Source organism: Podarcis erhardii (genome assembly GCF_964252035.2).
Source record: "Podarcis erhardii genome assembly, chromosome: 9".
Lineage (NCBI taxonomy): Eukaryota > Metazoa > Chordata > Lepidosauria > Squamata > Lacertidae > Podarcis > Podarcis erhardii.
In genome coordinates this window covers 41,803,688-41,947,866 of record NC_138512.1, presented here as the reverse complement: position 1 = coordinate 41,947,866, position 144,179 = coordinate 41,803,688, and the positions used below count along the sequence as shown (strand labels likewise).

At 40.3% G+C, this 144,179-nt stretch overlaps 1 protein-coding gene and 1 long non-coding RNA gene across 5 annotated transcripts; one reads left to right on the top strand and one right to left on the bottom strand.

Annotated features, from left to right (window-relative positions):
• Window positions 1-28,273: 28,273 nt before the first annotated feature.
• On the bottom strand, window positions 28,274-114,569 carry IQCM (IQ motif containing M). Of its 3 annotated transcripts, none has more exons than XM_081875375.1 (12): window positions 114,510-114,569; window positions 111,130-111,232; window positions 107,645-107,938; window positions 104,826-104,916; window positions 100,950-101,023; window positions 90,713-90,837; window positions 87,409-87,479; window positions 79,400-79,589; window positions 77,768-77,912; window positions 72,652-72,786; window positions 50,184-50,342; window positions 28,274-28,791 (listed from the first exon to the last, which is right to left on the bottom strand). In XM_081875375.1, the coding sequence occupies exons 3-12, from the start codon at window positions 107,931-107,933 to the stop codon at window positions 28,658-28,660; spliced, it is 1,413 nt and encodes a 470-aa protein (XP_081731501.1). In that variant the 5' UTR covers window positions 107,934-107,938; window positions 111,130-111,232; window positions 114,510-114,569; the 3' UTR covers window positions 28,274-28,657. The 3 variants fall into 3 exon arrangements, with proteins under 3 accessions (XP_081731501.1, XP_081731503.1, XP_081731502.1); XM_081875377.1 differs by having other exon boundaries at window positions 100,950-101,020; XM_081875376.1 differs by lacking the exon at window positions 114,510-114,569 and adding an exon at window positions 114,310-114,503.
• Window positions 114,570-114,684: 115 nt separating this feature from the next.
• On the top strand, window positions 114,685-142,625 carry LOC309349505. 2 transcript variants are annotated; one of them, XR_014159982.1, is made up of 3 exons: window positions 114,685-115,011; window positions 121,501-121,729; window positions 142,463-142,625. It is a non-coding gene; the product is annotated as an uncharacterized lncRNA (long non-coding RNA). The 2 variants fall into 2 exon arrangements; XR_014159983.1 differs by lacking the exon at window positions 142,463-142,625 and adding an exon at window positions 125,476-125,549.
• The last annotated feature ends 1,554 nt before the right edge of the window (window positions 142,626-144,179 follow it).

Sequence of the window (144,179 nt, the reverse complement as noted above, 5' to 3'; positions counted from 1 at the left end):
TCTCCCTTTACGACAAACATAGCACCAGTAAGACTGGCTGTTTGAGAGGCTAGGCCAGAGATCCAAACTGAAGGTTGGCCTGATTGTTCTTCTCCCATCATATGAACCTGAATGAAGTCCACTTGAAGCTCAAGTTATTACTATTCACACTGCAAAATAAGGAACATTAAAAGAACAAGCAGAAACACCACTTGTAAAGAACCCACAAGAGTCTTTGGGGGGAAAGGGGTAATATTAAATCTGAACTTAAAACACAAATATTAAATAGTGCATAGAACCTAAGGATCATTTGCTTTTTGTTTTTTTAAACCCTTTGGAAATAAAAACAAAAGGTATTGAAGGAAGTATAAAAGTGTGAGCAAAGCATGCTGTTGCCTTGTGCTTCTTAATATGCACAGGCCTATTAATTGAAGCCCTATATAGCATAGTCAACACCATGTTCCCCCTAGCAGTAGAAATTCTTCCCCACAGTGAACTCAATGAGTTCTACCAGGGACTTGAATATTGTTTTTGTGTTGGAAAAGCACACAGCTGATTCAGGAACCCAGTGGTTTTACTTCAAGGGTGTGCTGTTCTTGCAGAGAAATTACACTTTCCCAAAAACCAAACACAGTATTTTGTTCCGATTCCGCCCCCGCCCCCCACCAAATAAGGGACTTATTTGATAGCTTGTGAACCACCTCTAAATACAAGTGCCAAGGACAACTGCTGCCTACAGTACATGACATCATGTGATATAATTCCTCTTATTCCTCATTTTGTGGTTTTTGTGACTATATATGAACATGAAACACATAATACAAATAAACTGCCTTATCTAGTCTTAGGTAAGTCCTGTCTACCATTGTAAATCCCCCTTCTGCTGTAAAATTGCTCTAAAAACACCTTAACGGAGAAATGTGGTGCATGTATAGACCGCCTAATTTCAACTACCTATGTTTCATACTACCCCAGCAAATCCCATTTCTATCAGCCCGAGGCTTTTTAGTTTCCGTGAGTCAAATATTTTGTTCTAGCTGTGCATTGCTTGCTCTATACTGGACAGGGATGGAGCGGTCTTTTGAAAGGGAGACCTCAGAAAGCTGTTCCCATTTCAAGTTGGTCCAGAGACCCATGCAAAACTGGATCAGGTCTTAAAGGGGAGGGACTTCCTTTCCACCCTGCAGAATGGATGCAAGCATCGACAGCTGCCAAAGAAAAAGCACTCCAGTTTACAACTGATAAAAGATAGTACACTCAGTTCATACAACATGCTCTCAAACCTTATGATGTGTTGCAATTACATGGAACAAAGTACCACTATCCTCTGTTTTATATGCAATGCATTGGCTACGGGGGGGGGATGCTACTTAGTACTTAGAAATATTCTTCTCTGTTTCTGTAGCCAAACTCTACCCATGTAAATACTATTGCATTCAGTGGGGCTTATTCCCTAGAAAGTACACACAGAATTGCAGTGCAAATGTCTCTTTCAGTTTCCCTCTAAATATCTACTACTGTTCTGGTTGATGTTAGAAACTGCAACAAAGGTGAGCTCTGCTAGAGCGGACAAAACAGCCATCAAGTCCAACATCCTGTTCTCACAATGATCAACCAGATGATTCTGGGAAGCCCAGAAGCATGACCTAAGTGCAACAGCACTCTCCCCACTTGTGTTCGCCAGCAACTGGTGTACAGAAGCTAGTAGCCGTGGATAATCTTACTCTTCATGAATTTGTCTAATCTCTTAAAGCTATCCAAGTTGAAGCCATTCACATTCCAACATTTTGTGGTAGAGAATTTCACAGTGTCATTCAGGCAGATGTCTTCCCCAGTCCTGCCTGTGATGCTATGGACTGAATCGGATATATTTTGCATGCAAAGCATTTTTAAAAAGTTGTTGTTGTTGTTGTTGTTGTTATATTACTTTAAAAAGGAGATGAACTCAAAGTGACTTACAAACACATATCCTGTCCTTCATCATAGGGCATGTAAGAAAATTTAAGCTACAATGAAACAGAAAATAAGATCCCATTAAAACAAATATAGTATAACTCTCCTATGTTGTCATGCTGGCCATATGCTCTACTGCTGCACAATAGCCCCTAAAAAAAGTGTTTGAAGGTTGACCTAAACAAACCTATCAGGCACATTTTTACTATAGTGCTCCAATATAGAATATAACACTAAGTGGTTTAACTGAAATATAGACATTTCTGAGAGTGGTTAAGTTTGTTGTCTCTGGCTACAAACCCAGATTATAGAAACCTCAGTGGGCTTGTCACACATCCAGGGAATGAAAATCTTAAACTCCATTTGCTATTAAATCCAGATGTTGGTTAGCTGAAAGTGCATAAACTGATTATTCCTCTTTTCCTTGTGGTGCATAATATATTAAATCCTCAACATTGTTTTTTAATAAATGGGCAAAGCTGCAATACAACAGCAAATGAAATATCATGAAAAGAAAATGCTTTTGAAACATACATGCTCATGCAAAACGGAATGACAAACCTGATCATGGTTGGATATAACAGTAAGAAATTCCTGAAATAACCCAGTGCTACATCTTTAGCTTGTCGAAAGAGATTGCCACATAGCAGAGGAAAGAAAGGTACTTATCTGGTCCAAAGGCATGGTGGGAAAATGAAGCCGCTAGCCTCTGGCTAAGGATGCTGCAGTTATCTGTGAAAAGAGATATTCATGGCAAAATAGGAAGTTTTGCTGGGTCAGGTTTCTTCTCTATATCTTTGGCCCACAACGTAGGATGTGGGCTTTGGGATGAAGAAGCAACACATGGGACAAGCAGATGCAATATGCAATGTGTCTCTTGAAGGTGCATTTATTTTGTGCTGTTTTTAGCTGCTGGGTGAGGGGATTTTTGCCCCAGTCCTCATTAAAATTTCGCCCTCCAAAGCTGCTGCTTGTCTCAGAAAGGAGCGTCCATTGGTGGCAATGGAAGAGGGCTCTCCTAGGACTAATAGCAGCTTTTGAAAGGTCATGGACTTCATCAGGACCCTGGCAGGGAAGCAAAGGCTCATTCCCCTGTTCCCCACATGCTGTTGTCCTGATACAAGTCCCACCTCCAGCACTGACTACTAACAGTGCCACACAAATGCAACTTCAAGTGATCCATTTAGCATTATGTATGGTTTAGCACACACATAATGTTCTCGTGAAGTCTAACTATAACTGAATTTGCTCCCGTCCTTCCCTTGCTATCTTTGTTCTTCCCCTCTTTGTTCTTCCCCTCTTGTCTTTCTCTTCCCTCTGCTCCCTATGTTCATCTACTCTTCTGTCAAAATTTAGACCCAAGGTTCCTTGGGGCAAAGACATTTTTATTCATGAAAACGCATTATATAGTATATAAGTAAGTAAACTGTTTGATATATCTCAGCTGTTAGGGGTGTTATCCACTGTTATCCTCAGAGAAGACCCATCAATATGAATGGTTTACTCTAATTTAGTTGGGTATCACCCTAGATGTACTGGAAGACACAGTATGCTATGCATCTGCTCAGACCCAGTACAAATCTTTGATCTATGTATCCCCAGTCATATTAGCAATTACAATGCAATAAACGTTATGGAACTGCCAGGACTTTCAAGTTCTTGCCAATCCTTACAGCTCTCTGAGATTCATTCAGTAGATTAGTTAAAACATTATAGAGAAGTTGGAGACGATGACAAAAGCTGATGACAACAACATTTGTCTGGCCCTCTTGAAATTATGTGAAAAACTGGAGGTCGTGTACGGTCTTGAAGCAAAGGTTTTATTGCTTCTTAAGGAAACATTTGCATCTCTAATAGCAACCAAATTATGTGTCACTAACTCAACTGACTGAGTCAGATTTGTGCATTGGTTCTGTCCTCATCTGCAGACCCAGAGCAGAGGATAGTTTGCGATCAGTGTTTTACATGAGAAAAAGGTAGGCAGGTGGTGAGCCAGGAGCCAATGCAATTGAATACATGTCTATGTGCATTCAGGAAAGAGCTTTCAGGATGTCACAACTGCTGAAACTCTTTGGCTATGCAGTAGCATTCTGGAACAGCTGGTTGCAACTTCCAGTAAAACCCTTGCCAAAAATAGGGAGGGTGCTGTGTATTCCTTTACAGATCAGCACTAAAGGGGGGGGGACTTCTTTTTCTTTCTATAGCCAGGGTCTGATCCTAGCAGTCTACATTCTTATGCTGAGAACTTTGTTTTGAATTTGACACTGTTGTGATTTTCTGTGGTTATATATGCTTTTGGAATGTTTTCACCTTTGTTAATTAGGTACTGGTTTTGCCTTGGTTTTGTCAGCCGCACTGGATCTCTTTAATGAGAGAAACGTGGGATACAAGTATTTTATTAAACTAACAAAAACAACAAGCTTTTTCATCACTACCAGTTGCCTGGGAACTTGGGCATTCCTCAAAGGATGGTGGCGATTCACAAGGTAATCTGCCCTGCGTGTTTATAGCCATGGCACAAAGCACTTGCCGCAGAGAGTCTGTGATAAGTATAATGTGCTCAAAGGCCTTTAGATTTCAGAATCCTTTTTGGAGTGCTACTGCTAATGAAATAGAAGAAGGTCAGACAGCTTCTTCTGAATGATAATTTGCATTATTAACACAGATTCAAATGCAGTTGAAAGGCACGGAACTTGGGGCAAATAAAAAATAATCCATATGATCTAGCATTTCTTTTAAAGGCCTCTTAACGTAAGCCATTCAGACACATCAGGGTGGTTTCCATCAAGCCATAGATCACTGGTGGTGAATGATGCACAAGCAGAGGTCAGTGCATGGGTTAAGAACTCACCAAATATAATGCTGGACTGCATGGAAGTTATTTATGTGCACATAGTGTTTTATTTAAACTGGCTCTAATGCTCCTTGTTTTACTGTTTTCATGGTCTTTCCACTGAAAGTGGTAAACCAGCTGTGAGTAGAGAGAACACCAATTTTACTGGGAAAAGCGTATTCAGATTCTCAGCTGTCTAAAGTATGCATAAAATCCAAACTGTAAGAACACTGCACTTTTAAAGCCAATTTTCAGAATATTAAATGAATGTTTTTGACAGAGATTTCAGCTTATGGTGGGTATAAGTGTTCATATCAGTGCTCAGCTTTTGGTGACATAGCTTAAGAAAATGGGCTGGAACTCAAATGTATTATTTACTTTGCAAAAATGGGAATTCTGAATTTTAAAAATGTGAGATGTAATATTTACTTACTTACTTACTTACTTATTTATTCATGAGATTTACTGCCCTTTACTAGATGGTCTCAGGGTCTAAGTACATAGATTGTTAAAATGACATAGCGTGATTGCTCTTTTGGGTGGCCAAACATTGGAACAGGTTTTCTCAATGTCTTCATATATAATAAAAATATAAGGCTGTCACCATATTGGCTTGTTTGGACATCAATAGGCTGCTATGCCAAATCTAGGTGATGAATGGCAGATGGGCAGGTGAGTAAGCAAGCAGCATGTCAGAAAACCGCTTAGGTTGGGTTGGGTTGGGGTGAGCTGTGAGGCATTGATGAGAGGCAGATTAGGTGTAAAGAGTAGAATTATGTTTTATATACTATTATCGGATGGAGATTCTTTGAAAGTTTGAAAGTGTATAAATCCTGAAATGAATTAAAAATACCTCCTTTGTCAACTAACTTGAAGTCCCATTGCTCATGAAGCCAAATTCCCTAGTCAGTCAATGAGTCCCTCAGATATAGCACACTTGTTTTGTATCAGAAATCATCCATTTCATACATGAAATGTATGCAAATGCATGTGTGAGATCGAATTAAGGCAAAAGATTTGTTGAAAAAATACAAGGTCTGCTGGATGAGTCCAGTTGCCCATTTTAGCCCAGCACCCTGTTCTCACAGTGGCCAACCAGATGCCTTAAGAAAGGCCCAAAGCAGGACCTGATAGCAACATCACTCTCCCTACTTGTGACTCCCAGTAATAGACAACCAGAGGCATATTGCCTAGTAGCCATTGAGACTCATATCGTCCATGAATTTGTTGAATCGTCTTTTAAAGCAGTCCAAGTTGGTGGCCTTCACTACCTCCTATGGGAGCAAGTGCCATATTTTAACTATGTGAAAAAGTCCAATTATTGCCCAATGAATAAGATGAAACAGCAGATGCTCTAGTTTGTTCAATTCTTTTATGCTTATGCTTAACTAGTTAGTTCAAACACAAAGCACAGGAACATAGGAAGCTGCCTTATACTACTGACCCATCTAGCTCACTGTTGTCCACACCGACTGGCCAAGGATTTTTGGCAGAGTTCTCTTCCAACCCTACTTGGAGCTGCTGGGGATTGAACCATGGACCTTCTACATGCAAAGTAGATGTTCTATCACTAAACCACAGCCTTTTCCCAACTAAACTGCATCTATTCCCCCAGGAGTCTGTAGGACCATCACTGCCCTTTGTAATTTTATTCAGGGTATAGAAACTTCACTCATGAGATTATTTCTCCTATTAAATTAAGCATGTAATTTTATGCTGATCACTTTGACTTTCAGTCATATGGCATCTGGATTAGATTTCTACAGTTTCCCAGATATTAAATCAAAGACAGTGTTAGTAACAAGAGAAGACACCTGAGCTAGATTTGGAAACCAAGGTGCCCCCAGTGGCTTCCTTAACTCCTGCAGAATGAAAGGCATTTGCTGAACTCCTTTTGAAACAATGACATTTTCCTCCCAAACGTTTTGCATGACGGGCATGCATTTTGGGGTGTAAAGACTTGCAGAACAGGAGCTATTTTGCAGCATTGTCAATGGGTGGAAAAGAACTTGCTTTCCTTAAGATGGGTATGTTCAGTGCTTTTTTCCTGGGGGGACACAGTGGTATGCATACCCCTATTTCAATATGAGCAGGAAAATGAGAGTAACCCTAAACATTTTTTTAGAAAAAAGCACTGGGTATGTTACATAGAAGCCTCCAGGGAACTATGATGACCAGAGAACTGTTTCCACCCAACTTCATGTCATGAGTTGGAGCCAAGAGAGATAATAAACTTCTTTGCTAGCTTCCTCACTGGTAACAGAAGGCCTGGATTAAATGAGACAACAGTCACATACAACACAGGACAGCAACACATTTAAATCAGAGTACAGATGCTTCCCGTGAGACAATTCTCTTTTAAGCTGAGAGTCCTAGAGAAAGTGATAATCTAAATGTACAAAATCCAGGACTTCCGGGTTGGCGCCATCGCCGAATGGCGGACTCCCTCCAAGCTCCGGAGGGAGCCTGCTCGGCAGGGGCTGGGTCCTACCGCGCCGGCGATGCGGGGACCCCTAAAAACCATGGGCACTGAAACCCATGGACATGGTGACTCGGCTGGCACCTTTTGAGCCCCCCCGACCCGCGAAGGAGCCTTTTTAAAGGCTACGGAACGGGTGACAGGGGGGGGGGGTGCTTTGAGTCCTCCGCTTCCCCTGCCGAGCGAAGCCGCATGCCATTCGACGGAGAGCGCTGACTTCTTCTATTGGAAATTTGGACTTAAAAGCATAACCCGTGAGTAATCGGAACTTGGATTTAAAAAGGCGAGAAATTTTTAAAGAATTCGGAACGAGCGGGGGAGGCGTAAAAAGGAAGTCAGCCCCCCCCCTGTTGTAGAGGAGCTAAAGTAAAGGACTTAACATCTAAGATTGAGCGCAACCCTATTTTGATAAAGTTATGAAATTTCGCGATGGAAAACTATAAGATTGAGCTGGGGGAGAAAAGTGGAATTTAAACAAAAAGCAACCCCCCCCCCCCGGAACCTGGGAGCGTTTTAGTTAGAGCGCCGGGAGAAGACAAGGAGAGGTTTTGACAGCTGTCAAAGCAGAAGAACAAAAATGAGAACTTTGTTACGAGGACTTTGCCGGTTATATTTGTTACAAATTGGATACAAAATGTTTAAAACAAGGAATAATAAGTTACTTTGACTGGTGGACGTGATCTGGAAGGGAACTGAGTTATTACAATCCACCTAGAGGAGCCGAGGGATATTACAAGTTGTTGGCATCAAATTTGACAGAACTTTTTATCTCCTGGGAAACTGCAGAAATGGAACACTATTTTGGCTACAGAGGTTTACACACTAAAGTAGACAATAGACTTATCTATTGAAGAATGGAAGGGACTTGGCATCATGTTTCGTTCCTGAATAACAGAGCCTCTGCAGTGGAATTTAGAAGCTTTTGGAATTAGAACATTTGTGCAGGAAAACAGGAAAAGAAAGAGGAGAGAGATTAACAAGAACAACAAGAATAATAAGAACTGGACAAAGTTGGAAGTGGGAACATTTGGGACATCCAGATTTGAAAGGTTTAAGAAATAAAATTGGAGTTTTTACTCCCAAGTATATAAAAATCTGGATGGAAAAAATGGGCCTTTTTGAGATAGACTCCTTCCAAGATTGGACATTTAAAATTAAAGAAGACTGGTAAAGGACTATGGTTTAAATAAATGTGGGAGCTCCAGGAAGACATCAGATGTTGATTAATATGGGGAACGCAACCAGGAAAAGGGGGAGGGAAATTTGGAATCCAAAGGGTGTAAAATCATATTTTATTTTATTATATTTTAATCTATTATGTATATTAAAGGGGGGAACGCGTGGAAGGGAATAGGTCGATCTTAGGAGATGGGAAAATATTTTTAAATTGGGTTAATGATAATAAGGTTAAAATTTGGGATAATAAATTGCTGAATTTATTTGTAAGAATTGGAATATAAGAGGGGGAGGGGAGGGGAAGTCCTGGAAAGATGTTACGGAAAATAAGATCTTAAATTTGGATGTGGTTTTTTTTTATATTGTTATAACTGGAAACTTTTAATAAATATTATTTAAAAAAAAATGTACAAAATCCATATTTCAGTCTCGCCTTACTGTCTCACCGGAACCCAAATCCCAGTTCTGCAACATCTCTATTTAAAATTGAAACTCACATGCTGATGAGATAAAACCACCAACTTTGGACACTCTGATGTAAAGCGACAATAGTTTATTATAAGCTGTACAGGAAACCATGCCAGGCTCTCTCTGAAAATAGTGCAGTGAAATATGAACAGGAAATAATGTATTAATATAAATTGCAAACATAAAAATATTTAGTGAAGAGGAGCAAACAATCTGCTTGCTCAAACATGGATTGGCTGCTCTATCAAACGAAGGACTTACAATTATCACACTATGAAATCTATCAGAGCTAGGAGATGTCTTAAAAGAACTGCAAACTGCAATCTGTTCACAAAAGCTTTATGATGCTTCTTCCAAGGTATAACATAATAACAGCTGCACAATTTTTATGCAAGGCTTTTAATAATAAGGTACCATGTGTTTTCTACAAGCAAGATTTACTTAAATAAACTTGTTACCAACCCTGCAGGAGTACTTAGACAACAAGCGGAACATCAACAGAAGGGAAGGTGTTCTCTGATGGACATTCAAAAGATCAGAACCACAGAACTATGAAATTTCAGAAATGTCTGAAATGTTAATTGTCAGCTTCATTTTCTGATTTCTCTGTTACTAGAGTTTATGTAGCATCACCGTCCATTAAAACACACCTTTAAATATGTAGGAATGTGTGAATATGCCTCTGAAAAGCTGAAAACATTTTATTGGAAATTAAAGAGAGGAAGAAAATAAGAAAATGGGGTTTAGAGCTAAGAAAGAAAAACTAACATAGCAGCAGCATGCTCAATTTAATTCCCAGTTTGAACATGGAGACTATTTCACTTATTTTGATTTTCATTTTATTTTTTGCTTTGGGGTGTTTGGTATTTTGCCTTCATAGTAAGATTATCAGATGTCCCCGTTTCCCAGAGACAGTCCCCGAATTTACAAATCAGTCCCCATACAAAATCCATTGAAGCTGAAAAGTGTCCCCAGATTCATTGAAAAAAAATCTGGTAATCTTACTTCATAGACTACCCACGCATTGGTTCCAAAATGTTTTATTCCTTGTTCTAGCATTGACAATATCCATTTGCTCACAGCCAGCTGAGAGACAAAGTGAGCCATCATGTTAGAATCATTAGTCTAGATTACATGACAAGCATGGAGATCAATGTAGTTTTCCTACTTGATGTGGCTAGCAAACAATAATCCACCCAATACTTAAATGTGTTTATTCCATTGAAGCCAATAGGTTTACCAGCCAATCTTATGAATAACTACACAGAAGTAAACCCCATGACATTTAATGGGGCTTAGTCCAAGTATGTATAGGAGAGGAGCCTTAATTGCAATTTACATTAGGGGTTTTTACTGGGACTCTGCCCAATGTTCTCCTGTTTCAGTTTTCATATGAAACTCAAGTGCTTTAGGGAGGCAGAAATGTTCTTTCTAAAACTTTTTTAATTGTGGGGCATGTTCACATTTTTTAAATGAAAATCCTGATACCTGTCATTATTTTTGTCTCTCTGTTCTTGCTTTGGCCCAATTCCCGCCTTCATAGACTTCTTCTAGAGCAAGGACTCATCCACACTTCAGCTTTTCCTGTGCCTCAAAAGTGCAGGTCCAAGCAGTTTTCCACTTGACGCACACTTTCTAGACACAGATCCAAGCAGATTTGACACAAAACAGTGAATTGCTGTTTGCTACGATTGATGGGAGCAGCAGGGGGAAGCACCAAGACAAGAGGAAGTGTGGATAAACCCTTAGTGATATAGGTAATCCCAAATATTCTGAGATCTCATAGCAAATGAGATGATGTTTTTGGTATTCAGTAGTTTGGTACAATTAATGGGGCACTTTTAAGCGAGTTCACACATGCAGACACATCACACAATGGCAGCAACGTCAGGCAGTGACTGACTGTGTACATACCTGTGCATGCACACGAAAGCTCATACCTAGAACTAACTCAGTTGGTCTTTAAGGTGCTACTGGAAGGATTTTTTTTATTTTGTTTTGACCATGGCAGACCAACACGGCTACCTATCTGAAAATGTGATACAGTAGACCAGGAACCTTTAGACCAGAAATTTGTATATTAAAAACATTTAGCCTTGTCTCAGTTTGCAATGAACCTGCATACAAGTTCTCCCAAGAAATACCAACTTTGATTTGCTAACAGAACGATCTCGTTCTCATTTGCTTGTCCTTAAGAGTCTCTGATGCAACTGAATACAAACATTAAGCTTTTGTAAAGAATACAGTGTGTGAATGGCGAAAATGTAGAATAGGTGGTTTTTGCATATACAGTGCTTCCATTGACAAACCAATCTGGAAACTGATCAGATATGAATGGAAGGCTCAGAGCAAATCAGGTTTTCATGTCCTCAATTGAGTCTGGATTGGCTCCAGGAGCTAATCTGATGTCAATGAAAGGACTATACTGTATTCATTTGGAGATACTATTGCTGTAAAAGCTGCTTGTCTGGATTTTAATTAGGGAACTAAAAACAACTTGGGTGGATTATATTTTAATGCATCTATTGAAGCTTTATTAAAAAATTGTGTGGGGTTTTTTTCTAACGATCAAAGGTCAGAGGTTAAGCAGGATACTATTAAGAATATTTTGGGTTTTTATTTTTCTAAAAAAAAAATTCACTTCTTTTCGTTTTGATTTTGGCCTTTGCTTGTCTTTAAGATACCTTTCTTTCAAACATGATTCAGCATTTATAAGGTTTTAAGTCACACTCAAAACCCAGAGATACTTCCCATGGGAAAAGAAACATACCAAGATAAGCTATAAATCAGTACTTTGTACCCATAGCGCAGCAAAGGCGAAAATAAGAAAAATTACTGACTAGATGGAAGAAAAATAGGCCACAAATTTATTGTAACTTTCAACACATTGCGGTTTGGCAGCACAACAGGAGCCTTGGACCACCTATTGGTGGCACCCGGGTGAAAGAGTAGCATATATTGAATGCCCATAGTTAGTAGGCACAGTTAGTGGGCACAATGGCATTTGGAATTATGGCCAGCTTCCCTCTCCTGCATTTGGTGAACACATGAGAAGGGTGATTTGAATGCCTCTTTACTCTCCTGCTGTCTTAGCCGTCTTCATACCTTATAAGCCTGACTAGTGAAACTGGGTGGGAATCATGAGGCCAGGCAGGATGGCTCTACTCACCTGCCTACAACACAGCAAAAGGTATTCCAGTAGACACACTTCCTGATTGCATGAAGGTGTGTATTCATGTTCAAATGAACACATATACAAGCTTACTTCAGTATTTACTACTGAATGTGCTGTGTGGGAGAGGAAGGGACTACGACCCCACAAACTGGAAACCAAAAAGATGTGGTCTCATTTGCACAGTGTTGGCATAACTTCTCTAACTCCTTTTCCCCCTAAGCCATAGAGGTCGGTCTTTTAACCATTGCTTATAATTTCTCAGTTCTTGTTAGTCTTATCTTCAATCTTTTAAAAAATGGAACGCTGCACCAATAAATCTAGCTGCCATTATTTGTATTGCAACAATGCAGCATACTGCAAAGGGATGCCTTTCATTGTACTGTACAATAATGCTACTTGCGAGTAGATGAATTATAAGGAGTACATTAACATCTTTCTTTCAAAGATCCTTGCGCTCGTGGAACTAGCAAGGGAAACCACCCAGTCTAGAAGCCATTTCACCATGGATTCCCCTTACTGGATCAAGCTGCTCATAAATATCACCATTTCCAAGGAAGGAAATAATATTGTCATAGGTACATAGTAGTATTCCACTAAGTTTAACACAGATTAGACCAATTAAAATTAAGAGGCCTAATTTAGTCATGTTTATTAATTTCTGTGGGTCTAATATGAGTAAAACTTACTTGAATACCACCCATAAAAATAAATTTTGTAAACTCTCATTGCATTATCTTTCAAGAAAATGTGCATTTAATTGACTCATTTTTAGCAATTTCCTTCTTCTGAATTTACATTTAACATCTTTATGTCCTTCAAAGCTTTCAAAATAATCATAACTTTAAGTAGCTTCTCTGGCTTGTAGACATATCCATGCTTCATTGTTATTGGAAACATATCATTAAATTAATCATGCTAACATTATGGAAGCAAACACCATGTTGAGATTTCAATAATTTGGCATGGGGTAACCAACTGTGCTGGAAAAGTAAGCCAGAACTGCTGCTCTCATGTGGCAGCTTGGTATGCTTAAAATGCAGGAATTAGCAGGAGCAAACACATTTTGGGAACTTTGCAGAGAAAGAAATCACTTTGGAGTGGCAATATGAAGGAGGGAAATAGCAGGTGGGGAAGGGGCCAAGCAGCTTGACCCTCCATCACTTCTCTGCTCTGAATTTTCCACTGCTGGAGTTGCTTTTCATTAAAGACAGCATTAGCTGGCTCAGATACCCATGCCCATGCGTTTAGACCTAAAGCCTAGAGTGAGTGTGTTTGCTGGTATTAATCGCTATGTTTGCCTGCTTTTTGGCTCCTTTTCATTTGCTATCACCCCCACTCTCCAGCTTCAGACTCTTTGCTCCTTGGAGCAGTAATTTGCCTTTCTTTGTTCATGTGGCTCAGTAAAATTTAAAACTCATATGTTGCTGGTGCTAAATGAGTAATAATTATTTGCCTGGTTTAATGTTGTCAGTATTTTTCCTTACAGCAAACAAGTTTCTCTGAAAGCAGAGCATAAGAAAGAAATAAAGAAAGAAAGAAAGAAAGAAAGAAAGAAAAAGAAAACCTACCCTGGCCAACACATGTATCCATTTCAGCACTTAAATGTAAGCATAATTCTTTACAAGCACCTTTGTTATGCAGGGCTGGATTTTTATGGGAGCAGAAGAGAGTGAGGCCCTCTGGTGTTTGTGATCTGTGAATATTTATACTGTACTCCTGAAACTTTTTGCCATCTTTACCATGGTGACTGTTTTCTAGTTTCAGTCAATAACTGAGGCTGCAATATAATACTTAATGGAAGTGTACTGGACAATATTTTTATTTTAAACAATTCTGTGCACACATGCTGGAAATTTTCAGTACAGAACACAGAAGATTTCTTACCCATCCACCTACAATATCTGGCACTGTGTTTTTCTTAGTGTATGACCAAATCCCATATGCCCTGATTCCGAAACTTGCTGCACCAGTATAGCCTGAACATTATGTAATATATACTTAATTTATTTTCAGAATCAAACTCCTTAAACCAGTGGTTATGAAACATTTTAATCGTGTAGCTTCCCCCTTAGCAAATGGTCTGATACGCATTGTGACCACACATGGACACAATAGGTTAGGTCACTGGGCCACATTTATTTAAATATTTGAACCCCAAACAGATCTGCATTGTGGGTACAAGGTTTGGGATCTATATCTAACAACCAAACTTTGGGCAAGCTTGCCCTCCCTTAAGCCCCACTCTTTCAGGCCTTCCTGCTACACCTCCTCCTTCTGGGGCCCCATAACTCTAAGCAGGTGTTTACAGCTTGGCCTCAAAGGTGCTCCCTAACCATGTCACACAGCCCTGGAGGCAGGTCTTGGGTCTACATCCTTCCTCTTTAAAGGTGCTGGGAGGAGCACAGAGAGAAGAAATGCTACGGTGCATCTGCTTCACCACAAGTGGACGTCTTCATATGCCCCAGCTGCAACAAAACATCTCTCTCCCTTATTAGTCTCAGCAGTCACATCAGGCGCTATAACCTTCCTGAAGTTTGACTTTACCTCATAACTTCCTGCACCTGTCTGCCACAGAAGCTTGGTCACCTTCTCCGTACACAGAAATAATAATTTCAAGGAGTCACATCATGCCTCTCCCCCTTTCCTTCAAAAGGGCCCACAAACCAGTAGGCAGACATAAATACTACTCTCTGGTGGGGCAATTTCCAATTTCCCACCCATTGCAGCACTAGCCTTCTGGCCATCACCACCTTAGATGAGGGAAGAACTGAAGTCTGTCCAAGCAGACAGAGGAGGAGGAGGAGGCTGAGCAGAATGGCACCCAGTCCATTTAAAGGGCCTGCCACTCCACCACAATGCTGAGCCCCAACAAGATCCTATGGGAGTATCGTCTCCCTCCAACATGGCAGCCAACACTCACTTCAATCTACTTGTTGGGCTGTAAGTCACAAGCTATGTGAATAAACTATTGGAAAGGTATGTTATAGACAACTCACCACTACAAAACTGAAAGCTCAGTAAAGTGAGGTGAATGTGGGGCAACTTTTCTAGGGACAACAGTGAATGAGATTTCAGTCAGTAGTTCTTTTATGTCTAAAGAAAAAGTGGCTTCATACTTTGTCCTATTACTCACCTACAATCAGTACCATATATGTAGCCCACAACAATAGTTTAATAGATGTTATAGTTTTATAAGTCACACAGAACTCATAAACGCTCTTATGCTATTAACAACAGCAGAGTGCTGTACTTTATCTCTATGAAATAGATACACAGAAATATTTATTATTTAGGTATTTTTAGTGATGTACTATTACCCCATCAACCCCCATTGCTAATAATTTTAATACCTTTTCTTAAAATCAAAGAAAAACAAGCAGTTCATGCAAGAGCCAGCTTGCATTTTATAAGGATGGTTACCTTTCCTTTGTTAATGATCTTAGGAGGACTATTTTGGGAGGCTGTAGTGAGAGAAAGTGATGAGAAGAGATACATCCAGACATCAGCCCTCACAAACACACTTGAAACAATGTGCTTTCACAGTTGCTTAAAAGTCATGGAGCAGCTGCACTGAAACTGTAAAATCTGCAGTTTTGGTATGCCAACGATTTTCAGTTGGCCTTAATCAGAAAATAACACAATTTTCATTGAAGTTATCTGCAAGCTAGAAAAACACATTAGGACTGATGAAAATCCAGCCCAGAAAAGAAACCATCCTGCTGAAACTTATCAGAGATCTACAAGTGAGACGCTTTAAAAAATGTGGCAGGGTGATGGTGCTCCAGGTTCAAAATTCCAGGCAGCTGCTTACATTCTCCCTCCCTCTTGGTTTTCTCCCTACTCCCACATTTAGAGAGCATTCCATGGCCACTGAGCATGATCAGCCCTCATTGGGTTATTTTGGGGGTTCTCTTCCCTTAGGGTTCTCCCCCTCCCATTCCTGATTTACACAATGACCTATTTTCAAGTTATCTTAGCACTATGTTTCCTCAAGTTAATAAATTTTATCCATAGATGGAAAAATAGCTGGCAGTGAGATTATTATATATAATATATGTTGGTGAAAACCCTTAATGACTGGTATATAAGTTCGCCACCAAAAGCAGGATTTTTTATCTAAGGTCTGCTTCTCACTCACTCACTCTCTCTCTCTCTCTCACACACACACACACAAACAATTGCTGCCACATGGAAGCCACTTGAAATTGCAACCATGTGATGTAACAATTGCCCACAAAGTGACACCATTTTATGACATCATAAAATATTCTTTGTTGGGTGGTCTGTGGGCAGCAGCATGAAGAAAACCGTATGGTAATTAGCTGTCTTTTTGAAGTTAAGTTTAAATTGTGGCAACATTTTAACATACAAGCATACAAAATCCTAAGGGAATGATGATATTATTTAGTTGTCTGAGGGAACTGTATGACATTGGCTTCGGAACTGGACCTATCACCCCTTCCATTCCAAATATCAATGACAAAGCCAAGAGTAGTGGCTGTAAAGTTAATTGACTATTGAACTCCCTTTGGCTGCAATCCTATGCATATTTTCTTAGGGAATAAGTCCCATTGAATTTTGTGGGGTTTACATCTGAGCAAATGCACAGGATTGGGTTGAATCCTCAGCTTGGGTCCAAACGTTTGTCAACTACAAATGATCACTACAGGAAAATATTCTCCAAACTAATCCTAAAGCCCTGTTCAGGTGATGAAAGTTGCAATGGCTAATCTTGTCACTCACCTCCAGATGTTCAAGGTGCTTATTTACATGGAGGCTGCACCTAAATGCATAGACCTCTATACACAGTCCCTGAAAAATGAAAGGCCAGAGATCATACATAACACCCCATGTACAAGAACCTATGCATACTTGAGTGCATGCAAAAACACTCAATGCAGGACTTCCGGGTTAGCGCCATCGACTAATGGCGGATTCCCTCCAAGCTCCGGAGGGAATCGGCTCCGCAGGATCGGGTCTTGTCCGCGGCGGTGACGCGGGGACCCTTAAAAATCACAGGCGCGGATGCCTATGAGCGTGGTGACTCGGCGGGCACCATTTGCACCCCCCCAAGCTGCGAAGGAGCCTTTTTAAAGGCTACGGAACGGGGACGGGGTGCGAAGCGGTGCTGTGAGTAGACTGCTCCTTCTGCGGAGTGAAGCCGCAAGCCATTGTCGGAGAGCGCTGACTTTTTCCTTGGAACAATTGGACTCTAAAGTAACAACCCATGAGTAATACGGAATTTGGAATTTAAAGAAAAATCTTTGTTGAATTAGGAACGAGTGGGGAAGGGTTAAAAAGGAAGTCCGCCCCCCCCTTTGTAAATAATCTAAAGCAAAGAACCTGCTATCTAAGGTCGAGAGAATCCTTTCTTTCTTTTTCTAAAAGACTCCAACCTTCATGGTTTGACACTACAAGAAACTTTACTGGAGGATAAAAGATTAACTTTGGGAGCTGAAGTTTCACCCCCCGGACCCGGGAGCATCCCGCGAGAGAGCCTGTTGATGAAGTATTGAAGAGTTTGACAGCTGTCAAATTGGCTGTCAGAAGGAAAAAGAGAACTTTGTTTCTGTTGCTTCTGCTGGTTATATTTGTTACAATTTGTGGAAAATAAGGAAGGGCTGATACAAATTAACTTGATTATTGGATTTGAGCTGAAAAACATTAAGGAACCAAAATCCCCCTAGAGGGGGGTTTAGGACATTACAAGAATGGCTGGAGGAGGGAAAGTTCAGATTGAATTGGATAGAACATTTGTTCTCTTGGGAAAGTTACAAGGTAAAATTGATGTTTTGGCTACAAGCGTTACAACTCTGGTCTTAGCAGCAAACAATATTGTTGAAGCTGATAAGGATTTGAAGCAGGAAGCCCATACAATTGGACAAATAGAGAAACTTGAGAGTTATGAGAATATTGAGAAGGAGACATATGCTGTCCCGGAAGAAAAGGAAGGAGGAGCTGTAATTTCGCAGATGTTAAAGGAGAGTTGCAATTTGTGGCCTGACATGAAGGCAACAAAGGAGAACAAAAATTTGATGTGGAAAGCCTGGCCTGAATTGGAGAGCCCAAAACTGAGAGATCTCCTCATGTGGAGATCTGAAGACCGAAGGATTATAAATTTGATCAAGGAGGAAGTTGGAGCTTTGGGGACATTTGGACTTGAAAGGAGTATGAAACAAGATTTGGAGTACACCATAGGCTCTACCTTTAAGCATGGAGGGCTGGCTGGAAAAAATATGGATCCTGTTGGGCCGAAGCCTCTCCGAGATTTGGGGTTCAACATTAAGGACTATCAAAAAGGCCGGCAGAGAGGAACTGAAAGAGATTTAAGAGCCTCGGATGTGAGATCTCCAGGCCAAACAATATATTGAACTGATGAACACTTGTTGGGGACTGAAACCGGGAAAGGGGTGGGTGGAGTCTGGGAATCCAAAGGGTATATAACTATAACTTGCTTTGTTTTTACTTTGTTTTGCTATCTGTATGGAATTGGGGAAAGCCGTGGAAGGGAAATTTCGGTCGACTTTAGGAAAAATGTTTAAGAATGAGTAAGTATTGATGTTTAAATTTGGATAAGTTAAAATTGGTTTTCAAAATGGTTTAAATTAAATGAAAACTAGGTTTGTAAAAATAAATTGAGGAAATGGAAGATTTATTAAGCTAAAGTTGAGAAATAAGTAATAAGGATTTGCTGAATAAATAATTCAAATTGGAATACAAGAAGGGGAGATGCGAGGAGGTCTGAGAAACAAGTTAATTGAAAATAAGAAATTAAAATTTTATGTGTTTTTAATTGTTTTTTTTTAGTTCTGGATTTTTGTATTTCTGTTATTTTTTGTTTAATTTTGTTTTTGTGTGCTTTTTGAAAATGCTATTAAATATTCAATAAAAAAAACACTCAATGCAAACAAGATCTTTTAATATGTGGAAGTTTTGATGTGAATGACAAATCAGGTAGCAGGATTTTGTAGGAACCTGAGACTTGTGGCAACAAGAAATAGCTTAGGATGAGCTGAACTAACTGTTGCACTAGTCTAATGTTGCAAACGATGGATGAGATCCATTGGATCTTCACTGGGGGAAGGTGGGATTTTTGCCAATTCCCCCTGTAGCCTGAAAAAAAATATTTAGCGGGTTGGGGGGAGCCTCTGAATTTTTTATTATTATTATTATTATTTTAAAAAAATTATAGATGACACTAGAGTAGGGAGAGGAGCTTCTACTAGATTCTTTACATGCATAAAAGGAGACCTTCCTTTCATGCAATTAGCAAGTCAGGATCCTTCCCTTTGACATTATGGGCATATTCATATAGGCAGGAGAAGTTTGTTTTGTGTTATGAACAACATACCAGTTCCTGACGCTCTGCTCATTCTATTCTAGTATTAGAAACATTTCCCAAGACTAGGATATTTTGGGGGCAGGTAGAGATGCATGCCAGTGGTTTGCCTGCTAACATACATGAAATGGCTCTCTATGTGCTAGAAGTACAGTTTCCTATCTGATGAATTACATTATTGTGAAGCACACACAGACACACAACAGTGGTTTCATGCAACAGCAGTTTCCACCAATCAGTGCAGATGTTGCAGCTCACCATGCATGTTACAGAGGAGACCTTGGTAAAGTCAGCTGAACAAAATCAGCACGGGAAGAAAAAACTAATAAATACACTGCAAACTGCTGTGTACAAACAGAGTGCTAGGTGCATCCATCAAGATACATTTTTATTTCAACAAAAACAATATGGTAATTGTTGCTGGCAAGCTGAGACTGTAGCCTTATGAGGCTTTGCCCTCGGGTGGGAAAAATATTGCGCCTGGGAAAGGGAAGTGGGAGTCAACAGACACTCAAGGAATAGTTTCGGAGAAAAGGCTTTTATTTCTACCATCCATGAACTGGTAGAAGAAACAAGTGTGATAAGTCACAAAAAGCATGCACGAAATTCACAGTCATGTGCACAAGCATATATACCCCTTTCCAGTTCCCTCCTCCTTTCTCCTCCCTCAGGAGTCCTCTGAGCATGAACAGAAAGCTGTCTTGGGACTATTGGGACTCTTGGCACCCTTCCCAGAAAAGGGGTTTCAGAGTGTTCAGATATGTTTCAATCTCTTGTTCTGGCATGGTTCCCGGACAGAAAGTAAGTTGCAGTGTGGTTCTTTAGCAAGGCCAGAAGGCATCAGAAAGGCCTGAGAAACAATGGACTGTGTTCCCTACCTTTGCTGCAATCTTTTTAGTTACAGCAAGCGGAATGTTTCTGATGCTTAGCTAATGCCTTTTAGCTGCTGAGAAAAATGATTTTGAAAAGCTCTGAGAAGTTTTGAGCCTGCTTTGGTGGGGGGTGACTTCGGGCCTAGGTGAGGTCACCTGTCCTCACCTTCCTTCAAGACAGTGTACAAGGTAATTACTTGTAAATACTAACTTTAGATTTTTTAAGAACAAAAGAAAAACAGTGTCTAATTAAACTTAGAAGATTTTTGTTGTTGTTTCTGTAGCATGTACGTAAAGGACACAATAAGGTTTAGTGTACTGTGCGCTTTGAGCAGAGTACTAGATGTTCTAAATATAGTACCTACTTGAACACAAGATAGATGTTGCAGAAGAGCGTAGAGCTTGGAGGCACAGTGTCAAGGAATCAGTGGGAAAATCTCTTGATGCAATTTTTCTGACAACAGATTAAAATGTTAAGGGTACTGAGATAGGACTGTAAATAGAAACGTGTGCCGTTATTCATGCAGGTTCACCTTTTGTCTTAAAGAACCGAAACGATACAAATCTGCTTATTTTAAAAGGAAGACTGCTCTGTGCCTGTTTTCTATAAGACAACACTAAAGGTGCTAACCTGATCCATAGAGCTTACTAAAGCATTTGCTATTGTTATCAAGATTGATGCTGGTAAAAAGCTTGTATGCATGAAGAGTGTAAAATGAGTCACTGGCACTATAACTAATGTACCATGATCTGCATAAAAAGCACTCTTTCCATTAGATGATATTCCTGTTCAGAGAATAGTGCACTGCAACATGCTGTACTTGATTACTAACTTTTTGTAGTAAGTCTTCAGGCTTCAGAGGCAGCGTGATATTGATTTTTTATATATTAGTGGATCCATTACAATATATACTAAAGTAACATTTTTACATGTAACTGTGTGTTTTGTACTGTTTTGTTTAAGTTGTCTATTGCTACTTCAGTTTTATGTACACCGCTTAATATATATAAATTATATAATCTAATCTCGGTGTTAACTGCTGGGAGCAACAATGAAAGAGCTATATTGCCTTCCTGTTCTGACCTATCTGGATCAGCTACTTAGGGCAGCAGTGGGGAATCTTCAGCCCACAGGCCTAATTAGACTTTGCATGGGTCTCAAGTGTGGAGAAGGTTAGGACAACGCTGAAGGTGAGCTTTCAGTTTTTCTTTTGCAAGTGAGGCTTTCTGACAACACCAATCAGCTGATTGGCACCAACAGGGAGACCCATGGCAATCAGCCCCTTGAGAACTCTGAAGTGCAGCTGAGGGGGCTGTCTTTTCAAGTGGTTTGCCTTGAAACCAGCAGCTGAAAATTTCAATTTAGCAAGTGCCTTCAATGCAAACTGCTTCTTGCTAATGGCCGTTCCTCACAAACCACATCTCCCTGCCCACGTGTCCTATGCAAGCACCTTTGAAGGCAGGGTCCCAGCACTGATCAGTTGATTGGCAGTGGGAGTGCACTTGCAGAGGGACTTGCTCCAATAGTGTGAAGTGGTTTGCATGGAAACGAAATGCAAACACTTTCATGTTTCCAATCTAGTTTCACCAACAGTTCTTCAATCTTACCTGGATTAAGCTTCAGTTAATAGGCTCTCATCCATTACTGGGAGAATACATCAATATAGCACATCCACTGCTGTTCATGCAGATGTAGAGCTGAGATTCATCAGCATATTGCTGACAAGATACTCCAAATCTCTGGATGATCCCACTCAGTGGTTACATGTTAAACAACACTGGAGAAATCCATGTTGCATGAGAAATGGGGAGAGGGATAGGCCCAATGGTAAGTGGCCCAGGAGGTCCTGTAAGTTAAGGAAGCAGGTTCGGAGTTTTGTTATTAACTGTACCACAAAAAAGAAATGTGACTATAGATAATTTGCATAAACCACCAGTTTCAGTTCATGCAATAAATTCATTTTAGGAAGTCTTTTGCCTTACTCATAGTATGGATATTTATACCACTAGCAACATCCAATATTATGATACAGTTATATTTCTCTCAGCTGCAGGGGTAAGACTTGAACAGCTCCACTATAAAAACAAACCCAGGAGTTCTTCTGTCAGTATAGTTCATGGAATCTTAAGCTAAAAATAGCTTAAAGGGGTTCTTGTTTTGTTTTTAAGACTGTTTGAGTCCTTCACAGCAGAAAAATAACAGCTTTGCTGAGAAACTAAACAATGGGCAAGTGAAGAGAATATTGGGAGATGATATCTTGGGGGGGAAAATAGAATTACATCTGCACAAAAAAGCAAACAGCTCAAGGAATATCTCAAAATAATGATACCATCTGCACAGGGGAGTATAAATAGCTCAAGGGATATCTCAAGACAAGAACAGAATTCTGCAACAGGCAGCATGGAAGAAAATATATTTTATAGGTATTTTATAAAAGGATAATATACTGCTGTGGAACATGAGTGTGTACAACTCGGTGAAATCACTGAAAGATTAAACTGGGTTTCTGCCCCACAGGCTGAAATAAACTAACAGCACTTGGTAAATTTATGTAACGAAGGTCTTATGGTGGTTTCTCATAAGCTGAGCTGCAATATTGGTAGGAAACACAAACAAGAGGAAAATGTACAATACATGAAACATAATCTCTTCCAAAACTGTAATTCATGCTGAAGCAGTAGCAAAAAGAACTAAAGAGTCTATGAAGAGATTGCAGCTGATTTTGCATGGACAAAGAGGTTGTCACATAAAGTTCACTTGTGAATGTATCTCGGGGAACTGTTTTTCATAGTATATTAATAATAATAATAATAATAATAATAATAATAATAATAATAATAATACAATTTATTACTGGTGCACAACAATATTGTTTTTCCTAACACAGCAATATTTTTATTATTATTACCATTACCATTATTATTGATTAAGTAATTAATTTAGATTCCACTTAATGTCCAAATAGGCTTCTAACCCCTTTATGAAGTATAAAAACCAATTCTACAAACACTGAAATATAAACATCCTTAATACACAATATAACAACCCTATTATTGAGATTTGCAAGTATCCGTGCCAATAGAACGGAGCACAACCACCAAGCCAAGCTTTGTGTTTCATACATTCACTGCAAAGTTGGGGACCCTTTTTATCAATTCTATAGCAGCACTTTGAGAATACATGAAGTCCAGCCATTTCACTGTGGGTAGAGGGAAGTGAATGCATTCCTGTGTTGACTAGGAAACTAGGGAGTGCTTCCTTCTTTCCTTCCAGCACAGTGCTAGAAGAGACAAAGAGTCACTCAACTGCCCATGTGATATTAGGTGTGAGGCAGATACAAGATATGGCTGGGCCAATCTGATCAGAGTACCTGCAAAGCCCTGAGCATGGCACCATGAGCAAGAGAGCTGTGAGCAGTGCCTGGAAGCCTTAATGATCAGCTGATTGTCTGGGCTTCAAAGTGACACAAACCAGGCTAAAATGGGCCACCTGATATTATTGTTGTGTCCCAGCCACCTGCTGAACTTGGCCTGCAGGGGATGGGGGAGATAAGGACCCTGTCTACCAGACAAATCTGGTTCCTCACACCTGGTTTCTGCAACATGAGGGACACTTCCATTTCTTTCTGCATCATTCAGCTGTCTTGGGAGCCACCATATTGCAGCACAGCAAGATAGAAAGAGTCACCTGGCCCAAGGCGCTTGGGCAACTCACCCTCCCCTGTGCTACAGCCTATGGGCCACCGCAGCATGCCGTGGGAATTATATAAAGTCTGGCTGTCTAAACCATTGGAATATTCTCAGTTATGCCACGACTCACTTCTTCTGTGGCTGTAATGTTTGTAAACAGCACAGAAACAAATTAAAGGCACAGCTGAAGGTTTCAGGAGAAATGTGCCTCCCTGCTTTCCTCTGAAATATCACCTTAGCAAAAGCTCAGCTCCGTACTACGTGCCAGTGCATTAGGAGCAGAGCGAATCAAGTCTTTTAACAACCAAGCAATACCTCTGAAGACAGATAACCATGGTTGTAATATTATTTCCTGGTTTTACTATTCCAATCCTGTTAGCATGTTCCGTTGCAATAGAGTGAAGCTGTTCATTTTATATATATACTCCTTCCCTTCCATCCATTGGTGCTTTTCTTTGCTCTTTTTTATTATGTAGGTACTCATATTTCTGTCCTTGGTGTGTTAAAATATCATTCATACTGATAACAGCAATGATGGGATTGGTTTCCAAATTCAACATATAATGTTTTCAATATATTTGCCTGGCTTTTTGTGGTGGTGGTGTAGTGGATCGTTCTTTTTTAAATATAGCTTTGAAAACAAACTTCTGTCTTTGAAAAAAATGTATTGCTTGCACACCTGTTCCTGTTTATTTATTTAAAAAATGTTAGCAGCACATACACACAAATCTCACAATGTGTGTGGGGGGGGGGGAGAACAGTATGGTGGATCCAGACTTTACCTTATACAGATGGAAAGTCTTTTTCTTTGCATGGATGGCTTTGGATACAGAGGGAAGATCCCACCAATGTGTGTGGGGGGGGATGTGATATTTGAAATTCTCCTTCCCTTCACAACTCCCAGCACCACCAGCCACACTGTTCTGGAGTGTCCAATTAGGGGAAATCCACTCAGAGGATGATCCAGCTGGCGGAGCTGAACTTTGGATGCAACTCAATGAAGACAATAGTTACTAAAGGTAGCTTCCAATTAAATAGACCTGCTAGTGCAAAGAATCTTGGCTGAACAAAGGAACTTCTCCTCCCTCTCTTTGGGTACCCTATGCCTCCCTAAATATTGTCTGGAGGTCCCTCCAGTCCTCTAGAACAGATTTTGGGAAAATGCAGGGAGGGTAGAAGGACAGGGAGTTCCATTGCGCAAGTGGGAATTCATGAGTTAATGGATCTATTTAGTTGAATTCCACCCTGTATCTGCTTAGCTGAGAGTAAGTTTCACTAAATTCATCAGTGCAACATTTTGGAGTTGACATGTACACTATTGTACTATAAATACACAAATAAAAAACTAGATGAAAGTCACACATAGACACACTGCTTAATTCTGCCTCATATAATACACACAAACCTAATTTCAGAGATACTACAGACTTAAGCTTCTTGGTTTTTAAAAAAACTCCACACACTTGGGGGGGGGAGGAACATTAATGTACCTTATGAAAACTGAACGTATTTAACATCACATTTAACTTTTTTTAAAAAAGGAAATCATGCAAATATTCAAATAATTATATAAAGTCACTTGTAATTATGAAATCTGAAAAGCAGGAAGAAAATAACAGAGAAGACATATTCTTCCTAAAACAGGAGGAAGGAAAAGTATCTTGAAAACCCCACACCCACCCATTTGACAGATGGGTAGTACATCCCACCTATGATACCCGATATTTTATTATTTTAATTATTAAACTTATATACCACCCTCATTTGAGGATCACAGGGTGGTTTGCTATATAAAAACACAAAAATATGTAGCATAATAACAAACAAAACAATTATACTCCCTACCCAGTTTAAAAGGCCTTGGATTGTTTAATTAGCCAAAGGCCTAAAGAGGCAACTTAAGCATACATATGACCATGCAACAAAAATAACATTATACATAAGACCAAAAGAATCAAACTGATACCATAAACCATCATTTTGGTATCAGTTTTCTTACTCAGTCCTGTCTCCTATTTCAGATCTAGATTAGCAGAGGCACTAAAATCTCAGAAGGTCATTGTTTTCTTTTGTTATTATGTCATGTATTTCTGCGTTTTTATATTGTGAACCACCCTATGATCTTTGGATGACGGACGGTATAGCAATTTAATTAATAATAAAAAATGATGAAGCAACCATGCAGAAGAAAACCAACCGTTCAGTTTAAAAGGTAGCACAATTCTAATCATCTTCACTACAGCATGTTGTACTGTTTCCAAAAATACTCTGTAGCAGAACTCAATCACAAACTGTGGAGAGAATCTCTGTGGGCAGTCAGTATATCCCAGGAGTGTGCCTGTGTGTGCAGCAGGAGGGCAGCCTGGTGGGTGAAGGATGTGTGGAGAGGGGACTATAGCTCAGAAGTAAAGAAGATGCTTTGCACATAAATGTTCCTTGGGTGAATTTTTCACACCTCGTCATGAGGATCTCAGCAGGGCTCTATTAGACCTTTGCAGAATCCCTGAAGAGTCATAGCAAATAGTTCTGAGCTAAATGAACGAATGGTCTCTGATGCAGCTCCTGATCCAATTCCAGTTGTGTGGGTTTTTTGGGGGGTGGCTTTTTTAAATGAGTAGGTTGAAAAATCCATTTAAAAATGCATGGGTTGATCCTGATAAGATCATTTTAAATGGACAGTAATTTAACTCTAGAATATGGATAGGGTTGAAATTTGATTCTGTTCACATCTGAAGGCAAGCCTATCAAATTTGCATTTTCCAAAACCATACTTGAGACAAAACACTGCCTTCCTTCAAAATCTGCACTTGAGATGCAGTTCTTCAGCAAGTAATACATATAAAAATATGTATTCTGGGATAAAATGTGTAAATAAATGTGTATATTGGTGAAGATAACATTCAAAAATGCATTACGTTGGGGGAAATTGCTTTGTAAGGCAACATAAAATAAAAATGTGTATAGTAGAAACACACAGCAAAAGATTGGTAAATTTTCATGAGGGCTTTTTTAAAAAATCACAAAACAATGTAGAAATATGGAGAACAGAACTTAAGATTGGAAAAATGAGGAACTGGGAGAAATAAAATTGATATATTCACCCATTCCTGCTTTAGAATACATAGCTGGCTCTTTTTTCCATTGAAGAGCATTCCATTCACATTTCTATGTTAATGGAATTTGATTCAGTATGATTTCATCCCCCCTCCCATCAGAAGTATCTGTAGAAAAGTCGACTTGGAATTTTGAAAGGAGAAGCTCTTAAACTGGAAAATTCTTCACGTTGCTGCCAACCATGGCCTTTTTATGTTGATACAATCTCATATATATTTTTTGTATTGATCAGGAAAAATATTGGTGAACTGCAACTTTGGGTGCTTCCAGGCTGTTGCTATCTTTGGGCAGGATCTAATCACATACCATCAAATTCAGGTCGCACAGTTGCAATTGATTGGGAGGTCTGGCACAACAAACTCGCTTCCCCCAAAGACCTGATTTTTTGCGATAAGGATCGCGACGGGAACATGTGCTGGGAAGTGTGGGAGAACACTTGCTTGACGTAACAGTATCTAACCTCCCCACAAACAAGTCAGGACAAGTGCTCACTAAACAGCCAACATTGTCTAACCTCCCTGCATACAAATTAAATGAATGCTCAATAAACATTGCCCTTCGAAACCTTGGACATAATGCTTTGCTTTATTTTTTGTTTGGAGGGCTTGCTCGTGATCTTACTATGTCTTTAGGCTTTGGGGGAAAAGATCAGCGGGAAGCAGTGTTTTTGAACTCAGTTGGGTCACTGGAACTTTCTCTGCACTCCATTCTAATTTGCAGTTTTGCTATAATAAAAGCCCAGATATATTGCTACTGTCTAGACATTTTATCTGAAACAAGTGTCCTTCGTAATCCCAGAGGACTTTTCTATTTTATTTCCAGTAAATCAAAGTCTGTGAAGAGCTTTGGTTCTTATTAAGACATACCCTTCACAGTCCAGTGATTGCCAACAGTGGCAAACCATTGACAGTTCATTTACATATAAGTGATGACTTCCATCAGGTAGTTGGCTCAAAAAACTACAATGGACACTCAGAGAGCATATCCAATATTTCTTGCTCTTTGATGAGGATCAAGTGCCAATTTATTTATAGAAAAGTGACTATTGAAAGGTAAAGGCTTTCCTTTACTGACCTTACACCGTCTTTTTGCAGATTTGGGGAATATATTGTTAAAGCGCTTGATGCAAGTTAGTTTGTTTTGAAAAGCACACAGAACAACTTTGAGATCAAAAGGCACCAGAAAGGCTGTAAAATTTCTCGGGCAAAAAACACTGACACATTTATTTGATGTTAGATGCTGCCATACAGAATACAGAAAGACAAAAACATAAGAACAGTGCCTATTATGATCCAAACAAATAAGCATGGGATTTTTTAATTTTAATTTTTTTACACATTAGGTTTCTAAATCCTACTGAAATTGTTTCAAACCATATAGGAATCTAGTGTATAGTATGGGCTCAAGAGCGATGTTTCTGTTATCTTCTGTCTACATCTGATAATTTAAAGATGAAATGCTTTCCATTGTATACTGGGAATTTTCATCAGAGGAAACTGAAGTTTGTTTACAATCCAGTATCTTTATAATCAAATTGATGATGTCATTTATTACAACTGGGCATGAATTGCATCCTATGTTAGACACTGTTCTCTGTTACAGCAGCAGCTTGGTTTGCTTCCTGTTCTTTCATCTTCCTTTCTCGCATTGATGCAGCTACTAAAGCTCCAGCAACTCGAATATCAGCTGCCTTTAATATTGGATGTCCACCCACTGTAACACAAAATCAATAGATTTATTGGTATATTAAGAGCATACAAATGAAGATCCATCTCAATTGAGGACAATCCGGACAAAGGTTACTGTGGTGTGTTGTTTTGAGTTTGTGGGTGCCAAACTCGCATTTGATCCCTGGATCCAGCAAGCCTTAAAAGCTAGTCAAACCAGCCTATTCCTTCCTGAAGCCCTGGATCCAATAAATATAAAATATAAGCCAAGCTGGCTTCCTCTTGAGGTGATGGGCCATTAAGAGCACAAAGGGGGTTACAGATGTAGATACATTCTGTATAAACTCATTCCAAATGTTGTCATATTTATCCAAACAAAGTCTATGTCTGTAAGAAGTCCATTCAAAAGTTGTGAGTGTTGCCATATTGTTGATCCATTGATTATCTTTATTCTTCCAATTCATCAGTATCAGTCTCTTGGCCACTTTACCTTCTTGACAATCCTGTGAGGACAGGTTTACTCTCCCAATGTAATCCAGTGAGCTTGCTGGCTGGGCAGGGATTAAAACCCTGGTCTCCCAGGTCCTAGCCTGACCCACAACCCACTATGCCACCACTAGCCCTGTGTGTGTGTGTGTGTGTGTGTGTGTGTGAGAGAGAGAGAGAGAGAGAGAGAGAGAGAGAGAATATACAAACTTTAGTCCCCATAGTCAATGTAAGATGCATCTTAAAGTAACTTGTTATCCTTGATTTTTCCATGAGCTATTTTGAATATAACTTTTTAGGAAACTTGAGAAAGCAAATGATGCAGCAGAAAAGCTGACAACTAGAGGGCAGGAGAGATTCTCCAGACATAGAAAACTAGTGAGCCCATGTTGTGACAGCAAACTCTAAATAATTAAAATTGACCTGAGTCGAGCAGAGCAAAAACTATGCACAAGCACATTTGGAACAGAAAGAGAGTTTGGTTGTCCTCACTTCAAATGCTTCAGGAATACTTCTCCCATGAAGATGTAAAACAGAAGAGGAAGTCATAGAACCATTCTACAACCATTTAAATGTGGCTATCCACCAGAAAAGGAAATATTCCATCTAACTGCTAAAAGGCCAGACATCCTTTATCTTGGTGAGGAAGTAATCATCTCAGCAGAAATGAAGATGTAGCAACATAAAATTGCAGCTTTCAGAAACTAAGCGTCCAAATATTGTGAGTGGCTATGAATATGTTCCCCCTGTACATTCTTGCTGATGATAAAGCTCTCAAACAAAAGCAAATTTGAACTGTGGATATGTAAGTCTGCAGTCAATTTGTTCTTCACAAAAAGAAAATTGTGAAGTAAAATTGCAGATATGTCCAGATGGTTGTGATTTACCAGTACAGTTGAAGTGTCATTTTAAGGTCATCCCAGGAATGCACACTGTGTTAAGGCTCTGAAGTGAAACTAATGTGGCTTGTGGGCCAAAGCAATCAGATTGGTCCTGCAGCAGTACAGAAGAACAAGCCTTGCTTAGGAAGAATCAGCATGGCTTCTGTAAAGGTGGCTGTTTCCTCACTAATCTTTTAGAATTCTTTGATGTGTCATTAAGCATTTAGATTGGGCTAAGAAGATAACATTTGAATTCAAAGACGCAGCAGTTTCCCCAATAATATTAAGTGGGATTGGTGCCATTTTACTTTATAAGGAAAGAAACTAGGAGGATGCACCATTTTAAAATATTTTTGATAAGAATGGCATGGGAAAGTGAATAAGGAATATTCAGTGTTCAGTACTTCAAAACAATCTTCTTCTTCTTCTTTGACGATCTTCGTAGTAAGATTGTCTTCCATAAAACACAGTTTTAACAATGAGTCTGTAAGTGACTGTGGAGGCCAATTCTGGAACCACACGTCCTTCAAAACACTACACCACAACCATCCAATGAGACTGATTAAACATACAAAATAGAAGCATTTCTTCATGCAATACATTAATAATATGGTTGACACGCCCCACCCCTCCCCCCGGTTGCTGTGATAGGCAGTAGGTTAGATGGGTTTAAAAAGGAATGACACATTTATGCACGAGGGGTCTAATCAGTGCAAATTCATCATGATATCTAAAAAATGGAACCTTCACATTCTGGAGCAACACCCCCCCCCCCCCCCCCGTTTAGCAGATGCTGTTATTATATCTGATTTGCAAATTTCCAGGGACATTTGTTTGAAGAGTGTCATGGGGTAAAGTGCTGGACTATGTGGGATCTTGGCCCAAGCTAGCAGTTTTCTAACACAAAAAAAGTCTCTGTAAAAAGCACCCTAAGCCAAAGGGGGAAGCTAGAAACCAGAATGATGAAAGAATAAAGGAAAGGAAACAGATGGAAGACATAACTGGAAGAAGCCACAGACTGAAAAACCTCTTTTGGCAGTATGTGTGGAAAACCTAACAGAACTGCATAAAAGATTCTAGTTACAATTATGAAGTTATAATCTGTTACCACCTTCTATTCTCTCTTTTTGAGGGAGAGGGAGAGGGAGAGGGAGAGGGAGAGAGACTTGAGATATGTGAGAAGCAAAATTTACTTTGTGAAGAAATTACTTAAAATTCTTACCAGGTATTTAGGGTTTGATGCAAGAATACAAAGACGTTTCAATTTCTAAGTGGGATTCACATACTAAGCTGTTTTTCCAATGAAGTGGAAAACAGCTTGCTGTAAGTCCTGAATAGGATCTAAAGATCAATTTTCAACAACAACAAAAAGGGGGTCCAATCTTTTTCCCAAACTCTTCCCCTCAAAATTAAGGCAGAAAATGTGCTAGCAGCAGTAGGAGAAAGAGAGGATTCTCTCTCTTACACCAATATTCTTCCTACACCAGGGCCAGTCCAGTACGCATGCTGCCCTTCATGCCTTTCCTGGTGGCCCTCAACAATATTTGATGCTCTCCCCCAAAATTTTTGATGCCTTCCCAAAGCCGGGTAAGCAAGGCGCTGGTCTTTGGCAAGGAGGCGTGAGGACTTTGACAGGATCCTAAAGTCCACCCAGCTCCTTCTCAAAGCCTAGGTAATGGGTGAGTGCTGGTGAGGCGTCAGATTTTGGCCTTGCCTCCCACACACCATGCACAACAAGGCAGTGTGCGGCCTTCGGGTTCTCTGTCAAAGACTCCATTAGCCAATTCCCCACTTTGAAATCTTGGATGCCATTGGCGTATACATATGCCCACTGCTTATAACAGCCTCTACTCACAGAGGCTACAAAACTATTTCTGTACAGCTTTGGACCAAGATATCTGAAAGATTGTCCCTTCCCCTTATATATACAACAGGTCACTGTTCTCTGAGAAAACAATTCTCTAGCAGATATCATCTTATTACAATGTAGGATTCAGGCCTTCGGTGTTGTGGCACCTCCCCTTTGGTATTCCTTCCCTTTTAATATGAAACTGGAGCCATCTCTGTGGTCTTTTTGATGCCTACAGAAGACCTTCCTCTTTCTACAAGCCTGTCAAGTGGAGATATTTCCAAATCTGCATCTGGTTTGCAATTGATTTTTAATTGTTTTATCAATTGTTATGTGTGGCCCTGAGCTTCTTGGGGAAGAAGGGCAGGATATAAAATAAATATATAAAGATCCTCTTTCCAGATCCCAAGAGAACCATCTACAATAGCTATTCCCTCACCCCGTCTCCAGTGCAGAGGGCATCCATTGACTGCTCCTCTCTCACCAGCTCTCCTAGGTGAGCCTCACTTCCACAACACACCATGGCAATTCCACATACATCATTTGTGTGTGTGTAGGTGTACATGCCAACCTAGCAGTTCAAAAGCACGTCAAAGTGCAAGTAGATAAATAGGTACCGCTCCAGCGGGAAGGTAAACGGCATTTCTGTGTGCTGCTCTGGTTTGCCAGAAGCAAGCTCAGTCATGCTGGCCACATGTCCCGAAAGCTGTACACCGGCTCCCTCGGCCAATAAAGCGAGATGAGCACCGCAACCCCAGAGTCGGCCACGAGTAGACCTAATGGTCAGGGGTCCCTTTACCCTTTACCTTTAGGTGTACATTTATCTATAGTGTTATTATATGGTTTCGTCACTAGATGGCACTGGACTTAGTTTATCTGCTAGAATCAGAAGTTACCTGTTGCTATTCTGTTCTTGCTTAAAAGAGGCGATCAGGAAATGTATATATTTCACCTGAAGATCACAGGGTGGTTTACAACATAAAACGTGCAGCTAATGTATATTCTTAGCCTTCTGTGACACGGGGTATGTAACCCCATGAGATGGTTGAGATGCCTTGGAACTTCTGCTGGGATTTACACACTCAGTTTTCAGTGCCAGCCACTGTCTATCTTCTTCTTCTTGCTTGCTTGGTTGGTTGGTTGTTGGTTTGCTTGCTTTCTTGATTTATATTCCACCCTTCATCAACAGATCTCAGGGTGGTTCACAAGATAAAGGCACAAATAAGGAGAAACAACAAAGCAATAACCTACCACCCACCTCTGGGACACAAGGCAGGCACCACCAAATGCTTAGGGTTTCTTGCATATGGCAGGTATGATCAAACTCCCTTCTCATGTGTTAGCATAGTCACTTAAATAACAAAGAAAGAGTCCAGACACACGTCTCTAATATTGTCTCCTCCACTGTGGTGAGATATATTGCAGTATTATTTAAACCACATCCACTTTTGTGACAATCCATAACTAGCCACCCCATTTGGGAAGAGTGAGTTGATCCTTAAGCTTAAAAAAGCAGCTGTTTTATATAGTTGAAAAGGTAATCCATTTGAAAATGTATTAATGAAAAAATGCTAAAATTCTATTAATCTTAATAGGATATCTACAAGGAAATTCAACGCTTAGTAAGGACACAACACAGCATTTAGAATGTATTAGCAAGACGAGAAAAAAAGTAAAGATTTGTTATTCTTTAAGCAACTCAAATACAATATACGATCTCTATTTATTAAGAAATAAGGTGATAGGTTGTATAGCACTAATTAGCAAATAATTTGGAACAGAATAGCAAGGCATGACTTTGGCTCCAGTGCAGTTCTTATGCCAAAGTATCTTGTATATATTATCACTTGTTTTAGCACAAAGTCAACAAAAAATTCAGGCCAGTTCAGGCATGCATACATAAATACACTAATTTTTGTATGCCTCTTCTTTCTATATTTTCCCAATGAGAAACTTTGCCATTGAGTAGATGTGTCTCCCATATGTTGGGTGTTGCATCTCCCATTTTCGTCTGTTTCCCCAATGATAAACTTTAGCACTGAGTAGATCATAAATTCTATGTCAGCCTTTTCTTTTAAAAAAATGCAAATGATATTTCTGGATCTCTGAATAAGAGTTTGAAGCTGTGATGTTGGTGGCCATTTTTTAACCACCTTCACATTTTGAGATTTTTGGGTGGCGCACGGGACACGGGTGGCACTGTGGGTTAAACCACAGAGTCTAGGACTTGCCAATCAAAAGGTCGGCGGTTTGAATCCCCGCGACAGGGTGAGCTCCCATTGCTCGGTCCCTGCACCTGCCAGCCTAGCGGTTCGAAAGCACATCAAAGTGCAAGTAGATAAATAGGTACCGTTCCAGCGGGAAGGTAAATGGCATTTCCATGTGCTGCTCTGGTTCGCCAGAAGCGGCTTAGTCATGCTGGCCACATGACCCAGAAGCTGTACTCCGGCTCCCTCGGCCAATAAAGCGAGATGAGCGCCACAACCCCAGAGTTGGTCACGACTGGACCTAATGGTCAGGGGTCCCTTTACCTTTACCTAATTTATTACTATATAGTTTTGGGTGCTAAAATTCTGGTGCAATCCAATAGGAAGTACAGCAAATGAAAGAACATGGCTAATCTCTACGGACAAGTTTGCACATAACTCTGAAGTACTGAGGCCTTCTGTCCATCCTGCAAAGCTGCCCTAGTTCCAGTAGTTTGTACTGCCTTGACATCTGCCAAGCAGCTAACCAATAATTTCTTTCCAGCCCTATTCTCTTGGCCATTCTGTGGCTCAGGCTGATCCCAAGCTGGTATCCACATTCCCAGGAACAAAGGAGATTCAGAAGGGTGGTGAGCATCATAACCTACTGTACCAGAAGAACATGCAAAGACTACTTGCTGACCCAAACCATTTATTAACAGGCGTTATCCAAACCTATATAAAGCATGTTTCAAAGACAACTTTCAATTGCCAAAAGAGAGAGCATGCAATTAGTATCTGAAATAATTGTGATTACATTTTGTGCTAATATTAGCATTGGGGGGGAAAGAACAACAATCTCAAATGGCATTATTATCAAGGCACTCAGCTGGTGACACAAAGCAGGGGAGGGCTGATCTTGATTGTTTCTTACATTATGATGCTCTGCACAAACAGACACCCTTATATAAATGTAAAGTGCATCAGAATTAGTATTTATATGGTGGCATTGATAAGAATTTCATGCTTCCTTTGGGGTGACTTGTCGTAACAGAAACAAACTACTGCAATATTTGCAGTGAGCATCCATTAACACAAACTTTCTAATGAGTCTCTCTGGTTGTATACGCTGACAAAAGGAAGATTACTTTCTCCTTTCAGTGATTATAAATCTTCCCGTAAAGTTTTAGACTGTAATGTTCTTAATGAAGAAAATGTGTCTATTTTGATCCAAGGAATTCAAAATGACAATCAGCCATTCACAATGTTGTCATTTAGACTTTGTCAACACTGGAATTAAAGTCTCCAAAGCCTTTCGTGTGAATTTGTGGCCATGGTATGATAAAAATGTTACGACTGAAAGTTACGACTTTTAAAATTTCAGTTATAGCATGTTTATCATACCAAGTGCATGAATCCACATATAAAGTACTAGAAGCCTTGTACATGGAGTTGTTTGGGAATTCTAAGAAACAACAACAACAGAAATCAGTGCAGTTTTGAAACCAGTGGTTAAAATCAGTGCTTTGAAAGTGTCAGCTTGTAATCTTGTTTCAAAATGTAGATGGAGACTTTAATTCCCTGAGCTTCCCACAGCCTCTGTATGCAAATCACACAACCCACAGATCGATTCATACCTGGAATCTGGATTCAGATTCCAGAAAATAGTTTAACTGCTACAGAAATAAGTCAAACTATTTGCCCAGGCCCCACAACCACCCTCTGGATGTTTTGAACTGCTATCATCTCCAACCATTGATCACACTGTTTGCAGCTAATTGGAGTTCTGGTCCAAAACATCTGGAGAAGGCTGAGCTAAGCTGATAACTAATACTATCTACTCTGACTGGCAGCATCTCTCCAAGGAATACTGTACAAGTGACTGAACCTAAGACCTTCTGCACAAACCATGTGCTGTACTAATGAACTACAGGTGCTTCCATATACTAGGACCCCATCATTAATACTGACTGGATATATTATTTCCTAAGCCTCCTAGTAATTTGGTGGCGCTGTTGGGGTTGCATGGGAGCTAACAAATGTCTGCTGTAACACTGGAATCTGATATTATTTTTAAAGGGAAAAATGAAACAAAACAAACTGTTTCCTGTGCAAAATCTGTGGTGCCAGCAAGAGAATCAACAGTGTTAATTACCTATATAAAAATTAAATTTCCTTAGGCAAACACAATTGCTAAGGAACAGCGGCAACAGCAAGATCACAGGACTATTTTTATAAGATGGCTATATGATTAACAGACCATTTCCCAGCCCAAGGAACTGGAAACTTAGCAAGAGGCTGGTTAGTTTGGACACAGCATTGTTCAGGCTTTAAAACAGAGCTTCTTTCCAGCTCCCCTTCTTTTGGACTAAATTCTACCATTTTGAAGAGTCCAAGGATCACCTTGCCTTAGTCCAGTTGGGGAATGAAAATAAAATGATAAAGTCGGAAGGAAAGAATATCTATAAGCTAAATGAGATTAGAGATTGCTTCCAGAAATATTTTAAGCAATTATATGCACAAGGGCCGCAGAATGAATTGGACATTGATTGTTTTTTGAAAACAAATGGATTACAAAAAATATCAGAAGAAAGTAAATTAGAGTTGAACTGTAAAATATCTGACCAGGAAATAGAAGGTGCCATTCAAAACATGCAATTGGGCAAATCTCCGGGACCAGATGTGTTGACTTCCAGATATTATAAAGCTTTGAAGGACTGGCTATTACAACCTCTGAAGTAAGTCTGCAATGAAATTTTGGAGGGGAAAAGAGCACCAGAATCATGGAAAGAGGCTTTCATTACACTTATACCAAAGACAGAAACTGAAAAGACCCAACTTAAGAACTACCGCCCTATCTCGTTATTAAACGTGGATTACAAAATCTTTGCTGACATTTTGGCTAAGAGATTGAAAAAAGTTTTGATGAAGGAGATTCAGAGATCAAGCGGGCTTTCTTCCAAGAAGACATTTGTCAGATAATGTAAGGAATATAATTGACATTTTGGAAATGTTAGAAGTGAATATAAATACCAAAGCAGTGTTGATATTTGTGGACGCGGAGAATGTGGAATTAGCGTAGCTTTTGGATTGGAGCCCAGCACACTTCCTTGCGCCTCTCTGCTCTCCGTCCTCCGGCAGCTACTTGTAGCAGAGATTCCGCAGCGTAGAAACTGTCGCTGTGTGTGTGTGTGCCGAATCAAACACACTCAGGCGTTAGTGCGTATATCTTTCAGTCTTTAATCGTGTAGATAAACAACAACTATATCACCCGGCGAGAGAGCGCTCATTTTGCTCCTTTCACCGTCAGAAGCACGGAAACAGAACAGACACACAGAGAAAAACACACCCCTCTGTGAAACCTTGGCCACGCCTCAGGAATGTGAGACGTCACTCAGAACTTCTTAACCCTGTAAGTTCTGAATCTCTTCACAGAGAAAGCCTTTGACAATATCTCTTGGACTTTTATGAGGAAAAATCTCCAGGGGATGGGGGTAGGCCAAGGGTTTGAAAATGGTATAAGTGCAAGATACTCTGAACAAAACGCAAAGTTAATTGTAAATAATATGGTTATGGAACAATTTAAGATAGAAAAAGGGACACGTCAGGGGTGCCCAATCTCCCCACTACTTTTTATATCAGTCCTGGAGGTTTTGCTGAATATGATTCGAAGAGACCAGTTGGTTAAAGGTATTCAGGTCGGAGCCAAACAGTAGAAATTGAGAGCATTTGCAGATGACCTTGTTCTTACATTACAAGAGCCAGAGTCCAGTACAAAAAGGGTTTTAGAATTAATTCAAGAATTTGGTCAAGTAGCAGGATTTAAATTGAATAAGTTTAAAACTAAGGTATTAGAGGAAAACTTAACACCTACTGAAAGGGAGAGGTTTCAGAATGAGACAGGTTTAACTGTGGTTAAGAAAGTTAAATACTTGGGGATTAATATGGCAGCTAAAATGTAAATTTGTTTAAGGACAACTATGAGAAATGTTGGACAGAAGTGAAAAAAGATTTGGAAATTTGGTCAAATTTGAGGCTTTCCTTGTTGGGGCGAATTGCAGCTATAAAGATGAATGTATTGCCTAGAATGTTATTTTTATTCCAAACATTGCAAATAATTGATAAGATGGAATGTTTCAAGAAGTGGCAGAAAGATATTTCTAAATTTGTCTGGCAGGGCAAAAAGCCCAGAATAAAATTTAAGATTCTAACAGATGCAAAGGAAAGGGGGGGATTTGCCCTGCCAGACTTTAAATTATATTATGAAGCAGCAGCTTTCTGCTGGTTGAAAGAATGGCTACTTCTGGAGAATACAGATATTTTGGATTTAGAAGGTTTTAATAACGCTTTTGGGTGGCATGCATATTTGTGGCATGACAAGGTGAAAGTCCATAAAGTCTTTAAAAACCATGTTGTTAGGAAAGCATTATATAATGTTTGGGTTAAGTACAAAGATTTGCTGGAAAATAAAACTCCAAGGTGGCTGTCTCCATTGGAGGCAAAGGCAGTAAAAAAACTCAATATGGAATCCAAATGGCCGAAATATGGGGAGATTCTGGACCAAGAAGGGGATAAATGGAAATTGCAGAGTTACGAGAAACTGAAAGATAAAGTGCGAGATTGGCTCCATTACTATCAGATAATGGAGGTTTATAAGTTAGATAGGAAAATCGGTTTTCAGGTGGAAAAATCAAAACTGGAGACAGAACTGTTAGAACCCAATGCTAAAATATTATCAAGAATGTATAACTTGCTGTTGAAATGGAATACTCAGGATGAAACGGTTAAATCAGCTATGGTCAAGTGGGCTCAAGATATAGGTCATAACATTATGTTTGCTGACTGGGAACAGTTGTGGACCACCGGCATGAAATTTACGGCATGTAATGCCTTAAGAGAGAATATTATGAAAATGATTTATAGGTGGTACATGACCCCAGTCAAGCTTGCAAAAATTTACCACTTGTCTGACAATAAATGTTGGAAATGTAAAGAAACTGAAGGTACATTCTTTCACCTTTGGTGGACGTGCCCAAGGATTAAGGCTTTCTGGGAGATGATCTATAATGAAATGAAAAAGGTATTTAAATATACCTTCCTGAAGAAACCAGAGGCCTTTCTCCTGGGCATAGCCGGCCAATTGGTGCCAAAGAAGGATAGAACATTCTTTATGTACGCCACAACAGCAGCAAGAATACTCATTGCAAAGTATTGGAAGACAGAAGATCTACCCACCGTGGAAGAATGGCAGATGAAAGTAATAGACTATATGGGACTGGCAGAAATGACTGGCAGAATCCGAGACCAGGGAAAAGAGACGGCGGAAGAAGAATGGAAGAAATTTAAGGACTACCTTAATAAAAATTGTAAAATTATTGAATGACAGAACGATGTGGATTTAGAAATTAAGGGGTTTTTAGCTGTAATGATTAGGTATCAAGTAAAGGAAGATTTAAAAAGTTAATAGAGATAAGGGGAAGGATTTGCGGAATTGAATTAATTAGAGATTGGAATACAGGAAGGGGAGGTATGAGGAGGTCGGGAAAGTAAGGCTCATGAACATAAGAGATTGAAATTATACTTGTTATTGTATGTGGTTTGCATGTTTTGTATGTATTTTTTCTTTTTATTTTTCCTCTGTTCTTTTTATTTTAGAAAACTTTCTGAAAACTTTAATAAATATTTTTTAAAAAAAGAAAAAAAGGAAAATAAAATGATAAAGTCATTCATGAGCTTACAATACAGCTCCTCTGAGCTATCTTCTTTTTCACTCAGAAAAACTTTCTTGTAAATGTAATTCATTCCATTTGCTTAGCAACAGCTGCAGTTTTTATTACTGTAACAGAAAAATATCAGATGTAGCCTTGAAAAGCAGGGTGACAGGGACTCTGGCATATATTCTGCCACACATACATATTAATGTAAATGGTCTGCCATTGCTATTTTTTGTAACTCACCTTTTAAAACACTGTATAGTTCAGCTTGTAATGACAGAACATTTCCCATTCAACCCATGCAGGAACAAATACCAAACCATACCACAGATTATATCATTAGGAATTTCAACATTTAAAAAGAAGTTAGTGCAAATTTATTTAGTTAGGCCTCCATTACTGATTAAAAGCCCTGTTAGTTATACAATATAGTTGAACTTCTAGAGTCATGGAAAGCAGAATTATACCATATGTTGATGAAATCAGCCATTGTAAGGTCATATTTATGGCCTCACCATTAGGTAGAGTGAGCCATCCACCTCATGAAGTTGATTTGGGGTGTCATGCAAGGGCAGCAAATGATTAGTTGATTACAGTGCAAGACTATACTTGGCTACTTAGAATTAAACTCTATTTTGAAGAAGAGGCATTGAAAAATCTGTGGATAAAAGTGCCATATAAATATTGACAACAAGAGAAAGAGCCCTTAAAATTGTACGCAGCTGGTACTTAACACCTAGATGCCTAGCTAATATAAAACCAAACTGTTCTCACATGTGTAAGAGGGGATGTTCCATTATAAGAACATATCAGCACATGTGGTGGGAGTATCCAGAAATAGAAAGATACACCCAGGTATTATTTATTCCAAAACAGTTCTAAACTTTGGGTATATGCTTTGGAAGACTGATGATTTTACAAATTAGTCCAAAACATGTCATTTGAACACAAACCCCACTAAGATTCATAACAAGAGTCCATTTTTTCCCTTAGATTATCTAGTGGTTGCATGGGCCCAGAAAAACTATTAAACTCTTGTTTCTTTAACAGATGAGTATCAAGGTAAAATTCTCTCTTGGGTGGTAAACCAGTCCCTGAGTCATATCAATTCAGGCTGCAGGTAAAGTGTCATGTGACAGATGTTCCTTCTAGTGCTCGACTTAAGTATTCTGCAAAGAAGTTTTGATGGGGCTGCAAAACACCACTCCAACCCCAAGATTTGATTAACCTCCAGCAATTCAGCAAATTCTCAGAATCTGGAGGAAATGGTTCTGCTTCTAAAGACAATGAGGCCCAGGGCTTTGTCTTTTCCTTATTTAATGCAAAAGAGAGAGAAAAAGGAAAAACCCTCAACCACTTCATTTTTAAAGGTAAGACCACCCTCCTGCAAGATAGCCCTCTCACTTTTCATGGAGGGTGAATGATTCTGAAAGTAAGTGGGGGGCGATGCAGTTCAGCTGTAGCTCCTCCAAATGACACAATCCTTCAAGCAATAACACTGGTGGGCTGAGCCTTTCAAAACTACTACTTTTAACAGCTGACTTTGGGTTTGAGGCTGCTAGTATGTTCAACAGAGGGGGGAAACTGTGGCATAATTTTTGTTGCTACTCTCTTAAATGGGAGGAATGTGGCTGAAATACTATGACTTCTCTGAAATAATATAGCCAGAAATTTGGTCAGTATGTTCAAGTGTAGTGCTAGGTTTGACCAAAAAACTGATTCAGAACGTCAGCTCTTTACCTGAAGGCAACTTGTAATTTTTCAGTGTCAAGTCATCTTCTCTTTCAAAAAAAAGTGTTAATAGTAGCAACCTACCTTATTATTTGTTAATAAGAAAGTATGATAATTAATAGTGCTGTGTTTAAAACTGATGCATTTATGCTTAACAAAGCCAACAGTGGAGCAAAGTCAAAATCCAGCATTTTAATCTTGGAATCACACAAGTGCTCCAATATCCTGTTTCTAAGATACCAAACAGCAAAATGCAAAAACCACAAAATTCACATCTACACTAATCAGGACTGAACTGGCCATTAAAGAGATATTGGGATTGTGGTGGGTAGCTTGGTGGAAATGTTGACCCAGCAGCTGTGAAAATGGTGGATTCCATCATTAGAAAAGTTGTTGGAAATAAAACCACCAAGATCATATTTCCATTATACAAATATATGGGGCATCTGTGCTTGAAATATACTGTATATAGATAGCTCTAGTCCATAGCTGTCAACTTACAGATTTGAAAATATGGGACCAGCAGCCTCAAAAATAAGGGATCAGCAGCCAAAATAAGGGATTTTCCAAGCACAGGTATGTTCAACTTCTGAGAGACTCCGAACCAAAGGGAGAAAGCCCAGCCAGCAGCCAAACAAAGCCTCAAGCGGTGGTTCCCACAGCGCAGCAACCCGGCAAAGGGGATGCAGCAAGGGAAACCACCATCACCTCTCCGCTGGGAAGCACTGAGCAAAGGCGAGTCCCCAGGCAACGCAGCCGATTTGATCGGCACAAGGCATGCAAGCTCCACCCCCCCGTCATTCTTAGACTCCTTATTGGGTGAGCAACGCAGCCAAGCAACACAGTTGGAGCCTCCCTCCCCCCTGGCCGGCAGGGAGGGAGGGAGGGAGAGGAGCTGCTTACTTTGAAATCTGGGAAATTTAAGGGACATCATCAATAAGAGATCAGCAGGACTTCTGGGTTAGCGCCATCGACTAATGGCGGATTCCCTCCGAGCTCCGGAGGGAATCGGCTCCGCAGGATCGGGTCTTGTCCACGGCGGCGACGCGGGGACCCTTAAAAATCACAGGCACGGATGCCTGTGAACCTGGTGACTCGGCGGGCACCATTTGCGCCCCCCCAAACTGCGAAGCAGCCTTTTTAAAGGCTTCGGAATGGGAACGGGGTGCGGCACGGTGCTGAGAGTACATTGCTCCTTCTGCGGAGTGAAGCCGCAAGCCATTGTCGGAGAGCGCTGACTTTTTCCTTGGAATAATTGGAATAATTGGACTTTAAAGTAAAAACCCGTGAGTAAGAAGGAATTCGGAATTTTAAAAAATCTTTGTTAAATTAGGAACGAGCGGGGAAGGGTTAAAAAGGAAGTCCCCCCCCCCTTGTAGATAATTTAAAGCAAAGAACTTCCTATCTAAGGTCGAGAGGATTCTTTTTTTTTCCTTTTCTAAAAGACTTCAACCTTCATGGTTTGATACTATAAGAAATTTTACTGGAGGATAAAAGATTAACTTTGGGAGCTGAAGTTTCACCCCCCCCCCCCGGACCCGGGAGTGTCCCACGAGAGAGCCTGTTGATGAAGTACTGAGGAATTTGACAGCTGTCAAATTGGCTGTCAGAAGGAAAAAGAGAACTTTGTTTCTGTCGCTTCTGCTGGTTATATTTGTTACAATTTGTTGAGAATAAAGAAGGACTGATACAAATTAAATTGACTATTGGATGTGAGCTGAAAAACACTAAGAAACTAAAATCCCCCTAGAGGGGGTTTAGGACATTACAAGAATGGCTGGATGTAGGAAAATTCCGACTGAGCTGGATAGAACATTTGTTCTCTTGGGAAAGTTACAAGGTGAAATTGATGTTTTGGCTACAAGCGTCATAACTCTGGCCTCAGCAGTAAACAATTTTGTTGAGGTTGATAAGGATTCGAAGCAGGAAGCTCATACAACTGGACAAATAGAGAAACTTGAGAGTTATGAGAATATGGAGAAGGAGACATATGCTGTCCCTGAAGAAAAAGAAGGAGGAGCTGTAATTTCGCAGATGTCAAATGAGAGTTGCAATTTGTGGCCTGACATGAAGGCAACAAAGGAAAATAATAACGATGTGGAAAGCCTGGCCTGAATTGGTGAGTCTAAAACCGAGAGATCCCCTTATGTGGAGATCTGAAGACCGAAGGATTATAAATTTGATCAAGGGGGAAGTTGGAGCTTTGGGGGCATTTGGACTTGAAAGGAGTATGTTTGAGTACCCCTTAGGCTCTATTTTTAAGTATGGAGGGCTGGCTGGAAAAAATATGGATCCTGTTGGGCCGAAGCCTCTCCGAAATTTGGGGTTCAACATTAAGGACTATCAAAAAGGCCGGCAGAGAGGAACTGAAAGAGATTTAAAAGCCTCGGATGTGAGATCTCCAGGCTAAACAAGATACTGAACTGATGAACACTTGTTGGGGACTGAAACCAGGAAGGGGGTGGGTGGAGTCTGGGAATCCAAAGGGTATATAATTATAACTTGCTTTGTTTTTATTTTGTTTTGCTATTTGTTTGGAACTGGGGAAAGCCGTGGAAGGGAAATTTTGGTCGACTTTAGGAAAAATGTTTAAGAATGAGCAACGATGTTTAAGTATTGATGTTTAAATTTGGATAATAAGGATTTGCTGAATTAATAATTTAAATTAGAATACAAGAAGGGGAGGTGTGAGGAAGTCTGATAAATAAGTTAAATGAAAATAAGTAATTGGAATTTTATGTGTTTTTAAATGTTTTTTTTCTTTTAAATTTTGTATTTTTGTATTTTTGTTATTTGTTTGTTTAATTGTTGTTTTCGTGTGTTTTTATTGAAAATGCCAATAAATATTCATTAAAAAAGGGGGGGGGGATCAGCTGCCAAAATAAGGGATTTTCCAAGCACAGGTATGTTCAATTTCTGAGAGACTCCGAACCAAAGGGAGAAAGCCCAGCCAGCAGCCAAACAAAGCCTCAAGCAGTGGTTGCCACAGCACAGCAACCTGGCAAAGGGGATGCAGCAAGGGAAACCACCATCACCTCTCCGCTGGGAAGCGCTGAGCAAAGGCGAGTCCCCAGGCAACGCAGCCGATTTGATCGGCACAAGGCATGCAAGCTCCACCCCCCAGTCATTCTTAGACTTCTGATTGGGTGAGCAACGCAGCCAAGCAACACAGTTGGAGCCTCCCTCCTCCCTGGCCAGCAGGGAGGGAGGGAGGGAGAGGAGCTGCTTACTTTGAAATCCGGGAAATTTAAGGGACATCATCAATAAGAGACAGCAGCGGGACACAGCGCTGGGATAAGGGACTTTCCCGCCAAATAAGGGACGGTTGACAGCTATGCTCTAGTCACTGAATCCCCCCCCCCCAAAAAAAAAACCTACTGTGGAGCTGGAAGCAGGACTACCTGTTTCCTCAATTGTATGAACCTTCAAAATCTGCAGGACAGGCAAGGTGATCTTTATTGTTTGTTCCTCCTACCTTTGGAATGTATCTATCTATATAGAATTCAAGATAGGTAAATGCCCAGTAGACAAACTTGCGTGTTATTTATTTAGAAAACAAACAAAATGGAATGCACTAATATACTGAAAAGTATATAATTTTCTGATCATGATAATGTTGCAATTAATCTCTGGCAAAGCTGTAAGATCCTTAGGAAAGAACAAGGCAGAGATAACAACTGAAAATGGGAGGCATTGGTATTCTCCATGGTACCACAAATGTAACATGTATTTCACTTTGAGGAATATACAAGGTTATTTGCATGCTTCCATCTCAGAAAGAGTGAAGAGGCAAGGATGTCACAGTATTATATTTATAGATGTGTTTATCAGGTGCAAGGAACCCAGCAACTTTTTCTCTTCAGATATATAGGCTATCATTATATAGCCCTGCAGTAAATACTAAATATATTTCCAAGCTCAAATTAAATGGCAGTTCCATCAAATGAATAGCAGAGTGGTGGAAATCAATCTTATCAGTTGTTTTTCTGTTCCAAAGACTACAAGAATGAATCACAGATTTGACATTCCTAAATTTATTGAATTGACTGCAATTTTGAAGCTGTTCTTCTGTCTGATTAGTCAGGAAACAGTTGTCTCAGAAGGGGGAGAGACATACTACTCTTATTTCACCAGAATCATAATGGCATACTTTCACAAATGAATGTTTTTCTCAGTGCTTGAAAAAAATAGAAAATACTAATTTAATTTTTTTTAAAGTCTCAGGATTGCTGGTAGGTCTGAAATTTGATTTAGTGGCTGTTTTTGCCCCGCTCACTTCATCACTGAGGAGATATCAGGTTCAGACCTCTGGTGCCCTTATGTTTCTCTGGACCAGGATGTTTGTCTAGCTTTTGCCGGTATTGATGTAGAGTTTCATCAGTCCTTTGTTTTCATGTAATGCATGCCGGTTCCGATTGTTAGAATCACAGATGAAAGATTTGGGTGTAAGAGTGCAGTTCTATACACCTGGACTCTGATCCAGAACATTTTGGCAGAAATTGAAGAAGTGTTCAGCAGCAGCAAAGGAAGCCTCTTCGGCACCTGGGGCTGCACGCCTAGGGGCGGGGTGAACCACCCATAGGGGCAGCATGGGGCGCGTGGTGCCCATAGGGAGAGAAAGAACAGGGCGTCCCTCCTGCTGTCCGCCTGCTGCCTCCCCCCCAGCTACAGGGCGGCTGAGGCCCCGCAGTGCACCCTGTCCCAGGACGGGATTGGCAGTGCTCTTAGGGAGGGATGGGGTGCCTGGCCTCAGCTGCCCTACAGCTGGGGGGGGGAGGCAGTGCCACCATTTTGTCACCCCCATCAAGGTGACACCCGGGGCGCACCGCACCCCCCTTTCTACGTCCCTGGTGTTCAGGATAGGTGGCTCTGGGTTGGGTATTTTCAACCTTTTCAACCTTGCCCAGAGGCCCACTCAAATCAGATTTGGTTCAGAACCAATCTGAAACAAGCAGCTTCCCATTCTAGGCAACACACACCACATTAGCTCCTCAAAGAACAACGGCACTTCTAGCATGTCTGTTTTAGCCAACTCCAGAAAAAACCTCTCAGGGCCTCTGTCTCTGCCCAAATTCAAACTGCAAAACTGCCTTCTTTTTTCTGCTGATTAGTAATTCTAATATTAAGGGGATTTCCCCTATCTAGATCACCTATATCTTGAGGGAATGTGGGTTTAGGCTGTTAGCCTCTAGCACCCATTTTTAGTATTCATAAAAGTGACCTCTAACACATTCTTAGCAACTGCTTTCCCTCCTTTCCAGCAATCCACTGGAAATAGGATAACAAAGGAAAGTAATGAATTATTCTGTTTAGGTAATCCCCTTCTTAAAGTTGTATTAATTTTAATAAAAGTATAATGTTGAATCTGGGATGTCGAACATCGTTGCATTTGCTAAGATGTTTTAAAAGCTAAATTTGATTTAGGGAAAAGCTCTACAATGCTTAGTTTATGATGTTTAATTCATTTCTAGAAAAATAGCTCAATTATTTTTCTAATCTTATTATAACTTTACTTCTCTCTCCCAGCAAGATAATCAATATTTGTCTTTGCAAGTCATTCTCAACAAAGAAAGCCAGGAACTAAAGGAATTCATATTCTTCCCAGAAAACTACCTCTGAGATTGGCATTGCAGGATTCCGCTTTGAGTTTGCCTCAAAGACTGATTACCAGAGCAAATCTGATAAATGTATGGCTGCAACATGGTTTTTATGGTTTATAGTGAAAATCATTAACAGCCAAATGCCATGTGTAATTGACAAGGAAATCCACATACTGTATTACAAATAAAAAATAAATTTAGACAGAAGTGCCACCGTATACAGCAGAGTAAATATACAAGCAGTATCTTCAGCACAATAGAAACAAGACATAATTCTGAGTGTATGCAACTGGCAAACACACTGAGATCAGAATTGGGCTTTATAAGCAGCAGCTTCATGTTTGCTCCTCATCATTCTCCTCATAATACCTGTCAAATTGCTCCTCCACTCTCCCCACAAGTGGCAAACAATGAATAGTAACCAGGCAAAAATCTCACACAGTTATATTCAGAGTTCCTGTAAGAGAAACTCCAGTCAGGGGACACTGCGGACAGAAGAAGAGTAGGAGGCCATTTTTTTACTGAGACCTCCCCCTCCAGGTGCCTGAGTCTTCCCAAAGTCTGCTCTGGAGAGTGGTAGTACAGCAGGCTTCAAGAGCAAAAAGGAGACCAGAACAAAAATCCCCTCCCTTCTCCTTCATCCAGTAGGAATGTCCACAGGAGCTCAGTCCCTTCTGCAAATGGGAGGAGCCCTTTCATACAGACAAGGGCAATTCTGGATTCCACCCACAGTGTACTGATAATGCAACACTAGTTTTGTAATACTGGATATTAGAGAGGAAGAGAAAACACAGTTCTTGCAATGTCTAATCCCTGTCTGAGACTTGCATTTCAAGTAATCAGACCAAATGCTCTCTCTGTAAATACAAAATAGAAATCTGTAAATAAAATCCAATTGTTTGTTGTACACACACAACTGATGAAAGTTTACTGAAGTCATCAGAGCAGATTCAAGAAACACAAAAAGAAAGTCTGGAACTTGTGCCAGTGTTTTTTAAGTATCAAGAGTAGATCATATAACAAATGTCCAGTGCTATCTTTCCAAAAATGTTTACAGGGAGAGCAGTTGCTGTGCTACAGAAAGACTTTCTTTAATAGACTAATCTCTTTTCAAGGCAACTCCTGCAGTTCTCTTGTCAACCAGTTTAGTAACCACTGTAACTCAAAAAGATACACTATCCAGTCATCTAGGGTGGAATTATCTATAACTACTTTCTGAAGAAAACCTTGCTGTCCACAAACAGTGTTAGTAAATGCCCATCAGGCCAAGTTTAAGGGTGAGAGAGAAAGCAGCGAAGGTTTATGACTCTTGTTTTGAGAGACAAAAGACTATAAGAAGAGGCCTGGCGGATCAGGCCAGTCGTCCATCTAGTCCACAATCCTGTTCTCACAATGGCCAACTTGATGCCTATGGGAAGAAAGGATTCTCCCCTCCACTTCCACTAATGCTGCTTCCCCCAACCTGGTACTCTCCAGATTTAGACAACAACTCTGATAAGCTCAACCAGCATTGTCAATGTTCAGGAAAGAATGGGGTTCTAGTTAGCAATATCTGAAGGGCACCAAGTTGGGGAAGGCTTTTCTAATGTTTGTGACATTGCTACAACAAGTGGTCTCAAGGGGTCTGGGATCTGTTGTTTTCCTAAAATGCCTGCCATCCATAATAAGACTTACAATGGGAGCCAGAGAACTATTGGGAGGAATTGCTGTCATTTCAGAATCTGTATTCCAAGGTGGGAAATTATGCAGTTTAGAAGCATCCCTAATGAGGAATTTGCTTCAAATAAAGCTCATTTTATAATTTTAATTGTTTAAATTATGTAAAGAAAATGCAGCAAAACACTTCCAGCAAATTAGTTGCACCTGAGGTACTATGATACCTATCTCCTCCCAATATTAACTCACATCGCACAACAAACTTGTAACTGCTAGATCATCACTCCTATGAAAAGAAATACAAACATTAAATTAATGGAATGAGGTGGAAGAAAACATACAGTGCAGTCCTAGTTTAGAATGCCTTTAACATGAAATGAAATTGTAAGGCTGTGACGGATGCACCTCCATGAGTGAGGAGCCACTACTGAGAAAAGCGTGTCACAGGTCAGCGCCAGCCATGCAGCTCTTAATGCGGGCTTGCCTGCATTTATTATCATACTGCTATTCTCTGTCATTTTCTCTGAACTGTAGGCCCTCACCTACAGCCTAGCAGCAGCATTTGAAAGTACCTATAGTTTCCAAGCATTCTTCAAAATGCAGTGCAATCAAGGACACCTTGCAAAAGCCCAACATGGATTGTCATGTTAGCAAAGAATGTGCGATAAAGGCCAGATCTCCATACAAGGGTGCATACTTACTGAAAATTTAAGGGGAGGGTCCTTTAAAAAAAACCACAACCGACAACCTTTCATTGTTTTAATTATTGTCTTTTTACATTGCTTTCTTGTGAGATGCTTTGTGGGTTTGGAAAGTGGCACAGAAATACTTGCATAAAACAATAAGTAACTCACCCATTGCATGTTTTAGACCACCAAAACATATTGCAAAGGAATTAGGGTTTTGCTGCACTACAAAGCATGACCTGTACACAGGTGACTAGCCACCACAGTGATATGCTCTTTTGTCCCCTGGCCGCCTTCTAAAACCCAGCTTTATGCATCATACATGGAAGGTGTGGAGATCTTCAGAACAAATGCTCTTCTGCATGATTCCCTCTTACAGTGAAAATTTAAAAGTTTGCCCCAACTCCTCTGCTAACTGAAATTCAAATATTTATAAAGATATACTATCCTTTAAACAAATTCGAGAAACTGCTTGTTCCCTTCTGTCTCCAGGAAGTGATTTTGCTGAAAAGCCTGTAAAATACTAACTGCATCTAAACAGACTACATCAATTTCTAATCAAAACAGAGGTATGAATACAGATGTACATACAACACTACTGGAAAAACCTTTGAATATTCAGAGCCTGATTTTATATATAAAATCTTACCTAAATATTTGTAACCATCTTCCCCATCGACTATTGGCTTCAGCCAGGTTGACCTGGGAGCAGCTGCAGTTATAAGCTTCAGACCACGAGGTGGATACAACATGAAGGTCATTTCAACTGCCTGAGACTTACTGATGCTCTTTATTTTTGAATCAGCACCTGAAAAGTGTAAAGGGCTACTTTGTGAAAGCAGTATTTTCAGAGTGTTCAAAGCATAATTAATTTTTAAAACGCACTGACGCAATAGATGGCATCAGCTATTAGCTACATGGGTTTGAAAATGGGAGTAGCATAAAAGGTTAGGCATGTTCATGGAGAATAGGTCAAGGAATAGCTAACTCTTAGTCCTGACTGGCTACAAGGATATTCCAGATTTAAAGCTATAGGGTCGTATCTAACATAGTACTATGTGAACATTCCATCAATACAAGGATTTCCTCTTGCTCAGTGGCATTTTTTGCTCCCTCTCCTCCTGTTGCACATTTCCTAAATCTGTTCTATGAGCATTTCCCCAATGCTCTGGAGAAGATTAAGGGTGGGATGCAGAGCATGCAGTGGAGGAGGAGAGGGGGGAAAGTTCTGTTAAAACAAGCAAAATCCCTTGCACTGATGGCAATTGGATACCATCCTTCGATTTAAGGCTCCCAATACTAGCTGCTAGGGAGAAATAGCAGAAGGGAGCTATTGCGATTTTGTTTATTTGCAAAACTAAATGTACTGTTCCCCTTCTATGTGCTTGGCATGGCAGTAATTCAGGATCTAGTTGGGATGATGGCAACAGAGGCATCACTGACACCCAAAATCACATCCTCAAATTCCAGCATTGATGGCACTAAACTTTCATCTCAGGCAGAGGAGATTTTGTTTATACCACTTTTTGCAGTTCAAAAGCTGCTCAGAGCAGACACAGCTACTTCTAAACAGCAGCTAACAACATTTTTTTAAAAAACAACAACAATCCCACAGTAATATTGCAGTAAGAAGACAGGATGAAGGACAACAAAATTTGTATTGTTCTATGGAAGCAAGAAAATAATTAGCCTGGGCCTTATAAAAAGCTAAATATAAATTATATAGATAAATAAAGATAGCTTATTTAAAAGAGCAAAAGATGTTTTAAGGGTCAGAGCTGGGATAAAGTCTGTGATTTAAAGTTTGTAGCTGATGTGTGAGTTGAATAGACAGGCTCTGGTGCTTGCTGAAATGTTTAGTCAGCTTCAAATGTACAGAATACGGTTTTCTGAGGTTCATGTTCACTGGTTCGTATGTTTGCCACTAATGGTCAGTAGCAGTTTTGTTCTTCTAATGGGTGTCTCTTTGGTTGCAGACAGAGTGCGTGTTCACAGTGGAGATAATGGCTTGTAAAATGTAAAAGCGCTGAGGTTTTAAACGTTTTTTTGAGTAAAACCTTGACCATCTGTTAATGAACATTCCATGTGTTTCCATACTTTGACAGCATGTATAACAATTTATTTCCCTGATTTGCATTTTTAGATTTCCTCAATGCACTTTTCTTTACATATTATATGGTTTGGTAGTTTCAAGAGGCGATAACAATGTTGTCCAATTATTGTTATTCTTATCTTTGTTTATAGCTCCTGGTGAAGGAGCTTCAACTAACTCTGCAGTGTGTGAGCCAAACAAGCACCCCATTACATTAAGCACCAGAACCTGTCTGCTCTCTAGTCTACCGACCCTGGTGCTTTTCCCATCTTCCTGCTCACCTCCAGCCCCATCTGTGAGCCAGAAATCATGGCTAAGTATCAGCAGCAGATAGCGAGGTAAACTGAGGCACGACATTCTGTAACTGTGATTTCTACTCCTCGCATTATGCCAGAAACCATTTTTCATGGAATAGGATGTTCCCAACTGTGGCATTTGTATGGAGCCCCCAGTCGTCTCACAGACTATTGACCCGTACACCACTAATTCGCTGCCCCCATACCAGGTTCTCCCCAGTAAATCACTTAGTCTCAGTCAGGTTCTCAAGTTAACAATGAAGACTGTAGTTTATTGCAAACACAAATAAACTTTAAATGCATTTGAAACACTGTTACCCTCTTAGTCTTATTTTATCCTGTCTCTAACTCTTCTACCTCCCCTCACACAAGAACCAACTGCACTAACTGCCTCCTTATTTCCATCTGTCTGCCAACTGCTTTCCCAACTGCTTTTTCCCAACTGTCTAAACCTCTGACTAAGCCTTTTAAAAACAGGTAGACTCCACCTCCGGCTTTTCTATTGGTCTACCTACTAATTCTTTCTCTCTCCCCGTACAGACATTTCCAAAAGAACAGGCAAATGCCACACCGACCCTCACAGAACATTTGCATCATAGACAATTTTCAGAGGAGGGCGAAGGTGTCATTGCATGTAAACTAATGGGATACAATGACAAAGTTAAGATGATGCGTCACCATCCTTACTATTGTGCAGATTACAGGGGATTAAAATATACACCAGCAATACCCCATTGCTGCTTTGTACATCCAGAGCTCACTGTACCATAAGACAGAGAAGCAGACAGCAGTGAGGTGTTGAAGGACAGTGTTATGTGAACTATGTGACCTGCCCTGTGCCCCCTAATATAGCTTGCTGTCCTTAGGCAGATGTCTCATCATGACTGATGGAGTAAGATTTAACTGCTACTCCAGTCTGTCTGTGGAATGGGCCGGCATTTTGTCCCCTGCTTCAAGCATCAAAATACATTGGGCCAACCCTAAATATGTCAAGTACTAAAAGGATTTTCGGCCATTCCACTATGACTAATCAGAATTGCCTTAGGAACAATTTCCAGAGACAATTTGGGCAGATCCAACAATACATTTAAAGTACGTACAACCCACATTTAAAACACACAACTTTCCCCAAAGAAGCTAGGGGAACACATAGCTACAGTTCCCAGCACCATTACTAAAAGACAGTTCCCAGGATTCTCTGGTGAAAGTCATGTGCATTAAATGTGGGTTGGATGTGTTTTAAATGTATGGTGTGGATCTGCCCTAAATGTGCCATGCCATGCAATCAGCTCTGTTCATAAATAGGAACTTCTGACTTACCCTTTCCTTCTCAGATTCCTTCTCTGTTTTAACTAAACTAAGCTGTTTTTGAATTTATGTCCAAAAGTTTTGGTCTCAATTGGTAGTCAAACTAGTTTTAAGAACTCCCAAATATAAACTTTGAAAATTTGTTATCACTAAAACAGAGGGTTCATTTACTTCAACATGAAAAAAGTGAATGTCATGCATTTTTGTCATGTCATTTTTATTGAACACTTCTGTTCATTAGTAATAAAAATTATAAACAGAGCAATTCATTCATCAAAGTGAAAAATTTTGTGCTCGTATACCAAGAAAAAGGGAGCCAAAATAGACAGTCCTAATTCCTAAATTAATGGAGCATCTGTTGCTTGGTTACAATGTTTTCTACTTAAGCAGGAACATAATAACTGCAAGTGTATTAATGAAGACTCAGAAGGTCAGCATTAACAGCTGAAAGGTGAAAATGCTAGCAAAAAAAAAATTCAAATGCAGGTCAGCAAGGGGTTGTGATTTAAGAAAATAAATAATAAGTTAGAACTTCCAATTTGGAAATGCCATTCACGAAGCCCTATTCTTCTGTCACAATATAATCCCCTTTATGATCCTGTAACAGAAGGGAAGGGATGATATAGCAATATGTGAGCATGTTATGCAATAGCTGCTGCTCCCAAACTCTGTGAAGTGTCAGTGAAGCTGCTGTAACTTCATAGCATTGCAATTTGGGCTGAACTGAATAACTGAAAGGCTTCTCTAGCACCTGAGGAACCTCTAGCTCACAGGCCTAATTAGGTGGCAGGAGGTGTCCTTATTTGGACCATGAGTACATTTTCTGCAACCCACAAGCATCCGCCCCACACCAGACATCACATATAGGAGACTTATAATGTACTCTCATTTTTTTCTTGCCAAGTGGGGATTATATTTAATGTCTTTTAAATCTGGCGTTAATTGCAAGACTTGCTGGGATTGGTTTCCACTCAGGAGGGCTTGATGACCATGTGCCAAGTGTCATGAGTCTCATGGAGAGGTCATTGGGTGGGGGGTAGTTAGATCCTGAGGAGGAACTGTAGGAGATTGGGGAGTTACAGCTGGACCACCTTAGGAAGGGTCCTAGCAGGGTACAAGAAGTGAACTCGGGACCCCAAGAAGCATCTGAGCCTGGAGAGGGAGACAGCAGTCCAGAGGGCAGAGCGATGGACCCAAGGGAGGGACCAAGTGGGTTGGCAGAGGAGTGGCCATCCAATTGACATTAAGCCTGACTGCTATGGAGCCACCTTAGGTACTTCCTCCTTTCAATGAGGAGCTTCCGCCTTCTGAGATGCAGAGATGAACCAGGAGAGAATGTGGCAGCAGGAGGGCAGTATATGGAATAACACCCTGTAAGTCTTGGATGGAAGTAAGTGCGCTACCTCTGTAATGTTAAAAATGGTTGCCTCCCCTCTGCAGAACACCAAGCACAAAATATATTTTCCCATACAGTACTAGTGCAAGGAAGGTGTTATCTATCCCATAGGATCAGCCCTTTTATTTTCTAAGCAATGGGATAAGATAGATGTGGGTGAGCGATACTGGAAAATCAATTTTTTAAAAATTATTTTTAAAAATTGGCATTGTTATAATGAGGCTGTTATTGGAACGATATTGGAAAATCAATAAAAATATTCAGTAAAGATAGCTGTGGGTGACCTGCATGTGGAGAGTTTTAAACTCTGTTGAAATTAATAGAAGTAATGCATTACTATTTCGACCCATGTTCCCAATCACCTGTGTGTGTGTGTGTGTGTGTGTGTGTTCCTATTGCAGCTAATCAATGCAATAATCAATCCAATCCAGTGATCAATTTTCAACTCTCTCTCCAAACCACATGAATTTCTTTTAAGTTTTGAGTAAAAACTGAATTACCTTGCCATGCTTCAGTAAGTCATGTGATAGTCGCAAGAAAATAGACAAAATCCAGGGGGAATTTAATTCCAGGTTCTAATATCTAGGAGCAGCCGTACTACCAAAATCACTAGCTAAAATTCTGAAACTACTAAAGCACAGCAAAGAGTCCTGGGGTGGGGGTTGGAAGATAAATAATATAATCTATCTGAAATAAGCCCAAACAGAATGAAAATGCACAAACTGCCTGATCTATTACACTATAAAGCAGTATATAGGAATCATGATGAAAGATACTTGACACATGAACTAAAGCTTACCAGAGGGGGGAAAATGCTTTTCTAAAGGCCCACTCTGACAACTCTGTCTCCACATTACAGCCAGGAATATTTCTTCATGTTAATGTAGGAAGTCTTTCAAAATAGATTGTGGTGATTCCTCTTACAAACAGGAGCCCTAATCCTAAGCACCATAGCAAAGATGACACACTCACAGATTTTTGCTAAACTAAAATCCCACTGATTAGCTAATCCTAGTTACATAATCCATAGTAATATATTGTCCTCCCCCAAATAATGACTGCTAAGTCATTTCTAGAGCTGTGAGCAAATGGCCTCTCATAATTCTTCATGTCATTTGTGGATGGAGAAATGGGAAGCACCACTGAAGACTTTCCATATTTAAAAAAAGCACTTAGAGAATATGCACCTAAACATTTGGTTATAGCAAACTGTCAGGGAACTGCCATCGGAGCCAGAGGGAGAGGGAGGGCTCCAGAGGGATTCCGGAGAGCGTACCGGGAGGGAGAGAAGCAGCCCATCTTCTGGGGAAGGAAATCAGCGTAACACTAGTGGAGAAGGGGGGGCAGATGGGGGAATCAGCGAGGTGGCTCCATGACTCCTTGCCAGAGACCAGCGGGGAGAGCACGGGTCCTTCGCTGCCCACACCCTCCCTGCGCAGAAGGCTTCTGCGCAGGGAGAGTAGGCGGAGACTAGGCGTCAAAGAGCTTCTTTGCTGGAAGAAGTTCAAGAAACGCCCACTGACGGATTCTCCCAGCGATTGAGACAGCCACGGGTGAGTGGTTGTCCGGACAGAAAGGGTTCACCCAGGTAACTCAGCCAAGCATGGCGCCGATTTACGCACGAGCAACCCCTAGAACCATTGCACAAACATAAGAGCAAATCAAGAAAATCTCCTACAAATGTTAATTCTGTGGCCAGGGCAGCTGTTTACCAGCTCCATCTGGTATGCAGCCTGAGACCCTACCTGCCTGCGGACTGTCTTGCCAGAGTGGTGCATGCTCTAGTTATGCTCTTGGACTACTGCAATGCGATCTACGTGGGGCTACTTTTGAAGGTGACTCGGAAACTGCAATTAATACAGCTAGACTGGTGACTGGGAGTGGCTGCCAAGACCATATAACACCGGTCCTGAAAGATCTTCATTGGCTCCCAGTACATTTCTGACAACAATTCAAAGTGTTGGTGCTGACCTTTAAAGCCCTAAATGGCCTCGGTCCTGTATACCTGAAGGAGCATCTCCACCCCCATCGTTCAGCCCGGACACAGAGGTCCAGCGCTGAGAGCCTTCTGGCTGTTCCCTCGCTGCGAGAAGTGAGGTTACAGGGAACCAGGCAGAGGGCCTTCTCGGTAGTGGTGCCTGCCCTGTGGAACACCCTCCCAGCAAATGTCAATAAACAACTATTTTACTTTTAAATGACAACTGAAGGCTGCCCTGTTTAGGGAAGTTTTTAATGTCTGATGCTGTATTGTTTTTAATATTCGGTTGGAAGCCGCCCAGAGTGGCTGGGGAAACGCAACCAAATGGGTGGGGTATATATAATTATTATTATTATTATTATTATTAAAATGCACAATCCATAACACATTAATATTATTATTATTATTATTATTATTATTATTATTATTCACAATCCATAACACATGGACAAATAAACACTAAGTTAAGCTATCAGGGAACCATCACAGAAATAACCAACTAGCCAAGGGTGGAGTTCACCATTACCTGTAGCAGTAGTACATGTTCTGTCAATTTGCCTAAAGTATGTTGTGTTGTTGTTTGCAGCTGCTGCAAGCAACAACAGCAGGTTTGTTGGCACAATGGTCACCAATTTGCAAACTGCACATTTCCCCAAGATCTAGCATTGTTACAGGGCGCTGCAGGATAGTGGATTGGGGAGAATGACAGCTACCTCAACAAAATGGCGGGGAGCATTTAGAGAACATTCTGAAAAATGACTTCCTTTGGTGGGTGAGGAAAAAAGAAAAATGTCAGGGGAAAAGTGCCTTCTAGGAAATTTCAGCTCAGCTGTAGTTTTCTCTAAAAACTCCTCAATGGTTCTCCCCTCACTCTTGTCTCATGGGATGTATAACCAAATAAGTTCAAAGGCATTACTGTCAAGGCTCCTGGCTGACTGCTGGTTAATAGCACTGAATAGTCAGCTGACAGGAGCTAATTGTTAGTTAGGAAACAGAACTTGGTCCAAGTGACATCGCTGCAGCTGAGGAAGGAGCAGGTGTAAATGTGTGCATTTACATAGAGAGGGAATGCTGCGAGTTGGCTGAAGACACCTCGAGAGTGCAGAGCCTCTATGTATGTTCTAATTGTACATGTTCAAATAAACTGAATATTAAAGAACATGCCCGTTCTGTCCCTATTTTCCTTACTTTAGAATGACATTGATCGTTTGTTATACATAGAAGCTACACATGTTTGATGACTGCAAACTTGGCGATAAATCAAATGACCAAAGTATTCCCCTCCCTTCAGTTGTTTGGACTGCAGCAAAGGATGGATGACATGAGAGTGATTTTCTCATTCTTCTGAAAGCTGTTGCTTAGGGCATCTGTTAATCTTCCAATTATGCAGAAGATCATGAGTCTTATGGGGGAGGGGAGAGTGCAAAATGTAGGGAGGGTGAAAGCACAAGAGAATCCATGAATGAATTACTTGAATCCGTGAATGAACGAAGAAGTGGCTATTGCTTAGAGATAAATATCAAATAGATGCTGCAGTTCTGCATAAAGATCACAAAGCTTCGTGCATCTCAGTCTTTGAATTAGGACCTATCCAGGAGCAGCAATTATAGTGCTATAGCTGCTCTTTCCTGTGAAGCAAAATTGTGGCAGACTAGCCACACAACCAATCACAATGCTGTTTTCTGGAGGTTGTCTGTGCTTTCTTCCATCCACGCCAAAGGTGAGATGTATTCAGATTGAAAAACGTTCTGTGCCTTTATTCACACCGCTTCCATTCCTACATTCCACCAATCAGTAAATGCTGGAGTTATGAGTATGTGTACAGGTCACTGACAACCCCGGGGGGGGGGGGGGAATGGGGGCAGGCTATATAACATCTGGTATTCTGGAAAGTAGACCCTGAGGGAGATTAAGAGAATAGATAGCAGGAACATTCATTCATTCATTTTAATATCCTTCATCCAAAGATCACAGGGTGGTTCACAACCTAAAAATACAAAATGAGAACACAAAATACCTAATAAAATGAAAACAAAAATAAACCAATAACCCTCACACACCCCCACAAACAAATTTAAAAGGCTATAGAATGCTAATCAGCCAAAGGCCTGGTTACAGAGAAACGTTCTCGCCTTGTGCCTAAAGAACTACTTGAGGTAACTGTGTTGGTCTGAACCATCTGTCATGTTAGAGACCACAGTGACAAGCCACCTGTCAAAAAAGACAACATAATGCCTCATAATGTCACTCAGCATACGCACCACTCACTCTACCTGCCACACATAAAAGCAGTAAATTGTGCAAAACAATGAACATGTTGCTGAACCAGTCCATATATTTCACAAATGTCAGAATTTCTGTGACAGCAAACAGCACTTTGAATTATGACTGTAATATTCCATAATAGTGTCGGAGTGAAAACGACACCATGTGGAAGCATCTAGAAAAATCCAGGGGAAGCCAGACAGCAATTATAGTACTGTACTACCAAAGGTATGTATGTATTCCCTATAATAAAGGAATGTATTTAAACCACTGGGATTTTAAACAAAGGCCTACTGTGCCTCTGGCCTCTTTGGGGCTTCCTCTGCCTCCACTGACATCCTCTTCAGGTTCTGTATAGCTACTATGGGACTGCACACAGATAGTATGTTACTGGAGCTTAGCGAGAGAGAGAGAGAGAGAGAGAGAGAGAGAGAGAGAGAGAGAGAGAGAGAGACTCCTAGTTGAAGTCCTTTAAAAATGTGTGTGTGTGTGTGTGTGTGTTGCTAGCAGTACTGTAGTTGAAATATATATATAAATAAAAAATTGTCCAGTAGCATTTTAGAGACCAACTAAGTTTGTTCTTGGTATAAGCTTTCATGTGCATGCACACTTCTTCAGATACCAGGCATGCACACAAAAGCTTATACCAAGAACAAACTTAGTTGGTCTCTAAAGTGCTGCTGGACAATTTTTTATTTTTATAGATATTTCAACTGTGTCAGACCAACACCTGAAGCAGTACTATAGGTAACTGGGGAACAGCAGCAGAAAGTAAAGATGATAAAAAGAAAAGGATCAGCTAATGACAGAGAGGTCATGACCATGCAAATGTTTAACATATTATACCTTTGATGACTGATTTACTTTCATTTCCTCTGATTGGCAGAAGCAGTAGGTTTCTATGTCTTATGGAAATCAAATATATGCCTAACTACCAGACAGCTGGTCATTTATTTATTTAAACTATTTTACCATCCATTTATGGAAAGTATGAGTATTTTCAGAATCCAAGATTACCATGGGAACGAAATTTTTTGAATCCCTAAGGGTTGAAAAAAAAAATGGTTATGAAATATGGATGGCTAAGTATCCAAGTCTAGAATAGCTCTAGTTTTATGAAAGTGTTGAAAATCGCCTTTTCAATACAGTGTTCTCTCTAACTATATTTGTCACCATGTGTTCTGGTCATGCTAAGCTACAAAAAACCCGAAACAAACCACAGAAGAACCTGTGAATCATCAGTTCCTTTACTACTACTCCTATAATGCTTATCAAGAAAGAGGACTACTTTCATTTAAGATTCCACAAAAGAGAAGGAGAATGCATTGGAGCTACATGAACTCTGAAGGTGTTGCTTGAGGAAAGACTGAAGAAGCTTTCTGAAGCAAATTGTTGGAAAACAGAAATATGCATGGGAATTGTTCCCTGAACAATTTGGTACTGGGATTCCAAAGAATTTTTTAGTTTGGATTTCCCCCCCACTAATAAAAGCAGTGCTTTTTTTTCTATATAAAAAAAGTTTAGGGGTACTCTCATTTTCCTAATATTGAAATACTGCCCCTCAATGAGGCCAAACTTAGATTCACAAAATGTTTAAGGGTATGCGTACCCCCAGAAAAAAGCAATGAATAAAAGCATTTGTGTTCTTAAAAAAGCATAGAAGAAAATTACCAAGAAGCTGAGACTTTAAGACTGTGAACCTCTACTTACCTAGGAGTAAGCTCCATTAAATAGGATTTATATGTCTACATATTATGGGTTCTGTGATATAATAATCATGATATTAGCATTACGCTGACATCCAATACTGTCAGAAACCGCATTACATAAATATTTTCTTTTGCTGGTGGGTTTCGTCTACAGCACACAAAATTTGCTAGTTTCATCATCCAACTACATGTCATAATTTTTGTAATGATTCTGTAAGAACCATTAACAGACTTCCATTTTGAAACAGTATTTTTGTATTGTTAAATTGCAACAAGGAGAAGACCATGATGGGATGGTCCATAAAACACAGACATCTTTTAAACAAGAATATAGACTGTTCTGGGTTACTTCTGCTTCATTTTCCTAGCCCACACCTCCACCCACCTAATGGAATATAAGGAGGCCACTGAAGGAAAGCAGAGCTCAATCATCTTAACAGTTGGATTCACCAGGGCTCTGATGTGATCTACTTTTTCTCCAGCTTAACTTGAGTCGAAAATGTCCCACAGAACTGTAATTTCCTTCACTTTGACTGTGAAGGGGAAGTAGGATGTTGCACCAATGCATTGCAATTCTTTATTTCATTACATAATAAAATACTTCAAAAGCAGCACTTTTGGAGCTGTTAGGCATTTATTTACCATGGTGGGTTAATCTTGTTCAGGGAGGTATAGAAGCTCAATAATGAGCGCTACAGTATATAAGCTAATTGCAAGGATAAAACCAAATGAATAATTACTTAACTCCAGAATGGGGCCTGAGGGAGTTCTTCTTTAATAAAGGTTTAACTCACCAGTGATAATGAATGCAATCTCACATACTACTGAATAACACTATTAGCATAATGGCTGAGATACAAGGACTATAATTAGAACTTAACAGAAATGTTAATTACCCACCAGTAGGGTACTGAATGGAAAGGGAATTTTTTATCCCTACCCATAAAATGGACTTGTAGGAGACTAGTTTAATTATTCATGCCTTCATTTACCTATTCACCAAACCAGAAGATTAGCAGCTTCTAGGTTATTTTTCCAAATAGAAAAACCAATAAAAACTTCATTTTTAAAAATAAAGTTGAATTTTTGGTTTTAGGTACTGTTGCGGCCTTAACAGCTATAGGCCAGGAGTAGGGGTCTATATCAGTGGGTACCAAATTTCATTTTTTTTTAAATTACACCAGATTGCAAGTCAACCATTCAAATTTACTAATTTATCAATTGTTTCAGGAATAAAAGAATGGAAGTATTGTATTGTCTGCTGTGACTGAGGCTGTGTAAGTAAGCAAATAATTGCCCATAGAATTAAAGTTATAGAAAATAAGTAGATGACTAGAAGCTCACAAACATATTGGTGAATCAATACTTGAGGGCACATGCCAAGAGGGATCTCACTAAATTTGAATTAATGTTGTAGAATGAGGTTGCCTCGGGAAAGGGATAAGTTTCTGCTGCGTATAGGGAATTACTGAATTTATCAACCAGATACCTCACTGGTCTTAAAACTCTGGAAAACATATTTCAGTATTACCATACTGGACAGTAAATGGAATAACATGTACTGTAGTATTCTGAGCCATATAAATCTATGTTTGAATGTATAACAGAATATTCACAGGTGGCATCACATATTGACACAGTTGCCCTTTGTAATATCGAAGGCAGCACCATTATGCTTCCATATGAACTGACCTGGACCTCCAGTCATCATTTGGTGCCCTTCTTTATGAAGGGCAGCAACGCAAGAAGTTCTTTTCTATGGTGGCTCCCTGCTTGTGGGATGCTTTCCCCAGGGAGAGCATATCTTTAGGACAGGGTTATCAGGCATCCCCGTTTCCCGGGGACAGCCCCTGGATTTGCAAATAAGTCCCTGAACAAATTCCATCCCCGGAATGTCCCTGGATTTCATCTAATGTCCCTAGGAAACGCAGCAGGGGCAGTCTCAGCAGGCTGGAGCACTTGGCTCTGGCTGGCTTCAGGAGCTGCTCGGAAGCCCCCATATGGTGGTAGTGCAGGGGCTCTAAGATGCAGCTTCCAGGCTGCCTCCACCTTCCCTGACCCTAGCAACTAAGCTGTGAAGGGAGGCTTCATGCTGCCAATCAGAGCAGTCTCCCAACTCCTACTTGCATGCAAGCAGGCGTGGTGCGGGGATCTCTCAGCTGTGAAGGGAGGCTTCCCGCTGCCTATCAGAGCTTGCGTGCAAGCAGGAGGAGGCAGGGATCTCTCAGTTGAGGGATTCCCACTCCCTCCTGCTTGCACGCAAGTAGGAATGGGATTGGGGCTGCTCCGATGCGAAGGGAGGCATTGCGCTGCCCGAGCCTTGCTGCCGCTTCCGCTCTTGGCCCTCCTTCTCCGCCTTCCATTCCTAGCCCACCACACACCGCTTCCTCACCACCACCACCACCAAAGAACCAACAACTCAGGGGCTGCCCAGGCTCATGGAGAAAGGAGATAGAAGCCTCAGAGGAAGGGGAAATGTGGCGGTTGAGGTCAAGGCGGCGGGCGGCCCTCTGCCACTGCCATCGCTGCAGCATCAACGTCCCAAACATGTAGTATGTATGTATGTATGTATGTATGTATGTATGTATGTATAGTGTCCCTGGATTCATTGAAAAAAATCTGGTAACCTTATTATAGGAGCCAGGGAAAAACATTCCTCTTTCCCAGACCTTTGGCTTAGTAAACTACCTATGACCCTTTAAAGTGTGTGGGGGGGATATTGTTTCTGCTTGTTACTATGGTATTTTTTGTGTTTTTGCATTGTAAACTGCCCTCGGATGAAGGGCAGTCTAGAAATTTAAGACCTTGAAGACTTCTGTGCTGATGACACTGCAGTGCTCACCCCTGAATCTATGGGAGAAACATACTCAACAACTTAATTCCAAAAAACTTATCACATGGCGATTGGCAACAGCTAGGATGACTATAGCACAACCATGGAAGATTCTTCAAGGCCTACAAGTATATTTATGGCATAAAAACGTATGCGGTATGGTGGGATTTCATTTCTCATGCTGTTACTATTCATCTCATAGACTCTTTGTCACCGCTAATATGGGATAATATGGGATATATGGCTATCTTAAAAGCTTTCATTTGCCGGTGTTCTCTCATGTTTTCTCACCTCATGAATAGCAAAGAAAGTGATGTAAGGCCCTTTAGTCGCATTTTTACTAATTTTTGTCTTGTTTGTATTTTGTGCATGATTGCAATAAAACTCTTTTTACAAACCCCGATAACTGTTTCTACTAACAAGCAGACTTCCTAGATATAACATCATGTTGCAAGTTTTCACAGCTAGAATAACTTGCAAATACGCCTTGTTATCCAGTTTAGAAACAGGCTTTCACTATATAATTCTAGACCATAATTAGTTGAGTTTCTGCATAAAGAAAGAAACAAGATGTGTCTCCTTAATGTCAGAAATGATGGGAAGGATACAGTTAAGTCTTTCTTAAGTCTTTGGGACACTGGTTCCCAATTCCTTCTCCTCCTCAATTTTTTTTTACTACTAATACTGCTGTTTATTTATATACCTCTTTTCAGTCTTCTACTTGTCAGTGAACAAGGCATGGCCTTCCATTTCAAGGGAAAGGAATTATACGAGCAAAGGCATCTGTAGACCCCATTGTACTTTAGTGAAGGCATGTCCATATCCTTGACACATGTTTTTCTATCTCCATTGCCTTCCAGCTGGCCTCCCCTAACTGTCCTTGAATATTATTATTATTTTCAGGTGCCCTTGACTACAGAGGAGTGCAGGGATCTCTGAGGAGTTAAGTGTCAGATAACACTCATTATCTCTACCAATATTTAACTGTAAACACTTCCTTGAAATAGAATGCAATCTTTAATGTAGTTTTAGAAGGAATAGCATGCATTACGCCATACAAACTCAGCAGTGGGTTGACTTTTTTTCTTTCTGAGCATGGAAGAAACTAAATGTATATATTTGAACAGAAGATGCCACAGGGCAGTTTCAGTATTTTGCAGCATGTTATTTCCTCCCCCGTCCAGTAGACTTCCTACCAGTACAAAATCACAGTGGAAAATAAGATTCAAGCTGCCTCAACCTTTGCCTCCTGCCATCCGTTCAACAATCCAGCTGTTTTAGCTCTTAACCCTCTTTCAAAGAATTTCTGACTCATTGCTTTGGCTATACTGTAACAGAAGTGCTCCAACTGTCGAGGATTTGAATATCTTTTAAAGACTTTCAAGCTTGCTTTTGCTTTGGGGTTTTCTGAGTAACAATGAATAAAATGACCTATTTGATTAGCTTGCAAGTTCATGTAAATATAACACAGCCCTTGGGAGTTTTGAAATCATTTTTCAACTAAGCAAGGTAAAAAATTTTTTTTACATGTAATTGTCTTTCAGAATGAATACACTTTTTTAACCTCACAAAAAACCCCAACCCACTAGACAATGAGCGATATCCAACCAAGTCAGAGTACACCCATTGATTTAGATATTGCTAATTATGCTATATGGCTGAAAGAACATGTTAAATTAACAGCCCACTTATTCAGAATTAAGCCCTGGTTTATTCAATAGGGCTTATTCCCCAAGAACTAAGCCTAAATGTTCAACAGGAGCCATTGTATCCAAACTGTTATTTGTATAAAATTAACAGATAATATTGCAAACTATTAACAGGGATGAAAGAGTGGATACATTTTTAAAAATACATTAAGACTTTCACCACTTCTTTCATTTTCACAGATTCTTTCGTCATGAACCACTATGCATGAATGTTCACAAATGCGTGTTCAACTTGTATACCATACACTGGAATTAGCAGCAGTGGTTGGTGTGGTGGAGCAGAGCCACAGTGTTGCCCTCCTGACACTGGGGAGTAACCTTCAATCTATCTGGATGAGGATGGGGCTGAGCACAGTTGTGGTGAGGTCGGGGCTACACAGAGCCAACCTGGTGCACCCACTAGTACATTCGTACAGCCCTAATCTCACTGCTGCCCTGTCCCACTCAGGTGAGATGCTACCACACTGGTGTCAGGAGTGTGACCCTGAGGCTCTGCCCATCTCCATCAGCCATAGCTGAGAATTAGTGTAAACTGCCCAATAGTCTTGAACAGTGTTTAGCACTTGCACAGGAGAGCAGTGTGGAGCTGCAGCAGATTAGATTATGTCCTATCCTAGGGCTATTGGTATAGTCTCAAAAAGGCAGCACCTTCCATTTAGACCAGACCTTTTTGGCTAAGCAGGCCAGGTCCTCACTCCATCTGTCCCCACCCCTTTGGGCCAATTTTAACAGGTGGACAGGACAACCCACCTGCCAATCTCCTAGGAGATGATTGACTGGTGGGTTGTCCCAACCCCCTGTCAAAGTCCCTCATGCAGCACCTTCTAAGAGCTTCAATGCCAGCAGGCTGACAGGTGTTTGGGAAATACAAGGAGCATTGCAACAGGCTTAGCACAGGACTAGCAAGACTGCTCTGTAGCAACTGGCTGCACTATTGACAATTATTAAGAACTGGTCAGCTGTTGCTATTTTTGCTATATTTGTTGACTTGTAATGGATTACATTTATTGCATCATTATTTTTCTGTTGTAAGACACCCTGGAATGATTTTATGAAGGTCAGAATAAAAATGTTTTAAATAAATAAATACATAAAGTTGATTCACAAGATCTGCTGTTGAAGATGCTGTGCACCTTTATACCCTTGTTAGAGCATCATCAGATTTTGATAATGCACATAATGAAGATAATTTTGTATTCTTGAAGTGCTTTTCTTACTGCAAGTGCAACAGCTGGCGTGTGTTATTTCTCTTGCAGTAACTTGCATCCATACCAGTGTATGCATGGCTCTGTTACAATACAGAGCACATATTTACCGACTAGTCGAATCTACAGTAAAAACTGAGAGACACAGCAATATTTAAGATCCAGCTAATTATCATTTGGTTGCAGGTGACTAATAGCTTACTTCAGTAATCCACCACTGCACGCGCGCATAAAAGTGCTACTGAAGGTTCCTTCATGAAAATAATCCTTATTTCTTTTCCAAGTTCACAGCTGTGTATACTGCAGGCAGTAACTAATGAAACACTTAAAATGTCTGTCTCTTCATACTCCAAAAGCTTATGAAGCTATGAGCCATGTGAAAGGTCCAATTCTGCCTTTCTTGCTAAAGATAAAAAAATTGTTCACTTCTCCTCCACTTTCAGGATTTGGAAACAACCATACTACAGTGTCTTTTGCATTCTCCCTTTCCAAAGATAACTTAGAACTGATCGCGGTAATATCTGTGGCAGCTACCTTGCTCTTCTTGTAGGTCCACACTTTATGTTACTCTGGATGCAATCCATTACCTTTTCACTATCATCCACACAGTAAATGACTTGCTCATGCTACACAAAGATGAAGCAGTGTTTAATAAGGGCACTCTAGGCTATCTCTTTCCATTTGGGGGAACAGAAGGAATCACCACTGATGGGCTGTTCATTGCCCATTTAATGCCATCCCACAGGCAATGCTTGTAACTACATTGTAAATGGATTTTTTCTTGTCTAATAAAATTGGATTTAACAGAAAACAACGACCAGCAGATATGAGCCTTACAGCAATCAGCAAGGGCACTCCCAGACACCAATCTCTTGCCTGCCTGCCTGCAGCAGAAGTAGCAGATCATAAGCTATGTAGAGGCAGTACCATGGCACACTCCTTATTGTGCATGTTTTTCTAGTCGCTGCCTCCTTCACCTCCTGTTTTATCCTAGAGCATGGAACAAAGAATTGCAGAAAGCACTCATGTCCCCAGTTGTGCCAACACAGAGATTTCTCATCAGGGATGGTGGAACAGCTCAGCCCGGCTATGTAAGGGACCATACTGGCTCCTCAAGTCACTTGATTCCCCAAGGGCAGAAAGATACACTATCCCCCCGAACACCTGCAAAGATCCAGCCAGCTGTTCCCTTTGCTTACAGAGTAATATAGTGGTAGCAGCAGTAATAGGCCTGGATGCTGACACTGGAGTTCCCATGTCAAGATCCCCAGTTCCTCGTCTGATAATCTGTAAGGAAAAGTTTAATTCAAAAAAATCCTTTATTCTACCCTCTAAGTTAAATATCTTTCCCTCTGTCATAAGCAGAGTAAGTGCTAAGTAGACGTGGGAGGCTCAGGTTACAGAGAATTTCCTCGCCGGCAATAATATGACAGGAGATGGCAAAGGTCAATCTTTATCCGAGTGATGTTACATGTTCAGTCTACACACAGGGCCCCAGCTGTCAGAACACAGAATGGTAGACTAGAGGTGCTTAGAAGCACTCAGCCAGTTTTCATTCCTTTAGAGCACTCTCATTTGTGTGTAATACAGGGGCACACACACACGTACACACACACACACACACACACACGTACATATATTATTGTAAACTTGAGGAGAAGGACAGCTGTTTTTTAGTGCTGTGTAAGTCACTCAGAGTGTTTTAAAGGACAAGCCACACAGCGTATACAGTGTATGTTAAGCATGTTTCATTCAGGCATACTCTTTTTCTTTACTAAGCAGTTTAGAAAAACTAATAATTTATTTCTGAATAACTTCCGAATAGCTTTTTGAGAAGTATTGCTTTTTCTGCAAAAGCAAAATTCTGTTTGAAGACGTGTAATACACTACTAAGCTACTAAGTTATATATTGTCCTAATCCCTTCATTGTATCTAATGAAACAAGCAAACCATTGAGGTGCTGGCACTGCTATGCACTATACAGTGGATGCATATTTTGATATTTATCTAATTTATGCTGGTGATACTTGGATGTTTGATGAACATAGATCAGGGGTCAGCAAACTTTTTCATCAGGGGGCCGGTCCACTGTCCCTAAGACCTAGTGGGGGCTCCTTGTGGGGGGCTGGACAATACTTTGGGGTGGGGGATGAATGACTTCCTATGCCCACAAATAACCCAGAGATGCATTTTAAATAAAAGGACATGTTCTACTTGTGTAAAAACGCGCTGATTCCCGGACCGTCCGTGGGCTGGATTTAGAAGGCGATTGGGCCGGATCTGGCCCCCGGGCCTTAATTTGCCTACCCCATGACATAGATGCTTGATGAAGCACACAGGTCTCCTTAGAAGGATCAGGCATTTGTTTTGTTTTTAAGAATTAAGTTGCTGTAGCTTCAGTTGAAAAGGAAAGACTCACTGCCATTGCCTCAGAAAAAGTACATAGTCACGTTCTCTAATAAACAATGCTGAAATCAGTCCTAGACTTACCTTACGAGCATTGTGTCAAGGGCAGGAGTGAGTGAATAACTTGGGTGGCTATTGATTTTAGGTATAGATGGAAAGTTATCCGACAGCACTTTTGTACTTTTATGGAGAACCATGAGACAATCCTGCCTATCCACAGGATTTGCTTAAATGATTAAAAAAAATAATCTAGTGAAATACAAGTGGGATTTTAAAAAGCCACATTTACCCATTCAGTTATAATAAAAGATGCAATGTTTCCCAGTAGAACCTGTGGAATAATTAAACTAATTTTCCAAAATTATTCTAGTGTATTCAATTACATATTTTAATTACTTTAGAAAAAACAACTTGCAATGTTAATGAAGGAGACAGTAGTAGGAATCATGGTAGAGGACAGGTTTCCTGTTCATGCATTCCAAAAGCCTTATTAGAAAATGTAAATCAAATATTTGATGAATACTAAGAGCCTTTGGGATGCTACAATTAACATTACCGTTGTGACACCAGGAATCAGGTTGAAATATAACTGAAGTCAGTTAAGGTAAGTGGATTTCAGTGCCAAAGGGAACATTAGCTCTTTTAAAGAGGCCCCCCAGAGATTTGCCTGGCATTAAAAAAACATTTTAACTACACAGAAATTGTGATGTAAACCAACCAAGGCTGCTAGAAATTCAAGTTAAAGCTCATCTATGGCCTTTGACGCTATGGCTGGAAACAATAAAGCATAACTATGTTAAAACATTCCCAAAGAAGCAGAAGAACACTTGATTTGAGTTCCCTTTATCCAAATAATAATTTACCCAACCTTTTAAAAAAAGAAAACAAGAATGGCTTTGTGCTGGTATCATTGGAAATCAACAATACAGGTAAAATTTTATATTTTGAGTCCTATGAACACTTGGGTAACTTATCTGTGAATAAACATGAACAGGATTAGGCTGCATCCAAAGACTTAAGTGCATGTGGCTAAAGTAACATTATTGTTCTTGGAATCATGCATTTTTATATTAATATTTTAAGCCACTTGCCCATCAAAAGATGAAGATGGAGATCAGAAATCCAACTTAAAAACAATATTCATATAAAGAGTAAACAAGACCAACCAGCAAAAAAAAAGAAACACAGCAACAAAAATTTGAGCGGAAAACCAGGGAAACAAACAAACGAAAACATCCTGATCTATAAACCTGACAAATCAAAATTGTTTCCAAGGAGCATTTAAAATGCTTGTCATTTGGGGGCCATTTGGAATTCTAAGGAGAGACAGTTGCATAGTCTAAGTGCCACCACCGAAAAGGGCCTGTCTCATGCCCAAAACCACTCTGATCAGAAGTAAATGGAGAGCTCCGGAATCTACAACAACCAGTCACCGAAAATTCTCTGCCTCCCCCACATTGCTGTTTCCCCCCCCCCCTTTTAATTTATGGTGAACTTGGAGGTGCTGGCCTGAAAAAGTAAAAAAACAAAAACACATTTTCAGAGCTCCAAGGCACTTCCAAAACTTTGGGAAGTGGGGGAGTCTATATTGTGGATCACTATGAATATTACTTTCAACGTGGCCCGGGGAAGCAGTACTATTTACCTTAAATTTGTGCCTTGTCCAAAGCTTTTGCACAGCCTCTGTAGCTATCATCCTTCCATGCCCTTTTCAGCAGAAGCTTTTTCAAGACAGCAAATGGTGATGAATATTTAAAGATGGGTTTTTTTAAAAAAGAAAACTTTGAAAAATGTTTTGATATTTATATCCCACCCTTCAACACATTATCAGGACAGATTACATGGTCAAGGAACTGAAAAAACACACACACAGTTAGAACACATTCACAAATCAAAATTCCAAAAATTTGGGGAGAAATTAGGATGAGCAGTATTTTGGATGCATTCCTAAAGGGTCTTGCATGTCCTCTCTGCCCCAGTCAGATATTTGTTACCTTCAACTGACCAGCAATACACAATCCAAACAGAAGAAGCCCGTCACACCTTTATCCTTGATCAGACCTTGTCAAGAAGTCTGTGGATTTTCCTGTCTGTTGCTATGCAGCCCCCTTCCCTCGAAAGCTGCAAGGCATATCATTCATGATTGCTATGGGAGAGCAATTTTCACATGGCTTTGTGTGTGAAGGGGGTTACTGTCAATCTTCTTCAAGTTACTCTTCCTGAGTTACTTTTTCCAATGCAGTCTTACTGTCTTTTGTGTATATTTGCTTATTTACACATTTACGGGCTCAGAAGGGACACATGAAAAACAACTGGCTGAATAGGTAGCTTGTTTGTTTCAAAACACAATTCAATCTATTGGTTATGATGTTTAAAGACCTATAGGATTTGGGACCAGGATATATAATAGGCCACCTTTTGCCACACAAAACTGCCCACCTAAGAGTTTCTCAGCGCCAATCACACTCTAGACTCAAGATGGTGTGTTCAGGCAGCTTATAGCAAACCAAGAGCTCCATCAACCAGGCAGCATTATTTGAGGTGGGAGTGGAGAACAGAATATGGTATTTCCACTTCATCTATCTTCATCCTGTTAGGAGTTCAGCCTACACTTGAGTAGGAGCCTGGCAGAGACACATGCCTGACTGGCATGTTCTCTCCCTCCTGGTTGAGGAGCTTCAAAAGCTTTCTTCTGCCCAAACATCACAGCAACCAATGTCAACAGACACCGGCACACTTAGGGATCTGCAGAGTCTTCACAACTTGTGTGACAGACCTCAGAAACTCAACATTTTGGCTAATCTTTTAATTTAATTGCATATAAACACACACGGAGCACTGCAGCATGGCTCCCTCCCTCTCTCTCTAGCATCAGACAGCAAAGAGAAAAGGAATAAAGGACAATAAAGGACTTCATGGAACACAGTAACATAAACATCCTGTCTCCGTCACTTCTCACTCTGTGGAGTCAAAACATATACCGTCATGTGATAGACAACAATCCCATGACTGCAATCATGGAGCAGGAATTCTAACATCCTCCCCCAATTCATGATCTGTGCTGCAGTCATCTGTGTAACTGCAACAACCATACAGATGTCATACACACAGTATACCCCTGTAGCACCCGTTCCACCCTTGGAACTACCTGCAACTGGTTTAGCCTTGGACCTCACCATCTTGCACTTCTGACTAGTCTTGGCGTCATAGCTCTTATCCACTGCTCTTAAGGTAAAAGCCACAACAATAAGATACAAAAAAAAAAACAAAAAAAAAAAACCTAGAATGCCTGGAAGATTAAGGTGGCTTGTCCTCTGAGGATTTTTACTAACAGATCTGGTTTTATAGAGCGCACAAAGCACTACACTTAACAATGCATGTGAAAATGTTGCACAGCTGCACAACACTCACGACACAGAACATAACATTGCCCACAAAACTATGGGGGGAGGGGAATGATAAATAAATAAATCAAATGCTCTCTTTGGTCAGAAACCTCTACACTTATCTCTCTGAAATATAGCAGCCTTCATCCCCTGAGAACAGCCTACATTGCCTGCAGTTTCCTTCAAATGGGGGAGAAGGCATTTATTGATGTTCTCATTCTAGTCAATAAAGAAGCCATCCAAGTCTTCAGAAAATGAGGTGCTCTCAGCTTCAAGATGAAGCACAATGTCTGTCCAAGCCTCTGAGGGCAAGGTGACCCGGCTGTCCAAGTGACTCAGGTTCCAAGCCCATTTTTGTTTTTTATACAGCCCTAACAACTACTGGCTCATTTGAATTACTCAGCAGCATAATGTAGCTTCTAAATATTACTTAAATAAACAAAGTGCACATTCCTTCAACAATTTAAACCCCCCTTTGCCTAAGAACAGCATTCTCTACTGCCTCTGAACAAAAACATCCAGAAAATCTCTTACCTTCTAATACCATTTTCATTGTATTGTTCATTTCAGCCAGGGTTGGGAAAAGGCCACAATCTCTGAAGAATTTAGGTAGCTCATTTCTATCCATCTCTTTCAAGAAGTCTCTCTTGGTAAACATTATTTCGTAAACTAGAATGTAAAATAATGTATATGTACATTTTTATTAGGTGAGAACTTTAACAAATCTTGAATTTTCTGTATCATTTTAAATCAGATATTTTAAAGTTAACAGTATTTATGAGTAGTATTTTTCAAAATACTAAAGTTAACAGCATAGTTGCATTACCTTCTCAAATGCAAAACAAATTATACAAAGCAAAGAATGAGTGGGATAAGGTATCATCCACACATAGCATGGTATAGGGGTGAAGTATAGTGTGGAAAATGGTCTTTCAGGAGCTCTTGCAATTGCAGGTCTTAACCCTCCCATAGACTATAACTCATTGCATAAATGGGAGAGTGGAGGGGTAGAAAACTGGAGAGAGAGAAAATTCTTCTTTCTCATCTTTCATTGATTCCACTGCTGCTCCTATTCCCTACCAATGGACAAGGGAAGGAACAGGGAAGTGCTTTGGAGGGCTGGGGTAGGTGGTGGCTTTGGGGGGCCAGGGAAGTAGAAGAAGCAAGAAGGAGGGTATAGGGGTTCCTCTCTTTTGTTTAGAGGGTTTTTTCCCCTCAGGTTTTTTTTTTTATCTAACTCTGGAGCAGGGAAATTGAAGGTGGGGTTTTTGAACCCTGAAATGTCATATCTAAGTCAGGCTCAGGTGAACTCCCACAATATCCCTAATTAAAAGGAATAGGAAAGCCTGCTTCTTCAGAGCACTCTATGTGTTTGTCAGTGTGAACACAAATTCAAGAACAGGATGCATTTTTTTTTTTTATTTTATGGATCAGCTTTAGCTACTCAAAACGATTTTTCTAAAGCTGAGTGGTTCTTATTCAACAGCCATAAGTGCTCAGAGCAAAATAAAATAAATGCATTCTGTTATTATACAGAATTATCTCCAGATGAGATATAGGTTCAATTATAGTGTTTATGAGAAGACGCTGGAAACTTAGGTCTGACGCCATCTCCATAGGTGAAATCAAACAATGTGAAATCAAACTCTATTTACACTCAGGCCAACAAGGCTGTTAACTCATCAAAACTGAATGTATAATATTCTTCTTTCATCTCATCTCCAAACTCTGGTGCCTGGTAGACACTTTGTGGAGTTTCAGAGCTTTCAGGACTTTTGAAATGGGACTAGAACTCATTTAAGAAAACATTTGGAACACCATGCATGAAAGCGTTTTATAGGAATGATATGACTACTAGGGGTGGAAGTGAACTGAGTCACCAAGATCTGTTTCTGAAGGCTGTGCATTTCTTCTGGCCATCAAGCAATAGAAGAACAAGCTGAAGGGGAGGAGCCAAAGTGCTCCTTTCTTGTGACTAATCACCTAGGGCACAGCCTGTGGCCACCAAGATCTGCAGGTCCAATAAGAATATAAAGAATTATATAACTGGACCTCTTGTTAATGCTGTTGATTATGAAGCCTGAGACAGTGTAATATAAAAGTGTGTGCCTTGGTAAAAGAACAGTCTTTCCGGATATAATAGTTTACATTTTTTTTATCAGTAGTGTGCTTGTTTTATGTAAGTTTTAACAGTGGATTTGTGATATTGCTTTAAAAAGTGGGGGGGGGGGGTTGCAGTACTTTTAAACTATTTGTGTTTTATAATGGGTAATACCAAACACTCAGGTAGTCCAGGACTTATCTCTCTGTGTCTAAATCTAAAGAGAGCAGAATTGAGTCTGCCCCCCCCCCCCGTTTCTCCAACAATCCCCTTTGAGTTTTGCAGTATTTGATTCAGGTGCTACAGGGTTGGCAGTGGCTTCTGACCAAGCTGCCACACTTTCACCTGAGGCATTTAAAGCTGCTCCTACACCTGACTTGGATAATGTTGTCATATATCCATACCTGAGGCAGCTAAATTTGCTCCGTCTAACCCAATTTCTAATAGTGAGGATGGGAACATTTTGGGTAAACTGTGTTACAGACTACAACTCTCTGCCCAGGTAGAGTGCCAGTCCACCTGCTCCCAATAATGTCACAGTGCTGTCAGGCATGGAATGTCCAGAGTGAGAAATCAACTCGTCATTGTCAAAAGTACACTTACAAGTCAGGGGGAGGTATGTCCATCAATCCTACTTCTCTCAGATAGTCCTAGGTGTGCACCTGATGAGGCAGTTGCCGCAACAAAGACGCCCTGCCCCCAAACTTGGCTTGTGTATCCTCCCTATTTGGGCTGCACAAAAGCAGGTGAAGACTCTGCCTCTGTCTAACCTTCTGCTCCTCCCGCTTTAATCCTCTTATGGTCCAGGGAGACAGTGGGACAGGAGATGTGGGGGCAGGAGGAGGCGGTGCAGAAGCCCTTGACTCTCCACCAGCCTGACTTATCTTTGCTTCCTTCACTCTCCAATCCTGAATGTTCTCCTGCCTCTGCCTCTTGTCTTCTGGCTGTTACAGGTTCCCCTTATTCACTGACCCCTTCTTCCAAGTCAGTCTCCAACCCCACTTCTCCTGGTGCCCACCCCTCAGTATTCATCCAATCCCTGACAAGTAATATTTCATGCCTTGTCAAACTATATATTTCTTGCTACTGTTTCTATATAAGACAGAGGGCCTTCTCAGTGGTGGCGCCCACCCTGTGGAATGCCCTCCAACCAGATGTCAAGGAAATAAACTATCTGACTTTTAGAAGACATCTGAAGGCAGCCATGTTTAGGGAAGTTTTTAATGTTTGAAGTTTTATTCTGTTTAATATTCTTGTTGGGGCCACCCAGAGTGGCTGGGGTAACCCAGCCAGATGGACAGGGTATAAATATTCTATTATTATTATTATTATTATTATTATTATTATTATTATTTCCATTTTCACTATGTTGATTCCTCCACTATTGCAGTCTGCATTCAGAGAGTGCCGCTCCAGGTCTCTCTCTCTCTCTCTCTCTCTCTCTCTCTCTCTCTCACACACACACACACACACACACACACACACCCCTTGGATATGCATGTACTGATATAAGATATTCAATGGTTAACTTCATCCTTTTTATGTGTAACTGTACCCATTAATATTTTGAAGATGTAGGCAAATTCTAAGAATTGGGCTGGGGGGCAGGGAGGCTTGGTAATCATATCATTAAATAAGAGGTAGCCGCTTGGTTTTATTAATATTTTTTTTCATTTCATTTTACAGGACAAGCTTTCTACCAGGATGCTGAGGGTAGCCAACCTGCTCTTTAATTCATCAGCAGCCAACTCATATTAAAGGTAACACCAACACCAAATAGAATTTGCCTACACCCACCCACATCAAGGACTAACCCAATCATTGGAAAACATACACATACACACAATTCAGAAAATTGTATGAAAATTGCTGGGGTGCAGATTTCAGCCCAGCACTAGATCTTCTCGCTGTCACCAGATATATTCACTGTCAACATAGAATGGTATGATCACTGCTACTTCAGCTACTTTACTAGTTCCACTGCTTAACTTCAAAGTAATACTTTATATTTATCTATTACCCCCTTTTCAACATTTAGCATCGCTAGTGTGATAGATGCTGCTATATCAAGCATAGACTGTTGCTTTGCCACATTGGCCATATGTTCACTCCATATTCTGTGCTGGAAAATGCCTGCCAAGCGCCTCGTTTTCCTCTGTAGATGGACCTGCCTGTTTCTCAAGCTATCTCACTGCGAATACTCAGATTGAGTGACTTGCCAATTTGCTCCATCGCTTCCTATCGCTTGCCAGTTTGCTCCATCATTTCCTATCTCAGGGTCAATGTAAACATTACAGCCTCCTTGTGGAGACTGCCAAGAAGACCTTGGCAGCACTCCACACAGTACACATCATGTTTCAGCATTTGCTAATGCATGTGTCAGGACTGAGTCACATGTAGTTCCTGTGTGCCAGTGCCATTCCTGCCAAGGACATGCCACACTGATATGCAAACGTGGCATGCCCTTGGCACTCAGTAAGTTGCTTTTGCATGCTGTGACCATCACCTTTCATGTGGAAAGACTTTACAGGCAGCTTCCATAGGGGAGATATAACATTCAGATTGGAGCTGAGCTAGCACAGGACTACAGAAGACTGTGGTGAACCTAGGAATGCTACCAAACAGCAGTGCATAGTAATTTCCAATGAAGAAGCTGAGGGCAAAGTGGATGCTGAATATTTCCTCTACCTGTCACTTCCTATCCCCTCCCTGAGTCCCTTCCCCAAAACGTCCCTCCAGCTGGACTTATTTCCCATTTTGAATACCAGACTGGAGTGGGGGAAGCATATGGAGAAATGAGTTGGGGGGGGCAGGCAATAAAACAATGGACAGCATTTTCAGCAAAGCTCTTCTGCCCTCTAATGGAAATCACTAAATCCACCCCCGCCCCCTGTGCTTTATTACTGTTTGGTGGTGAACTGCATTGGAAGATATAGGACTCCCACCATCCCATGCAGTTCTAACCATAGAACCTGACAAAACAACACACAGTTGTGCATCTCAGTGCTCAATTAGCTAGAAGCTCCTAGTGTTGCCTAAATCAGGGGTAGCCAACATGGTGTCCTCCAGAAGTTGTTGGGACTCTCATCAACCCCAGCCAATATAGCCAGTGGTTGGGGATGATGGGAGTTGTAGTCCAGCAATGTCTGGAGGGCAGCAGGTTGACTACACCAGTCTAAATTGGCCAGCAGGTGCTTCCCAGGGTCTCTGACTGGGTTTTCCCCATCATCTGCTACCTGATCCTTTTAACAGGAAACTTGGGACAGTGTATCTGTGCTCTATACCAGTGAGTTACGGTACCTCCACATAAGAGTCTTATAATGTTAATACATAAGCCTGTATTTCATCTATGGTGGAAACATCTTTGAAACAATACTGTAAGCTTTGGAAAGCACAAGAGATGGTTGCATTTTCTGGAATTCTGAAATATTGAAATATAGACAGCATTTTAAAAAGCAAGAGGTACTGCAATTTCAATAATGGTTTGCTCTGAAATAATATAATATAATATAATATAATATAATATAATATAATATAACCAATACATACATCTTTTGTGGTCAAGATAGTCTTCTAGTTGATCAAATATTAGGGGTGTAGTTGGATCCAAGATTCCACATCGGCGTTTAATGCGAAACATCACTTTGCGATATTCCTTTACGACAGCTAGTAAACTTGGTCCATGGCTCCTAGCCTACAATTATGCAAATATTTTGTTTTAATTTATTTCAAAGGGAAAGGATTATAAATTATTAGTGTGTAAAATAAGAAACTCTTAGAGGTGGTGAACAGAGACAAATCCCTTGCAAGTATGTACAAATACAACCAGGACACACACACATAAATGAATGTGATGAGGCAAGTATCAAAGTCTATTCAAACTATTGTAGAAGTTCTACAAAGCAAAAGTGAAAAAATAAAACGAGAAGCAACAGGTGTTAGTGTTTTGTTGGTGGGGGAAATATTACCAATGTGCAACAGCAGATACTGTGATACAGGAGAACACAAGGAAATATTATATGTATTTTATTTAGTTATAAAAGTATTTATATACTGCCCTCTCATAAAACTTCAAGACAATGTAAAGCAACATTAGAAAAAACTTCAAAAGCAATGCAGATGGATTAAAAATTACCGTTAACTACAACCAGATATGGGGTGCTATACATTGACTCAGTTCTCATGCAATAGTAAGCCAAGCTACAATTAAGCATGAACAAGAATGGAGACACACAAATTGAAAAATCATATCTGCCTTGCCTCTCCCCCAGCCTTGCTGCCATCACACTACCCAGAAGTCATGGTTTGGCTTAGGGTTATGTGCGAACCTGGGTTTGTGACTTCTCTTGCCCAAACAAACAAGCCAAGAATACATGGTTTGTTTAGAGTGAGAAATACTATGACCTTGGGTTCACACATAATGCTAACGCAAACCATTGCTTACGTCTGGACAGAATGGCAGCAGCAGGACTGGGGAAGAAGGAAGCATATGTGATTTTCATTTTCTATAACTGCACACTTGATCATTCACACTAAGCCATACTTATCATTATATGCAAACCATTATATACCTGCACCAATGTTTAAATAAAGGGCACAGCCTGTGGGCCTTCAGTATATCTAACTGAAATTGTGGCTTCAGGCAGTATACATTAAGCTACATAGAAAGCTGCCTCATACCACATCAAGCTATTTATTTTACAGAGAGAGAGAGAGAGAGAGAGAGAGAGAGAGAGAGAGCGCGCTACCTACCAAATCAGATTCCTGCCTATCAAATTGCTGGAATGATATAAGGGCCCCAGTCCAGGACATTTTGCCCCTAGAGGCAAAACAAAAATGCTGCCTCCTGCCACTGCCACCCCTGCTGTGTACCAGCCATACCACATCTGCCCAGGTGCCCAATGCCACCCACCACTGCTGGGAGGTGGGCATTTGGACACAGGCAGCACGTGCATAGTGGAGAAAGAGAAAGCCAAGAAGCACAGGGCACAGTCCACAGAGCCAGAGCCTCCCGCACCAAGGCAACTGCCTTGCCTTGTCTCATGGCAGTGCCAGCCCCGGATAGTATTAATGCATAACAAGCATTATGGTCAGCTGATCTACCTAATGCAAAGGGTTCATAGTTAAGCCTAATCCTAGCAATCCTGGCCATGGCATGTCACCTAGCTTCTGATACAATACCTTCAGCCTCAATCTGTGCATTTTGCAACGAACAAGCCATCCTCTGATTGTTTTCTGTATAATAATGGCAGATGAAATATATTTATCCTTGGTTTGTCTTTTTCGGAGGTGTTTGAAAGCTTCAAATATATCCAAGTGTGGCCCAATCCTTTTGACTTTCTCGTGAACTATACTGAGCGTACGCCTTCTCCTACAAAATATTTTGTTAAAAAACAGGGGGAAAAGTTTAACATGTATGGAAACAAGGATGAATGCAAATGTTAACAAAATGCACATTTCCACTGAAATACAGAAAATCATCTGTATTAATTGCATCCATCTGTATAAATTGCAAAGTTGCAATTTATACCCATTTCCTCTGAATCAATCTTTTTAAAGTTGAGACTCTAAAACAACCCCAACATCCACCAAATTTATGTGACTACCGTAATTTGAATACATGGGTCATCCTTAAATCTATATTATTTTTCATGCCTTTTTTCACACAAACCCTTTTAGTAACTGCATAAAAATACATACATATATACATACATACACAGACAGACATGTGTTGGAAGCAGTAGACTGATAATTCAGGAGAACAACAGAGTAATAGTTTTTCTAAAGCAGTTTTACACCACTCTTCAGCCAAAATAGGTTCCCAGAGCAACTTATAGAGATCAGAAATGTCAGCCCACAGACTTCCTCCGTAAAACTCAGTTAGTGCTCAGTCATTGTTGTTGTTTTTAATAACTTTTTATTAGCTATTTTAATAAGCGTAATGCAAAGACTGGTCCTGCCTCAAACCCCAAGTGTTTCTCGCTGGCTGGAATGTGTCCTTATACTCTGATAATGCCTCTTTCTTGCCTGGAAGGAGGATGGGGAAGGGTGAATACAGAAACCAGCCTCCTGTTCAAATGCACATTTGTTGTTTTCCCAACTTTTGCCTCTGGCCCTCCCCACCGTCGGCATGTGGCCCTCAAATAGTGGCCCTTGCCCTTACTATACAGTAGTCCTTCGGCTGGCAGATCTTCACCACTGGATTGTGCCTTAATGTAGAAGAGAAGCCGAAACAAATTAGAATCCTAAATTCATCAGGTTTAAATGAAGCCCATTGTGATTTTTCTAAGGCATAATATTTGAAATGACTTTTTTAAAAAATAAAATAAAAAATAAACTGTACTTTCATCTACATTGATATATATATTACTTGAATTAAACATTTTGGTTCAGCTATTGCCACTAATTAGTTTTGGCTGATTGTGAAGTATTTTGTATGCCCCATTTATAAAAGCTGTTTACCCATCTGTTAATAGGTTGGAAGTGATTAAGGGACATTTATTTTGGCTGTTGTAAAGGCCAAATAGATTTTGAGCTGAAAATATGTGACTAAACCAGCTGGAGGGGTTGCCAAGTTCAAAATCAGATGTCTGCCTCCTCCCTCTCCAATCACCTACCAACCCACATTCTCTCAAAGCAAATATTCTGCCTCCTTTAACAGGCCCAGCCTTCCTGTTTTGTCCAAATGTAATTTCTAGTGTAATTGCAATTTGCTTTGAGTTGGCTGATGTCCTATTAAACTGAGCCAAGAGGCTTCCACTTGCTGCACAGTGACCTTGAAGTAGAACTTCTGCTACATTCACTGAAATTGTGAGGACCTTCCATCACATATGGGTTGTAGGCCTACTGGGTACAGTTGCATTTTTTTTGAAGATGGCATTCATCTTTTGGTGGTCTTTTCTTCTAAAATGGAACAGTTAGAGGGTTATACAAAGAATGCAAGGTTTAAAAACAAACCACAGCATAAAGAACATACCTAAAAGCAATATGAAGAGAAAAGTTTGAACATGATGTTATCGAGAAAGAACACAGCAAGGGCTCTGCTGCTGCATCAGGCCAGATGTTTATCTAGTTCTGTTCCCACAGTGGCCAACAAGACAGCACACTCCCCACCTACAAATTCCAGCAACAGGCCTACTGCCCCCCGCAAAGCTCATAGAATCATAGAACTCTACAGTTGGAAGGGACCACAAGGGTTATCTAGTCTAACCCCCTACAATGCAGGAATCTTTCACCCAACATGTGGCTCGAACACACGACCTTGAGATTAAGAGTACCATGTTCTGCCGACTAAGTTGCCATCTACTTTTAGACAAAACACAGACAGATTTGGCTTAGACATGCTCATTTTTAGCTAAGAATTGTGGGTGTGTATTTGTACTACCAGACACTTATTACTTTCATTAAATGATTGGTTTGTTTAAAATATTTATAACCTGTTATTCGTGTTCAAAATGGTATCCCGCAGAAGTTCACAACATAAATGCTTAAACCAGAAACATCATAGAAGGGAAGAAATGCCTCCTATATTCTGAACGTAAGAGAGAAAGCTCAAAAAGAAAAACAACAAATTATCACTTTTCCTCAAATGATTTGTTGTTATCATCATCATTTACATGTATAAACCCTTTTATCCCAAGGGACTGCAGAGCAGTATATAAATATTCCAATCAAATGCAAGATACCAGAACATAAATGTTAAAACCATAAAACCAATAACCATCACAACTTTGTTCAGTAGAACACAGTGGGATTTACTTTTGAGTATATATGCATAGGATTGCACTGCACATTTCTTTCCATCCCAAAGATACATGCACTCTCAATATTTGCATTGCTTTGCAACCATTCTCTCTCTTCCATCCGACCCACTCACTCTTTTGGAGTGGGACTAAACAGATAAGGAGAATGAAGGGGAGAAAAAGAGGTTATGCGGGCATCCAAGAATATACAAAACACTGCCAGCCAACAGAGTATGACATCATACACATTCATTATATAGTTCTAAAACCTTTCTTAAGTATTTAAGTGGTAGATTGAATTTATGCCACATAAGACAATTTGGATGTATTAAATCACTGATGGCCTACCTTTCGTGCCAACTGTGTGTCACAAGTCAGGTTCAAAGTATGAGTTAGTGCCACTGCAATATGTGTGGAGTACCTGTGCAGTTTCCCTGCCTCATCCCAAGGTTATAGTGTCCCTTGTGTGGTGTTGTCTTGCCCAGTGACCTGGAGAAGTAGGCAGCAGTGGAGAGCCGGCAGGCTGTACAGGCCTAGCTCTCCTATCATAAGGCCTGCGGCTCTTTCTGTCGCTGTCCAGTAGCCATGTTTTCACATCACAATAAGCCAGGATTCCTGGCTTTCCTGGACTTACTGTGAATGAGCATCTTCCTTTCATGTGCACAGGTGGGTGACACCTGGCTTGAGAGCAGTACATGTGAAAAGGATCTAGGAGTCTTGGTTGACCACAAACTTGACATGAGCCAACAGTGTGACACGGCAGCTAAAAAAGCCAATGCAATTCTGGGCTGCATCAATAGGAGTTTAGCATCTAGATCAAGGGAAGTAATAGTGCCACTGTATTCTGCTCTGGTCAGACCTCACCTGGAGTACTGTGTCCAGTTCTGGGCACCACAGTTCAAGAAGGACACTGACAAACTGGAACTTGTCCAGAGGAGGGCAACCAAAATGGTCAAAGGCCTGGAAACGATGCCTTATGAGGAACGGCTAAGGGAGCTGGGCATGTTTAGCCTGGAGAAGAGGAGGTTAAGGGGTGATATGATAGCCATGTTCAAATATATAAAAGGATGTCACATAGAGGAGGGAGAAAGGTTGTTTTCTGCTGCTCCAGAGAAGCGGACACGGAGCAATGGTTCCAAACTACAAGAAAGAAGATTCCACCTAAACATTAGGAAGAACTTCCTGACAGTAAGAGCTGTTCGACAGTGGAATTTGCTGCCAAGGAGTGTGGTGGAGTCTCCTTCTTTGGAGGTCTTTAAGCAGAGGCTTGACAACCATATGTCAGGAGTGCTCTGATGGTGTTTCCTGCTTGGCAGGGGGTTGGACTCGATGGCACTTGTGGTCTCTTCCAACTCTATGATTCTATGATTCTATGATTCTAGGTAAACCCAAATGAGGCTAGCTTGTTGTGGCATGAAAAGCCAGGATCCTGCCCCGGTTGTTCTCAAGCCAGTCAGAATTCATAAGCCAACTTCAAATCCTGATTTGCCCCCCTGGTTTGCTTAAGAGTAGCAAACATAGATCTCAAGCTAACTCCAACTGGATTGTTTTGAAAAAGGGGTGAGTGAATGGATTGTATGCGCCAGCATGTTGTTCATCCACAGTAAACCAGTAATTTCAATTTATTGTGATGACATGGAAAGTGTATCTCAAATAGGAACATAAGGAGAGCTGGCTGAATCCAGCCAATAGCCAATCTAGTCCAGCATCCTGTCTCACAGTAGCCAACCAGATGCCTGTGGGAAGCACAACAGCAGAACCTAACTGAACACAACCGCACTCAGAGCTTCTTGTGCAATTTTCTGGAATCTATACAAAGCATTAACCATCCATACATTCCCCGCTCTTTATTCACCAACATCTCTTAATGTAAGATCTTATGGAGCAGGTTGCACACATGTAAAGCTATGAGGATGCAGACAAATGGCAAATAATATTTTGCGCTGAAATTTCAAGTGTTCTATCGGTACTGAAAGACGGTTTGTGAATGCCAGATATTTTTATGCCACCTACAATTTTAACCTTAAAAATTAAAAGAAATCCATCAAAGGATCGTCACTTTCTTGGTACCATTTTACTGGAAGTTCTGTCAGCCTACTAACTTTAGTGATTCAGCATCTTTGAACTTCAGCAGATGAAAGGATTATCGCTGAAAGCATATTAATCTTCTGAGGATTAGCAGCAAACTGTTGGAGGACTTGAACAGAGAATAAATGGTTTATTTATAAACTGCAATAGGGTAGCAAAAAAATTCATACAATTTGTGCTGAACAAGAATGCAACATTTGGAGCACTAAAGCTGAAAGAGACAGAAACCAACATGCGAACAATGTACGTGAGCTATAGCATATATATTTATGATGGACCCAGGCAGCCCAGTCCTTTTATGGCTTTCCAGACTGTCACAGGGCCCAAGCTTATGTCTTCTACCTCCCTTTGTCCCACTCTCTCCTGCTTCCTGCAATTGTGAAGGTGGGGCTATTTTGTTTATCTGCTTTGAATAGTAGCTTCACAATTTCATCAAGAAGCAACTGTTGAAATAAAGAATCAATCCAAACGTGGTTTAGGGGAAGGAACTGAGTACAAAAGGTATGTAGCTCTCTTGGGGCTACCAGCTAAACATACAGAAACCAGGATGATGCCACACAAATGAAAATATCAAGGATCCACTCCAGGGTGGAATCTACACACATATTAAAAATAAACACTGTGAAAATGCTTTTTGAAAAAGTGTTTTGAAAAATACATTGAATTTGGCATAGCTCACTGTCACCATCTAGTGTCACATTTTTATATTGCACTTTACAACATATTTAAAACGTTTTATTTGCAGCTGTACTGCTGAGCCCCACATCTTTCAGAAAAGTTGCAATTTTGTGATAGAAAAGGGGGTTACATAATTCCAGTAAAGGTAAAAGGTAAAGGGCCCCTGGACGGTTAAGTCCAGTCAAAGGCAACTATGGGGTTGTGGCATTCATCGCGTTTTCAAGCCAAGGGAGCCGGCATTTGTCCACAGACAGCTTTCTGGGTCATGTGGCCAGCATGACTAAACCGCTTCTGGTGCAACGGAACTTCATGACGGAAACCAGAGTGCAAGGAAATGCCATTTACCTTCCCGCCACAGTGGTACCTTATTTATCTACTTGCACTGGTGTGCTTGAATAATGATGATGGTGTGGAGAAGCATACAAAAAAAGTTGATGGGGGGGCAATAACTATACCACAATAGATGGTAAGTTCAAAATGCCCCCTTACCACATTAATGTTGAAGGACGTTAGGCAATAACAGTATATTCCAATATAGTAATAATCAACAAGAGTAGCATTATTCCTTCTCCCTTCCAATCTGTTTTCCTCTTGTGCCATGTGTTTTTTTGGCTGAAGAGTGGAATAAAAATTCTTCAAACAGATAAATGACAGAATGAACTAAGAGATGGCTTTTGTTTAGCCAGAGTTCCCTGTGAAGATGCATTAATATCACACTCCATATCTTATGGGATTGAATGATCACATTAACAGTTCTTTTCAGAGGTTAAGTCATTGTGACACTTGAGTAAAACTAAGCTCTGGTCTGGAGATTTCTAATCTTAATTTAAGAACTTTTTGGAGAGGAATTTATTATCATAGACATTCCATTACTTAGCTTTAAGGGTTAAAAATACAGACACACATAACATTACAAAAAGATCACTAACAGAATAAAGAATCTCACTTATTACAGTTTCTACTATGTCATGCTTGTGGGACAACTAGGTCACTAATTATTATATCTCATGTAAATTATGTATCACATATACATCATAATCAGAAAAAATACAGTGCTTTTTTTGAATTAGATCAGATGTTTTAACGGCCTCCGCACAAGAAATAAACAGAAACCATGGTGCAATATGCTGTAGTTGCACAATGATAGATCTGATCATAGAAACCAGGGATGGGAAACTTGTATCCCTCCACATTTTGTTGGCCTTCAACTCACATGAGCCCCAGCCAGCATGGTCAGCGATGGTGGGAGGTACAGAGCACCCACATCTGTAGAGGGAAGAGTTCCCTGTCCTTGCTACAAATAAATATTTCAGTAAACGGGGTTTCAAGACAGACTAATTAAGGAAGGCATATAATTGAAAATGCAAAGCTTGAAGCTTATGTGTGTCAAACTGATATAAAATAGGTTTAGGCACATTAGGGGGAAATGCACTTTCTTCTGTTTTCATTTGTTACATTTTGTAATGTGTTCCTGAACGGCAGCTGAATTTAAGAATACTAAACGGGAGTATTAAAGGGTCGTTCCAACTTTTCTGATAAACATTGTGTCAGAAGGTTGGGTGAAAAACGTGACATTTCAATTCTTTTAACACAACCAGCTTGCAAAATGTTAATGGCATGACACAGCAGAGGATAGTACCAACCACTGATAATGTCTGTCTCTGTTTTAGTGCCAGGTAATGGCATAGCCCAATCCAGCCCAGTCCTTGTCCACTAATGCTCTCCATATGGTATGCATGCCCTTCACAGGATTTATTTTTTATTTGGTTTTACCCTTTGGATAGGTTGACTTTATAGGAGCCTTCTGGTCATAGGAAACAGAAGGCATCTGTATAAATTCCTTCCTTTATTCTCCCTCACAGATCTACAATGCCCAGAGTGGATTAACAATCAATTTCTCTTCCCAGTGAACTCTGGGAATTCTGAGGGGAATAGATTTCTCCCAACAACTCTCAGGACCCCTAAGAAACTACAGTACCCAGGATTCTCTGGGGGAAGCCATGATGGTTTAAAGTGGTGTGATACTGCTTTAAAGGTGTAGTGCAGATGAGCCCTCAGTTTAAAGAGAATAGCTAGGTATTAGAGCGGCAGCAACTCCCAGGCACTCTCCCAGTGGTTCACCCTGAGAAAGGACTTTCCCTTTGCCATTTCTCAGTGTAAGGGGCTGAGGGTAGGAGGGGCGGCATAGAGACTGCCACTACGGCAAAATAAATGTAAAGAGGGGTGGAAAGAAAAAGGAGGCATGGAGTCATAGAAGGAAGAGGACTTGGAGAGGCAGGGGCAGAATCTCTTGGCCCAGCCCTTGATGCAATTATCACCATTTCACATTATGATTCATTTGGTCTTCAAGCACCCCACAAATTCAGTGGCTTGGGTGGCAAGTAGCCTGGTCCTCCAGCACAGCTTCTGTTTGCATGTTTGATGCCAATACTTAGCAGCACTGTGTAACAGCCCTAGGATCCACTTACCAGTGCAGAACCTCTATATCCTGCAGAGTTGAAGTGCGCCTTAAATCGTTACCAAAAATAATTTGAACCTGTTCGTTTCTTTTGCTTTTGGAAATTTAAGATACCTGACATTTAAAAAACACACACACACACACACACACACACACACACACACGGCAAACAATCCAGTAGCAAACTAGGTTGCGTCCTGTTTCAGAAAAATAATTGAAAGCACCTGTAAGATTTTCTTGAAGGCTTCTGAGGCTCTTCAGAGCATATTTTCACTTTAGTTTCTCGACGGCGCCGCTATGAAGAAAAGGACCGATTAACAGAATTGTTCAGGAGACATACATGAGTATTCACTGCGACAGATCTTTCATGGAACAAAATGGTCACAAAGGAAGGGGTACCCTTCAAATATATATGAGACAGCTACCTAACCACACATAAATAAATATTATTTTAAAGCATGGCTAATGCTGGGTAAAGGAAATTGTGCCAGAATGAGATCAAATGTGATGAGGATGTAGTAGCAATTGCAGTACTGCTGTCACACACTCACTTCCCTGTTCATGCAGGAAGAGGAAGTTATATAAGAATGGGGGAAAGAAGTCATGTAGAAGAGGAAGCAGATGGCAAGAATTGGTGAATGGGGCAATTGCCCCATTCACCAATTGCCTGGCTTTTAATTATATTTGTTTGTCAGGCCTAGGGATGCAATCTGATTCTAGGTACCAGTTCTGATTTCAATTATACAGACTCATCACCTGTACTGTTCGGTCCTTCAGTTGTTGTTTTTTAAAAAAATATCATTATTGTTTACATTTTTTTATAATGATTTCAGAGTTGGCTGCAAACTCAGTGAGCTGGTAATTGCCCACTGAAGTATGCATATTGCCTAAGGAGTACTGTGTGTTCAAGTGATGAGGAGGAGCGCTCTCTCTCTCTCTCTCTCTCTCTCTCACACACACACACACACACACACACGTACGTATGTACGACGTACATTACTGTTTTTTGACATTTTTTATTGTCATCTGGCTGGCATATTAACAACATATTGCCAAGCAAATGAGTGACCCGTTTCAATGGTTGTAGGTTTGGATTTTGCAAAGGGAAAAATCCCTCCCACATCCCACACCACCCTCCCACTGCAAAGAGATTGACTCCTCCTTGAGAAAGACACCTGAAGTATTCTGAGCTGAGCCAAGGTCACATTAGTTCTAATCACATTTGTGTATTTTCACACACTTATTCATCATCAATATTTTAGGATACCTTGGTAATAACATGCTCAGTCATAATGGGACTTCCAAGAAGAAGAAGAAGAAGAAGAAGAAGAAGAAGAAGAAGAAGAAGAAGAAGAGGAAGAGTTTGGATTTGATATCCCGCCTTTCACTCCCTTTAAGGAGTCTCAAAGCGGCTAACATTCTCCTTTCCCTTCCTCCCCCACAACAAGGTGAGTGGGGCTGAGAGACTTCAGAGAAGTGTGACTGGCCCAAGGTCACCCAACAGCTGCATGTGGAGGAGTGGAGACACGAACCCGGTTCCCCAGGTTACGAGACTACCACTCTTAACCACTACACCACACTGGCTATAAACATTGCGATAAACAATGTAATTAATCTAATTAGAAAATATATGCACCAAACTCACATTTTAACACTCACATCAAGCAAGTAAAGTCCATTTTTGGCTACATTAATAAATATGATAGATTTACATTAAGATGCATGTCAGCGGCTGTGCTTTCTGTGTCCATTCGGCTAAGGGGGGTGGGCAAAAGGTTAACAATAAAATTCAGAGACCTAAAGCCAACGAGCCAGGGGTTTTCCACCCCTGTTGTACAGCATTGAATTTGCAATGAAATATCTTTGGATGGCCAGGTTAAGGGCATAAAAAGACTACCTTGAAGAAGAAAAAAAACTGTTTATCATTCTAAGAAAAATAGGACAAACCAAAAGCAATATTTATTCAGGCGCCACCCCTCTAATAATTGCTAGTTAGAGTATGATCCCTGTGTATTCCACTATACAATAAATCCCTTTAAATGAAGGGATCCCTTCTGTAAATGAAGCTATATACGATACTTCTGTAAATAAACCTCAGTGAATAGCCTTTCGCAGCTGAATGATTAGGTTCTATTTCCACAAATTCAGCTACAGAGATAACAGCCTCAGAGAGATAACATGTTAAATGCTCAGTAGCAAAGTTCAATAAATGAATTGGCTTTGTTTCTACATGAGATTTGCTGTTATCTCTTAAAGTGAGTTTGTTTAAATAATTACTTAAGGACTCAGAAGTTAACTACTCTAAATGAGGTGCTTCTCTCAAATTAAACAGCACAGTGCTAGCAATTTGCTTCTCTAATTATTATTATGACTTTAATTGAAGGAACATAGTATTCTGATTTTCCTCCAGTGAAGTGGTGTGCCCCTTAACTAGTGTTAACATTGATGGAACTGCTCTGATATTCTGAAGATATCGTCTCATTGATTGTGGAACTGGTAAATTCAGCACCACATAATATAGGGAACTTAAGTACAGTATACTGTACCTAACACAGGGCATCTTAAAGAACAGAGTTCATATTCAGTGACCAAAAACCTGCCGGTATAAAGACCAAAGCCAAGGCTCTCATGTTGGCTCAAGCTCTACAAGCCAAGAAATTGGAAGCCAAGGCAAATGCCTTAAGAGACATGTCCCGTAATTAGGAATGATGCTGTGCAAATGTCACAAATTGTACTTACTTACTATTTACACTCCACACACCCACTTCCCCCTAGTTTTTCAGGCTCAAATCCAGATTGGGATGAAGATATGCCTGGGAACAGCAAAGATGCCTCATGCTGTGGTCCTTATGAAGCAGCTGGGTCTTACTGTACTGCAGGAGAATTCTTTCCTTGTATGAGTTGGCCTGTGCTTGTTTGTTGGATCAGGGTCAGTGTGAAGCAGTGTGTGCAAGGGGGCTTTCAGCACAGGGTGGAGTGTGTGGAGGTGTTCAGTGAGGGATTGTATATATAGGAGAGGGTTGGTGTATGAGAGGAGATTATGTTTATAAGTAAAATTTAATTGTGGTGAAAGCTTCAGAGTTGGATGTTTGATTGTGAAGTTTCATAGTGTAGCAGGGGTGTAGGGGAGGAAAAGGGCAGCAACCCAGAACAGAACAGTAGCATAGGGTGAGGGAGTTAAATCTCCACCCCACATAATTTTCCCCGAGAAAATCTTCACCTTTGCTCTGTTTTTTATTTGCCCCACTAGGAAAAACATATATGCATATACTATGCACATCAAGTATGGCCTGAGGTTTGAAAACATATAGCTAAAGCTCACTAAGTTCACACATATAAACTCCCCTATTCTTTAATATGAACTCTGAAGACTTAAGATTGCTCTCCACAAGTATACACAGATTAAGACTCAATAAACACACTCAATAAACTTCTGTTCTTTATAATCCTGCTCCATGGTGTCAGAGCATACTTCCTAAACTCTATGGGACACTTCAGAAGCTGGGGGGAAATCCAACTATGACTTACCATCTTGTGCCTTTTCCTTTTCGTTATTGCTTTCAGTCTTTCTTGATGTTCCTTACTGGTGAGTGATGAGTATGGAGGCATAGTATCTGATACCACTACCCCTCTCCAGTCTTGGTATGTTCTTCCTATTGGGAAGATCACTGAAATTTACCATACATCAATGCCGTAATAATCAAGACAACACAACTTAGCAGCAAGATGTGTGTGGGCAAAACCACCCCCACATGATGCAAACTGAGTAAAAGCATAACTAGACTTTTATTTTTAAAATATTTCCAGTCTTTCTGTCTGATGCTATAAGGAGGAGAATCTGTGGAAGATGAGCCACATGCCTCTGCCAGAGCTCTGAAAGAGGTCAATTTTCAGCAGGTGACATTTTCCCCATTACAGTTTTCATCGTAACACACCTGTGGATATTCTGTGACCTTCAGAGCTTCTAAAACAGACAGTGGATACTTTTGAATACATTTCTTCTGCCAGTCTGACACAACCCCCCCTCCAAAAAACAAAAAACAAAAAAAAACCATGTTCATATTTCCATCTTTATGCACCTCATCTGTTCTTTCTTGGCTGCTGAAGGCAAAATTGTTAAACCAACCCTAGGAATCCAGCATTGACATCTATAAAACTGGCAAGTAAAAGCCAGTAGAGGGCTTTATGCAACATGAGCTATATCTATAGCTTCAGAAATGCTGAGCCCAGAAGCATGAGAATGGCCAGTCAGCTGACCCAGGTTTCAATAGAATTAAACACCAATTAGAACCATTACTGGGAAAGACATCAGGTCATATTCAAATGTTTTCTTATCCTAACAGAACCTGACCATGCCACCACAAAGCCTCCAAGTGCCCTGATTTCCCAGAGACAGTCCTGGAATTATAAAAATTGTCCCAGCTCATGATCTGATCCTGGAATGTCCCTATTTCCCCCATCAGTGCTGCCACCATCAAGCTCAGGGAATGACCGCTCCCCACTTAAAACGGGGGGCGCCCTTTGCGTGGACGCGCGCAGCCCCTGGATCTGGAGCGGCTCCATCAGCATAGGCTTGGCTTTGCTTTCCCTCAGGTGGGATACCTGGAGGTCTCCGCCTACCTCAGTCAGTTGTCCAATCCCACCTGGGGGAAGCGTTGCCAAGGAGACCAGGCCAGGTAGGGGAGGGATTACCTGCCCACACAATAGAGGGAGGATCTTACCTGGGAATCCTCACTTGGCTCCAGAGCTTCTCCCACCCTACCCACCCTCAGTTAATGTCTTATTTTGCAGGTTAACTTTTCTTCACAGGTTTTGCAGGTTAACTTTTCTTCACAGGTATGCGGGCACTGCTACATTAAGGTCGCTGTTAAAGGGCCGGAAAGGAATTTCCTTGCATTGGCAGGTTTTGCCTTTCCCGTAGCAAAACGTCACAACTTTGGCAGTATCAGGCCTTGGGCGGAATCCTTTAGTCCATCTTCCTCTTTGCGGCGGCGATACCAGGGTTCCCCGTTAAAGGGATTTCTGAAGGGAGGCTTTGACTGTATGCCGAAAGGTCGTCATTGCTCTCCCCTGCGGCGGCAGCGTAACGGGGGCGGCTATCTCTGCTTGAACATATGTTCTCCAGAGCCGGCCCATCCCCCACACACACACTGGATAACCCTGATGCTCCCTAGGTTCCCGGCTGGGGACTGGGGAGGGAGAACGCCCAATGCCTGAGCCAAGGTCTACCCACATTTAAAATTTAATAAAGTTGTGGCCAATTTAATCCCATAGCACATTGTCTTGAGTCATTATTCCACATGACGGGGGGGACCGCTCGGGATCTGGGGACTCCGCCTGTCCACGCAAAAGGATGAGCCAACGCTTATCCCAAGCAGTGGTGGTGGTGACATAGTTCGTGAAAGCTGCGAGGGAGATTCCTATTGGTTCTCCATGGCCTTTCCTTTTGCAGAGCAAAAGGAGCCTTCACTAAAAAAAGAAAAAAAATGCTATGTGTGTCTATGTCTAATAATGCCCCTTTCTAAAATGTATTTATTGCTGTGTGTTTTTCTTTTTGTAAATCTACCAGAGAATAAAATAAAATCGGGATTAAGGGGTTTTCACAGGATGGTGGAGGCTGCGTGTGCTGTGTCCTGTTCATGTAGTGGTGGTGGACCAGGGGCCAAAGATGGCCCTTCAACTCTCTCTGTCTAGCCTTTAGTGCTCTCATCAACTATGCCCCTCTCCCCAGACCACACCGCTCACCAGACCTGCTTTAATGCCCCCTCTTTGAGTGTCTTTGAGTGTGTCCTTGAACTCTGGTAGTACTTCTTGCTTGCCTAGGTGGATAAAACAGAAAACTGTTTATGTGTAAACTGTTGTAAAATTAGGATTTGCTGCTCCACGCATCTTTGCCTCTGGCTTCACCTACCCTTGGCACATGGCCCTCAAAAGCTTGCCCAAAAGAGAATGTATACCCTGATTTGAAAACGGTTCCCCATACCTGCTCTACGAAAATCAGAAATTATAGGGTTGTGGCAGGCCCAGTTGGGTTGAATTACAAGGCCTATATGCTTTACTGTGTCAAAGCAACAACACAAGTGTCATTTTCTTGTGATGTTGTTAAAAAGATAAATACTATATCCTTATCTTGTCACTGCCAGTCAAAAGCTCAACTGCAATCATTCCATACTTGTCTAATTCCCTTCCTCAAGTTAAACGCTTGCATGGTTATAACAGTAATCTAATCCTTCAGAGTCTTACTTCCGGCAAAGCAATAAAGAACTGGGAAGAACCAACCAATTTCAGCAGCACTATTCCTCGGTGACCATTTAATTCAAAATTTGTGTTATCTTTCCATAAACTCTCACAATAGTTTAATACCTTTTTAATTGGACATTTAGCTTTAATCTTTAGGCACTTACAAACAATTAAGTGCTGGAAGATAGAATTAGCAGCTACCAGTTTATCTGTATAATTAGAAAAATGAGGAGGGAGGATCTTATGTCAGTTCAAATCCTAATTATTTGAATAGCGGTGTCGCAAAGGGTTGATTTGGACAGTTTAGATTTCACCTAATCGAGTTGTCTAAAACGAAAGAATATAATTGAATAGATCAAAATACTGTATTTCTAAATAACTTGTATACAGAGCTGAACTTGTGTTCATTTTCTTTTGAACTGTAAATAAAGGAAAATAACTCCATTTTTGAACAAACATGGCTATGATGTCAAATCACTAAGTCATTTATAAGAACCCAATACATTTCATGCATAAGTTCTTGCAAAACAGAGATCATCTGTAACAAAGAAAACTTGATAAACACTGGATCTAAGAAACTACTAAATATAACAGACTGTGAAAGTGATCAGAATTCCAAAAAGCATTGCAACTTTTATAAGATGTAATATAGCTATCAATGGTATGGTAATGTGTCATGTTTTTAAATGGCATTTATTTCCAGGAGGATTATGATATCTGAGACACTGGATTTTAGCTGAAGAAGTAAGAATCAAATTCTGAGTAGGAACATCCCATCACTGGGTGCCACTTCCACATGGTGAATAAGGGGTAGCAACAGACCTGCAGAATTCAGCCCAGCTCTTGTCAGCAATGTAAGGGGCCCAGAAGGCAGGTGGAGAGTGCAGAAGGAATTCCCTCCTTCTATCCCAGGGCCAGCAAATGTGATGCTATCCAGATGTTGCTGGACTACAGCTCACATAAATTCTGACCATTAACCATACTAGCTGGGGCTCATGGGAGTTGCAGTCCATGTTCTAAGTCCCTAACCAAGCCCTCTTTCAATTTTAGCAGCACATAAATGAACAGAGAAATTCAGTCAGTTGGGCTAGAGCAGAAGGGAAATAAATACGGAAGCACTCAGGCAAGGAGGGTTGTCTTCTAATTCCACGGAGCTTAAGAAGTTGGAAGGGAGAAGAAGCATAAACTACATGCGTTCCAAACACATGTTCTAGTGCCTGCTGTCAGTCCACCCAAGATGCCGTACTTCCGCTATTATGGCTCATCACATGCACTGGGTGTGCAAGGCACAAGTTCTCATCTCAGGTCATGAAGCAAGTCAGCTAATTCCAACAGCACAGGCTGCACAAGTGCAATTGGCTGTGAATTCCAAAGCACAGGCTGTGTAGGTGCAATTGGCTATATCACACTCAGTATATGCCCCAACACTTCCTTCCCTTGTGCTATGCAGGCAACTTTATGACTACATTTCACCTCCCCCCCCCCAAAAAAAGTGCTCTCTGTATGCCCTTTCAACACCTACTGCATTCCTTTTAAAACTGTTTTCCCTGTGAATTTACTGATATACCACAAGTCCAGTATCACAGTCTGCATTCACAGTTATATTGCATTTAATGTATGCCTAGAGGATTCCTCTCCTTGTACCAGGCAAACAATCACATGAGTGCATATCTGTTTTCTTTTGGCAGAGTACTCTGAATATCCTCAGAGTCTGCCTGTTCTGCCAGCATGCATGGCCAGCTACTGTCTGCAGGGTCTATTTCATTGCAAGGCATTTGTGATATGGGTTGCTCAGTGTCTCCCAGCCCTTGCACAAGACAATCTGTACAGGAAACATCACACAGTTTGACTTATTGAATGAGGAGTGCCAAACAAAGGGGGGGGGAGCATTTTTTTGGATTCTATATGATCTACTTAAGTGTCACTATCTCAAAAGAGGCATTCTGTCTGTGTAAGAAAAAAATAAGAAATTCTGTTCAAAGAGGGCACATGCCAGTCATGGATTGGTGGAGTACTTGCATAAACAATTATTGCATTTATTTCTTATAAATTTATTTATTTATGAATTTATTTCTTATAAATTGAGACATTCTTACAAACAAATGTTTTGAAATTAATTACAACCAGGTTAATTACAACAAATAAATTAATTGCAACCTAATTGACTATATAGATATATAGATATAGCTATCTTGCTCCCCGAATAATTGGGGCAGCTTTTTAATCAATCAAAAGGTATTTCATTTCTTAGTCAACTAAATGTTGCAGCTGATAAACATACAGATGAGCATATTTCTGTCTATTCATTCACACACACACACACACACACACACACACACACACTGGCCCACAAAGTTAAGAATTTTCAGAATTGTTTCATCTTAAAACCAGCCAATTTGTGTAAGACTCACAGTGGCAGTGAGCTATGGTACTAAAAAGAATCAACAGTTTACCAAGTACAGCTCAATTTATCAAACTAATATCCAGTTACCATCAGCCTCAGAATTATTTATGCAATCCAGTGCGCCACAAGCAGGGAAAAGGAACAATCAAGTTATACCACCCTAAAGTGCATACAGACCAAAACATTCAAAATTGCAGGGAGTGGAGCCAAGACCTATTTTATAACGAAAGGGACAAATTATGTGCCAATCGAAGCAGTCAATCCAGTGCCATGATAAATTCCATCCTACTCGTAGGTAGCTATATCTGTATCCATTGAGCATGAAAAGAAAACCCACCCTGATCTGTCCAAGGAAATGTCAACAAGTGAAGTCAATTATACTAAAAGGAGAGAGGACAGGTACCTTCCATCAGTTCATTTCAACAGAAGATTTCACTCCATTTCCATTTTGTTCTCTTAATTAGGCTGATACCATAATATCTGAGATACCTGCCAGAACAAGGACAAGTGCCAGCCTGCAATACCTCTAATGGCAAGTATTTCCTAACATTATAATTATTGAATGATTCTCATTTTGGGGGCCTAGCGACTAAGTGACCACGTTATGATAAACATGGCACTGCTGATAGCAATGGTTACTTTTAATAGCTCAAAAACATATACCAACATTTGCTCATTTCTTTACTTATAGGATTTATATCCTGCACTTCATCAGAGGTAATCTTGAGGTGGGTAACAGCAATTTAAAATAAGGAGGGGGAAGCACTGGCATCCCGCACTGAATGCACATTGTTGTGATGGGAGGACACCTGTTCAGGTAATCAGGTCACAAGCCATTCAGAGTTTTTTTATGTCAAGGTGAATGCTTTGAATTAGGTTCATTCACGGATAAACAGCCAGGGCAAGTGTTCAAGAACTAATGTTATGGGGGAGTGGAAATGCCATCAGAACCACCTGCAGTTTCCAAGCCATCTTCAAGAATAGCCACATGTACAGTGAGTTACACTGAATAATCCAATAGCTGCAGTGGCACATAAAAACCATTTCAAAATAAGCCTCAAGGAAATATAGATAATAAGTCTGGAGGAGATATAAATAGCATTAGAAGCAATCAGCAGCATCTGATTGTAAAGCTGGCTTCTGTTCATCAAAAAACAAATATTAACCCTTACCACACAACATAGGCCCAGAACACCCTTCTGCCTTAGCCCACTGTCATGTTATTTACCTGTGTGTACATTGAATATTGGCTGCTGGGAAAACAATAGCAGGGAATGGGCGACTGCACTTGTGTCCTGCTTGTAAGCTTCCAATAGGCATCTGATGGAGCACTATGGGAAACAGGATGCAGGACTAGATAGGCTTTGGGGCTGATCTTATGTTCTTAGAGAACTATCACCTCCATGCCCTGCATTTGGGATGCTCAGAAGCATCCGGCTGGCCACTGTAAGGAGGAGGAGGCTGAACCAGGTGAACCTTTCCTCTGATCTAGCAGGTACTTCTTATTCTTTCTTTCATTCATTCATTATTGGCCATCTATTACAGCAGAGAAACCAAATGAGGAATGGACTTTCCCCCTAACTCATTAACCTGACTCAGAGTATAGCATATTGATGATAAATGATGGCATCAATCTTAGAATATTAATTTCATCAAATTAATTTTAAAGCATTTGATTAATTTAGAATGGGTGCATCATTTTTATTCGCAGAGATGAAATATCCTTAAATGCACCAGTCAGTCAGCCTTATATTTTTAGCGAGTGGTGCTGTATCAAAGGTAAATCTTGTTTGTTTATTCTCTTCAAAATGTACCAGACAGACAGAACAGAGAAAAATAAAGCTTCTGAAAGATCACTCACAAAGGTTTGCTTTTCAGGGGTTGATATTACAAGCAATTAGCGTGACATTTAATAAATGACATTTCTAAGAACTGCTAGAGCTGACTTAACAGGCAAACAGAACAACCTTGTTTTGTTTCAAAAGGCAGTTGCATTGTAGCACATTTTATGCAAAACGTCTGTGCCAACTCATGTTTAAAACATTTATGTGGATGAAATATTTGGAATAAACAGCCTTTGTATACATCCAAATTACGGTGTTCTCTACTTAGTGAAAGTGTTGAAGAGATGACTTGCCATAAAACAGGAAATGTATTTCCATATCCAAATTAATTTGTATGCATTTACTGCAAATAACTGGGCTCACCGAGCAATAACAAATTGATCCTTACTTAAATTAATGCAATTTTTTCAAAGCATAAGTCAAGTAATGAAAAGAGACACAATTTTCTTACATAAAGATGTAAAGATGTAATTAATAAAGATAGAATATTTAGTTACACTGTGGGAAGTGTGATGAGAAATGTTGCCTTCACACCAAAAATATGAAGAGCATTGTATCATTTGGGATAATGTGGATTTGCTGATACTGTTAACTTGTGGATCTCCAACTGTTGAGGATCTGACAAGTAGATTAAATCACACACACCAAGATGATGGCTGTCATTCCTCCTGTTCAGCACCAAGAATGACCAAACTCAGAACTATCTCCAGACTTCTGAGAGGAATATGTGTATTTTGTGACACAAATACTTCATTGGGAACCATCTAGAGCAGGGGTTGTCAACCTGGTCCCTACACTACAGCCTACTAGTGGGTGTTTCAGGATTCTAGGTGGGCGATAGGGGGTTCTATGGCACAAGCTGAATCCTCCTTCTATCGATCATTGGTGGGTGGTAAGAAAATTTTACTATCAAGAAAGATGCATTAGTGAGCAGTAGGTATAAAATGGTTGACTACCCCTGATCTAGAGGAAAGGGCTCTCCAATTACAGAATGCATGTGGTCAGACGTAGTCTTGCATACAAATAAATGCAAGTGGTGGCAGGTTCACCCTGGGATCATTAGGAGAGAAGGTCCAAGCATCGGGTGGAGCCAGAGCCAATGACAGGAAGAGCCAACTGATTCTAGTTTTGTCACCATCCTCCTGCCTGCTAGGCTCTGCCGGCACATCCCAGAGACTGAGGAGGAGGAAGCTGACAGGCAAGGGCACCCCCTGGATAGAGTATAAAGTGTTGGGATATTCCATTCCACCTTAAGGAACAGGCATGATTGTTGTGTGTCACATGTCTGTTTACACTCCAGCACAGTATGCTGGAAACTTCCATTTTGTGTATAGCTTTTGCTTACGCTGGTTTTTTTGCTTTGGACACAAAGGAGATCAGACATGTTTCCTTTTGTCCTGATGTACGCTGAATAAACTGCTTGTAAATATGCTCACACAGCCTCTCCTGCTGTTTGAGCAGGGTTTACTCTGCTGAGTAGCGTGCCCTAGCTTCTGAAGCTCAGGTCACAGATTCATGCTGCACCAAGGACTGGAGTTTGCCCGGCACACCGGCCAGTGGGCTGGAGCCAGCTGGGGGCCTGCCAATTGCCCCCGTTTCCTTGGTTGCATGCCAACATAAAGAAGGCAGGCAGGCAGGTGGGGGTGCTGGCTGAGGCCATACTGGTTAGTGGGTCAATTGCCTCCACTCCATACAAAATCAACATGAAGCTGCATAAACAGGATAAAACCATTACCTAGCTCTGCCACACAAGCATGGTTCGTACATTTTGATTGCACTGAACAAGCATTGCGAAGGAGTGGCATGAGAGAGTAGCCTCCACTGTATGGAGCCAGCCTCCCGTGGGAGCACCAGATTACACAGAGACCTGATTTGCATTATTCTTTTCTTCCCAGAAAAGATGAAAACCATGTGAATAAGGGCTCCCTTGCAATTGGGTGCACACTGAAGCTTGGGTCACACTGGAGGCTACTGGATATGTGGTCAATGCTATTTCAGCTTCGCCTCCAACTGAACGAGGGCAATCATGCTCTGTAGCTGAACAGCAAAACAAAAACGTTGCTCATCTTCTTGCCAATTTTTCCAGTCCTAACTTTTCACCATCTACACAAACTAGGACATGAGAAACTGTAGCAAACTTGAGAGATCTAGACACTGGTGTGCATACAGACAGAGACAAGATAATATATAGGAAGACATATCCATGAGCATTTTCAAATCTGGGAAGAAGTATATGAGTAAAGCAAGCAGCTGAGGATTGATGAAGGAAGATCTGGTATAATCTATAAAATAGCAACCACTGTTTGGTCGCCAATGGGCAGAAGTAAAGTTAAAATACTTTCCTTTTTTGAGGAAAAATCATAGTTTAGATAACAGACCTCAATAAACAGAGAAACCAGTAGGAGAACATTTCAATCTCCCAGGACATTCTATACAAGATCTCAAAGTAGCTGTTTTACTACAAAGGAATTTCAGAAATAGACTGGAAAGAGAAGCTGCTGAATTACAACTTATCACCAAACTCAAAACCATGGAGAAACCTGGTCTGAACAAAGACCTTGGATTCTTATCTCATTATACATGACAAAGCCATTTTTCACCTTTTCACCCCTTGCTTTTTCCTGTAAGACCTATTGCAGTCGTTAAGAGTCGTCAACAGGCTCATCACAGCTATCTGCCAATCACCCATTCCCACCACCCTTCTGAGTAATACCCCTCCCCACCTTCTCACTATATAGAAGGGTCTGGAAACTTCTGTTTCAGTGTATCTGAAGAAGTGTGCATGCACACGAAAGCTCATACCAAGAACTGACTTAGTTGGTCTTTAAGGTGCTACTGGAAGGAATTTGTTTTGTTTAGACCTCAATAAAGTATGGGTAATAGCCAACTAAATCATACTCAGAGTAAGTTCATTGAAATCAATGGACAAACTCATAGACCCATTGAAATTTCAATGGGTCAGCTCTGAATATGGCTAACATTAGGTGTCACTCTGTGTTCAGAAATATTGCTCTGTGTGTGTGTGTGCGCGCGCGCGCACGCGCGCGCGCACATGTGTGTTTATCTATAAACACAAACATGAAACTTTCAAAATGTATTTCAACAAAAAACTCTTTCCCTACGATCATTATCCATTACAACTCATTCCTTCAAAAATATGTCACTTCCACCCCTAGGTAGAAATAGTCTTAAATGTACAAATGCAGTATAACACTTTTACAGTAACTGGCAATTATTTAAAATGAAATGAAACTGCTAAATAACAATAAAGATTTACCCTTCTGAAGTTTTGGAATCCAGGCAGTCTGATTTTGTTCATTTGAGGATAATCCAAGCAAATTGCTACGGCTGCTTAAACACAAAAACAAACATGCACAAAACGAACAACCATTATTTCCTTTTCTTTTTTTATCTTTCTACTTAAATAACTTATGTACATTTTTTTTTTAAAGGAACAGAGCAATGTGTTTTGTAGAAACAGTGGTATTAGTACATGCCTTTTATATAATCTCAAAAATCGAAACATTTCATGAACAGTGAGGAATTGCTTGAGAAAGCATGTGCCCTGCAACCACTTTCAGTGCTCTAATGGAATTGAAAGGCAAGCAATACATTTTAAAAATAAAATAAAAATAAATAAAACTTGGTATTGATTTTTGCAAACATACTGTGTTCCGAGTCTGAACTGTGGTTTATGCTCGGAAATAAAGTTTAATAGCATCTGTCCATCCTCTAGCTATCTGTAATGCAGATAACTCTACAAGAAGGAAAGCCGTCTGAGCCGTCGCTGACATTCCCTTCTGTACAAGTGGGTGGAATTGGGCTAAGCCCCATAACCAGCACAATGCCAATCTGCTTTGTGATCTGTTCCAGAAACAGCACATCAACACTTTCCCATTTGCTTAGGATTGAAGGCAAAAGCTACCGTTGAAACATGGCAGCAACTTCACATGAAAATGCTGTCTGGGTGGGGAGGGGAAAAGCTAAATGTCAAACTAAAGCACTTATGTTTTCATGAAATATTAATTTTTCATTCAGATTTTCTTGAGACTGAAGTGTGTGAGATGTCATGCAGGGCATAATGAGAAAGGAAGGAAGGAAAGTTTTCAGAGACTCTCTTCTCTGGAATCAGTTATAAGGTGCTAGTTTATTTTATTATAATATGCTTATATGTACTGGGCAGAACCCCCCCCCCAAAATTAAATGCTACCAATTTGAGTTAAAGAAATAATAATAATTACTTTAATTTATATAACACCCTTTGTCAAAAGATCCCAGGGCAGTGTACAACTTTAAAAACACATTACGGAATATCAATGATAAAAACATAATAAAAACAAAGTAAAAAGCATACAGACAGACAGCCTAATAATAAAACAATCATCCTAATAACAGTCCTGTCCCCAACACTTTTACAGACCACTTTTGCCTCAAAGCCGTTTACAACCATGCAAAAATGTAAATGGATAAAATCCAACAGTAAAACCAGTTGAAACAATTAAAATTTCCAGTTCCATCCTAGGAACATAAAAGCCTGAGCTTGGGAGTCCTGCTTACTGCTTATTGCATTAATTAAGCTCCATCAGCAATTAAGCCTTTAGCTCTAAAGAATAAAATCCAATAACCTAGATTAGCCCCCAAGAGCCGTGATGAAAAAGTGGGTCTTTAAATGGACCTTAAAGTTAGCGAGGTAAGCCTGATCTCACTTGGAATCAAATTCTCTAGTTGGGGGGCTGCTACTGAAAAAGCCTTCTTCTGGGTGCTCACCAACCTGATTGTTTTTACAGGGAGGCATTTCAAAAGGGTCTTCAAATTTGATATTATGATATGGCCAGACTGACAGTGCAAACAGTCCTTAAGATAACCAGGTCTCAAACCATTCAGGGCTTTAAAGGTCATAACCAGCACTTTGTACTTGGCCAGAAAATGTAACTGGTGAGATAATGGTGTAATTTATTCCAGCTGCCTGGCCTCTACAGTAGTTGGGTGGCTTCATTCAATCAGAATAACTCCCCATTGGACTTGTGGATCTAATTCTCAGTAAACATGCATAGAATTGGGCTGTAAGAAAATCATCAAAGCTGACAAATTCAAACAGGCATTCTTACGGATGGAAAAGATGTTTTTGTCAGTTAATTTTAAACTGGATGTGTGAATTGGCTTTATACAAAGTACACCAACTTGAGCAAAAAGAATCAATGCAAGCATACAGAAAAGAAATTGTATACAAGTTATAATTTTGTTATCCTTTGAGTATGTATGTGAAACTGCCAAAAGCCTATATGCACAACTACACTGTTCACTGTGATCATTCATTTGCACAGTATTCTTTTCAAGAGAATATAATTATCCCACAAAGCAGAAGTGAAGAATGCAAAAATGCATTCACCTCTCCATATTCCAACATTTATTTTTCAAAAGAGACTTTCAGAATTTCTAGAATACACCATTCTATTGTCAGTACTAGACATTAATAAAGAGATATGTTAAAAGCAACATGGTTCAACTGGGAGTTGTTGTTTTTTTAAAAAAATGATCATCATGACAGAATGTTTGGAGTTCATTAAACCGTTGAAAGATTAGCAGCTCAAAACACCCTCCAAAACTGTGCATAAGTAGAAATAGATTACAGTACCTCTATGACATTTCAAATTATGGAACAAAGGTTCTGAGATGACCCCCGTGTGTGAGATCACAAGCAGAAACAGCAGCCTTAAAGCAAATCGCCGGTTGCCTATGGCAATATAACTTCATTGGATGAAACTATACAATGGCTTGTTATATCATAAGGCGGCATTGCTGATGTCACAGCTGAAATATTTACACAGCTATAAATTTACTGAGTACCCTCAGCAAAGACTATACAATTTCCCTCCCTCCCCCGAAATATGGGGTTACAAAACTTAAATAGCTAGGCAATAACCATTTGCAAATAATATTTGCCTATCTTAAATCATTGTGACAATGAGGCAATGGACTCCAAACATTTAGGAATTGAGTTATTTTCATACCAAGGCTGTGATTCTATATTTACTCTACTGGGAGTAGGTCCAATTGCGCTCAATGGGCCTTATTTCTGACTAGACTTCCAAGTTTGCACTGCATGTGTTATTGCTGTCATAAATATTACTGGGCCAATAATGTCAGGAGGAAAAGTGGAAAGCATTTGTTCAACTGGGATACATCATCCACATGTAGATGTAGAGCACTAAGAACACAGTGTTTTGAACACGTTTTTTCTAAAATGTGTCCCCGTCCTACCCTGCCTTGCCACTGTGTCCTTGCCCCCCTCACTAAATGGCCACCTGGCCAATGTTGGAGGGGATGTGCAGGCAGGCAGCGCAACGCGTCCTCATGAATCCTCTGTGCTCTCCAGTGAGGGCTGGGCTGGGGCAGCAGGTTTTGTTCACTCTTCATGCCCCACCTCTGGTCCCACCCAGCTCATGTGCTGCAAAGCATGCAACACCACTAACTGTGTCTCTCTCCTCCTGCATGCTGAGTAACTGCCTATGTGCATCTCTGTGTTGCAAGCTCTCTCATCTACATCTATGCACACAGGTAAGTAGTCAAATTACAGCTTTTCTGTTGAGTCTAATACCTGTGATCTAGTCACAAGGCTTAGTTAGAAGATAGCCTACCATACCCAGTGAAAATTTACTTGCTATATGTCTAAAGCTTATTTTACAATACAATGCAATTAAATACAGCATTTATGTACAATTAAACTTGTAGATTCGACAGACCCGCTGACTTCAAGGGGACTTCTGATATATAGAATTGTGCTGTTAAATAATTAAATGAACACATTCACCATCAGAATAGTTTCATTTAAATTATGGATACATAGCAAGTGAGATTTCCTTTTCTAAATTGTAGTAGAATTCTGTTGTCAGCAAATTGAAAAGTTGCATTGGTTATATAAAATTGTAATTTTTAATGTATTTTTAATCTTATGTTGGAAGTTGCCCAGAGTGGCTGGGGAGACCCAGCCAGATGGGCAGGGTATAAATAAATTATTATTATTATTAATTATTATTATTATTAGCCTGACTTAAAGCACAATAAGAGCTCAAGATTATTCTTTGTACCCTTTCAAAATGAATTGCAGTAGAGATAAATATGAATTGCTATTCCAACCATTTCAATACATTACCCAATGGATAGCTTTTGTTTATCTTTCTCACGTTCCATGGCTCTACTCAGTGATCCAACCTCGGTAAATACATCACTTAGCCACATTTTCTCTATAAAAGTAGAAAGGGGAAATGTTTTTTTAAAAAAATAATTAACAATGATAGGAGAGTTGCACCAAATGCAATAGTTGATATTATTATTGCAAGTTGGAAAGTGTTTAATACATTTCAGAAAGAAGCTACTGACATAAGAACAAACTGCCACCTCAGCCAATTCACATATGTAGATGTACAATTAATTATGGATTCAGACCACTAGTCAAGTAGGTCTCTCTCTCTCTCACACACACACACACACACAATTTCTTTATTATATATTTGTAAAGCAAACCATTTTTAAACGTAAACAGCTTCAGAAGCTGGGCTTACAAGGGATGTATGCACAAAATTCTTGTTTTTAAATATGCAAGACCGTGGAAAAAAAATTCTGGAGACTTCAACAACATGCATACGTGAAAAGAACTCCTTCTGTTCTCTTCCCACACAGAGAGGAAAGAATTCTGGATGGAAAATTACACCAAAACTACCATGAACTTCTGTTTCATTATATTTATGGCATTCGCTGAAAATGAAGTTACCATATACCCAAGCTACATCAAAAATGTGTATTATTTGAATGCTCCTTGAAAGGGGCATTGCAGTTCAACATTGCCCATGTTGACTCAGAAGTAAGCCCCACTTAGTTCAACGGGGTTAGTTGCCCAGTAATTGTGTAGTGTGCACCTTATCCTGACATTCTTACATATAAAGCACTCCTGTTTTTGTCAAGGACTCTAGACAAAAAGTATTCTATTCTGCTACAGGAGACCCTGCTTGTACTTGAAAGGGAAGCTAATTGCTTCTATAAATGCATGTTACAAACCATTACCATAAAGGGCAGAGTGCCACAGATGCCATTCCTATGTCCACTATGGGCTGCACTCATAATCCCTGCCAGTCATTGTGTTTTTGTTTAAGTCTCAGCTGCCTTGCAAAAGCAAAGCTGAAATTTCTGAGGAGGAGTGTCAGAAAAGTGGAGGCAATGCTGGGCAGAAGGACAGATGAGAAAGAGGCCAATGAAGCTGAGTTGGCCACAGTCATGAATTAAGAAGAGCTATCCAGCTACCAGCTGAGTATTACACTTGATGCTCCTGATGAAGCAGACACTATTCCATGAAAGCTTGGGCTATAATCAATTTGTTGGTCTTTAAGGTGCACAAGACTCTTTCTTGTTTTCAATTCTGCAGTTAGGGGACTGCTGCTGAAAAGGTTCTACACAGTATATTACATATACAGACATGGAAATTAACTTTTTGGATTACTTTGCATCAACCAAAGATATAGATTTATGAATGAAAGGTGTTTGTAGAAATCTAATTATAATGTATATGTCCCAGTTAAAATACTTGGATATAAACACTCCATTTGTAAATACATCAGTTTACAACTAAAATCCTTTGGTCATTTCACAACCTCTAAAACAAGATTTTTAACAGGTGCATACAGATTCAATAAAAGTATAACAATCTTTGAGCATTAAAAAAACCCCTGAGAATTTCTCAGAGCTCAACTTTTATACACAAACACACATACAAACATAAATAAATTAAAAGGATTTTATTTTTTGAAATATAAAGACAGCATGGAGAGAAGTAAGAGCAGAAAGGCCTCTGTGGAATATGGTTGTGTCAACTTTTCTTCTCAGTTCTGTATTTGAGTTTCAAGAATCATGCATACTCTACGAAAAAACGTCTGTACAAACACACATACCCTTTCTCAACTATTCATAGCCAGCCCTTTTCATTTTGTCGTATAGATTTCCTGTTTCCACACCTGTGATTTGCTGGGGTAGACATCAACTGAATTGCTCGCGTGTAGAGCAAGAAGATAAAAAATGTTTCTCTTTGACCTAAAGCGCTAGTATATTTTTAATACACTGTGAAGAGAAAAAGGCTTTATTGTCTTTTTCAACTCCACCCAGAAAGTATTTTTCATGTATCTTTCTCCATTCCATTTGGGTTGAGAATGGGCTGCACCAACTTTTCTCTTTTGTTAATCAGGCACACTAGGGCAAATGACCTGACAAAGGCCATATCTAGTTTGGCCCTTTGTCCTATTGAGTTCAGGAAATTACTCCTGAGTAAAAACATTTAAGGGTGGGCTATAAGCCATAAACAAGCTATGGAAAATAATGTCTCATAATATATCAGGGAATAAATTCTGAGCTGCTGGAAGGAACCATGGAGTCACTTGTTATGAATAGGAGTCTGCCTAAAGGTAGGGCCAGCTTTGAGGTAAAGTGAGGTGGTCACCTCAGGCAGTACCTCATGATTTGGGGTGTCATGAAAAAAAACCAAATTATTAATGATTTAGTATTCTTATATTTTTACTTCCAGGAAATTGTGCTTATGGGAATTTCTTCATCAGCATAGCTTGACCAGCCTTAGGTTCATTTCTAAATGAATAAAAAATAACAAAAGTACCATATGTTTGCAGTGAGCTCCCCTTCTAAAGAAAGTTAAGCCTCAGTTAGTGCTGTCTGGGGCACTCATGTGCACCAACAACACATACAAACAAACAGATATAGAATTGTTAAATAGGGTAGAAATAGTGTGATGACCACCTTTGAGGCATATATGAACAGTTGCAGCAAATGAAGACAATTTTATTGACTTTCACTGAGGTTTGAATTCAGCCTAGCTGAATTATCTCACAGTAGGAAGAACATCAAACTTGGTCAAGAGTGGTATGTCATTCTATATGAAACCATATTAAGTATATTCACAAATATATATCTCACCTTTTCCCCATCCATACTCCATCTTCGTAGGACAGGATTTTATACCGCTCAGAGACCTCCATGTTTCAGAGTGTGGTCTTAATGGCAACATGTCTAATATTTCTTCCAGAGAGGTCTTGTTAAGAGTTTTTGCTGACTGGGTGGGTTTAGTGCCCACATAAGATGATAATTTAGGTGGTGCACTAGTAGCTCTTTCTGACTCCCCAAGGATTTTGCTATGAAAATTCTGGTCACTCATATTTTCTGTGGGCTCCTCGAGGATATCGCTAAGAATTGGATGCATCGCCATGTTTTCTGTTGACAAAACAAATGCGTAACACCATCACCAATTTTAGTCTTAAATCATCCCTCTTGCTCTGTGCTACTTTCAAAGCCATTACTCTTCAAAAGTTTAAGTATGGAACAGTTTTATTTAGCTATAAACCAGAAAAGGGGGGAGGGGAGAGACATTCAGAGTTAAGCCACACATTTGGCTCTCAATTTCCTGGCAGCCAATGAAAACAAAGAAACATACAAGATAACATAGTTTCCTTGTCCAACAGTAAGAAGCTCACAAGCACATTTGATGTAACAACAAAAATTTCAACTGTTGGAAAAGTACATGGTGATTTGCATTACCTCCTACATGCTTTGAAAGAGAAGAGTAAAAGCATCTTCTCTCTTCACTTTCATCCAATTTTGTAGGGTACAGTGGTACCTTGGGTTACATACGCTTCAGGTTATATACACTTCAGGTTACAGACTCTGCTAACCCAGAAATAGTAGCTCGGGTTAAGAACTTTGCTTCAGGATGAGAACAGAAATTGTGTGGCGGCGGCGGCAGCAGGAGACCCCATTAGCTAAAGTGGTGCTTCAGGTTAAGAACAGTTTCAGGTTAAGAACGGACCTCCAGAACGAATTAAGTACTTAACCTGAGGTACCATTGTATTTGCGAGCTCATGCACTAAACCCTGTCCCTGGAGCCTCCCCCCCCCCCGCCCCCCGAAATGAGACATGACAACAATATATGGGTTTTAATTAGGCCACAACTTTGTTGAAATTCAGGTGTAGGAACCTTGGCATAGGCCTTGGAAGGTATCCCTCTCAATGTTCAATGGAAATGTTCCAGACAAATCTCAGTCACATCCATTGAGGACACATATTATCTTATAGACTACCATTACATGATTTGCAATAACCTTGGATTGCTTAATCAGTTCTGTGTACACTTTTTGGAATCTACATGTGTAAGAAGCAAGGGTCATTAATCTTCATTAAGAATAATGCTAGTGTCTGTGGGCTATAAATACCTATGTGATGTATTAGGTTTCCTTCTGCATGCTTATTTTACATCTTTATTCATCTGTCCTAGTTTAATAATTATATGTTAAAAATAAATTATAACTTTACACAGATACAGAAAAGGAAAAAATTGAGTAAGTATTCATCATTTCCCTTTCCAAGTTCTTTCTTTCAAATATATTAATTACATTGGTTATGTACAGATCTAGTAAGTCTTTATAATTGTTGGAGACACACACAAACTACATTAAAATACCCCACTACAAGAGTAGCCATACTTTCTCCTGAATTCAGCACTTCAGAAGATTGGGAGGAACCTTAAGGATACAATCTGAAATCTTATATTGAGAAGACTGAACATTATCTGCCTACAGTATGAAAGAGTATTTTATTGTTTCCACTGGTGTCTCTACACCACAAAAACCTGCTTTTACACCACTGACTTTCCATGTCGTCATCTTTTAATCATGGGTACTCTGCCAACATTTCAAATTTGAGCAGGGCACTGCTTAAACCAAGGATGGGGACCTGTGGCCCATCAGCTCAAACTAGCATGTTCAATGGTCAGAAATGATGGGAGTTGTAGTCCAACAACATCTGGAGAACCACAGTTTCCCATCTCTGGTTTAAACTCTATTCCTTACTATAAACTCAGAGAAATGACATCTGGGTTGGATCTAGACTTATTCTTGCTTAAACTGGACCTGCCAAAATAAATGGCAACTAAGTTATGGCTAAGGCTGTACTCTTAACCCCACACACCTGCAATTATTCAATAGGACTTACTTCTGAGTAGAAATGGTTAAGATTATGCAGCAAGTAAATCATACCTTAAGCTACATTCAGTTAACTAGGGCTGGATCTACACAGATATTTAAAAAACACTATGAAAATGCTATAATGTGTGTGTGTGTGTGTGTGTGTGTGTGTGCAATTTGCCATTGAGCGCTACAGTGCCATCTGATGTCACATTTTTATTACACACTTATAATTGCAGCTGTGTAGCTGAGTCCCTAATCTTAGCATGATTAAGTCTGGAACCAGCCCTATATTTTTATCTCAGAGGCAAGTAGGTTTGTAGCAGTCATATTTCATTTTTCCTAAACGTTATATTAGTCATCTTTCACTGTTCCTTAATTTTATTTTCCACAGGAAAATAAAGAACTGGAAACTGTTCAGAATAAAATCCTGCTCAGAGGTAAGTCCCATTACGTTTTCCCAGGTCATTGTGATTTGGATTACAGTCTGAGAGTGCATTCCTATGCCCACTTACCTGGGAATAAACTTCACTGGAATCAAAAGGACTTACTTCTGAGCAGACATACGTAAGACTGCACTGTAAGTAATTAAACCGAAGTCGCCCAGCAAGAGCAATCAGTTGCAATTACATTATTGATTTTTTTTCCACTCTAAAAACACCACAGCTATGAGTCAACAGTTGACAAATTGAATTTTTGAGTATTTATTGTCTCCATTTTTTTTCCTTGTAATACTACAGCTGACAGTGCTGCCTTTGTTCATATTAAAACAATATGTGTTTTAAATGGCTAACACCATAGCTTAGACTGATAAATAGAATGTGTATGTTTATCCACTTTTGGACACATTTTCCTTCTTGTTACCCCTCTGGACTACACCCTGCATATCAGTGGTGGGAACCTGTGGCTCTCCAGTATTGTTTGCCTCCGGCTCCAATCAGGTCAGCCAGTATAACTACTGGTCAGGAATGATGGAAGTTGTAGTCAAGCAACTTCTGGCGGGCTGCAGGTTGCCTCCCCAGCTTCATATCTTTTGACAAATTAAACTTTAATTACAGTAAATAATCTTTACTGTAAAGATTATTGTCTGAAATACAGGCAACCTATAGAAAATATCTGATTAGATTTTAACCCTCCCGTGCGATCTTTTGTATTTCCATTTTGGCAACAGAATTTGCATGGCCTAATTTGAAAAATTCAAAAGCAAAGATGCCTGGCCTAAGTCTTCAGCATCTTGGCAGAGCTCTCCTATTTTCTTGAAACAGGAGCTGGTTGCGGCACAGCTACCGTTGTTTGTCGCAAGTCAGGTTTGATTCTGTTTTCTTTTGATTTCACCAAATAAGAAACATATGCTTCACAAACTTTATTGCTTTCAGAATTCTTGTTCTAATAATTTGTAAAATAACAAGAGGTTTAATTCAGCTGTATAGTTACACTTTTCCTTACCTGTACTTCCCTTTCCTGACCAATACCGAAAATAATTACTTCTTCCAAGTTCACCTTAAGTGGAGTATGGCATACAGCAACATGGCGATGCCTATATTGTAATCTGAAAATGAAAGAGAATAGATTGGAATAATTCCTTTTTATGCTCGTCAGAACACAGATCTTTAAGATTTAATGACAAATTTCCTTCTGCATTTGAAATGTCAAGGTTATCCATGGAAAATAGTCTTGAGCACAATTACCTTTGTACTCTAGGCTAGAAAGTAGGTCAGTTTTCGTCAGCTGATAATAGATGAAACTATGTTTTTTGGAGCAGGGGGTGTTGCCCAGTAATTGCAAATTATGATAAAACAGCCCAGTGGTTTGACACTCTAGATCAGTTTTGGTTCACCTGCATATTCAATAGCAGTCATAAATTTTCATTTCACCAATCCCTTTCTGTAGAAAATGGCTCACTAACATTTGCATGCATTTGTTCTGGTGTAATATTAACAAAAAGGCTTTCAGGCAAATATGTTGAAGCTTGGACATGCACATGGGAAAGAGCCATGATCCTGCCCTACCTCAATTGTAGCCACCGAGAAAGAGAGAGAGAGTACTCTAACAGCTGAGGTACATACTAGAAAGCCCAGATCTGACTAGCTATGTCTCCCCACATTTTTAATGGGGAACAGCTAAAGTACCATGTCAATTTGCTCCTCAAATTTCTCTTGTTAAGGCAGCTTTGCCTTTCATTTTCATTTTTTATAGAAGGTGGAGGGAGCTGTCCAAGGGAGCAGGCATTTGACCAACATTTTTAAAATAGATTAATCAACTTATTAAAGCCTTTGTTGCTGTATTAGTGGTGCTCCAACTGTAATCACTGGAACCAATATTCAGTCAGTTGGACTGATAAATTTGATTCTGGTATATGGAAGGTTTGGTTTCCTTCTTTAAAAAAAGAATAGGTCTTGATTATTAAGTTATCTTTCACTTCCTTCTTGAAAAGGCACATATTGAGGGCCTTTTTGGTAATATGTGAGTGTATTTAAGTTTAATTTGGTGAAAGATAGATGATCAATCAATTAAACATTCTTTGTTTTATGTGGATATTGCAAAAGGCTCTCGTTCATGGAAAGAGAACACAATTCCATTTTCCCCCTGAATAAATCAGCATTCTCACTACCTTCAACACCCAGTGTTATTGGCCCATAGGATGATTTTCTACCAGATCAAAGGAACACACTGCTCAACTGAAGTGGTGTAGTAAAGTTCCTGTCATCATGAATAAAAGTGCTTTTTAAGAGATTGATTGTCACTAATAACTTTGCTTTGAGAGAATCCGCATCCTAAGTGTCACTAAGGGAAATGATGACAGGCTTTTGGGGAACTGGGGATAACGTGTGTTTTTAGAGCAGGGATTCAGAAAATGAATACTTAGAATAACTTCTGCTCTTGTTGACACATTTTCACAGATCATAGCAATGAGGAAAGAAGAGTTTGTTTCCTTCAGACATACCCAAATCCCAGTGCAATCAAGTCATGTTGAATGATATCACAGCCTATTGCTGGAAATTCAGTTTCTATTATTGAATTATAATCCCCCTTCGAGGCCTCAATCAAAACTGGGGATTTTTTTGTATTAAGTACATGACATATCTGACACGCAAAGTATAAATGGCATCCACTTACCAAACACCCCTTCTTCTCAAGGGGCCGACATTATGTTATGTTATCACAAATCCACAAAACATGCAAGAGACCACTTATTTAAGAACAGAGATTTCAGAATTCTACAGAGCTGAGAACGTAGCATGAATACACTTTATTTATAGGCTATTGTAGATCAAAACAGCATTTTTGGAAATATAAAATATATTATGAATTAACTGCAGTTGCCTCTTCACTGCATCAGTAGATCAAATGTAGGGACATTTTAGAAAAGTAAAGATGAAAATAAAATCCTTATTATTAGGTTGCAGGCAGGTTGTTTTTTTGTTTTCAAGTCTGATTATAACTAATTAGAACAGGATTACAGTAGCAGCTCTGGGTGGGTGCCGTTAAGATTTTGGAACCATTCATACTTGCATGTAAAATACTTGATTTCTCATCACTTGATTGCTCAGTTCTTAAGTTCATTCTTCCTCTCCATGTAGACATGTGGCAGGGGAGCAGGATCATGCACGCTGGTTCTCCCTGCCTCAACGTTTACATGTTCAGCAGATGTGTAAGAATGACTCAGTGCATGTAGACTTGTCAACGAGCCAACAGTAAATCACACTGTGTAAGTTGGAGTTAACTCTTTATCAGCAAAACAAGATGTGCATAGGAGTGTCAGGCCTAATGAGCACAGCAACTCATGTCCAGTAGGTCTTGGCCCCATGAAGCAGTTGCTGAGTCTGAAGGTCCCTAACTTTCCATAGCTGCCTAAGTTCCCTCCTCTCCAGAGTTTCCCCACCAAACAATCAGAGACTATGTCTGGGTGTTACTAATCTCTCCTGTGCCCTTTTCATGCCTTTTCTGGCTCTGGGAGACAAGCGGGGGGTGGAGGTGGGGAGCCTGTTGCAGCAGGAGGAGGAGACATCCCTGACTCTTCACCAGCCTAACTCGTCTCTGCCTCTTGGCCTCTCTCCTCTCCTGCTCCAGTTTCTGCCTCTGATTCTGGACTCCTCTCTGCCACAGACTCTCCCAGCTCACCAAGCCCTGTTACCTCTTCAGCTTCCAACACCTCGTCTTCCCAGTCTTCTCCCTCTTCTCCCTGTGACCACTCACCATTGTCCCTAGGCTCTGAACCTTCTTCCATTGGGGGTTCCCCAGCTGGTTCTTCCCACCATTCCTCTGTGTCCAACCAGTCCATGACAAGATCCCCATGCTGTCTGGAACCATTCACATTCAGAGTTTCTAAACACATGACAGAGCCTTTTCATGCATGTGTTGAATGTGCAGAGGCCAGAACCCTAGCCATGTGTACACCTGAAGGGAATGAGTGAGCACGACTTTAAGCTGTAACACTAAGCAAATTTCTTTGGACCTACATCTCCCTGATTTCAAGTAAGCACACTTACGATCTCATGGCACATGACTCACCACAGAATGCATGAACTTATTGCAAAAGCATTGCTTCAGAGCCAAAATGAAAGTTCTAACTAAGTCATTTGTTTTGTACTAAATTTGGAGTGGCTGTGATCCTAAGCCACTTACCTGGCAATACATTTAGTCAAACGTAGCTCCAAGCTAATGTTTTTAGGGTGGGGCTTTCACTCAGAAGCCAAAGGCTCATATAAGAAATGGGAGGAGGGCTGGTCTTCCAGCTCTTTAAAATAACATATATAAAAATAGAGTCCGAGAAAAGCAGTTAAAAATACATGGAAAAAAACAGAAATAGATTGAAACACACTCACATGTTGGTACTCTACTAACCCATCCTAGCGTTCTACTAGAAAGCATCTGTGCTCTGTGACATCACCAGAAGAGCAGAGGAAAATAGAACTTTCTTCCTCCAATACTGATGGAATGTGGGCATTGATTCTTTGCATAGAATCAATGACAGAAGAACAGAGCTATTCAAGAAAAAGATTTCTGGCCATGACCTGGTCATTAAAAAAAAAAAACAATTATATTCACTCTTGACTGCTTTTTGAAGTGCTTCAACTTTGGAAAATTGGAACTAAATGAGAGGTCATGTTATGCTAATTGAATCCTATTATGTCAACGTAGGCTGTCTTGAGAGTACATGATCTAAAGCATATGATTCATACTTCACTACGTGTCACAGAGAGTCTGCCAGACTTTGGGCAAGTTGGGAGATTTCCCAGTGTGCAGTTTTATCTGTGAACCAGAGAGGATATTCATCCTTTCCGGAGAGTCAACACATCAGATACTGAAAAGACATCAGATAGATATGTATGCAAGCTATTTAAATTGTTAAACCACTTAAATTTCTTCATTACCAAACTATTTATAAGACTTGCTTCTTATGAAGCTGAGGGTGGAGAGCAGGCAGCAAAAGCAGAATCTGCTATTGTTCAGAGCAACAAGGGAATGTAGAAGCCTCTAGACGGGCAGAGGAGCAACAGATGATCTATTCTGACTTATAAGGGTAAAGAATTGTTCATGCTGCTGTGGCTGTACAATAAACAGTACAAAGAGGTTGAATCTTTGCCCGATGTGCTTTAGGATGCCAGTTCAAAGCCCACTATGGCTTGGTTCTAATTCAGATTTGAGGATTCTGCATAATCAATATTTAATAAAAATAAAAACACTATTAACATGGCTATCCCTTATTTTCCAGGATGATAAGCTGCATTTTCAGCAAACCATTGTTTGCGAAGTATTCCTATTTTATTGTATTGTCCATGGCCATTTATATGTCAGGTGGGGGAGGAGAGATTGGCTGTGTTCTATATTATTATTATCATCAACAATAAAATCATACCATACCAAAATAAATTGGTCCTTAATTTTTAACCTCTAGAGAATCTCAGTTTATATGCCATTTTTTTCTAGCAGAGCTGATTCCCACACCTTTGTGTACCAGTATGAAATATCTGCTCTGGCTAGATCCCTCCAAAATTGGGTTATTGTGTCTCTGATCACAGCTGGCATACGGAGAATCAACTCCATCCAGTTTAGTTCTTGATTATTATTGTCAATAATTGTTTGAAGAGCCATTAAGATATGTGCCATACATTGCATTGTTTTAAATCCCATAATAAATAGACCTTGTGCATCCTTGCATCTCATTCATTTTGAGTGAAGGTTTCAGCCATTGCAATAAGTTTTTATTTTCCTAACTGAACAATAGATTATTTGCCAAACTGATATATTGTTTAGAAGATGCACAGATAACTAACTGTATGATAGTCATTTCATGTTGAATCATAGTTATCACCTATCAGTCTTAATGCATTTTGTGGTGGCAAAATATATCACAAAGTTAATCCTATCAGCTTTATGTGCATTGCAAACTGATAAATCATGATATAAATCATATGTGAAATACATAATATATCAGTGAATAATTTACACAGATATAGAATCTGTATACAAAACTATAATCAGTAAACATTACCATTTGGAGTTTTAAAAAACTAGAAAAGGCTAAACTGGATTTTGCTCCCAGGATTTTAGATTCATTTGGAAGTAATATTTATTTTTTTAAAGATAAAATAAATTGTGTACAATAGCTATTGCTATAATTTTAACAGTGCTGGAAAGTTCATTTTGAAAAGGAACAAGCTATAGTTCAAGATCATCCCGTCCAAAAATAATCTAGGTTCAATTAAATTTTACAAAACAAACTAGTTCAAGTTGAGTTCAGAATCTTACAAGCTGTTATAATGAAGTATAGGCTCCAAAAGTAAACCAAGGGCCACACACAAGTAATATGATGCCTGAAAGACAGAATAGCAGCTAGTGAAGCTTTCCCCATAATTGTATTTCTATAATAGAAAATGCTTGCCCTGTTTAATTTTGCCAGCCACAACACTTAACGGCACTAGGTATCATTTGCTTTGTTTATGTACCAGTACTTCTCACTGTAAGCTGCTACTGTTGGAAGAGAGTACATCTCTTCAGCAAGAAAGATACAGGAAATGCCTCATATTCCTTCCTTCTCATTGCTTAACAACAGGGATTAAGTGACTAGGCATTCTTAGAAACAGCAATGCCTCAATATCTGCCTAATAAGCATTAAAATGCCTCCTGCTGGGGTAGGGATGGGTGGGGAGGGAATGAATGAATGTGAAGATCAATCAGAAATCATTCAGAGTTGTGCTCCAAAATGAACTTAATTCACCTTTAGTTCACCTGGTAATATGGGAACTACTTTCAGGTGTAGTTTTTTGAACTATTTTAGTGAACTTTGTTCAACTCAGCTAGTTCATTCCAAGCACTGAATTTTACTGAGGAGATTGCAGAATATAAGTGACATTTATTCAGCTTCTTGAATTAATTGCAGCACTCCATCTCAACTAATCTAAGAGAAAACTGCTATAATTTATGCAAGTTGTAACTTATCCTGGGAAGACATAATAGAATCAGTATTGTTTTACACCCAGTTGTATAATTGGACTGAAAGAAGATAGAGATTGCGGTTCGAGGACCCGATCCCCGCATAGTGGAATGAAAACACAAGGACACGTGATATAAGGTTAATGGGCAAGAAAAGGCCACAACTTTATTGATTACAGCAAGTGAAAAGGTATTGGCTTAGGCATTGGATTACGTCAGTTGACTCCACCCACTCGGAGGGGGTGAGCCTAAAAGGGGGGTTTATTCACCAGTAGGTGGAGCCTGTTGATGCTAATCCAACTATAAGCTCTCCCCTGATGTCACCGAGGGTCGTGCCATGGCCCCCCGCCACACAGGCATCGGACAGAATACACGACCGCCGGATTCCTTTAACGGAATACCCAAAAATTGAAGGCGTAGGTGATGGCCACACCTAGCCCTTCCACACGCCACAACACATTATTCCAATGCCTAACCTACCCACCAATACCACGAAAGTTGTGACGATTGCTACGAGGTAGGCGAAAAAACCACAAAGCCTAATACCAAATGGAAAAATTGCTACCAGGCCCCCCGGACAACCAGGGTGACCAACCTAAGGTCCATAGCAAGGCCAAAAGAAAACTGAGACCCTGAGCTCTAAGGGAGTGGAGGGTGGGTGACTCGCGACGGGACGACGAAGAATGAGGCTGCATGGCTGGCACAGCAGCGATTTACGCTGCCGTCCACGCCCCTTCAAAGGCACCTGGTTGGGAGCCTGCCCGTGGGCGTGGTGCGCCAGCCAGGAGAGTGGAGGCAGGGGGCTAACTCAAGGCGGAGACCGGCTCCCGCCCACAACCACTCCCCTCTTTTGCAGGAGGAGAGTCTTTACTAGAAATAAGTGTCTGCTATTCTGAGAAGTACCAGTATGTATTTAACATCACTTAAAGTTAAGAATGTGTACATTTTAGGGTATGTAGAATATATAATTCGAGATAACTTCAATAAGTAGAAGCTTCCGAGTGTGTTATTTGCCAAGAAAATAATGCCAAAAGGATCATCCACATACGGAAACAGAATGCTTATGTACCTATGGATCTGCCTTTCAACCAAGTCTAGTCCACTCTAAACTGACTGACAGCAGCAATCCAATATGGCAAGCAGAGAGGTGTTCCCTAGCCCTACAATCTTGATATCCCTTTAATCCTAGCTACTAGGGATCAAACCAAATATCATTTGCTTACAGCACAAGTGATCTACTACTGAGCTATGGCTGCTCCAATACTGCACAGTGATTGTACTCCTGAATGTGGTGTCATGGAAACACAGAGGTGTCGATATAATGTTCCTGAAGAAAATGCACTCTACTAAAAAATATGCTAGTATTGTCAACTATATTGTCACTAGTCACCTGATGAAGCAGAATATTGCAACAAGTAATGAGGCAAGATTTGGTATATATATACACTGTATTATGTATTGCTGTGTTTTTAAACCACCCTGTGATCCTCCGATGAATAGTGGTATAGAAATTTTATTAACAATAACAACAACAACATCTAGTACTAGTGGGACTGATGGCATTGTAAGAGGTCATTGAATCAATCCTACATGTAAAGAGACAATTACTTTTCATTGGGACTTGAAGTTTCAAGGGAAAGCGAAATTATAGAGCTTTGATACAGATTTGGCCAAGAGGTTTGTAAATTATTCATTTTATAACTCATTCCTCTGCTGGTCATAATTAATTATGATAAAATACTGCATACTAGATACTGGCATGCAGAATCCTAAAAAGAAAATTGGTTTCAACAGTTTATAGCTGTCTCTTACTTCTTTATAATATCCACAAAGCACATAAGTAAACACATCTACCAGAGAGTCCTTCTTAATGATTTTGTAGCTGGAATAACTAAAGCCAGAGCAGATGAATTGACCTTGCCAAGTTTACAGACTGTGCCAGTAACAGAGCTGGGATTAGAAAACCAGATGATTAAAATTTTGCTCACTAGGATAAAACACTTAAAACGAATCATCTCAATTTCCAAAGTGTCCTCAGGTTGCTTTAGGCATAATAAATTGTAATCACATAACAGCAAACAATTATTTTAAAAATTAGGACTTAAAACATTACATCTGACACTGAAGCAGTGCAATCTCCACTCAAGAAATCTATTTACATTGCCAATGAAATGTACAATATTTGGACAAGATGTTACATTATTGTTCTGTTTGAAAACATGTCTATTTTTTTAAGGGGGTGGGTGGGCTACAGTTACACATAGGACATTAATGTCACTTTTTCTATGCCAAACTAGATGAAATGTTGTCAGTGGTGGACTTTGGGCTTTTGAATTTCAACTGCGCCCTGTGCAACGCCAAAATTCCTCCCCTATCCCCCCGCTGCCACCTCTCACCTTTTGTTCCAAGTCATTGTTGTGGTGCCCTCTCAACTCAGCACCCAGTGTGGGCAATCTGGTTGCACTCCCCTAAATTCACCTCTGGCGCCATTCTCACAATTAGCAATGGCACAAATGGTTTTTTAAGAAGTAAACAGCATGTGTGCGGAATGTATTCTGGGACAAGATCCTGGCACTGGAAAGGTGGGCGGGTGTTGGGTTGTAAGGCCTTTGCCCCCTGCTGCAGTCCTTTCCTCTTCTACCCTGGTCTTGACCAACCACCTGCTACTGGTCCTGAGAGGGAAGCCTCAGTGGAGTAGTATCAATGGAGGTTTCCTTCTTGGAACTAATAGCAGGCATGGGGCAGCATTTGTTTTTTTTTGTTTTTTTATAAATATTTATTAAGATTTTTAAATATAAATGCACACATAATAAACAATCTTACTTCTTTTACAACAATTTCAACACTTCTTTGGACTCCCTCACGTCTCCCGCTCCCATTTACATCGTTAAAAATTTTTCCCAAACAAATTATCAACTTGTTTACAATCTCATGTCCACTCATTCAAATATAATCTAGCACTTCTTCCAAAAAATTTTTATATTTTCTTTAGTCTCACTTATCATCAAATTTAAATCTAGTTTAGTGGTGGCCAATTTTTTATAATCTAGCATCCTTCTTAACATTCAACCAAATTACAATGTTTTTGTAGATACATCTTAAATTTCTCCCAGTCTTCCTCCATCTTCTCTTCTCCCAGATCACGGATTCTGCCGGTCATCTCAGCCAGTTGCATATAGTCCATCAGCTGCATCTGCCACTCTTCCAGTGTGGGTAGATCTTGAGTTTTCCAGTTTTTTGCAATGAGAATCCTTGCTGCCGTTGTTGCATACATAAAAAATGTTCGATCCTTCTTTAACACCTTCTGGCCAACAATATCCAGAAGGAAGGCCTCTGGTTTCTCATGGGGCAGCATTTGTATTTTGAATTAAAGTATGGTCCCACTCCTCCATCTGCATACTTACCATATTGGCCTGAATATAAGCCACACATGAATATAAGCCGCACCTTTAAAATTCAAGGGGGGAGGAGAGAAGGAAAAAACACAATACCCGAATATAAGCCACTCCCTTAAAATTCCACAAGCACTCACACCTGTTCTGTTTCAGCAGCAATATCATAAAAGTCATTTTTTGTAAGGTCATGAATTTAAGCTGCACTTTAACTTTTCACGGTCGGAATTGGGGGGGGGGGGAGTGCGGCTTATATTCAGGCCAATACGGTATGTCCTGCAACAAAGGTGAATGGAGCTCTAGCCTCACCCACCCATCCCACACGTGCCCCAATTGGAGATGGGGTAGAAATTTGGTTCCATTTACATGTAAAAGTGATTTTATGAAATTCACATTTCCCAAAACAATCTGTGAATTGAAACACAGCTGTCCTTCAAAATCTGACCTTTGCAATGCAGCTCTCCAGCCAAGTAATGTGTGCATATACTAAAGTGGGCATATAAAATGCATATAATGGTGAAAATATCATACAAAAATGCATTATATCAGGGAAAATTGCCTTGCAAAAATGTGTATATGAGGCAAAATTGCATATAAAAATATATATTGGAGGGAGAAATCATGCAAATTATTCACCCCCCTCCCTTGCAAACTGATGTAGAAATGTGGAGAACTGGTTAAGGATGGAAAAAGAAGAAACCAAGAGAAACCGAAAATGACATATTTGCCCATCCCTACCCTAGTACACATTTCATCAGAGTGAAACCCAACACACCATTAATTGGGTTTTTAGATGTACATGCTTCCCCTGGTATGCTCAAGCAATTGGGTTATGCACAGTTTGTTCTTAACATTTGACTTTAGTTTCTTTGATGAACAATATAGATTTTTGGCATAGATTCTGCCTAACTCAGGAAATACAGGAGAGCTGTCATTATATGAACCATTGGTTATTGATATTAAATGTGTCCTACTTGTGTTCTTTCAGCTCACAGCTCTCCTATTCATCCAAACACATTCATTACACAAATGTTTTGGATGCCCTTTGGAACGTCTGATCAGTGAAGCTCTAGCATTATAAACTGCTGAATACTTTCTTAACAAGTGTGTGCGCAACATCCATCACGAAGGAGAGAACTGACTAACCAAAGATTGAAGTGATGTACAGTAGATGCCAAGAAAAACTGTCTTCTCCTGCCAAAAGTTATCCCCAAGAGGTGAATATCATTTTCCATAAGTCTGTAGAAATAACTGAATTAGTTTGTTAATGAAATACCCCTAGCTAATTTCTATGTATGATTCAACATGTCGGTGCTCTTCATAATAGTTTGGCTCCACTAACTGCATAAGAGGAAACCCATATTTATTCTTCAATAAGATTAACACAAGCTAAAATGCAATATTAAAATTACTTGAGGTAACTTTGATTCACTAGAGAATAACTGTAATGGTTAAAACAACAGATTTGTATATCTTAACCTACTTTCGATGTTGAAAGTCTATTTATAATTCACTGTAATTCTACAGAATTTGAATTACATATAAAGTACACTGGGCATGTTCTGTATTAGGATGCAGTAATTATACAATGACTGTCTCGTCATCACAAATAAAGCTAATACAAAGGTCTATAAATGAACAATTTAGCTTGAAAATATATGCAGCAACTATGATTTGATTTAAGCGCAGAATTTATTAGTGGCCTCTTTTCCAGAGACAACTAATCTAAATGGGTGACATTTAATCATATTCTATCAGACTATTCTCCCACATGGAAGGTCTCCTAGGAACCACATGTACTCTACCTTGGCAGAAAGGTGGGATAGAGAAGTAAGAAAATAAAGAAAGTAAAATTTTGTCTCAGATATGTCAGTCTATCGGTTAAGATCTATGGGCTGAACTCAAGGGTTGAGTGACTGGAAAACCACCCATACAAGTCATCTTTTTCTTCCTCTCTGCTCCACTGAAGCCCCCTGTGTCCCTCAAAAGCCTTTCCAGTGGATTTGGTGCCCTCTTGAATAACGTGGGCTGTGCTGCTGAGGGGCTCCAGTTTGGCAGAGGGGATTTGTACAAGTGGAAATTGATTGCACAAAGAGCTTTTGGAAGTCACATTCAACCATACATTTAACATACATTTAATGCACGTGGTTTCCCCCCAAAGAATCATGGAAACTGTAGTGTTAAGGGTGCTGGGGAATGTAGTTCTGTGACTTGCAAACTACAGTTCCCAGAGTTCTTTGTGGGTAAACATGTGCATAAAATGTGCTTTAAAGGTACAGTGTGGATGGATTGACATGCAGCTTTTGGATCCATAAGTTCATAAAAAGCAAATTAACTTGGCCCTTTTTGTTCAAAAAATAATATTTGCTGGCCATTATTACTATTCGGGATACAACTTAAATAGAATAAGAAGCTGTGATAATACAAGCTGTATTTTTCATTTCTAAGAAGAATCAAAGAACAGAGTTCCCCATGAGCCAATGTGCTACAAAACTAAAGAGGAAAACAAGTATGTAGCTTCCTATTGTTCTCTATGATATATCATATTTACTTTACGCACTGCAAGATTCATATACAGCCTAACAAAGAAAAGGGGACAACCCTCTATTTATGATTTTTCATGCCTGCTTTGAAATGGGGAGGAGGGTGGCGGAATGTTTGCCTATTCAATAAGCATTTCCTTCCCTCTGAATGAACTTAGTCTGATCTCAGTGAAGTCCGTACATAGTCAAATTTGATTTCCTATGTAACGTTAGAGCAACCACATTTCACTACATGATTCCTGATGGATTGCCTCAGAAGAGTCCTAGAAAAAAATGGCTCCAAATCAGCAGCAAATAAGAGAAACAATCAAACGAATGTCAACAAACAAGACTGGAAAGAACTGACTATTTTCACAATAAGAGGATGGTTTTCAACATATGCTCCCTCTAATACTTTCAACCAAAAATCAAAATGGGAGGCCAAAAAGTGAAGCCATCATTTCGTAGTGTAGTCTAAATGGAATCACTCTGAATTATGAGTTCAGATGTCATCCTAGAAATTGTGCCCATTTTTTAAAAAAAGAGGGTAGTATCCCAAATAGAAATATCAAGAGAATTATTGTACAGATCTGCCTTTCCATATGATATATGAAACATGCTAAGTAACTTGCAGCAATACCTCAAATTTATGTGCTGAAAGCTATTCAAATATAAAATAAGCACTAACAAACGGGCAACCTTGTCAGTTGCAATGTTAATAAATCAAATTCACCAAGGTAAGCTGTGTTTTTTCTTCAAGTGGATCTATCATCAGAGGCCACTGATAATGATACAGCTACAAGTAAAATAAATGTGTTTTCCCTGACCTTGACTATAATTCAGTAACAGCTTGCCTTACAATTTTACACTGAACACATCACCAGGTGTCACCTGATAAAAGGGTTATATACCTGTAGATAGATGTTTTTTATTTGTGTCATCCCAGTGAAGAATTTGAGAAAGTATGCAAATTAATCTCTTTTACAACTATTGCATTTACTAGATTAGTTGATTTCTGTAGAGAGAGAAATGTTAGATTGATCCAGTAAGATTACTTCATGTGTCTTAAAATAGCCTCAGGTTGGAATGCATTCTCAGGTGTGTTCCTACCTTAGCAAAGTCTAAAAGCATCTCAAGATGGAAAGAAAAAGTTTTACAGTATTTGCTATAAATGAGAGTTTTCATCCAGTGTACAAAAAAAATGTGGTTCGAGTACAAACTGGCATCTGCAGGCTCCTTGAAGGTAAAACGATTTAGCTCTGAGTTGAATGTGCCTTGCTCCTTATTCCTAACCTGAATATGCTAGACTACAACTCCCATCAGCCCTAGCTAGCATGACAAATGCACAAGGTTGGCAAAGGCAAACATTGGTACACTACACCTTATGGAAGATGTATATGTATGAGAATTATGTTTCCAAGTAGGCTCTCTGGGTGTTGTCTTCAGTTTCTTATGTAGACATTCACTGCAAGCTGAGTTAAAGGTAAAGGTAAAGGGACCCCTGACCATTAGGTCCAGTCGTGGCCGACTCTGGGGTTGCGGCGCTCATCTCACTTTATTGACCGAGGGAGCTGGTGTTTGTCCACAGACAGCTTCTGGGTCATGTGGCCAGCATGACTAAGCCGCTTCTGGCGAACCAGAGCAGCACACGGAAATGCCGTTTACCTTCCCGCCAGTTTACCTTCCCGCCGTTTACCTTCCCACCTATTTATCTACTTGCACTTTGACGTGCTTTTGAACTGCTAGGTTGGCAGGAACTGCTAGGTTGGCAAGCTGAGTTAGTGGCTAACAAAATTTGTTTCTGGTGAGGTCTGAGAGCTTACATAGAGTAGGGACCAACCTTTCCAGCTAGGCCACACCTCTGACTCAGACCATAGGTCATAGGTGTATCTCTTAAAGAGCCCACCAGCAAGCTATTTGATTTCCCCAGGCATTTTAGAACCATTGGTTTTTAACTCTGCTTTTCTTGTTTTGCTGTTTTCCTGTTGAAGATTTTGTTGTGTTTGATGTTACTTGTTTCATTGCAAACTGCTGTGCAAATCCAAAGACTGCAGAGTAGGATAGCCAGTGTCATAAATATATAAATAAGCACCCAAAGAGATTCATTATAGGCTTTAGGCCAGGGCACAAACAGCCTTTGAAAGCTGTGCGCCTCTGTTATTCCAAGCCAAAGAATCCATACAGGAACTTGATAGGTCTGTTGCTATAACTATACTTCCTAGGGCTTTGATATAAAACAGTGAGCACAGGGCAGCAGGGTTTATTCACACTTAACCCTTTTTTAAAACCCAAAATTGAGCCACTCAACTGTCTGGTAAGCAAGGGTGATTAGGAGACTGATCCATGCCCCACTCTACTGCTGATTCCAGTCTATGACTGAAATTCCTTCTTTCTTTCTTTCTTTCGTTCTTTCTTTCTTTCTTTCTTTCTTTCTTTTTTAGGGCTCTGCTTGCACAATCCCATCTGCTGGTTTATGGAGGATAACCTCATAGAATTCATTTGTGCATATGGTTCTTTAGCCAGTGAGGGATATGATCATGGAAGTGTGCTTCTCCTTAGCTAGATTGGGGCACAAGTGTTGCACAAGTGACTATAGATGTGGTGTAAACACGGGATTAGATAGCTCTGCACCAGATAGGGATGCACTTCCCAAGGATGAAACACTGGCCCAAATCCAGCAAGCTTTCTGGCACTGAAAAGAAATGGGGCAGTCCAAACCCAACATCAGTGCCTCATGGGGGGTTGAATCAAAACAACAGTTCTTAGGATTACAACATTAAACACCTTCCATCTTTAATGTGCCCTTTTATGGTAATCATCATATACTTAACCTGATAACATGTATGGGAAGCAAGGGATAAAACATTTTCTCCATTTCACAGATTGACACTGAGGCACACAGGCAGATTAAGTGATCTGCCAAATTCCTAGGAAAGGGAATGAAATCATGAAAATTAGATAATGTTTTTGTTTCTGCATCCTAACTGCACCTGCTATGAGCAGATGGGGATGTGTGCGGCATATTTCTTAAGGGGGATTTGAGACCAGACCTTCGGAAATGTTAAAAGGAGACAGCACCCCTTAAAAACTGGCTCATTTGAAAGCTGACCCCTTTTCATGCTTTGCCCGTCTCATCCATTTCTTTAAGGTACTGGAGCCACACATTATTCATTGATACTATACTGCTGTCTTTGTCCTCAATAACCCAACTACAAACAACTAGAAGCGTTATCAAGTTAGCGGTCTTATCATTATGATCTAGATTAGTATTTACCAATGCAACCTCCCGTGAGCAACCTCTCAGGTGGTGGATTGGGAAAGGTGGCAGATCTGCATTCGCTGCCCAGTGGGCACTTTTAGGGTCACCCACTTCCATTTTATGATGCTATCAGCTGCCATTAAGGTCATACCGACACTCTCTGCCGTTCGTTGTGGAGTGACTAGGAGGGACACCTTGCCCCTGCAGCAAAAGAAATCTGGAACCTCCAGTGCTGATATTAGAGATAAGAGATATACTGCCTGGTCTTTAATAGTCAAAGTCAGCATTTCCATCCATGCCCACCCCCAGTGCTCAGGTAGATGGAAGTATAGGGTGTGGGGTTAACCCTTAAAGATCAGAAAAAGGGATACCTCTGTGTGTGTAAGTGTTTGTTATGCTTGTTAATTATTGTTTTGTCTTTCACCCATTCACTTCTGCCTTTGGCCCCATACAGCCTTGGCATGTGGCCCTTGTAAGGTTGGCCACATTAAAATCTAGCCTGAAAGAGGCTCCCCACCCCTGCCTTAGGTTAAAAACACCTGGCTAAACACCAGAGGTTAATTCAATAAAAGGTTGTAGCATGTCAAACTATGAAGCTTCTGCCAGTGAAGACACTGCCAGAATATTATATTTCCATTCCTTTATAGCATAAGCAGTAAACACCAACAATGCTTTACCAGCTAATCAGCTAGTCATCTTCTGATCTTCGAATCTGTACCATATGTTATTTTCTTAAGTTTAGGAATGTGTCTCAGGATTATGTAGACAAAAGCTGTAACCTTGTTTTATGACTCTGAAACTCTTAGCTAAAAACAAAGTGGGATTGGATCAAGCTTCCAATGAGATTAAGGGTATTTCATCTTTGCTTTGGATGCCTCCATTGGCATGTATTATTTACAAGAAATGGGGAGCAATAATAAGGTAGATTAACAAGCAGGCTGTTTACAGCAGGAGCCTTATGAGGTTCAAGAAAGCACAAGATGCCACAATAATAATCTTTAAGCAAGAGTGTGAAGGCTTCTGTGACAAAAAAATTAATCTATTTTTCATTAATATCTATGTCACTCCTACTCACCCCTAGGGAATCAACACTTAGTTAAAGCAGGAAACAAACTTCCTTCTCACTGCCGACACTGCTAATGTCATAAAAAAGAAAACTATGAATCTCAACAATGTCAGTCTACAGTCCTAGAAATACAGTCCTATTGAACGCAGTGGGGCTAACTTCTGAATAAACTTAGGCTTGCACAGTTAATGCAGTAAAAGTTTGTAAAACAATTGAAATGATAAGGAGAGCAATTTAGTCACCCAAAAGCAGTTATTGAACACATACATCCCCCACAACAATCTTTCAGATATGACTGTTCTGCAACCAGCATTTTCAAACACTGATTTAGAGTTATAGAATTTAGCTATGTACAGAGTGTATCAATTTATACATATTCTCTCTAGGTAATGAAACCTTTACAGGAAACCCTTTTACATAACATAGAGTCCATAACAACCACTTAAAATGAAACAATGCAATGCTCTGATGCAGTTGTGAACTCAATATCTGAAAGAAATCCATAGAAATCTGATCAGGCGAACAAAACAGGGATTCAAAATGAAAAGCCAAGTATTTACAATTGTTGGAAAATTATTTGGCCCTTCTGTACTCCCAATGCTACCAGTGAACACTATTCCTATAAAAAATGTTATTTTCAAATTCTGTTACTGCTTCTTAATGTGACAGTGCTGTGCAGCAAAGAACATTTCAGCTCTCTCTTGGATTCAGTACAGAAGATGGTGTAGCAGCACAAGCCAAGCTCAAGTTAGTGGAAATAGGGTGTTTAAGAGCTTATTGGCTGAAAGCTGTCCATAATGAACTTCTGTGCAAAGCTAGATATGCAGAAAGCCCTACAAGATTCCATCAAAATGGAATAATTTGCCAAAGAAGAAACAGTAAGAGAGTGGATTTGTCACTCATGTCATCATAAAATCCAGGATGCCGCAAATATCTAGCATGATGGGCATAATCACCTTCTGGTACTCATTTTACACAGAGGAACAAAACTACATGTATTCTCTGCTAAACGTCACTTAAAATTGAGGTTAGATAGCTCTGGATATATATGGGGTTATTCATCTCCCACATTGCAGGTGGTAGTCAACTAATTTTTACTCAGAGTAAAATCAATGAACATGTCTATGTTAGGTCCATTAATTGCAGTAGGTCTACTCTGAATAAAACTTAGTTGAATGCCGTTCCATATTTCCGAGGAAAACAGAATACTTTGCTGATAGCAACCTGAGAAACCTTTGCTAAGAAATGCTACAATTTGTCAGGTACACACACACACACACACACACACACACACACACACACACTTCAATCTTCTGAGTGCTCAGGGTTCCAGCTTATGGGGGCAACCCAAGCTGCCCCATTGCAGACATCCAAATGCACCAGTAGCATTGGGGAGGGCTAGCAAGGTGTGTGACTGTGGCAATAGGGTGAACATGCGCAAACCCACTGTCCTTGCTCAGATTATATCATTTGCATGAAATTGTACATGCGAAAAGGGCTGTAGTGTGCTCCCCCACCCCCACCCCCACCCCCACCCCCTACTCCACTGGCTAACAGTCCCCCTATCTGAGCTCACAGAAATGCTCCCAGGTGCATTTTCAGATCTCCAGGGTAGATTTTAGCATCATTTTAATTTCTGCTGCTGCAGTTCCCACCCCACCCCATTTTTCATCATGATTATGTTGTTGTTTTATTATTGGTTTTATTGCTCTGTTTTACTGTTCTCTGCTTTGAGAATCTCTTGATTGAAAAGTGGATTATAAATTTTCTAAATAAATAACGAGGAGAAAACATGCCATCTGCTCAGGAGATGTTGGGAATAACTGAAGAGGCTCTGTTAATTATAAAACACTAAAAAAAATCAGCTCTGGTCCTTTTGAAGCCTGCAATAAAACTGTTGACAAGATCACAGCCTAAAATTCTATTTAAGCACGAAACAAAGTTTGGAGTTCAGTTCTTTCATCATTTTGAATAGTAGGCACAAAAATGTACTGGAAGTATATATCTCCAGCAGATAATAAATTAAAGGATGGCAGGCAAGTCTCCAGAGATGACTGAGATGTGAGCTGTGAATGAATAAGGCAAGGAACAGATCATTTGGATATGAAGAGGAGAAAAGGTGGAGCAACTCCATGAAGAATTTTGATAACCAGGAGAGCAGAGGAGAATTGGATTTAGGAACAGAAACAAAACGAGTCAAACTGGTTAAAGAAACAATTGGATACCAGTTTAAAATTAAAAGAGGAGAGTACTACAGGGGGGAGAACTACAAGAGAGGAAGTGATTTGTTGAGACAAGAATACAGTGCATGAAAGCAATCTTTGAGCATCAAATAGCCCAACAGTTTTGATAGCGTCAAGAACATTGTCCCACTATTCCATAGGGGACAATGGGTGAAGTTAAGAGAAGAGGACCTGGTAAGAAAGTGGTGGGAGAGTCAGGACAGGTTTTAAAAAGTACTTCTTCACGTAGCACATAGTAAAATGATGGAACTTGCTCCCACAGGAGGCAGCGATGACCACTAACTTGGGTTGGATTTAAAAGAGGATTGGACAAATTCATGGAAGATAAGTCTTTCAAAGGCTCCTAGACCTGATGGCTATGCTCTATCTCCATAACTGGAAGCAGTTATGTTTCTGAACACCAGTTGCTGGTAACCACAGGAGGAAAGAGTGCTCATAGGCATCTGGGTGGTGACTGTAACAATGGGATGCTGAAGTAGATGAGCCATTGGTCTGATCCAGCAGCCTCTTCTGATGTTCTTGTGATGTGAATCAAATACATTTTGTGGACAATCTTTGAAAAGCAGCTGCAATTTTGTACAAGAAGGCTGCTGAAACCTTGTTTACTTCAGTGGGACTTAATCAGCCTACATGTGTGAAAGACTTCAACCAAAACACACCAACCCACCATGCCAGAGCTGAGTGAATACTTTCCCCCCAGCACAGAAATACTATTTTAGTCCTTCTGGTCCCATAGAAAAGATAACAGATTTTTATTTTATTTTTACTTACTTGGGTGTCAGGTTTAGGCATCAAGTTCATGTGAAACCAATCTTGTTAATCCAGAATTCAAATCTGCTTTGAAAGTCAGGTTCAGAGGGACTGAACGTAATATTAAACTGGAGGTGGAGTGTGGGGAGAGCCAGGCTGAAGCATGACTATAGCAAGCAGGAGTTTGGAAATGCCACTGGTACATTTATGCGCTGTTGATAAGGATGGGGGAAATGTATGGAAGGCAATGACATCAGAGAAGCAAATAAGGGAAGTTCTTTCTCATATGACCAGCTAGAGAGAACATCTGGGAAGGCGTTCCCAAGCAGAGTTAAGCCCTTGTTTCCCAAAGATCCTTTCCAAATGCTTATAAAAGAAATAATTTTAATGCTATACTGTGTTGGCTACAGTCAAGCAACAGTAGCACACTTGCTCACAACAGTTTTTGTTTATTTCATAGTAGGACTTTTGGTCTCAAAACCAGGGGAGAATATGTTTGTTAGTGACATCACAGGCACTGTCCAATAGAGACCAACAGATGTTACTGACACTCATACAATCACATTTCTCACAGCATTCATAATGGCATTTGTGAGAAAATTTGCATTTTCCAAGCAGCATGCTATTGCTTCTTTAGTGCTGAAGAAATGTGATAGTGTGCCAACCTAAGTGCTTCCTTAAGGATCAAAATGGAAATACTTTGTAAGCTCGAGGGCGCAATAAATTTGTATGTTTCTATTTTGTAGTACAGATATTTTCCATATATATTTTTATGAGCATGGTGATGGGAACTAAACAATACTTGGCAAGGATGTTACGCTTGCTTTGCAATAGTCTTCCTTCAAAATCATTGTTCGTAAATGAGAAAGGCACAATCTTTGCATGGGGGGAAGCTTTCATCATATGAATTTAGCCATTAATGAAATTGGGGGGGGGGGGCATTTATTTGTTTCATTCAAAGCACGTAGTACTTTTGCCACTACATTTTCAGAATCATCTCATATGAAGTCCATAGACATTTGCTTTTAATGGAATGTCTAGGTGCCTTTAGGGACTTCCGGGGTTGGCGCCTCCGGCAATGGCGGAGCTCCTCCGATCGGGAGGAACTTGCTCCGTGAAAAGTAGGGTCTGACCGCCACGGCGAAGGCGGAGACCCATAGAAATCACAGGCGGAAGAAGCCTGTGAACTTGGGATTCGGCTGGCACCATTCGCGCCTCCCCTACTCGCAGGGAAACCCTGTTTTGGGGATCCGGAGCGACATGGGGTGAGTGGCGCGGTGCTTTGAATTGACTGCTTCTTTCACGGAGTGAAGCCGCATTGCTATTGTTGGAGAGTGCTGACTTTTTTCCTGAGGACAACTGGACTTTAAACAACAACCCGTGAGTAGAACGGAAAATTGGATTTTTAAATACCTTAATTTGGCAACGAGCGGGGAAGGTTCAAGACAGGAAGTCCGCCTTCCCTTTTTGTAAACAGACTGAAGCAAAGAGGTTGCAAGCTAAGGTCTTGGAAAGCCTCATGTAAAGGATTAAATTTCCATCGATTGAAACCATTAAACCCCCCTTGGAAGCAGGGGAATGAAATTGTGGACTGTGCATCCTGCAGGAGAGAGTGATAAAAACTAAATTATCACTGCTCTGAACTCCTGGGAATGGGCTGCCAACAGATTGACTTTTGGAAGAGTTCATTGACAGCGAAAAACAGTCAGTTAGTAAGAGAAATATATTGCTTTCACTGTCAGCTTCTGCGTTTTAAAAGGAAGAAAAAGCAATTGAAAAAGTAACTGAAAACTGAAACTATTTTACTTTTGGAATTGTGTCGGAAAGGATTGATACAAGTGGAGATTGCTCCCCCTAGAGGGAGTCTTTGAAACTGTTACAAGAGTTGAACTGAAACTGTTACAAGAGTCGAGCTGAGGAATCCAGCTGTACGATAAGAATTGTGAGAACTAGAGACTGACCTTGGACTTAAATGTCGGCAGATGAGATAATAGTGTCTGCATTTTGCAGGATAGATCATTTGCTGAAACAGCTTCACAAGAAGATAGATGCTATGGGTATTAAAATTGACATTTCGGGACTAAAAGTGAATACCAACAAAGAAATAACTCAGGATCTGGCACAGGAATCTATTTCAACAGGGCAAATAGTTGAAAAGGAGAAGGAGGAAGTTGCTGTAATACAAGGGGGAGCCTTAACCTCACAGAGGCAGGTTGAGGGTTACAGGTCGGGGCCCTTTGTGGTTGAAACTGGAAGAGGTCAGATTTTGAGGATCGGAGCCTGGCCTGGACTGGAGGGGGAAGGTTGGAGAGATCCCCTTATGCAGGGATCAATTGACATTTGGGACATGGATTTGGGTCAGGAGGGGATTGGAGCTTTGGGGGCCTTTGGATTTGGAGGAACCTTGAAACAAGATTTGAAATATTTTATGGATTCTAGTTTTAACTGTGGGAATCTGGTTGACCTGTCAAGATGGAAGAAAAGTGCTGTTGGGTCGGAGCTTCCCCGAGATCTGCTCTCTAGAATTAAAGAATATCAAGAAGATTGGCAGAAGGGATGTGGAGATGAGTTAAGAGCCTCGGACATAAGATCTCCAGGTTGATGGACTATATGGAATTGACGGAAAGGACTGGCAGAGGCCAAGACCAGGAAGAGGAGACGGTGAAGAAGATTGGAAAATTTAAAGTCTATATAGGGAAATTTTGTAAAATTTAATGAGGGATAGAAAAATCTTGGAATGGATATTTTTTTTTTTTTTTTTTTTTTTTTGGCCTTAGTGGAAATGTTTTAAGAGGTTAAGTGTAAATAGGTATATTAGATTTAATGGGTAATAAGATTAAAAATATTTTAAGATAAAGGATTTGCTGAGATAACGTATAGAAGTGGAATACAAGGAGGGAAGTGAGAGGAGGTCAATGAAACAAGGGAATGAAAGATAGATTATGGTAAAGGTATGATGTGTGTTAAATTGTTTTTGTTTTGTTCTGTATAGTTTATGGTGTTTAGATGTTAAGGTTGTGTTTTGTATTGTCTATATTGTATTGTTTCTTTTGTTTCTTCTTTCTTTTTCTTTTTTTTGTAAGTTTTAAAAGTAATAAATATCATTTTTTTAAAAAGAGACATTTGCTTTTAATTGTACACACTGGAAGTGATTCAGCTAAGCTGTTACACCACCAGAAGGCAGCACAATGAGTCCTGCTAGTGCAATGGGACATTCCAGAATCCTGTTCTCCAGTGGCCAGCCAGATGCATATGGGAAGCCCAAAAGCAGGGACTGAGCACAACAGCAGTCTCCCCATTTGTGATTCCTAGAAACTGACACTCAAAGGCGTGGTGTTGGAGGTGCACAGAGCCTCCTGCCCTCTCTGCATGTTCATTTGATCAATGCATAAAGGGAACTGTGTGTTACCCCCCTTGTGTGTTGTGTGCTGAATTCTCTGTGTGTTTTGTACACATGCACCAAGGTAAACTGGACCATAGTTTGAGTGGAGGGGTGTCCAGCCGCTTGACTGACATGCTGCTAGATAAAAGCAACCCCCCAAAAATTTAAAACCTCCTTTAACTTAAGACTTGTAATCCTGCACAACCATTACATGGTGGGAAGCCCAACCCCGTGACAAATGAATGGGTCAAAGCTACAAATAAGGAATGGGGGCTCATGTCCTTAAAATTTCTATGTGCCACATAGAAACTTCAATTCTGATCTACCACCTCCTTGCTGAACATAATGCAGACATAACCATTCAGATACAAATTAAATTCATGCTCATTCTATACGTATACAGGGTCCTGCAGCACCTCAAAGAAGATTATCAGATTTCTTCTAGCACGAGTTTTCAAGGACTAGAGTCTGTCCTCAGATGCAGCTTGGAAGCAATAGTATTGCAGATAAATGTGTGATATATGACTTCAAAGGCTGAATGTTATATATGGAGTGGGGGGGCGATGCCTGTTTTTTTAAAGTTATGAAAATGTACTTCAACTAGTACTAAGAAGAGATCATTTCCTGATAATGGAGCAAGCCAGCAGCCCTCAAGCAGCTTCCTAGTGTACTGTTCATCATATTCCAATGGGCAATACAAATTTCTCATCGTTATATCGACAGCTAATGGGATGCTTATTGGCACCGATGCAATATGGCACCCAGCATGAAAGGGTGGGAAGTGTTTCATGGAAGGTGCTGAGAAGTATTCTCAGAATAGCTGTATGTAAATGCCAGAATGTGGCGTCAGGTGAAAACTCGCTTTAAGTTAACATTAGTTTCATCAGGACTTTAAGAACTGGAGTGCTTGTTCTTCAGTCATACAACTTGCAAAGTGCACATTGATCGGTCTGTTTCTGGTCTGTGTTACTATCATTTTAAATAGCCTTTATACTAGTGTCCGTGCCCACAATCTTCTATTATATTTGTCCCTTTGTGTTTCTGCTGGTGCAAAGTGTTTAGCTGCTACAGTGGTGCCTCAGGTTACAGGCGTTTCAGGTTACAGACTCCACTAAGCCAGAAATAGTGCTTCAGGTTAAGAACTTTGCTTCAGGATAAGAACAGAAATTGTGCTCCGGCGGCACAGCAGCAGCGGGAGGCCCCATTAGCTAAAGTGGTGCTTCAGCTTAAGAACAGTTTCAGGTTAAGAACGGACCTCTGGAACGAATTAAGTACGTAACCAGAGGTGCCACTGTACTGCTATAAATAGTTTGTATTGTTAATATTGCTTTATTGGTTTATCAGATTTAACATGCCATGAGCCACCCAGAGAGCACCAGGTGGACAGATGGTATAGAACAAGCTTCCTCAACCTCGGCCCTCCAGATGTTTTTGGCCTACAACTCCCATGATCCCTAGCTAGCAGGACCAGTGGTCAGGGATGGTGGGAACTGTAGTCTCAAAACATCTGGAGGGCCGAGGTTGAGGAAGCCTGGCATAGAACTAACAGAACAGATAAATATATTCCATGTGTGCTCACCCATAAATATGTTTGGTCTCATTTCTGTTATTCTTTTTTGGCAGGGGGAATAGATCCACCCAACTATTCACACCTAAATGTATCATCTGTCAAAATATGCATTTCCAACAGTTGCTTTATACTTATGTCAGCTGGCAAGTGCATTGGGACATTTGGGGATCATTATTATTAAATTTCAACTGGTGCATTACTTTGAGGGGTATGGATCAAATAAGTTCATATCAGGGATCTGCAAGTGTCAAGTTCCTCAAGAATCCCCAGGTGTAAGCCCAAGACAATGGATTTTGACCACATATGAGACCTCTGTGTTGATTGATGACATGCAAAGAATCATTCAGTCCATCAGGAGGAAAAGGCAAAATGTAACTTCTTTTGCCAGCCTTCTTCACCAGTTTGCAGCAGCTGGGTTCCATTAACTGTAGTGGTAATGCCAAGCTTGTTTTCTTTAGCAATGCTGCCACCTCCTGGAAGATGCCATGTTTAACTTCATCTTTCTCAATAAAAATACAATCAAATCAATGTGTTTATAATAAATATTCTAGGGTTTCTGATGGTTTGTGGGTTTTGTTACACTCCCATTTTAAAAGGCACAACTTGTGTGCATTTGTGTTGTTTCTTTTCTGCTATTCCTGTCCTGATAACCCTATACTGTAGTTGAAGTTTATGGTCTATAGGTCAAATAAACTGAAATTGAAGAGAATATTTTTGCTATGCTGTTTCTGTCTGCTTTTGCTGTCACTTTGATAGCAAAATAACTCCTTGACGGCAGTTTTATTTGTTTTTTAAAAAATATATATATTTTAATGTGCTTTTGCATGGAGTTGTGTCCAATGATGTGCTGCTAAGTTAGTTGTTTTGTTTATAAAATTTATATCCCTGTCTTCCTCCCAAAGGATTCTAGGGTGGGAAACAATAAAAACATATTTTGAAAATCTTAAAACACTGAAGTCCCTTAGCATTCTACAGTGGTACCTCGGGTTAAGTACTTAATTTGTTCCGGAGGTTCGTACTTAACCTGAAACTGTTCTTAACCGGAAGCACCACTTTAGCTAATGGGGCCTCCTGCTGCTGCTGCGCCGCCGGAGCCCGGTTTCTGTTCTCATCCTGAAGCAAAGTTCTTAACCTGAAGCACTATTTCTGGGTTAGCGGAGTCTGTAACCTGAAGCGTATGTAACCTGAAGCATATGTAACCTGAGGTACCACTGTATTCTTGTTCCACTGAGGAAATGTTCAGCACCGGCAGGACACTGTTGCAGAAGGTTGTGCATAAGCAGCTTGCTTGTAACTTAGTTGCACCATCTGTCGTGCAACAAGTTTCCCCTAATGCAAACTGTTGCATTGCATTCCATTGTTACATAACATGGAAACATTGCACTAGTGGACCAAGAATGTTAGATACCACTCCCTGTCTTTTTACATCGCTCTTGTTGACCACCTAGTGTGGAAAGGCAGGGTATAACTGTAAATAGTTAAGAAGTAACAACAAACATATGACTAAATTATTTTATACCAAGCACTTCCTCTCTTCCTAAATTGCCAGTGTGTCACTCACTTTTCTCTGTGGTAGTGGAAATGTGTGGGTGAGCCTGCTGCGTGCCATGTGTGTGGAAGGGCTTTGCTAAGGACAACAAAACTGAGATGCCTGCATTTCATTTCGAGCTCAGAGTATTCTTTATTGGGGCTGAATTCTTTATACAGCTGCCGCACATTCAAAGATGCTGGCTGTGGTCCACAGCATTGCAGTAACACCTAGATTTCTCTTTAACTATCTCTCTTAGAATTCCCCCCTTAGAATCCTAAAATAGCTCTTTGAATTCCCACACTTTCAAAATGCAATTAGGGCAGCTTTCCCTAACCTTGTGCCCTCCATGTTTTTGACTGCAAGTCCCATCCGTCAGCACCATTTCAGGGATGGTGCAAGAGGTTTTCAGAGGAGGAAAGGGAAGCAAATTGTGTACATGCACCGGGTGGTATTTCTATTGAAGGAGTGTGGATTTTTGATGAGTTATGACAGCTCCCCCCCCCCGCCAGTTGTGGCCCCCTGCAGCCACAATAATAGTGTGAATGTGTGGTGCCACTGGTCTTTAATGTAGGGAAAGAATCATAGCTAGAGATGGGGGACAGGGAATTTGACTCTGTCCACAGTTAAAGGTGAACAGTACAAGAACTGAAATGGATTCATTCTTCAAAGTGTGCACTTCTCTGAATTTTGTGATACAGTTGTCCAGCCAACCAATTTTACAAAAATAGATATATTAGGGGGAAATTAAAATTGCATTCAAAATGCATTATTTTCTGGAAACCTCCTTGCAAAAATGTGTATATCAGTGAAAACTACATACAAAAAATGTATTTTTGTAAGAGAAATGTGCTGAGGATATTTCATGATTTTTATTTTCATTGCAACATGCTGCAGAAATGTGGCAAACCAATTTTAAGACTGGAAAAATGAGAAACTTAAGAGAACTAAAACTGAGCTATGACTAGGGATAGATGGATCTGTCAATTATAGAACAGCTGCTTTGCATGCAGGAAATCCTTCTTTGAATCCCTGGTGTCTGCAGGTGACTCAGTACATATATTGTGTTCATGCACTGACCATCCATGCGCTAACAATCTTCTTTCCTTCTCAGCCAAACTAAGGGCCAACAAACCTCCTACTTTGTGCACTCTGAGGGCAGTGACATATTGCACAAAGAACTGAGAAGTGGATGAGGCCAAACCAGTCAGAGGGCCTCAAGGCCAAGCCTCTGATGTCAAGAAGCTAGTTCAAGACATAAAATTGATATTTCAGTACAACCCCTTCCAGCAACCACTCCCCCCCCTTAAGGCTTGTCAGTGGAAACAGGGATTCCTAATTTTATTAGCCTGCTTGTTACATTCCAATACCAAGTTTTTTCTCCAAGGATAGCAAATGACAGGGTAGCAAAGCAAAGCACTTTAAACAAATGCAGGATTTGAAGAGACAGGGGACTCATATCCTACATTCACAAGCAAAATTTCTTTTGTATTCACTTGTAAATTTCACCTTGCACCTCTGTTGCTTCTAAAAATGCAGCGACTGGTCCTCAAAACAGTCTCCAACTATTTCGGAATGTATTCAAGTGAATGTATTCATTCTGGCAACTGAATCTTGCTTTCCGCTGGTTGTGGGAGCCCTCAGCATTTGCTTGCATTGGTGCTGGGGCCTGTATTGTGAGGCCATATGATGACCATGGAGTTCTCCTCAAAGACATTGCTTCCTTTCATATGTCTGGGGAAATTCAAGGGTGGTGGGACATCTTGGAGCGTGTGAAAACAATCCCTTGTGGTTCATCCCAGATTCCCTAGGAGCCTATAATCATAAACCAGTCCAGGAGAGAACCCATAAAACTCCATGTTAAACTCCCTCACAGAGCTACATTTCCCAACCATTTTAGCAAACTACAGTTCCCAGGATTCTTGGCGAGGGTGTTCTTTAAATATACAGTGCATCCACAGCCTTAATTTAAATAAAGCTGCTATTTCATCACCTTTGTCTTACATCAAGACACTAACATTTTCAATATGACATTTTCCTGTGTTTTTATTGTTTCCTGTTTTTATTTGTAAGCTGCCTTGAGTCCTGTCAGGTAAAAATGGGGTATAAATACATTTTATTATTGATAATAAGATGATATGTTTTTGCATATATATTCATAATTATATGGAATAACTTCCCAAGCTTGCACATACACTATCTATCCTAGTCCAACAGATTTTTTTGGGGGGGGGGTGGAAATACCTTTTAAAATAATCACTGCAAACTTGCTTGTCTCTTCACTCATCTGGCATCACATCAGGGACCCTGACTAGACCTCAAAGCTTTAAATGCAAGTATAATTGCCAACCTCTCTGTAGTATTAGGATCACAAAAGCTGAATATTCAGCCACTTACAAAAGTTTCTGTAATATGTTGGGTAAAGTATTATTTGGGAGATAATAATCTCAGAACCTGTACAGGATTATTTCCCCCAATTCCACCTAAAATTTCTGTTTCACTTGTCATGAAATAAGAATTTCTCTCTGACGCATTTCCCTCCCCTCTCTTCCCACCCCCCGCCCCGTGTGTTGCTACAGCGCACTCTGTCTGGTTCTCAGCTTGGACTTCAAATACTAATCCGATCTCCTGGGAGGCTTTCCGGGTGATTGACAGGGAAGCTCTTAATAGCTTCTGCTGTTATGGCAAGGGAAAAAGGAAGCAGCTTGAGTAACTTGAAAAGATGAGGTACAGGTATTTGAGGAGGTCTAAAGGGAGAGTTGTTTGATAAGCTCTGAAGGAAGAAGTGTTTCGGAATTTTTAAGGGGCATGATGAAATGGATGAACATCAAAGAGATGGCTGGGTTGAGCTTCCCACTTGCTACTCACAGTGTGGGAAGGGGGAGAATAGTATATTCAGCACACAGGGAGAGTTCTAGGTGAATGTATCTATTGTGAATCATTTTCATAAGTGCTGTCATAAAGGGAAAAAAGGATCTTCCTGATGTCTCATGAATCACAGCCTCTTATCTACAGAAAGGATATTACTGTTCCGAATACACATGATTTGCACTAACAGCAATGAGAGTTCATCTGTGCAAACAAAATATATAGTAATAGGAACTTGCCCTTCATGCTAAGGTCCCTGGATGAATTACAACATTAAAACACAATATCAAATAATTGATCCAAGTGATCCAACTATGGATAGAAATTGGACTAGAGAACCCATGAGTAATGTAGGGGCTACTCAGGGATTTCTCCCCCCACCCCCTGGTCCTAAACAGTGCTTTTTTCTAGAAAAATAGATGGCGGTGATGATGATGTTGTTCATTTTGGGGGGTTTCATATATACTAAGCCATCAATCCTTTTAAGGAAAGCCTGTGTCATCCCACAAGGCAGATGAAAGGTGATGGCTGGGAGTCCAGGGCCAAACTAAAAATGATTCAGGAATTGCATGGACGCATTTCCGAATATCTTTTTTCTTCTGCTGAAAGTAACCATAGGAAGGGCGATTTCATTTGGGGCTGTGGTGAAGACAAAGGAGGCCACACCCTTTCTTCCTGCTCTACAGTTCCAAACCCAAATGCCTTCCGCTAAAGTTGTTAGCCATGCAGAGGATACATCAGGGCAGAATATAAAATAAGAGCAGCTTCAGGAGGAGTGAGCTGTATCAGGATCATGGCCCAGATATGAAAGGGTTGGATTTCCTTCCCCCAGCACCATAGCACCATTCAGACTAGGGGAGGAGGTTCAGGGTTGATTTTAGAAAAAGAAAAAAACAGCAGGCAAGGCATCCATGCATCTCCCATGTCATGCTTCCATTGAGCTCATGAGCGTGATAAAATGTGAACACATTTCACCAGATTTCCAAGAAAAAGAAAGAAAGAAAGAAGGGCAGCTCCTTAGGTTTTTTCTGACACAAAACCAGCCCAAGCTGTCTATGGAATGGGGCCAAATGCTAAACTAAATATGATGCTAACTATTAGCAACTATTTGAACACCTTCAAAACTTTTAAAGAGGCCATCTGTGCAGTAGAGCATTACCATGCCAGTTAACACACTTCAGCAAATAGGTTAACAGTGGAAGTTACAGTGACATTTCAAATCTCGTCATGCACTTTGACCATGAATTACCTTCCTGAATGAGTGGGATTGCATTAGAGATGCCAATAGGTTGGAGCCAAAACCAACAAGATCTTTGAAGGTCTCAAATGGAGCATTTCCTGCAAAGTCTAGTATCTCCCAGACTTGCTGCCTGGCACACTCACTCACACCATCAGCTCTGATTAACAGATTGTGAGATTTGCAATTTCCTAAGAAAATTATTGTGTCGCAACCTACTCTGGGTTTTTTCCCGTGTGTGTGTATGTGTGTGTGTGTGTGTGTATGATCAGGCTGCTCACTTCTATACCAGCTGCTCCACCCACCTGTTGCCTTACATATAATATTTTTCCCCGTTGTCAGATAAAGTTCTGTAGTATATTTAAGCTATATATACTTTGAATGCAACATTGTGCCAAATACCTGGCTGCAAAAAATGCCAAGGTCCCATGAGGAGAAGTTGCCAGAAGATGTTTGGGAATATGAAACCTTGGAGGGACCAGTTCTGTTCATCTGTTTCATGTACAACTCAGCTTTTAAAGAATAAACAATAAAACGAAGCCTTAGCAGGCTTATATGTTGAAAGAACAATGGGGAGGAGCAACTTCAGAAAAACATAAGAAAAGCCTGTTGGACTGAGCCAATAGTCCATCTAGTCTAGCTGTCTTAGTGAAGCCTTAGCTTGCATAACAATAATAACTAGACATAGAATATACCTTGGAAATATGTGTAACCTGTTTCTCTTGAAACACAGAATACATCACGCTGCTCTGCTCTTTCCACCGCAGTATTGCTAATGTAGGTGACCTTTCTCCCACTTTATCCTTCCGTGTCCTGCAATTGAACAGGCCTCTACATCATAGGATGCTAGGAAGGACAAGGACTAACTACTAAGAAGAAAAGAACTAACAAGGCAGAATGTAAATTCTTGCCTCTTTGTCTACTTTCAGTGTGCTTGAACCTTACCTGCAAGCAAAACTTCAACTAAGGTCATGCATTATTTGTTACACCTTGGTTATTTGCTTCTTCGACTGCCTTGTGGGATATCTTTGGGATAGGAAAAGGCTAAGGAGTAAACCCTACACAAATCCAGAGTGGAGTCCCTAAGATGGTTGGATGGTGTCCTGTATTTCTTCTTCTGGCAACTGCTACAGCCAAACTGGTACCAAACGTATTGCTCTGCTTTCCTTTGGACCACATCAGTGAGGCTGAGAGGGGGGTGGTATTGTTGTCTGGGCAGCCCAGGACCTCCATATACACTGCCCAGGCTTGTGCCCAGGGAAGGTCACCTTGGTACTGCTAACACAGCAGTTTGACTTCAACCCTGGAGGTGCACTCCATTGTTTTTCAAAACAAATGGATGCCAACAATATTATTGCTCCCAAACATGAACTCTAAATATCCAACATGAACAAGTATACACATCAAGAAAGGAGGGGAGATTTCAAGACACAATGAGTAATCTTTAACAGCTATCATATATCAAATATAACATAATGTTAAATGTAACAGGCAACTAATATAGATTTTTCTTTTATTTATTTAGACTGTTCCTTCCTTCCACTATCATGGAACAACATCTTTGTCCTGCCCAGGAGAAGGAAGATTAACTCCAGCTGCAGTTTCTATCATATTGTTTTAAATCTCCTCAGAGGACAATAACCCAGCCCCTGGCTGTACGTTTCCAGGGATGCCATAAATAAATAACTTCTTTGATAACCACACACCCAACATCTGCAATGATATATTGGTCTTTAAAAGTTCATGCCATGAGATACCGCTTTGTAATCACTTTAAAATGGTTTCCTAACAGTACAATACCAAGTGATACTTTCATCCCTGTTTTCAGGAACAGGGTTACAGAGATTTCTTTCCACTATGCATTTGTGTAATTACTCATTTCTGATAGCAGAATTCTAAAATAAGATTTACCATAGATTTTAGAAGGGAGGGGTTCATTAAGAAAAAATAATACCGATATTTGTAACTCTCTGTTATTATAAAAGTGAGGCACCCAGTTCCAAAGAAGAGATGAAAACACTTTCTATCTGTGCCACAGCTGTGTAGACAACCAGTGCTATTTGTGGAAGGAACGTGTATGTCAGGGTCCTGGGAAGAAGACGTCATTAAGTTGTATCCCATGATGACACAGGAGGAAGTGCCACTGATCACACAAGCGACGGCACACTACTTTTGCTGATCCTTCCTGTCTACCTGCCAAGCTCTGCATCATATGCTGTTCTGCCCAAAGAGTCCTCCCAACCCTCAGCAACAGCTTATCAAGGGGGAAGGAGACTTAAATAGCTAGGGAAGATTGATTACCCTCCCTACCACAGGAGATTTGTACAGTTCTGTCATTGCAGCTCAATAGTAGAGCTTCTGCTTTGCAGGCAGAACATCCTGAGATTCAGTCCCTGGCATCACCAGTTAGGAGTGGGAATTTCCCTTCTTGAAAGCATGGAGAGCTGCTGTCAGACAGTTTAAACCAGGGTTAGGGAAATGGATGGAATCCAGAACTAGCCCATCTTCCATGTGTTGTTTTTGACAGGTTGGCATGTGATTGAACTTCAAAGAAAGTATCTTCTTCCTTTCTTCTTTCTCAGCCCTGGCTCTGAAGTGATGGTTGCAAAGGAAACAGGGATGCAAGATTCCTCCTTTCCTTGAATTCAAGCCAGGCCTATTCCTGCTGAAGATTCCTGCTGAATGTGGGACTTGCCTTATACATGGATCAGCTCCAGTGGCAAGCTCTGACTGAGAGCTCCAAAGCAGAGCCAACTGCAGCAGGGCTTGCACTCAAGCTTGGAATTCAAACAGTGTCACATGCAAACCAGACTGACAAGGAACAATCAGGAATGCACTTGGTAGCTCCGGCTGCCCTCAACAGGGCTTATCTGTCACACATCTGAAGTCACGTGATAGCACTTGAAATGACAGGTGGGTGTGGGTAGCTGAAAGCCGTCATGTAGGCCAAATGGGCCAGTCTCGTGTGCCTATTGGGCCCCTGGTGTGAACAGCACTGGACTATAGGGACCAATGATCTCACTCAGCATAAAACAACTTCCTGTGTTCCTATAACTTGCACAGCCATAAACACTTTTTACTAAGGCAAAGCAAACACTGGATATAGCCAATCAGTTCGTCTCAATCCCTTGATCAGAAATGGCTGGGCTGTTTTTTTCTGTATTCCCAGTCCTAAATGGCTTGATGCCCACCAGAGAGTCAGTGAGATGGACTTAACAGAATCCTTGTTACACAAAGCCCTG

Excerpts from the sequence above, each read along its gene's own strand:
- IQCM (XM_081875375.1), bottom strand. The coding sequence starts at position 107,933 with ATGGCGATGCATCCAATTCTTAGCGATATCCTCGAGGAGCCCACAGAA. Across the intron at positions 104,917-107,644 it reads GGAGTATGGATGGGGAAAAG|AGAAAATGTGGCTAAGTGAT; the intron begins GTGAGATATATA and ends CTACTTTTATAG. Across the intron at positions 77,913-79,399 it reads TGCACAGATTGAGGCTGAAG|GCTAGGAGCCATGGACCAAG; the intron begins GTATTGTATCAG and ends GCATAATTGTAG.